Source organism: Fringilla coelebs (genome assembly GCF_963513975.1).
Source record: "Fringilla coelebs genome assembly, chromosome: Z".
NCBI classification, from domain to species: Eukaryota; Metazoa; Chordata; class Aves; order Passeriformes; family Fringillidae; genus Fringilla; species Fringilla coelebs.
The window spans coordinates 53,861,693-54,005,871 of NC_140031.1; the positions used below are offsets into that span (position 1 = coordinate 53,861,693).

At 39.6% G+C, this 144,179-nt stretch overlaps 3 protein-coding genes across 3 annotated transcripts in view; 2 read left to right on the forward strand and 1 right to left on the reverse strand.

Annotated features, from left to right (window-relative positions):
• The first annotated feature begins 6,939 nt into the window (after positions 1-6,939).
• SNX24 (sorting nexin 24) lies at positions 6,940-92,593 on the forward strand. Its single transcript, XM_084225086.1, has 7 exons — positions 6,940-7,052; positions 51,871-51,954; positions 58,633-58,737; positions 84,967-85,061; positions 86,170-86,202; positions 87,077-87,141; positions 91,765-92,593. Exons 1-7 carry the CDS (start codon positions 6,993-6,995, stop codon positions 91,833-91,835), a joined length of 513 nt encoding a protein of 170 aa, XP_084081212.1. The 5' UTR covers positions 6,940-6,992; the 3' UTR covers positions 91,836-92,593.
• A 1,533-nt stretch (positions 92,594-94,126) lies between these two features.
• PPIC (peptidylprolyl isomerase C) lies at positions 94,127-102,591 on the reverse strand. Its single transcript, XM_084225125.1, has 5 exons — positions 102,466-102,591; positions 98,311-98,424; positions 97,725-97,818; positions 95,911-96,095; positions 94,127-94,696 (listed from the first exon to the last, which is right to left on the reverse strand). Exons 1-5 carry the CDS (start codon positions 102,562-102,564, stop codon positions 94,568-94,570), a joined length of 621 nt encoding a protein of 206 aa, XP_084081251.1. The 5' UTR covers positions 102,565-102,591; the 3' UTR covers positions 94,127-94,567.
• A 32,782-nt stretch (positions 102,592-135,373) lies between these two features.
• PRDM6 (PR/SET domain 6) overlaps positions 135,374-144,179 on the forward strand; it is a gene marked incomplete at its 3' end in the record, with an annotated part of 75,176 nt that continues 66,370 nt past the window's right edge. The window contains exons 1-2 of the mRNA XM_084225625.1: positions 135,374-135,440; positions 136,096-136,629. Of these exons, the coding sequence (XP_084081751.1) occupies positions 136,104-136,629 (526 nt within the window). The 5' untranslated portion in view covers positions 135,374-135,440; positions 136,096-136,103. The remainder of the gene's footprint in view (positions 135,441-136,095; positions 136,630-144,179) is intronic.

Here is a 144,179-nt window from a genome sequence, read left to right on the forward strand (position 1 = left end):
CATGTACACTGAAATCTTCTTCAAGTTTCTACAAAGCTTCTGCAGAATTAAAATCACCTGCATGGTCAAATACTGATGTCTTACTGGACTGACACACTGCATCAGTTGTATTCAGTGGTCATCTCAGAATACAAAAAAAACCCAAAAAACATCTTGCATCTTCTGGTAATGGTTGAGGAAGAAAAGTGGGTAATTCAGGTGAGTGCTTGATAGTTGTAAGAGCGAGTATTCTGTTTTGATTTTCTTCAGTAGAAAATATATTTGAAGGGACTGGTTATACCTTTTGCAAGAAATCAGAGAATGTAAACATTTTTCTGAAATACACAATATTAACCATAAGATGTGTTGTCCTGTTATTTTAATGACATATTGAGCTTGTTGATATATTAGTATTAAAGTTAACAAATTTTAGGCAAATATCAATCACAAAAAAGCAAGAGAAGCTGTTGCTTTCAGCTAATCATAAGACTGCAGGATAAACCCATGAATTTGTATTGTTTGGAGTCAAATATAAAAGACCACATAATACCATTTCTGAACAGAATGGAAACCTCCATTCAACTAGAAGGTCATACTCTATTTTTACATCAAAGTTAGTGTAAACTTGACAGATTAGTATTTGCTATTGTTTCTCTACATAGATCTCTTAACTCAGTATTTTGAGGAGTTTTCAAGGAAACTAGAACAGAAAAACCCTCACCAAAATTTATCAAGCCTCAATCAAGCTTCTTTTTAAAAGGTTAAATGCCAAAGCCTTAAGCAAATAATACCTTATGCATCAGTGTTTGTTCAGTCTTTGATCTTAAAACTGCCTTTTGAAGAGCTCAAGTATGCAGGAGATTTATGATGAAGAAACTGATCTAGGCATAAGACTCTGTAAAGGGTTACAATGTACTTAATGTTGGCTTACTTGCTGCTAATTAAAATTGACCAACAGCTCAGTATTAAACTTCAGATATATACTGCTCACACTGAAATTGATATTTCCAGAACTAAAAGACTCAGTTTGGACATGTCGAGGTCAAAATGGGTGAACATATCCTTTCACGATTTCTTTTTCTTTTTTCTTTATTTATTTTTTATTTTTTTCTGTAAGTGCCCAGCTTTCTTAGCTCTTGATCTCTTTTTGCTTCTATCAGGGTTAGAATTCATTTGAATGATGGATCACTTTTCTTCTCTTGTGACAAGAGAATGAGAAAGTCTGCTAGCAAGGATTAGTGTGGCCATCCATACCAGTCAATTGAAAACAAGAATGAGTTGTGCAGGTTTTTTCTCAAAACCAGAAGCCTTTTGGGGAAAAAAAGGATAATGGCGTTTCTGGAGTTCACTGTCACACAGGGCTGGCTGTGAATACAAAAGATTATAGGGGGTTTTTTGCATCACAAGGTTAGCTTGAGCAGAATATCCAGATCAGCTGTTACATTTGGCTAGCATAAAACTCCTGCTGTTTCAAGAAGCCATTAACGATCCTGAGATTAGCTCAATTGGGTGATAATGCCAAGGCTCTGGGTTCAAGCCCCACATGGGTGATTCCTTTAAGAGTTAGACTTCATGATCTTTGTGGTTCCCTTTCAACTCAAAATATCCTGTGATTTGGAGATTTATTTTGTTTTTCTTCCCCTGCATTGTGAAGATTGGAAATTTGGTTACTGTCTTTCCTCGTGTAATTAACATCCATGTTAGCAGAAAAATTTCTCAACCCAAGTGAATGGAGGTATTACTGAACTCTTTCCTCTCTGGATCTCACTACTAGGTATTGTACTAAATTTAAGTGTGCATTTCATTAAAACTTCAAGCCAATGTACTGCTGAAGAATCACTAGCATAAGCAAAACGTAAATGTCTGCAAAACGATGAACTGCATTTGGAATGCTGTATGAAAGACAAGGTGCTACTGAATTCTAGTTTACCTTTTAGGTTAAAATAGAATGCAGATATTTGCAACAAATTCTTACATTCATCGTGTCCATGGTCCTTTTTTAATTAAATATAAATGAAATAAAGTGACTCAAATTGAAGGCATTGTTATTTCTTTCTTCAGTGGATGTTCAGTGTACAGTAAGTCTGTAATTGTTTCATCACTGTCCCTTTTAAAACATGTTTCTCTATCAATTATTTTTTCTTCTACCTCTCCTAAGTTATTTCCCTTCAAAAGCCTCATGGGAGTTTGTGTCAGCTTCTGTGGAGTTCATGCCCCAAATATGTCAGTTTCTTTCAAATTGTGGAGATGAGCTGCTAGCTGGTGGGTCCTGTACATTTAAGAGAACAGGCAGCATCCACTAAAATTATGTGTACAGTGAAATGATTGTCTCAAGGAAAACAAAAATAGAAAAAAAAACCCCTTGTGGGTTATATTTTTTTCTCTCGTTCCACTTCAGAGAAGAACAGTCTATGTCATAATCTTAATTTGTGGCAAAATATGAGTACTTTACAAATATGAGGAAACAAAGCCAATATTTTAACAGGTTAGAAGTTGAATTTTCAGGTTGCTCAGAATGTTCCTTGTTACCTGCTAAGACAATTCTTCCTTTTTTAAAAAATCTAGTCTCCATAGTTGAATCTATGATAGTAATTGCAGTGGTTGTAACTTGCTATCAATCTTCTGACTTTACTGGTGAAGTCGTTCCTTCCCATCGCCATCCCCCACCCCAGATCAATGATTATTAACAAAGGGGAGGGGTATAAAATAATCCAAATATTTTTTGTGTCATTAAGAAAGAAGAGTACACAAAGCAGTGTAGCCAACCTGTCCTAGGATATTCATATGCAAACTAAAGTTAAAGAAATATGCAGTGGAAATGGAAGGGCAAGAAAAGACTAGAGATAATTTATCTGTGGTTGAATTTTGTGAGTTGACTTAAAATTAGTTTTTTAGTAATTGAAAAATTGACAAACTTAGATTGTGATCTAATTAAGGACTGTTTTTTTGATCTGGCCTCTTGTTTTGATGTATTTCACTTATCACTTAGATTAGAATGTTTGTATGGGTTTCTTTGCCTGCTCCTATTCTGGAAATTAGCCATTCAGAAAGTCCTTGAATCATGAGAATTAGCAGAAAGTGATCTTTCAGATTTGCCTGTAATTATTCCTGTTTCTCTCCTGTGAATCCTTCTAACATGATGGATGCTAAATTCCCACTCCCTCTATGAGGAATTGCACAGTGATTATTTTGGAAAAAAAAAATAAACACAGAAGTGGCCAGTAAAGGGTCAGATTGATGATTCCTAGGTTCTGTAATTATGGACAGTTTGGTAGAATCTGATGACAGGGAACAGTTACAGCTGAATATTACAGCTGAATACAATATAATATTAATTAGTTTTATATTCTGGATCAAGGTAATTTAAGAACAAAATCCAAGATATTGATAGGTGCAACAACACCCAGCACTGAAGACCAACATTTCCTAGAGTACTTTTGAGAGTCCGCTCAGCAGATGAATTTGAAGACAGTCTACGTCACTGTTAGCAGTAGAGTTCAACCATTTTACAGTTTCACTTTTAGTATTACTAACATAACTTTAATACACGTTATGCCATTTCAAGTCAAGCTACATTTGAAGTATTTTCACCTTGCTTTGTGTTCTGTGGGAACAATTATTGTAACATTTGTGCAGTTAGCTTATAAAGACCTGGATGGTTTTGAACGCACTTTGATAGCATTCTATGAACTAACGTTTCTTAAGTTTTTGATCTTCGGTGTATTAGACAGAAAGACAATCTTGGCCAGCCAGCCATGGGGAGAAATCCTTTTTCTTTCTTCAGATGTAACTTTAAAGATTAGCCAACTAATGATGATATATTGTGTAAATTAAGTATTTAGCATTCCAAAACATATTGACGTATTTGAATTCAGCTCACCATGTAATCTTCCTTGTTCCTCTTGGCTGATGCGTAGTCAAAAGTTTCATTATATTCTATTGAATTTGAAACCAGATTAATGTCTAAAACTTTTCTTTGTTAATAAGTTATATGATCTTAAACAGAAAAGTAGCTTTTCGAAATTACTGCTTATTAGGTTGCAATCAGCCACAAACAGTGCTCCTATAAAATTCTTCTACTGACTTCTCAGTGTAAATGCATTATGGCACAAGTGGTGTCCTAAGACTTATCCCTCTGGTTTTTATTAGAGGGAGAACAGAAACTACATCTAAAGATTGGATTCTTAGCAAGAAAGTAACAGTAATGATAGCATGATAATTTTTACCTAGTATGCCCACATTTAGTAGAGTGATAAGACTATTATCATATGGCTAATCTTTCCTCAGGACTACTGTAATATCTTTATCAGAAGGTGCTTTGTGGGGAATGAGATTTCATACACACCTTTCAGTAGAAGGGCATGATGGAGAGCACACTGGGGCTGGAAACGTTGCTCTTTTAACTACTACCACAGAGCGGTGCTGAGACTGTCCTGCTGGTTGTCAGCAGTTGAGGACACTGGCCCAGGAGCAGTGTTGTGCAGAAACAGATGCTTGAGAAATATCTGGCTTTGATTTCTGGTAATTTTTTTTAAATTTTGGTTTGTTACTTCACTTTAGCTTAACAAAGTAAAATAGTGTTAGTTTGGTTAAGTCTTCTTGGTTTAAGTCAAATGATGTCTACTTTGTATTGCATCCTTCAAGTCACAGTTCTTTGTTTGGAGCAAAATATAATTAAGTTTACCTTTCAGTAAAATCAAGAGAAATGGAGGGAAAATGAGCCTCTAATGTGTCCCTGTGGTGCTCAATAAAGAGGCAGGACACGCTTTTATGGTGCAAAGAAGAAAAGGATCAATCTCAGCTTATTTCATGTGCCTCTTTTTATAGAGTTTTTAAAGAACATCCCATGTCTATCCCCGAATGGTCAGTAACAAGTTGTTACCCTGTATTTATAGGTCACTCAAACTCCCGGTCTGTATGCACTGGAAAAGTTATTTGTGAGAGATAGTTTTCATTTTTCTGTCTAACGGTGTAAAACAGTTTATACAGGTGGCTAGTGTTTATCAGTCTTTGAGTTCTTTCTCAGGGGAAGCAGGTTGTTTCCCACAGACTTAGAGCCCTTTCTCAGGGAAAACAAGTTGTTTTTCACTGCTACAGAACTCTGTTCTCACGAAGAGCTGTCAGCTTTCTCATGGCTTCTGTTGGCTCGAGTCAGAATTCAGCTTTTAGGCCTCTGGCCTGCTGTTTCACCACCACAGTAATGTTCCCCTCTCCCTCTCCCTCTCCCTCTCCCGTGCTATTAATCTAGAAAGAAACAAGTTAGTTTTCAAAAGAAATTTCAAAATGCTCATAGACCACAGACATCAGATAAATTTGTTTTCTGCCCATTTTTGAAGTATGTTTTGATACTTGAATCTATTTATGAAGATCAAACCCTCTATGGTCATGGATTTATCACAGTAGTTACTCTAAAAGATCAGTGAGAGTGTGAGGTTGTCTCAGGCAGTGCCTGAGACTCTCCAGACTCACAAGGTGAGTTTTAAGATATGACTGTCTAACACAGTGGCAGTTTGTTGACATTTTGCAGGGCTTCCAAACGGTTTGAAGCTTGGAATTGGCAAATTTGTGTGAAGTCAAAGCAGTTGCCTGTGCTAACAGCATGGCCTTCTAAATGCACTTGGTGTGCATTTATAAACCTTCTGTTTCTGCCTCCATTACTCTTTAAGCCGTCAAAACAGGTGCATATTTTGGAGTATTATTTAATTTCTCCAGTGGTAAGGAATCACCTACAGTTCTCTGAAATGGTATGGTTTTCTCTGCTAAATAACAAAGTTAAGAGGTGGTTTCTTGGGAACATGCATAACACAGGGAACTTTCCTGAGTGCCACTTTTTTATCCCCTCTTAATTTCATGTCTGTTCATAACAGGCAATACTAAAGGTGCTGCATTTGTTTATTGACTGACCGAGTCATAGCAGAAGTCTGTGCTGCCATTCAGTGGGCTTGGTGGACTGCAGCGTTGAGTGTCAAGAAGTGGTATGAGGTTCATTGAGAGCAAATGTAGGGTCATGCACCTGGGGAGGAATAACCCCAAGTACCAGCACGGGTTGGGGGCTGACCTGATGGAGAGCAGCTCTGTGGAGAAGCACCTGGGAGTCTTTGTGGATGACGAGCTGACCATGAGCTGGCAGTGCCCTTTGTGGCCAGGAGGGCCCGTGGTGTCCTGGGGTGCATTGAGAAGAGTGTGGTAGCAGGTGGAGGGAGCTCCAGTGACTCCACATCTGGAGTGTTGTGTTCAATTCTAGTCTTGGTACTAGAAAGACAAGGTACTGCTGAAGAGGGTCTGGTGGAGGCCAAAAAATGATAAGGGATCTGGAGCATCTCTCTTACGAGGAGAGACTGTGTGGGAGCTCGGCCTGTTTAGTCTGGAGAAGACTGAGAGGGGTTCTCATTAATGCATACAAATATCTCAAAGTCGGGTGCCAAGAGGATGGTGCCAGATTCTTTTCAGTAATGCCCAGCAGTAGTACGAGGAGTAATAGCCATAAACTACAACACAAGAAATTCCACCTCAACCTGAGGAAAAACTTTACGCTGAGGGAACAGGCTGCTCAGGGGAGCCTGAGTCTTCCTCTCTCCCTCTCTCCAAACCCATCTGCATGTGCTCCTGTGTCACCTGCTCCTGGTGACCCTGCCTTGGCATGGGGCTGGTCTTGGTGATCTCCAAAGGTCCCTTCCACCCTAACGATTCTATGATTCAGGTTTGAGCTGCAGTGTGAATTTAGGACTGCATAAATTCATCCCTCTGGAAGCTATTTTCTTTTCCCCTCCGCTTTTTGTGCGCTCCGCAGTAGAGCTCAGCTCTGGCTGAACCAGAAGCCCACATTGTCGAGCGCCGTTTGTTTTAAAGCACGCTTTTTCCAGAGGAAAGCTCTCCCGCCTCACCCCGGCAGCGCGAGGGCCGCGGGGGCGGGGCCGAGCCCGGCTCCCGCCCCGCCCCTGTCACGTGTCGCATGGTCACGTGACGAGCGCGCAGATGGCGGCGGGGCTGCCGCCGCGCTGAGGAGAGCCGGCATGGAGGTGTTCATCCCGTCCTTCCGATACGAGGAGAGCGAGCTGGAGCGGGGATACACGGTGAGGTGCGCCGGGGCGGGGCACGCCCGCGCTCGGGGAGGCCATGTGCCGGCAGCTAGCGGGGGCTGTGCTGGGGCGCTGGGCAGACATCAACGTGCCGGGGCCGTCCTGCCCTCCGTGCCCAGGCCAGCCCCGACCTGCCCTGCCCAGCCTTGCCCTGCCCAGCGCAGCCCGTCCTTGCCTAGCCAGCCTTCTCCAGCTCTGCCCAGCCTTGCCCTCTCCCCATCTCTGCCCGGCTCTTGCCCCGCCCTGCTAACCGTGTCCTGTAGAGCCATCCCAGTCCTGCTCTGTACACCCTAGCCGTGTCCTCCTTGTCCGGGCCTGGACGGAGCCGTGCCCTACCCAGCGCAGCCCATCCCTGCTCTGGCCCGCTCAGCACGGGAAGGATGGCCTCAGCCCGCCGGACACCTGCTGCCTCACACGGGCGCTGTTCTGCGGGGCAGCAGCGACAGTGGCGGGTGCAGCGTGAGTGGCAAGGCAGGGGAGGCAGCTGCTCCCTCGCCGCTCCGCCCTGCGGGGTCCAGGTCCCGTGCAGGGCCAAACACGGTGGAGGGGCTGGAGTATCCCTTGCATGTGGAAAGGCTCAGAGAGCCGGGACTGCTCATCCTCGAGAAGAAAAGGGGCAGGGGCATCTTTTCCATAGGTACAGATGATCTGAATAGCCAGAGTGAGGGGGCCAGACTCTTCGTGTTGGTGCCCAGTGACAGGAGAGGTGGCAGTAGGCAAACACCAGAACACAGGGAACGCTCTTTAAACATAAGACATGGCTGGTTTGTTATCATGAGGGTGATCGAGCACTGGCATAAGTTGGCCAGAGGACTGTGAAGTCTCCATCTTTGCAGGTTCTCAAAACTTGCCTGGACACTATCCTGGGTAGACAGCTGTATAACTGGCTCTCCTTAAACAGGCAGGTTAGTTGCACAGTTTTTAGAGGTTCTTTTTGTTCTCAGTAGTTTTCCCACCTCACAAAACTGTTGGACAGTAGCACATTCACATGATACTGGATGGAGACAGGTGAACCAAAACCCAAGGTATTTATCTGAAAGTGGATATTCAAAGCTTGCTTCCTCTATTAAATAAATTCATTTAGTAGCTTAGGAAAAAAAAAAAGTGAATCCTGTAGAACTTCTAGAAGGTCAATCCATGTAGGTAGGCATAGTTCCATGAAGCAAGTTCATCTTCCTTATGCTTAATGCTGTATATTATTTATACCCAACACACTACTAGCAGGTGTTTGCAGGCCTTGCAAAAGGTAAACCACTTTATTTGTGTTAATGTGGGAGTACAGAAGCATTAATACTTTTGCCTCTTGGATGAACTTAAATGTAAGTGACTCTACAAGCCACCTGTGTGGTTTTGGGGACTTGGCTTTCAAACATTTTGAATATGATTGAGTGTAATTACAATAGCACAGATTGATTCCACCACATCCTAGTTGAGCAGGATAGTTGAAATGACAGAGTGATTTCTAAGATGTGCATGTTGCACAAGTAGGATTTTTCATATTAATGTTTATTTTTAGTCTTTGGGTTTCGTGAGTTTCTATTTCTTTAAATGTAATACTTTCTATGACTCCTGCTATCTAGAGGATATGGGTTTTTTAAATTTCATAAATGTTAAGCTGTGTAAGCTTCAAAGAAATCAGAAATTAAACTATATGATTCTAGGAGTCTTCCAGGAAAATGATCCAGAGAGCAAACATGCTCTCTGACAATACTGTTGATTGTTACAGCACTTTTCCTCTTGAATCATTTACTGGTGGTGCATCAGTTTCATGGATCTGGAAGTTGCTGTAGTTCAGTAGATTTTGGTCGTTTTTCTTGCATGATTATTTTGCCATTTTAGTCAGGTGAGGGCATTCTATTCTACATCCCATATGAAACATGATCATACTTTATGCTGACCATGAAACTGTATGAGGAATTGTAGCTAAAGTTTATCTGAGTTGGGCATGCTTATTAGGAGAGGATATGAAAAACTGCCCTGATAATAACATTGTGTCTTTTCTTTGTGTTTTAAAGGGCTTATGGACTATTCATGAGAAAAACTTATGCCAGTCTAATTGCCAGTTTGTGATTATATAAATAATTTGCATAAGTATTGTTCCAAGTACAGAAATCCAAAGAGGTGTATTATATGTCCTCCTTACAGCAAAACTGAGGTCAGTCAAAGCTTACCATTGCTCTGTACTAGCTATGATATTATACAGACAATCCCCTTTATGTTAGTTTTCATCAGCAGCTTTACAATATTAGCATTTAAAACAGTGTGGTTTAAAGGTCAAAGAAAGTGTATTCCTAATGAGCACTACTGGCAAACTGGTAACAAAAGACAAGAAAAGGCTGAGCTACTTAACTTTTTTTGCTTCAGTCTTCATTTGTGGGTCTCTTTTTCCCACAGTTCTTGAATGGATGGACTGCAAGGCAGGGAATGGGGAAATAAGTTGTAAGAGATGATAAGGGTCATGAAGAACCTGGACATACCTAAGACTATGGATGCTGATGAGATGCATGCCAGAGTCCTGAGGGAGTAGGCTGATGTGGTTGCCAAGCCACTCTCCTCGATATTTAAAACTCATATGAAATCCCAGGTGACTGGAAAAAGGAGTTCCCATCTTTAAAGAGCAGAGAAAGGAGGACCTTTCAGACTACCGACCTGTCAGTGTTACCTCCGTGCCTGGGAAGATCATGGGGCAGATCCTGCTAGAAGCTCTGCTAAGGCACGGGGAGCACAGGGAGCCAGGACAGCTGCACCAAGGGTGAGTGCTGCCCGACCAGCCTGGTGGCCTTCTGTGATGGAGTGGCTACATCAGTGCGTAAGGGAAGGGCTGCAGGTGTCACTTACCTGGACTTCAGTAAGGCCTTTGACATGGTCCCCCATAACCTCCTTCTCTCGAAATTGGACAGATATGGATTCTGCAGATCAGCTGTTAGATGGACAAGAATTTGTTGGAGCATGACATCCAGAGGGCAATGGCTCAGAGTCCCAGTGGATGTCAGTGGCAAGCGGTGCCCTCAGGGCACTGGGGCTGGTATGATTTAATATCTTCAATAACATAGACAAAAGGAACAAGTGTACCCTCAGCAAATTTGCAGATGACACCAAGCTGAGTGGTGTGGTGACTCTACTGAAGACAGGATGCCATCCAGAGGGACCTGCATAAGCTCCAGAAGCGTGTCTGTGGGACCTTATGAGATTCAGAAAGGCCAAGTGCAAGGTGCTGCACCTGGGTTTGGACAACCTCTGTTATCAGTCCAGGCTGGGTGATGAAAGGATCGAGAGCAGCCCTGTGAGAAGGACTTGGGAGTGCTGGTGGATGAGAGGCTGGACATGACCCAGACATGGGCACTCACAGCCTGGAAAGCCAAATGTGTGCTGGGCTGCATCCAAAGCAGTGTGGGCAGCAGGGTGGAGGAGGGGATTCTGCCCCTCTGCTCTGGTGAGACCCCAATTGGAAGGGGTCTGCTGCATCCAGCTCTGGGGTCCCTCGCATAAGAAAGAGAACTGTTGGAATCAGTCCAGAAAAAGGCCACAAAAAATTATTCAGAGGCATGGAGCACCTCTGCTTTCCTCTTTCAGTGAGGAAAGGCTAAGAGAGTTCGTGTGTCCAGCCTGGAGAAGAGAGGATTCTGGTGCTCCATTTTTGCAATAAACAGGGCTTTTAAGATAGGTGAGGACCGGCTTTGCAGTAGGTCTTTTTCAGTGGAACAAGGAGAGTGCTTTTAAACTATAAGAGGGTAGATTCAGATTAGACGTAAGGATCACAGCTTTTACAGTGAGCATAGGGAAGCCCTGCACAGGTTGCTCAGAGAGGTTTCAAATGGCCCGTCCCTGGAAACGTTTAAGGCCAGTCTGGATGGGACTCTCAGCAACCTGACTTAGATGAAGATGTCCCTGCTCATTGCAGAAGGAGTGGATTAGATGGTGGATTAGGGACTTTTAAAAGTCCCTTCCTACCCAAACTATTACACAATTCTGTGATCACAGAAGTACCACTTCAAAAAGTTGATAATTTTACTGTTGTCTTTCCCACAAGTGCTAACTTGCTCAAAATGAAAGTGTTTTGTTGGACTGGAGTAGCTGGAACAAGGAACTATCAGAGCTTATGCAACTGAGAATAGCAGAAAAGGATGATGGAAGCGGATAGAAGATTGCTGACTTGCAGACTGCCCACCAGCCCAGTCACATGCCAGGGGGTTACAGAGGGTGCCTTCTGCACTGTGACTGCCGGGGCCATTGCAGACATGCAGCAGCAAGGATGGTTTTCTGAGAGGAGTGGTGATGGTTGTCCTAATGTCTTTGATAGAAACAGTGATGGTGATGACCTGCATGAAATGAAGGACTGAAGGGAGAGTTGTTCCTCTCTATGGTGGCTCTGCATTGCAACCATAGCATGCTTCCCTGACATCCCTGTGTTTCTAGTTCCTTATCTTCAGCAGAACCAAATTCAGTTCCCCTGGATGTAGGCTGCTACTGTGTGTTCTTACTTTCTGGAAAGAAAAGGACACAAAAGCAGTATTTGTCCTTTTCTTTATGGGAATTCATTACCAACTTATTGGTTTGTTTTCAGCTTAAGCCTGTTGTTTTAGATTATTTTATTTTCTTCCCTGGTGTGGCTAGCACTTGGAAAGTGTAATGGCCAGAGATCCATCAGTTCTGTGGAAAGGGAGGAAAATGACTTGCCAGAGAAAGTGGAAATTTCTGTCTAGCTTCAGAAGGAAAACTACAGTGAAATTATGAAATAGAAAGGGAGGTCTTGACCAGGGAAATAAAATACTAGGGGTGTAAAAAATTAGAAAGAAAAATTAGAGAAAAATATTATTATACAATGCTTGAGATTGGGTTCTGTCAATAAAGTAAGTGGGAAACAGTTCTTTGAAAAGTGTTTGTTTCAGGGGCTCAGCTTTTCTAAAGCACTGTGCCAGATATAAAATTTGGAAAGTCTTGAAAGTCTTGAAATCTTTTCCCTCATCTGTTACACAAAAAAACCCAAAGACCCCAGAGTAAACTTGTACTTGTTCCAGTTCTGTTTGGAGTGTACATAAAATGATGAAACACAGAATATGGGAAATGTCAGTTTTCTTGGTGGACAATTAAATTTCATTGTCAGTTTAAATTGATGACACTAGCTTCTAAACTATTGAGCCTGTGCTAATAAATGCAACAGTTGTTCATAATTTGGCAGTGAATGACCTTTAAATGTAGGCGCTTACTAAGGATGTCCCTAGAGAACAATTCAACTTCGAAATGACACCCACGTGTTCTTGTTGTCATTTAAATATGCTCCCTTTGTCAATAACAGAATAATAAATACTAGTTAGATTTCTAATGTTGATTCAGATCCCAGGAAACTTACTGAATAAATTAGTGTACATTTGATTTATATTGACCAAAAAAATTTTACAGTGGTATATTGCAGGTCAAGGTGACATACATTTAAATGTGTTGTAGAGCAGAGGGCATACTTGACTGACACAAGTGCTTACTGCATTTTTAATTAACACTTCCAATACGACTCTCCAAATTGGTCCTGGAGTTGCAATTGTAGAAGCAACATCTGACATGTAAGAGCATAAACTAATGTGGGTTTTTTGAAAGTTCATTGGCTTTACCTCCATGGCAGCAGCAGTTTAATTACAAGGCTGTACTTCTCTTTATGGAAGTATAAAATCACAAGGATCTAAAGTTTGGTATAGTTTATGTATTTCAGCATTCTTTGCTGTTAAAATAATGTACATAGAGTCAAAAAAGGAAGTTTTTAGTAATTTTTCCATGAAAGCCTAGAATAAGCCACTATAGCAGGTTATAAAGGGGCAATATTTATTCATTTTTTAAATTATAAAGTATAGCAGGAGTAATTATGAGTTTTTGTAAAAAGATTTCAAAGTATTAGTGTTCTAGCCCCTTCACTTGCACTTTTCTAGACTGTGTAAACTTGGTAGTTTTAAAAAATCTGAACAGATTTTGAGTGCCTTGAATATGAAATTTACCAGCATGAAGACCGCTTGCATACCAGTTGGGCTTTTGAAAGCTCACCACGTATTAACCTTGTGTCACAGCTTGCAATCAGTGACACAGCAGTCACTCCAAGTTCAAGGAAGTTAAACAGAAGTATTCAATCTATTAGATCTAATTAGTCCTACAGTCTTAGTGTCTTCTTAGAGGGTTTTCAAATGTCCTGGTTTCTCTACAAAGGAGTCAGGGTAGGTCTGGAAGGATGCATTTCTCTCCTACAGGGATGGTGAAGACGATAAAAGATGTCAATGATTCTGTAATGTCAGAAAAATGCTATTTTGATCATTGGTTTTTGTGGGTTTGATGTTCCAATGAAGGTGGAGCATATTAGGGGAGGAAATAGACTAGGTAATTTAAGCCATGTTGCTGTTTCTAAAAATATCTTTTTTTCCTATTTTATTTTAGTGAATAACTTCTGCATTTGTCAGCAGTGGTGATTAAATTTCTTTCCTCCAGTCAGTTTTCCAGTTTGACAGACTTTGTCAGTGGCATGAAACTGACCATTTGGTATGCAGTGGGAACTTGAAGAGTGTAAAGTAAGACACAAAGAATTTTGCAGTGCATACGATGGCAGCTAAAGAAGAAAACAGGAAAAGGTAAAGCCAAAGCGAAAACTGGCTGAATTTATATACAGCGATCAGTTAGAGCTGTGGACAGATTAGACAGAAACGCGTAGCTCCAGTGATCTCCAATTGCTGGTCAATTGCCTGAAGGCCCCTGATTCACAGTCATAGAATCTTATTGGAAAGGGCCATGTAAGATTTCTCTGAGCAGGAAATACCTTTTGCTTTATTTGTCATGTGAGGGTTGACAGCTGAGTAGAGAAGCAGCAGCGTGATTGCCTCTATCAATTTTCCATCTGAAAGAGCAAAAGTTGACACATTCTATCAGTACACTACAACTGCAAAGCATGTATTATCCATTCATCTCCCAATATCCACTGGTTTGCAGTTTAAATGAGGAATTTACATTTTCAGAAAGATTGGAGGTAGCAGGGCATTCAGACATGCATCACAATAAAGATGTATTTGAATTCCACTGTATCTTTGGGAGGTATTGGTGACAAGATTTTGGTAAAAATGTAATATTATCAGTGGAATTATTTCATCAGAGGATTATGCTTAACTGCTCCTGGTGATGTTTCCAGATAGCATCAAGTCATGATAATTGCAAGATCTTGTCCACAAAGGTATGGTTAAACAAGTACATAGTACATTCTTCACTAGCCAGGAGTGAGAACACACCAGGCCTTAAAATACAACATGAGGGAAAAATAGAATAGATTTCTCCCTTTTTCTTACTTCAATGCATTTTTCATTGGTCTTTGAATTTTTCAGCACTGGATATGATTAATTCCAGGTTTAATTGATAGTCACCATTGTTATGGGAGAGGTGCTTCTGTGCAGAGTGCTTGGTGGGATAACTTCAGTGTTGCATTTGGGTAGAGTGGAAATACTTTGTTTTGGTATGCACCATGGAAGTGTGCTAATGAGGGCTTTCAAGCCACTGTATTATGAATACTCTTGTTATCAGTAGCCATTATATTTTTGTGTTTACAGGAGTTATATGAGAAATTGTATCAACTTTTCATTTTCTGTTTTCTATAAGCCTGAAGTTTTTGTGGCTTGGGGAAGACAAAAACAGCAATTTGGAGAATGTTCTGTGAGAGGATTTTAAAGAAAAGTAGACGTGTTGTTGTTCCCTTTGAAAGTGGCGTTGTATTTTTAATAGAAAACTAAAGAAGTATATGTTTCTGTTAATAAACTTATTCTGAGGTGTCATGATAAGTCTTAGAGCTAGAGCATAAATACCCTCTTCCTGTAAACAGTCTTTTTAAAATTATTATTTCAACCTATATATTGTGTTATAAATTTTGCATTTCATAAACCAATAAATGTTGTAGAATCTTGGTTATTTGTTTTTTGTTTTTTTTTTTTTTAATAAAGTGGTTGGGGCACAGCAGACAGGCTTGGATACTTTCAGGCATTGAAATAAGATGAGACAGAAGGAATATACCATGAGTAAGGAGCCCATATCCATGCCAGGTTCAAAACAAAGTATGTTTCTTCTCATTCCTCCTCTGTTGGTGCAGTGAGAGCTCCACCTCTCGTTCAAAAAAAACCTTTGGTTCTAGGAGTATATACGTAGGAAATCTGAGAAGATGATTTTGGATGTTGAATTTGCTCTCAGTGTAGGGTACTGGTGATTCTAAGTAATTTATGAGAAGTGACAGCCAAACCTCCACTGGAACCTCCATCTAGTGTATTATTTATTTAGATGTTTGTGGGACCCAGTTCAGTCCAGGGCCTCTGTGAGACAGTTGTGGAATGATGTACATGCTACACAGAGTTTCCAAAGTCACTCTTGAAAGGAGTTGCATCCACTTGATAATAGTTGTTTCCTGATGAGATGCTGTGAAAAGCATTGCATATCAAAAAAGATATTCTTACTCTTTGAATACTTAATTCTTTAACAGAGTGTAAACAGTGTAAAACTTCTGTGAAAATCTTCTGTCCCACTAGGTTACCTTGAATTACCAATTTTCATTCTTTTATTTTTTATGTATCTTGTCTCTCCTGTAATTGATTAGTTTTTTAAAAATGGACCCCCTTTTTATACCAGAGCAGAAGGTATTCAAGTGCTGCAGTATCTTCAGATTGGAAAATAATGAAATCTAAAGCTTTCCTTGTAATCTTTTACCAAAGGATAAACAAAGTCTTGATTAGGTAATGAAATAATCAATTGTTCAGCAGCAAGTCTGCATTGATGACAATACACTGCTTTTATGAAAAAGGACCATATGTGTTGAGAAATACAGCTAACTGCCTCTACTTCTGGTTTTGCACAGGACTCTTTCTTTGTGTATAGATTCCCTTCTCTACTCTTTATTTAGTAATCAGGCACTTACCAGGAATAGGACTGATCATGTGTTTTCTTTGCAGCTGAGCTGTGATGGTGATTACAGTCTGACTTTCTTGTTCTTTTAAGATGTGGAGAAAGAAAAAAGGGAATATGTCTTCAGTTTAATAGTAAATTAATGGACTAGTAAATTTATGGTAATGTCAGGGAATGTAATAAAAATATTAGCTTTACTTTAAATATGTGAAGAAATGGATATTCAAGAAAAAATGCACATCCACATTGGATTTGCAAGTTATGTCATTACAGAATCAGAAAATATATTAGCCTATTTTTCTTATTCGTTCCAAATTTTAAGAAAAATTATCTCCTGTGATGACATACTTCCTATAAAATTTTGAAATGCTTCATTCTTACAAACACGATGGATAACATTTGAAAACTGTTTTCTAATTAGAGATTCATTCTCTCACTGAAAGTCAAAGACCTCCCTTCCAGGTTTACGTTCTAGTGAGAGAGCATAAAAAGTCAGTAATTAGTGGCAATATCTATTTTTGGTGTTGAATAGAAATGTTAAAGGCCTTTCCTTTGCTGAGTGTTCAGAATGTGGATGTGACTGTGTGATTGGTAGGAATAGTATTTTTGCACCATTGCCTCTGACGCGGTGACTAGAAAGTTCAAGTAGATTCTGAAATATGGTTGAGTTTGGGGTGGATTTTTTTTGTTTTGTTAGGTTTAGTGTTTGTTTTTTGGGGGAAGGAGGGTTGGTGGGTTTTGTTGGGGTTTTTTATTTATTAATTTCCTTTTCATATTTGTCCTCTCTATCAAAATCCATTCTTAATTTTGGTTTTACCTTCCCTTGTTAGAAATGTTTCAATATCAGATATCCAAGTTTTGCCATGGATTCCTTTTGCCATTGGGGAAGAGGAAGACAATATTTTTTGAAACAATTCAGTAAGAGCTTGATGAGCATGTTATTTTTGGGGTAGTAATTTTCTTCTCTCAAATAACCAGTCCTGATGTTGGCCTGAATTAGAGGCAAAGTAGGAAAATATACTTTGTTAGAAGTTCAGTGCTTGCAGCTAAGAAGTCTTTTAACATTTTATCTTTTGCTACCTACTTGCTACTATGTGTTTATCTGGAAAATAAGGAGAATATGATAATGGGGATCAAAAGCAGTATGAGGGTTCTTTTTAGAATAATTTTTTCTCTACATACATTTAGTCTTCATATTTGAATTTTTCCTTTCCTGGCTTGTTATTACAGTTACATAATTGCAGCTTTAGAAAACCTCTAAACAGAGTTTTAAGGGTGAAGAAACCTGGTACCATCTAGTTCATAGTATAGAACTTTAAATTAAAAGAGTGATTTTTTTTTTTGGCTAGCCAGTGGGAGAAAGAAGGAAATTTCTCCTGAAATAAATTGTTCTGTGTACTAAGAAAAGATGACTTGAAGTTAGTTACTTAAATCATGAAAGTCATTGCTGTTTGCTTTTTATTTTCCTTGCTTTTTTTGTTGGTTTTTTTTTTTTATAAATTGTGAATGTTAGCATTACTTTCCTTGAATGCAGTGGCCAGGATAATATCACTAACACAAAACTTTCCTAATTGACTTAGTATTTAAATAATACATTTTGTGAAGTGATAAAGAAAAGGTTAGTTTTGAAGTGTGTTTGGTGTGTGGGAAAGAAATGGTAACATGCTGCACATTCAAAGCTTTTTTTTTGCTACTGTAAATTGTCAAAAATTGCTGATTTGAAAGGGGGTAAAAACCTGCTTAAAGTAATCACAGATACAACTGTTATCTGTTACAGGCTAAGAACTTAATGCCCTATTGCTCAAATGAGTTTTTACAATAACGAGATAGCTATATCACACTCCTAAGTGAAAAGCTCATGAACTTTCCTGCATGGTTATTTCCAACCTCCACTCTTCTAACAAGCTCCCAAAGTTGTTGTTGCTTATAAAAGTGGAAAATGGACCTGATAAAAATGTTTAGTCTGCAGGGCTGTGTTTTATTTATCATATCACAAAAGAACAATGTTTTGTTGCATCATGGTCAAAATAGAAGCGACCTTGCTTGTTCATGAGTGCTCAAAGCATAGAGATAAGAGGCAAAGTAATAGAGTACAATAGAAAGAGTGTAGTGTAATTATTTGTGGCTTGTCAAGTGAAGCCCTTTCAGGCCCCAAGTGATTCAAATCTGGGAACTCTGCACAATTCTGTACACTAACCATAGCCAGCATCAGAGAAATCTCACCCAGCTTCTCCGACAGTACTGAAATTGCATCAGTTTGTCATGCACTGAGCATGCCAGCTTCGCACAATATCATTTGCTTGCAAATGGGCCTGGCCCCAACGCCCTGAGACACATTCTTTGGTATCTGACTCTTGGCCTGTGATTTGTCATGTCTCTAGTGCTATCGGCGTAAAGTAATTTTAATAGATTCTGATGGTTTGCTTGTGGAAGGTAAAGAATGCACTACAGATTGTGTCAGGTAGCTTTCTATGGCATGTAGTTTGGTGGAGGCCCTCATGATGGTGATAGCCAAACAAAGAGTATGGAGAAATGAGAACCCTATTTTGAATGGTATTTAACACTGCCCTTCTCAGCACCTTGCTGTGGACATCCTTGCTAACTCAGCAGGTCCAAGAACTTAGCAGCTCAGCAAAGCAGGGTTATTTGTGCTTCAGACTTATTTATGGATGAGAGGATACAGCAGAAAACCAGTGGCTTTTTTGTCTCTATTCAAAAAGTGTGTAAATGTGTAAAAATGTTAATTCATTTTGAAGAAGTAAACTGGATATATATTTGTCTCGGTGTTTACCTTTTTATTATTTGTTTTAAGTATTAGTACTCTCTAAATAAAAATCCCTGGTTTTTTTAGCAAGTATATTATATACTACCATAAAAATCTTTTAAAAGGCTTGTGCAATTTATACTAACATGTATATTTTATAAAATTATATAAATATGGCCCAAAGTATAAATTCCTGAAGAATTTCTTCATAGATTTTAATTAATATATTTATTTGACAACGATTTGATTACTAAATCTTTGTTTGAAGTTGTTTTCTTACACTGTGAAGTAAGTATGTGGCATTTTTTTACTCTTCCTTTGACACTACTGAGATGAGATTATTTTGCCATTGACAACTCTGATCTTTGCATCATTTTTTTCAGCTGACTTCCTTAATTGATTACTACTTTGGTGTTGGAGCCTGCAGCATAGCTCTCCAGAATTCTGCTGACACCAATCGATTAATGTGAAGGTGTTAGTTAGTGATTTCATCTAAGAAACATTCAAAACCATGTCAGTAATCGGTTCTTAAAAACTGCCAGATCACTGGATTTTGTTAGTTTGAACATGTTCGTTTGGGTTAACAAGGATTTCTCTGGAGAGACAACAACAACAACAAAAAACCCAACAAAACACAAAGTCAACAAAAAAACCCCAAAAAAACCAAACCAACAATAAAAAAAACCCTTTCCCTCCCCCCCCCCAAAAAAAAAAAAAAAAATCCCCACACCTTGAAGTGACTCTTGTGGCTCTTGTGGGAAGAGCAGACTTTATTCAGTTGTACATTAATATAGTATACGTGCACACACATTAATAATTAAAAGACTGTTTTAAAATATGTTCTTATTAATATTTAAGGTATCTCTGAGGAATTTGTAAAAATGCTTCAGCACAAACTATTTCTTCTTATGTTTACCGGGAGACTTATTGACAGCAGTGTAACTCTGAGCACCCCGCTAGCAAGTCTGCGCAAGTCTGCCACTTTCTTTTCTGCAGTAACTTCCACATTTGCTTAGCAGCTTTGCGTAGCTAAGCAAAATTTTAAAATGAGCCTACATTTATTTTTCCCTTTTTCTTCTGAATATGTTCAGAAAAATCATGTTGTTTTATACAATTCCTCAGAGTAGTTCTGTGTTATGACCAGAATATCACCATTCAGTATGAATGGTGAAAAAGAAGTAAAAAAGAAAAAAGAAGTAAAGTTTCTTTTTAAGCTTGATATTAACTTTTGAAAGCATTTTTTTGCTTTTATTTCTTTTTGCTTTTATTTCTTGGTGGAGTTTTTTGTAGGATGACATCTTAAAAGAACATAGATTTTTACAGTGTGCTAGACTTTGTGTATGCTTACTGTGCATCAGTAAAACTTCTCTGCCTGATTTCCTAGGGATGGTTGTGGAGTGTGCAAGTTAGTTAAGTCCAGTGAGCATGCTGTGTTCATAGGCTTTGTTTGTACAGAAGGCAACCTAAATCAGTTGCCTCTACACCAACATCAAATCCAGCAAAGTATTGCGGTCAGTGTAATATTCTTGTACTCAGAATGTAGATGGACATGCACACACATGTTTGTGGGTGCAGATATGCAGAAGCACATGCATGTGTCAGCATTGGAAGGATTTGTTGGGTTGTATTGCTGAAGGGTCTGTTTGAGTTCGAGTATGACTTGATGTTTTAGCGATATGAATGATAGAATGAGAATGTACTTATTTAAGTTTGCCATTGACACCAAGGTGGAAGTGGCTGTGATCATGCTGGAGAGCAAGAGTAGAGTTTAAAATAATTTTCATAAGTTGGAAAGTTTATTTAAGAAAGGAAAATGAGGTGCTAACTCAATAGGAACTGGTGTCAAGTGTTATATTTATAAAAAAAAAATCAGTTACGTGGAGTAACATCCAAAAGATTAAGCAATAGATATTCCTGAAAGGATCTGGGGGTTATCATGCATCGCAAGGTGGCCATGTCACAAGACAAATGCCAATTGGGGTTTCAAAAGATGAACATAACAAAAAGGTCAGTGATGTGAAGTGTATACTAAGTGAGTATATACTAAGGAGTACTGTGTCCAGTTTTAAGTAGTGCTTGCTAAGAAACATGAGTGAATGAGAAAAATTGTGGATAAAAAAAGGCAGTGTAGGAGCACTTAGAACAAGTTACATTGCTTTCTGGATCTCTGATCAATGTGAAGGAGCTCTTTAGATCAGGAGCTCTTTAGATTGAAAACAAAACAGTGGGTAGGAGCCACATGACTATCCCTAGCAACAAAAAGCTGTTGAATAACAGAGGCAGTTGTTCTGTATATTGACAGTGTTGTGGTCTTCTGCTGCACAGTTATCTGTCCTATCCACCAAAAGTACAGGGCTAATTATGAAATGATCCCAAATCCTAAAGATACTACAGCACCAGAACACTCTTCAGGAGCAGGAAACTTGGTCTGTATGAGGCTTACAGTTAAGAGTAAGCTTAACTGGCTTCTGTTAAGAGTAAGAAGTACAGTTGGTAAGAAGTACAGCTTGGAGACAGCAGGAAGAGCCAGGTAACTCCAAGAAATATAGAGCCAGATTACACTTCAGGATCCTTTTTGTGAGCCACCCATTAACACTTGGCTGTCATCCTTTGCATAATTTCAAAAATGTTGTTTGTATCTAAGTCCTAATCTTTTATCTCTTACAAATTCTTTTGCTTTCTAAAACTCATATATAAGAGTCCACACAGAGTAGTTCTGTCTCTTTTCCTGAGGAATGTGGAAGCATCTCGTAATGGAACAGTTGCTGAAACAATAATGAACTTTTCCAACTCTGATTCTTCACGCCTGAGAAAAAATGTAATTTGTTAATTGCCCAAGTAAGCCTTTTTCAGGATCTTCCTGGGAGGTAAGAATTCCCCATTTTTAGCTAATATTATTCAACAAAACATTTGTGTTTGGTATTTTTCCTGCTTTTGTGCTAGTATGTATCTGGTTCCATAATTGTAAATGTACATAGCAATGCAGGGAGGTGCAGAACATCAGGGCTGACATCTCTCTCTATAAGCTAGTCAAGAAAATGCAAAAATTCAGTGCTATTCTTACTTCAGTCAGTATGCTTCTTCCTGTTTATAGTATTTATCACCAAATGAAAACTGTCTAAGTATTTAAATTGCTGGATGTGTGGTGTTTTAAGAGGTGACTAGATTGGTGGCTTAGCTATGAAGCAAAAAGCAGTGTGGGGACAGGAGGATTAGGAGTCCAGTCAGAGGTCTGAGTCTCTAATCCCTGTCCTGCTCACAGATATGTTTCACCTCAATCTTGTCTCATTTGAAGGGTATGAAGATAGACTGTACAAGTTAGAAGGCTCTTCAGGTTTACTAAATGACAGAAATAACAGAAGAGCAAGCAATTTTTGCCATTTACTCCTAAGTATTTTCAGGACCTGATGAAAAAAATTGTATTTTTAAAATATTATTTCAGAGGGATTTGTAGGGCAACAATTTTTTGCCAAATTATATACCTTATGTGGGGAAATTGCTGTAGGTATCACCTAGTCTTTCATTTGATTAATGAATTATATACTATTTTTAATTTCATGGGAAGAGTTGTTGCTTTGCCAGTGTTTGCCCAAACATCAGCATTATCTCCGTTTCTTGCATGTTCAACGGTAATGCAGACCTTGTCTCTGCTCTGGTGCAGGAGGCATGCTGTGATGCTTCTCAGTAGTAAGTTCTTGTTTGCTTGTTCTCATGTGCTTTCTTTTAGGCACTGCTATGATCCATTCCATGATGTGATCTTGTGCCTTGTCAGAAGTCAAAGTCAGAGCAAAGAATACTGCTCTGCCACTTGCCATTCTAGTTCTCTCTTGCTACTCTTAGCCAAGGACATACACAGGTAGTTCAGCTTCACTTAATTCTTGATGTATGTAATCTGTTTATTGCTCATGTGTAGATGTAGCTTTTCACCCTTCACACCATGGAAATCATCAAAAAATCTTCTGCAGTTTCAGCAAGAATAGTACTTAAAAACAGAAGGCTTGATGCGAAATATTGGATGCGCAGCAGTATGGTGATGTGCCACTGTCCTGAACACTAAATAGAAACCTCTCATATTTCACTGCTGTCTTTCTCATTAGTCGGGGTTTGATGATAAGTGATTTAAATATCCCTAGTATGCAAGAATCATGGTCCCTGACAAGGAATATGATTACAGTGATTTTTTTTTTTACTCCTCATAGCTCAAATAGGCTATTTCTATGCTTCTCAAAGTAACAGGGTGGAATCATGCTGAGCAGCATGATAAGTAGGCAACACGAGTCAACATTTAATGACTCCCCAGTTATAAACCCATTTTTACCTCCTGCATTACAAAAGTTTTTAATTTCTTGTTTGTAGACAGTAAAACATAATTCCATACAAATTGTGAGCAGACTTGCAGAAGAGCGTTGAGAACTAATTTTTCATTCCCCAGAGAATGCACGTTTGATACCAGGTAAGTGGGCATGTATTGACTGTCAGCCTTTCAGAGGCCCCAGTGCTGGATCCTGCAAGCTCTAGAGATACAAGATTTCACTTTGATTACTGACTAACTTCTTTCTAGGTGTTTTTAATCTGAGAGCTCTGTGCATGCGTGGACTGCTTACCTACTAGTGGAGAGCAGATGAGACAAGGTGCCATGAGAGCATACTCGGAAAAACAGCTGAAGAGGGAAATCTCCAAGTCAGCCAAATTTGGTTTTGTACTCATGCAGTAAAACCATAGCTTTGCACTGCTGTACAGAGGTATGGGGTTTAAGAGTAAAACAGGTAAAAAGTGGTGGTTAGATCAGATAGCCTTCTGTCCTGGTAGTATGTTTGGTAGTGAAGCTGGCTTGGCATTGCACTACTTTTTACTACCACAGGAAGGGAAATGAGTCTCCCAATAGACTTGGAGCCCTTTTCTGGAATAGACAGCTTGGAAATGTAAAATGTATTCTTGCATAGAATCATGAAGTTGTTTGGATTGGAAAGACTGGATTTAAAAATTACCTACTCTTTACCATGGACATGGACCCCTTTCACTAGATCATGTTCCTGGTTAGATTCAGCCTGACCTTTTGGCACTTTCAGTGGTGGCATATCCCCAGCTTCTCTGGTCAACCTGTTCCAGTGTCTCACCACCCTCATCATAAAAAAACTCTTCCTTGTTTCCAGTCTAAATCTACCCTCTTAATTTATGAGTAAACGTTGCCACTTGTCCTATCACTACAAACCTCGGTAAAAATTAGCCTGTCTCCATCTTCCCTGTAAGCCCCATTATGTACTGGAAGGCCACAAAGTCTCCCTGAACCCTTCTCATCTTGCACTGAACAGCCACAACTATTTTCCTTTACAACTCGTCACAGCAGGGATGTTTCAGCTGTCTTGTCAATTCTGTGTCCCTTCTCTTGACTTGCTCCAACAGATCCATGTCTTTAATGTTACTAAGGTCCCAAGCACTTCAGGTGAAATCTCATTAGAGCAGAGAGGGAAAATCTCCTCCTTCTCCCCGCTGACCATGCTGCTTTTCATGCTGCCCAGAATGCAGTTGGCTCTCTGGGCTGTGAGCCCACATTGCTGCATCGTGCCCAACTTTTCATTCACCAGTAGCCCAAATCCTTTTCTGCTGGGCTGCTCTCAACCCATTCATACTCTAGCCTGTGTTGATACTTAGGGTTAACCCAACCCATGTTTGCACTTGGCCAGGTTGAATTTCATGACATTTGTATGGGCTCAACTTGTCAAGCCCGTGAAGGTCCCTCTGGATGACATCCCTTCTCTTCAGCGAATGAACTGCTCCGCTCAGCTTGGTGTTTGGCTCAGTTTTGTGTTTAGAGGGCACTTACAAGGCCTGGGATCAAACATGAGCAAGACCAACCACAACAATGGTAGATCACTTGCTTGATGAATAATGCAAAGATCTTGAGTAATTTTTTAATTATCACTTGAGGCAACCCCAGTGGGATTGATTAAATTGTACATGGATAGGATTATTTCTTGAATTCCGTGACTTTGAAGTTCTTTTAACCTCAATGGTTTTGTTGTATTTCTTTTGTTGGAATAATGTCTGAATTTATACTTTACTGTAGTACTCAGTATTTCAGTGAAAACAATAGAAAAGTTCACTATATAGTTTGGGGCAAAAAATAGCTGAGTTACAGGCTTCTTAAATGTTTTATAACATGTCACTGTTGGTTCCTTTTTTTTTTTTTCTTTTTATTCTCCTTTGTGTAACACTGTAAATATTTAAATATGGCTCCCAAAAATAAAATCTCTCTAAAATGCTGAGCTCCTGTTGAAAGCCCTAGGGATTTGGTGTACTAAGTTAGAACTGGTTGAATGCATTTTAAAAATAACTTGTGGCTGTAATTATTTGCTTCAACAGCTTGACTAGTGGTCAGAAATAGGAGCCAGGGTGCAGGTCAGCCTGCTGGTGGCCAATGAAATAGCTGGAGGTCCAGTTTTTGCCTCTGGACCTGGAGGCTAACTCAGCTACTCCTGAGCAGCCTTTTTTGTAAGCTCCCAGTACGAGCACATATTGAGTAATATTGGACTGAGTTGGTTTAGATGCAATGGAAAATTGCAGTCACTCCAGAATATTCCTTTTTAATCAGCAGAAATTTCGAAGCAGAGAAATTGCTTAAGCTTTTTAAGCAAAGGTTTTCCTCAGAAGAGGAAATCGGTACTGTTTTGTCTTACTAGGTTGTTGGGATTACTCCTAGATTAAGTGAAGTCAGAGGCAAATATTTTATTTGTTCTGTCTCCTGCACATTATGTTATAATCCTGTGTTTGTTATTACAAAGTCCAGTGGTCAAAGAAATGGATTTAGAATTCACACTTAGCTTGATTTTGCTGTTTTCTAGTTCTTGATTCTAGCTTGGTTCTGATCCAAGTATGTGTATGCGTGTCTGTCTATTTAGAAATATAGGAGAACATTCAGCAGTTCAAATAAACTGCCATACCCTTCTTTTACTTTCCTGTTAATGTACTCATATTAGTGCTAAGATCTTGAATAGATTCTCCTACAGCATTAAAATAATAAAAGAATATATTACTTGATAAATTGTGTGTGTTATGGAGCAGTGTTGATTATCTCACTTATTAGTTGGGCATTAAAGCAGACAGTTTTAAGACAAATAATAAAATGCTCTTGTGACTTGCTTTTTATGTATAAAATAAAAGAGTAGCTATCAAAATCTGAATCATGGAGGCTTGTTGTAATTCGCATTAATGTTCAGTTGTGAATGTACAGAAAGTATACATTTTTCTCATTTAGAAACATTTAGTACACTAAAGTTGGTTTCTTGTGGGTGGTTTTTAAGTTGCTTTTTTTCTTTAATTAAAATTCTTCATAGTAATATGGTTTTCAGCTATAGATACTGGTATATAGGTGGTGTTTTACAAGCTATCTACTTGATAATTTTGGATGTTTATAATTACAAGAGGAATTAAAGTTTAAAAGACCATAGGAAGTACTGTAATATTTTTGCCTCTACTAAGTTACTAGTATTAGTCATTCTGTAGCTTGAATAAGGTGTGTGTGCTCAGCCTGAGGGTTGTCCATGTAAGTTTTTTAGCTCTGGTTCAGTCCTTGGAGTGATGGCTCTTGTGTGTTTGCGTCTTTGCTGGGGTGCCTAACAGACCAGTAGGGGTCACTCTATGCATTGAATTTAGGGAACATGTTGGTAATTTTAATTACTCTTTTTAATTGCATATGCTAGCACTCTTGAAAAGAAGAAATGCTAGAGGAGAATTCTACTAATTGTTTATTACGCTACTCCCAGCTCAAAGGAAAAACAGTATCTGTACAAAGAATGTACAATAGTTAATGTTTTATAAACTAACTATGAAGCATGGCTGTATCACAGACTGGATATCTCATGATAAAATTTCAGAGTTTTTGAAAGAGTCTTCACAGTTTGCTAGAAGAGAGCATGCAGAAAAAGTTATTCTGATTGGGGTTGCTGTATTTCCATGCCCCAACTCAATAAAAAAGGCTGGAAAGTCTGGTGAGGCAGGTCAATGTGCCACATAAATGTTTCAGTGATGTATTCTTCCATTTCTCTCAAAGGCAAACTTAAGGCCGATTTTAAAACTCTAGCAGAAGGATATCAAACGTGTGTTCATCTGTTAAATAAAAGAGATGGATAAAGATATCCTGGTCTTCTAAGTCTGGCAGTTAATTGTGCAACTAGTTGATGATCAATGCAGTCACTTCAAACCAATATATAAGATCCATCTGTTTCCAGTTTTTCTGTAGTGGCAGTGTTGTGAAATATATCTTTCCCTCCTGCTGTCTTCTAAAGTGTATATCTCAGGATTTAAAATGTTTTCCATATAAGATTGGAGAAAGCTGAAAGCATCTTAATGCTTGTGAAAAGACATAATCCTTTCTTAAATGGGGCATTTATCCAGTTTTAAATTAAAGACTGAGATTTGTAATTCATAATACTTTCTTTACTAAGATTTCCTAATGAGGGATACATTGCATATTTTGATGGAACTAGCTATGCTATTTATATTCCTATCCTTACCATGACCTCCTCTTCCACACTTACTGCAGTAGTTTATGTACTTGTGTTTTTCTGTGCCACAGTTTTGTGCAGCAGCTCAGCTCTTATTTCAAAAGAGCTGGAAGCCACAGAGAATCTTCAGTGCAAGTGGTCTGTGGAAAAAGCCCAGCAAAAATCACTCCAGTCTGGTGGCTTAGCTGAAATCCAGGACCTGAGAGTTCAGTTTCTGACTCAGACAAGTCAAAATAGTCTGGTAGTTTGCTTCATAAAAGCATGGATATCCACGTGGAGTCAGGTGAGACAGATAGAGAGGAAGGGCATATTTGTGATAGTCATGGCCTTTGCTTCAGAGGCTGTCTGAAAGGATAAGGTGATTAATTTCAGTAATAATGGCACAAGAGCAGTTGGGAGCAGAAAAAAAGTAATAGCAAGGTAATAAGGACCAGCATTTGCTTGGGTTTTTTGTGCCTGATGAGATTTGCTTAATTTGATTGATAAGGGTATCTGAAAACTTGTGCTGATCGCTTTTGCATACATTGCACTTTGACAAGAAAACAAAAGATCAGCTCAGGTGTGTGTCTGTCTCCGTTTTTCAGTGAAGTGGTTGAAATTCTATTTATGTGGTAATTTTTTTATTATAGTAAAGAGTATTGTTTCTTCTTTATTTAAAAGTGTTGTCTCTTTACTTAAAGGTGTTTATCGGAAGAAAGGGAAAGGTGAAGAAATAAGACTATTGATCTTTTCCTTGTACTCTTAGTTCATAAAACTGATACTTTATTTCTTTAAGTAGTCCAAAAATTTGTATCTTACAAGCAGGGTCTTTAAATGACAATGCTGCATTTTTAATCGGAATGGAAAAACAAATTTTGTAATCCTGTAACATAAAAACTATTAGTATCTTTCCAGCAAATGTTGCTTGAATTCACAAATTAATTCAACTTTAGTGTGCTTTTTTCAGTGAGACTGCTTGCTTTTCCTTCTTGCAGTATTTTTTCTCTGCATTTCCAGTGAGGTCATAATGGCTTAAATAAATCATAGCTTTTCTTTATTTTCTCTATGCCCCCAGGTATACTGGTCATTCTGGTCATCTAAGCCTAACATATTTTAATGCCTTTATATGTTGCCCTTATTTCTCCAAAGCTGATCTTTGGAAGAAAAGCTTGCTCTCCTTATCACAGAATCAGAGAATGTTAAAGGTTGGAAGGGACCACTGGAGGTAACTTTCGCCAGTCTCCCTATTCAAAGAGAGCCCCATAGATTACATTATTCAGGGTTGTGTCCAGATGGCTTTTGAATATCCTGCAGTGAGGGAGACTCCAAAACCTCTCTGGGCAATTTTTCCAGTGCTCAGTCACTCTCACAGTGAAGTTCTTCCACATATTCAGGTGAAACTTCCAGTGCATCACTTTCTGCCTGTTGCCTCATTCTGTTGCTTGCCATCCCCAAGAAGAGCCTGGGCCATCCTCTTGGCACCCTCCCTTCAGATACTCATGGACATTGATAAGATCCCCTCTTAGCTGTCTCTTCTCAGGGCTAAACAGTCCCAGCTCCCTCAGCCTTCCTTGTAAGAGACGTTCTCCCCTAAAAAACTTTGAAGCCCTCTGTTAGCCCTACCCCAGGAGTTCCATGTCTCTGTTATGCTGAGGATTCCAGAGGCAGTAGTGGGGATCAAGCACAGTTCCTTTTGGCCCAGTGTATCATTATATGGCTGCTTGTCTAACTCCAGATCCCCACAAAAATTAATTTCAAATTAATTTCAAATACTTTATTATGTTTTATTATGTTTATTGTAACTTTTAAAGAGTGAACATGTGAGCATTTCCACCTCTTAGGTTGATGCATGTAGCAAAATTCTACAGTAGCGTTACAGTATTGTTGCTAACATGATAACGGCAGAGATTCATTAGTTTCGGTTAGGTAAAGCTAATACTTACCACACCACATTACTTAACATGACCACAGATGATTTATTTCATTAATTAATGGTAAATGAGTAGTGATAATTGGGAGATGATAGGGGTTTGGGGGATTTTTTTGTGGCTTTTTTGGTTTGTTGGGTTTTTTTTGTTGTTTGTTTGGGGTTTTGTTTTGTTTTTTGTTTGTTTGTCTGATTGGATTTTTTTAAGGTAGGATTTGGTTACAGCAAATGGTTGTGTCAGTGATTACTTGTATTAATTTATGCACCTTTTTCTTGATAAAAGCTATCTATTTGGCATCAGAGTGAAATAAGACTTGGAGAGTTCAGGGGTTTGCTATGAAGTAGGAATAGGACAAATATCAACATACTGAACTATATTTTCACATGGCAGCCTGGTGGATGACATAACAGAATAAAACCCAACCAAACCATTCCTTTGCTTCTTCATCCATAGGGAAAAGATGGACTTTTTTCAAAATATATCCAAAAAGTGTTTTTTAAAGAATGTTGACAAAATCACCAGAGTTGTACGTTTGGACCAGATAAAGGGAACAGGTTATAAGATCTGAGAAGTTAAAAATATTTTATAACTTTATTGACTGAAACAGTATTTCTGTTAAATTTTGAATCTATTTAGGCTTTTCTTAAATCACAGATGCATCAATTTACCTTTTTTAAACTCAATCTCATTTTCAAGTATACTTGTAGTTAACATAAAAAGCTTAAAATTTAACTTTAAAAAAAGGAAAAAATAGTACCAAAAAATTTTAAAAGGAAAAAGATTTCAAAAGCCCAAGCAGTAATGTAACTGAGAATTGGTCAGTCAGGCCACCTAAAGGCAGTGAAAAAACATGTTAGATCATATAGTATTAAATGTCATACCGGTTTTGGAAGTTACTTCTTGTACACTGAGCTTTGTACAGAACAAAAATTGATAGTTTTGTCTAGGAGCAGAGTAAGTAGACTGATCCTAAAGGAGGTATGAGAAAGTGACACTGCTGAAGTTGTCAGAGATGCTCAATGTGGATTCCTTTTGAGTGGCGTGCCTTCAGTGCAAAGATGAATCCCTTCTTTAAAGAGCCCTCCTAAGTGATGCTTGCCAGTGGGAAGATGTAATTATATGGTTGATACAGGTTGTACTGTTTCATGATTTGGAATTCAAAATTACAGCAAGAACTGTAAATTATTGCAAAACAGTAAATATTGTAATGTTTGTAACTCCATGCATTTGTTTTCCTTAGGCTTTCAGGATTCCTTTTAGAAATGTTGGGTTCTTGGCGTACTGTGAACCTTTTTTGAGACAACAGTCTATGGCATAACAATCTATACTTATTCACTAACAAAGGAAGATGCCTCTAATGCATAATGAATCCAAGTATTAGTTTTTTTCTTTTGACTTTGACTTTAACTCCACTGAGTTTAACTAAGAAAACAGAAAAGTCATTGCTTCAGCTAAGTGTGCCTGTCCAGGAAGAAGTGATGATACTGCTACAGGCATGCTTTGAGCAATGGCTTGGGCATTTACCCAGTTCATATATCCCTGTCATAAAGACTCAGTTTCTGTTCTTTTGAAGTGATGTAGCTTTCTGTGAATTATTCACAGGGAAGAAAAGGTCTTCTGTGCCATCTAAAACAGAAACAAATGCCTGTGATATGATTTAGTGTAAGGAAATCAAGAAATATTAGAATGGTGACCTAAATGTAAGCAAGCCATTTGTATTATTCCATGGTACAGTTAGGATCAGCCATCAAAAAAAAAAAAGCTGAATCTTAAAGAAGTTAAGTAATAGCATTATCAGATGTAAAGTTGTTTTAGATTTTTAAAGACTGAAAGAGTGAAGTGTGTTCATCGTAAATCACTTTCAAATTCTGCACATCCTCTATACATCTTTATGTCAGCAGCCATTATACAGTTTCTCTTTCCGTTTCTCTTAGCTTCTGCTCTAATAGGGTGGGCATGTATGGCTTCATATTTTTCTTGAGAGAACTGACTCCAGGGTACTAGTGCAGTTTGGGAATTATTAATACTGAATAGTGGTTCCTTAATTTTCAGGGTGACTTCATTGAAGGAAGGTAGATGTTTCTTGTGCTTTGGACAGATACTTTGAATTTCAAATAAAACAAATTGTTTTAGATCCAGGGTTAAATTAGAAGTAGGTTCACATACGGATTTTTTGTTTTTCTTAATTGGTTAGGAATTGCTGCTGTCACCAATATCAGTGTCAAGCTTTCAGCCCAGATATTTATGCGTATCAGACAACTCAGATGAAGAGAATTTCCTGTTTTCTGTATAAGCACAAAGTACAAAGACCAGACTAGGAAAGAACAAAATGTAATTTGTCTTCAACTTCTTGTCTAAAGACACTCTTCTATTCTTCTCAATAATTTTGAGTACTTATGAGTAAAAGTGTATGCAGTAGAAGATTTTACAGAAGAATACAGAACATGTCTTTGTTTTCTTTGTTTAAAAAAACCTCAGGGCTAAAATAAGTTTCATAAATACACCTAAAATAGCATCCTATCTATACTTTTCCATTGTCTGGGGTACTTCCTCTTTCCTTCCCACTACTTCAAGATTACAGGCAGTTTGCTTTTTAGACATTTGGCATCATATGCATTGAATGTTTCTTTATCTTCCATTTTCCACTTAGATCTGTATATATTAAATATGCATGGTTTTGTATATGTGCAAATAAATGCTGACAACTAGCCACATCATCTGAGATGGCACATTTTCTTTTAGATGCAGACTGAACTAGCTGTGAAAAATGTTAAAGATGTATTTGAAAGCTGTTTGCTATGAATGAGTTCTTGGTTTCACTTATGTGAATAATTTAAAATATTGGCTTCTGGACTGAAATTTTTCCTCACAAATGATTAGTACACATTGAAATTCTTAAGATTCAGTGAGATAATGCGTCTGCTTCTGAGCAGAAAAAAAATGACAACAACCCCCAACAAGATGAGGAAATTGTTTTGCCAGAATTAATAAAATAAATTTGATCATGTATCTGTTGTGTTACCTTATTTTTCCCCTTTTTGGAGTGGGAATTAAAAAGTTTTATTAGAGTGGGAAAAGTAATTGCTCTGTACCAGTCTTAGCCAGATGACCTCTGAAAATGTAAGTTTACTCCAAGTTTTTTTGAGTCTGAAAGCAAAATTCATCTAGTTTTTTTGCAGAAAGTGCATAACAAGAATCCCAAGAAAAGAAAAAAGACTTCTAACCATTATTGTTTTTGTCTGAAAGAAGTTTTGGTGATAACAACTCGACTGAAAATTAGCATGACTGCTTTCACATTTTCCTTTGTTGTTCATGAGTTTGTACAGATTAGTCCATATTGTTTCTAGTGTGGAATAACAGATGTATTCTGCTTGTTTAAGACATTATTCACATGCATTTCTCTGTTATTTTCAAAGCTTGGATTTCTCTAGTATTATGAGATTTGGATTTAGTCAATCTCTGGTTTCATGCTGCTTGCCTAAATCAAGGTATAGGAAATGCCTTCTCTGAGAACTGAGTCTTTTATCTCTTTCCCGTTGAAATGGAAAGAAATTTCTGTGTCTGAGGTGGTGAATAATTTTGTTTTGAATCAGAAGACTGATTCATTTATATTCACTGTATTCATTTATAAGCAGTTAGCCTAAATGCAAGGCATAACTTCAAAGGGTTAATCATCACTTACCTACTGTAAAGAGCAACTTTTGGACCATCAGCATCTTCTTCTGGATTTTTTCTTGGAAACAAAAACCTACTGCTGCTGCCTTCTGTAAGATATGAAATGGAAAGCAAATTCTGATGTCTGTGCTGTACCCCTAGAAGTTTAATGGTTTCAAGCCCTTCAGGTACTACTTGTAGCGTACTGGCTTTTTTTGAATCACTGCCATTTACTTAGTGCTAACATTGTCCTGAGCTTTCCAGTTAGACTGATAATGCAAACATAGATTCTGTAAGAAATGGTTGTATAGTGTAATTATACTCTGACAGGTTACTCTGGTGGAAAATGAGTTTTCTGTCCAAGATAACAAAAGAAGAAAGTAATGAAAATAAGAAAATTAATATTTTAGCTGGAGGATATTTTGTATGGAGAGCATCTGCTCATGAATGCCTCAGCGTTTAAATCAATACAGTTTGAAAGACTCTCATACAAGTTGATATAATAACCTCTGAAATACTAATGATGAGTTATCACTTCCACTGGGAAACTGTACCGGTCCCAAGCATAAAAGTGGTCATTTAAAATGTCTTTACTAAGCAGCACAGTATTCTGCAGAACTAAACTTCAAGTAGAACTGGCTCCCTAAATGGTAATTCCATCTTTTTTTAAAAGGTCAGCTCAATTAGATTTTGGCAAGATTGAGTCTTCAGTGTCTCTTATTATATTCATCAGGACACATTGGCTGGTAGTTTGCAAGTGTTCATGAGCAAAACAGGTTAGTAATATATTGGTACCAGTACAAATAGATTGTCCTCATCACCACATAGACAAAACACTCATGAGAGCTGTGCAATTCTTTAAACACTAGTGGCATGATATAATGAAGTTGTATTCCATTAAGCACTTGTATACAAGGGAGCAAAATGTCATCACCTGAGTGTGGCTGCATTTCTGTGATACAACCTCATCTGTTCCGTCAACTAGTTTTGCTCTGATCAATAAGCAGTTTTCTGTGGCCTTTCACTACTGTCAGATGTCATTGAGTGATGTAAATACACATCAGAAACTAGAAACTTGACAGCTCACCTAGACTAAAGAGAGAAGTGTGGGAGGGGGTGTACTGCTGGGATAGACAGAAATGACAGCTGATGTCTGCTGTGTATAAATGATTTGATATTGCTACAGACAACATTTTTCATTTTCCATAAGCATGCAACAAAATGGTTCTGGCTTGTACAAGTCAAATCATTCAAAAAGACCAAAGAGAATAAAAAGGATTTTTATATTGCAAGACAGCACTGAACAGAATGGCCCACTTACAAATTACCTTTATTTTTATTCTTGCCTTTTGGTACTGATTCTTGGGTCTTTGATGCTAAAACGAAGGAAGAATAAGTAAATATTAGAAATGTTCACCTAGGCAGCATACAATAAGAGTCTACAAGAAAGATGAAGAGGGACTTTTAACAAGGGTGTGTAGCGATAAAACAAGGGGCAATGGAATTAAACTGAAAAAGGGTAGATTTAAATTAGACATAAGAAAGAAATTTTTTGCTGTGAGTGTGGTAAGGTACTAGAACCGGTTGTCCAGAGAGGCTATGAATGCTCTGTCCCTGGAAGTGTTCAAGGCCAGCTTGAATGGGGCTCTGAGCAGCCTTGGCTAGTGGAAGGCGTCCCTGCCCATGGCAGAGGACTTAGAACTACATGATCTTTATTCTGCTTTACAGCGAAAACCCTTTTGTGTTTCTTCAATATCTTTGCTGCCTTAATAATGTTGTCATGCTTTAATGTTCTTATCCACTACACTGAAGTATAACTTGTATGGAGAAAAGCCCATGCTTCTGCTAGGCCTGGTTTTGGGCATGTGCCATGAGGTCAGTGCTTAAATGTTGGAGATTGGGTCTTCAACAGTCACTGGCCATACTGTTCATATACACCAGGATGTCTAAGCTAAGAAGCCCAGATTCCGAGCAGGTGTCATGATTCCTGTTAACTTCTGGAGTTCTTAGTTTGGCCTCTCAGATTTCCATCGCTTCTAAGTGTTTTTCTGCAGGGCTTTCAACACAGGCAATAGTTGTCCTCACCTAGAACATTTAGAACAGGTTTCTTGAGACTGGCATGAAACTTGTTTAAGAATAGCCAAGCATAACCACCCTAAATTACATGCATTCCCTGTTTTCTCAGACATCAGATCATACCTCTACCTTTTCTTTATATTGTCAATTATTTGGTGCTTTGTGTTGTATACAGGTAATGACCAGGTGCTCATCTGCAATTACAAATTTGTAAGGAGCACAATGAACTGCAAAGTATGTGATGCTAAGTCATCAATTGTTACTCTGCTAGCATATTTCAGTTAATTTACTGTGAATTATGAACTATTGCTATGAAAGAGACACTACACTGCTGGACAGCTCTGTGTAGGCTGATGTTTATTTCAAATAGGAAAATTGTTTTTAGCTTATTTCTAATTTATCTTATGAAGTCACTCAGAAGAAATAGTGTGGTCTTGCAGGTAAAAAATGTCAATTTTTCTGATACAAAAATAACCAGTCTTAGTGTGCATACGATAATGGTAACAAAAAGAGTGATGCCATGTTGTAGCTGTTAAGCAGGACTTTGGTAACTAAATTCATTGTGACCAGGATATTATCCACTTTTTTGTGGGGGGTAGAAAGGGAAGTGATTGGCTTGTGGATGAGGTCATTACACAGCAGGAAGATATTCTATATCTTATAGTATTCTTTTATCTGTATAGTCTTTTATGTCTGAAGTCAAATCTTGAGAATTATTCAAGTTCTCTAGAAACTAGCAAGAGGTCTCTAGGGATCTGCTTCAACTTAGCCCCTGCCTGTGCTTTAAGATACTTTATAGGTTTAGACCAATCTAATGTAATTGTCTCCTTTTTTTTTTTCTTAGTTCCTTATACTGGCAAGTGAGGTTAGATATCTCATAGCCCAATAAAACACCTCCAAATACTGTAACCTCCAGAACACATTGCTACTTTCCATTGTTCTCAGTCCCATTCTGGATCTGATATTTGTAAGATACTTTCTAGAGCTATTTCTGCTGTAGTTTTGAAATACACTTGTGATTATAATGTATGACCCAGTGATAAAAAAGATTAAAAATCATTTGTGGTAACAGATGGTTCTGTGGTTGTCCCAAACATATAGCGATTTTCCATACTATTATTTTTCTCTCTGTTTTATTGTGCATCATAAAGTAAGCACATAACCTGGTTTGTTTTGGTTTGGCACTTTTTTTTTTTAATTTACAGATTTTTGCAGTGTTTCTGTCACTTCAACTTCTTGTTCCTTATTAAGACTTCAGAGATACAAACCAGTAGCTCAGTAATTGCTTTCTTGAATCTGCCTTTAATAATTACATTTAGTAAAGCTGTATCGAAAATTAGAAAGGCAGAGACTAATGGAAAACTAGATTTTTCACTGAATTAGAAAGCAAGACAATCCATATATTGACAACATTTCAAGTTGAAACAGATCAGGAAAACTGTTTTGGACTGTCTGTGCAAAGAGGCAAACACAGGCCTGATGTGCAGTGGCATCTGCATTTTATACCAGCAGAGAAACTATACGAGATTTCATGTAAATAGGTGTCTTGAGAGGGGACAGTAGAAATCTGGTTTGGAAGCAAGTCACCTGAGGTTTTTTTAGTCAGAGAACCTTTTTCTTCACTTTAACAAAAGTCTAGAAAGTGCTAACTTTTCACTGATTAAAATACCTTATAGGCAAGGTGGCAAAAGAGGAAACATGTTTTAATTTCTTGTTTTAGATCTGTGGAAGAATATTTGTTGAGGGTGATATCACGGCACTGTGAGTCAGCTTGTGTGAAGAGGATAGAGGAGAGGAGGTATTGTATCAGCATTTAGTCAGTAGTGGGACTTTTCACTAAAAATTTAAGGCATTTGAATTCCCATTTTAAGAACAAGGGAAAACATGAAAACTTTTCAGCTTCCATCCCTGATATGCTAATATTTTAAATGCCTCTTATTACAAGCAGGCAGGGGATTGCGTGATTGATTGATTGATTGATTGATTGATTGATTGATTGATGTATTAAGCTCAATGTGTTCATTAATTACTAGATGTTTTGTGTTACCTCAAAATTTAAAAAATGCCCCAAAACCTAAACAACTTAGAAATGTATATAGATCTGGCAGTGTAAAAAGATCATTTCATGGTTGTGTATTCTTAGTTGGATGCAAAAGCTTGTGCTTACAAAGATTTGTTTTTTCCTGTTTTTTTTTTTTACTGTTCTGTCTCTTACATGCTTTCCTTTTTCATTTAGTAACTGAGCTGGTTTTAGTTGATAGAGATTATTTGGGTGTCTTTAGTCTTTTGTAGCATTTTGAGATTGGTCTTTGCTTCAGTTATCTGCTAAACAGACACCAGGCCTAAAAAAATGTTGACACTTTTAGTATTTTTGGAGACCCTTATTTGTACCAACAGTACAATTCCTCTTACATGCTGCACATTAAATAATAGTTTGCTTTGACAGCATAACGCTTTCTTCTGCTGCATTTTAGAATGTATACACAGAATTAGGCACATTTTGCATGTGTGATTTGAATTGGTGTAAATTAGTGCAGCATATATCTTGTAATTTTTATTACACTGTGGATCAGTTTTGATAAGCATGAAAAAAGAGGTTTTATTATGTAAGATATTAAACTCATTTTACTGTGAAATGTTGCTGAACTTTCAATTTTTATTATGTCTCATTGAACATAGGTTGATGGTTTGAAGGTTTCTGAATGTAAAAGAGGCTTCATCTAGAAACTTCGCCTTAAGTCCTAATCACATAGCATAGGATTAAATAGTAACTTCCATTGTGTTATACATGTGTATCAGTGTGTAATTTTAAGTTAATTAATAGTAACTGTTGGTAATCTGATAGACTTCATCACTAATCCAGCAACTTTAATGACATATGGAAAATTCCAGTTGTTGCGAGCATTACAGGCAGTGTACTGTACAGTGTGGTAATAGTAGCAGTGAAGCCACTGTTAGATCCACCAGCAGTCTGACACATTTCACTTCTGTTTGTAGAACCCATAAAAGCTAATATTTTCCTTCTTTTGAATTGAAATAATAAATGTATAAGAAAGCACTTCAGAAGTCGCAGAGGAAATGGAAGGAACCAGAAAGGTGAGGCATGCTTGAGATTCCTTCCTGTGTCACTGGAATTCCCATAAGAGCAAACAAGCATTCTTTGTAATTTGGAAGGAATTTGTCAGTTGCAAATAAATTGCTGTTTTGATAGTATCTTTTGGACCTAAGGTGTTTTTTTTTCCCTGTACCTTCTGGGAAAGATGAAAGACTCTTAAAAAGATAAATAGTGTGAAGCTAATGGGAATATCTATAATCTTCCATCCCATTCACCTTCTTCAAAATATTGCAACAGGATCTTCAGAGAAACTTTGCAAACCTGAAGAGCAAATTACAGCTTGATAACAAAAAACCCAAAAAAATGTAAAATTCATGACAGTTGTGAATATATAACTGGGTCTTCTAAGTGTCTTCCAAAAAAAAATGAGCATAGAAAAAGAAGCAATTTTTTTCATCTTTTTTTCTTTTCCTCCTGCCTTGGAAGGAGCTTTCATAGGATCATAGGGTCATTTGGATTGGCAGGGGCCCATGGAGGTCCAGGCACACCCCCCACGCACCCCTGTTCCACACAGGGCCAATGTAGATCAGATTCCACAGGGTCATATCCTATCATGTTTTGGCTTTCTCCACTACTTCTCTGGGCCTCAGCTCCAGTGTTTATCTAATATACGCTTTCCAATGAAACTATTTAATAAACCAGATTTGGCACTAATCTGGTCTTATTTTTCCAGAAAAATTGAGTGATCTTTGCATGCAGTAATTTTTCATTGGTTCTTTAAAAAGAACGGATAGAAGATTTGATAGAAAATGTTTTCAGTAGAAAGAAAGATGTGGGAATAGAGTTATAACAGACTATCCTAATATAATAGAAAGATATTTGTTTAGGGCTTGGACTTTTAACTTCAGGCCTCTGAATTGTGCCAAATCTGGATGATCTAAGAAGGTTTTTCTAAGAACAAACATGAAATAAGTTGTTCAGCATTGCAGAAGCACTTGGATTTTAGATCTAAAGTTTCCAAAGTAACCATGATGTTACTATTTGCCATACTTTTCTGTATGTGTGGTTTTCCTTGTTAAATGTTTTTTATTGTTGTTGTTCTTACATGGAAGGATCCCATAAGGACGTTGTCCTTTGTTCATTTGTTCCCGCCACAGTTGGTCATGCATGCTGAGCCAAGTGGACACTCAGTGGGGAAAAGGAGCATGTGACTGAGTGCTGCAAGTAGGTATGTGCAGCACTGTGGGCTGCATTGTGTGAAAAGCTTAAATGGCACTGTGAGCATTTAAGTTCACAACCCTTGTTCCTTAGCAGTTTACTTCTTTTGCTTACCCTTTTACTTCTTTCATCCCTGACCAGGTATCTGGGAATTAAGGGAAGAGATGGGAGTAGATCGTTTGTATAGGTACTGCCCCAGACATAGGTTGATGTCAACCCTTGAGGTCCCCAAAACCTTGACTAAGAGACGCTTGGGTTTTTGTCATCCAGCTGCCCCACCAGCTGTGCAGGGAGGGAGAGGAGTACCATGTGTTACCAGTGGGTTTTCAGAGCAAGCAGGTGCAGTGATACATACTTCTGATTCATACACAGTGGAATTGTGCATTCCCTTTAAAAATACAGGAGTGGGCGTATTTCAGACTACAAGCCCCTTTTCCTACTCTTCCTTGGCCACCTTATTTTAGCAGTAACATATAACAGCAGTATGGTCTCCTTAGGTGTTGTTTCCCTGTGGCATACTTTCCTGTCCACTATCTCTTACACAAAACTTTAAAATGTCCTCCAATTGCTTTTCTGCTTCCTAACATTATAGCTGCGCCTGAATAGAAAAGTGTTCTATAGGCCTGAAATTTATCCTAACTTTTTTGAGAAGCCATAAGCTTTCAATCAGATCAGACATGCTGTGAAAATAACAGAGCACCAGCAGTGCCTATCCTGTTGGAAAAACTACATTATGAACATACTTAGTGCAGAGTTTTGTTAGTAGTTAGGCAGTTTTCCAGAAGTTTATGACTTGGCCAAATTTTCCTCCCAGATGTCTTCCTGGTCTTCTTGTCCACATCTTGGAGAAATTTGAGTGAAGCAGTTTGGGTTTTGTTTTGGATTGGGTTTTGGGGTTTTGATTGGGTTTTTTTGGCATGGATAATGTAAAATCTATTTTTCTTTAAGTATGTATTTGGATTGTCTCAGCTGTAACTTTCTAAAAATATTTTCTGTCTGAATCACATACCTGATACAGAAAATCTAAGCCCAGAAATTAAAGGTTGGCAAAACTATAAGTAACCGAGAACGGTCTTGTAATGGAAAATATTAGATTATTCTAATTGCTCCTGGCTCTGCCATTGAATTCTATAATGCATTTTATTAAATTACTTCCATCTCAGGTCCTCTTCAGATGTTACTGAGATTGTAAAAAGAAAAATAGCAGCAGTGTGTCTGAGCTGCAGCATGAAACAAGAGGGTCAGGAATTAGTTGATGCAGGATGAATGTCCCCCTTCATTACCCCTTTAGAATTCTTACCCATGAAAAACATTCAGGTGAAAGAAAAGGTAGGGAGGGACAGAGGATGTACAGAAAGATGAGTATTTTCTTGCTGAGGCAGTTGGAGATGACTTCTCAGTCACATGTTGGATAGGGTAGGTTGCTTTTTTTTCCCCTGTAAATAGAAAAGTAACACTTCATCTAAATATGTGGAAGAATCCAACTTTTGCTGCAAATAAGGACTTAAAGTTAACAAGGCATTTGCATGCCTTCTGCAGGGGCACACTGCAATTTCATAATAATAGAGCATTTGTAACAGAAAAAATATTTGAAAAAGTTATTTATGGCAGCATTTTGTGTGAATAAAAATGACATAAATTTTTCTATTCAGTACAAAAGGTAAAACTCAGGAAAATGCCAAGATTCAGAGGTTTGGATAGGTGAGTAAAGTTTTCACTAAGCACCTAATAAGACAAGAAGAAAATTTGAAGCCTCAGAATGAACTAAGGAGTGATACCCGTGACAGTATCCTGTTGTACCTGTACGAGTTCCTAGTGGTATCTCTAATATTTTCTTAGTAGTATTTTTGTCCAACTGAATTTAGGGTTTTTAGTCTGTATGTATTTAAATAGGGAACTTGGTTGGTATCTGCTGGTGATGAACATCAAGCTCTTGGGTGTGAAAGATTTCTTTCACACCCAAGAACCCAGGACATGAAATGGAACTCATATTTGACCTTAAACGAGTCTATGGATTCTGTTTCCTCCTAATGCTGTTTTTAGGTAGATACTGGCTTTTGTTATGAAAGTGTTCAAGTCAAGTTAGTTCTTTGGTAGTCTGTGCTGGGCTGTGTCTTCTATTTTTATCTTCATTGAGGACAAGGCAGTTGAGGATTTTTAGGCCTGTGAATAGTACTGTTTGATGCTTTGAGTTAACATTTGAGGAGACTGCCACATTGTATTATCATTGCAACAGACAGTTAAAACCAGCACAATTTTCAGTCATCCACATCCTGTTGTTTTGTTTGCAGTATGTATTCTTTTTTTTTACATATTTCATGCATCAGACTCCATTTTTAACTTATTTAAAAACTCTCAGAAATGTGCTGGTTATGTAAAACCTTATCTGACTGAATACTTGTGCAGGCATGTAATTAGCTGATATTTGCCTCACCATCTTCCAAGTGATTGAGAGACCAGTTGCAAAATAATATAATATTCACTGAGTCAATTTTCATGTCTGAAATGATAAATACATGACTATACATCCGGTGTTCTTGGATAGCTTCAATCTTGTATCGCAAAATTACTAATAGGATATTTTTATTATATATATTATGGTAGATATTGGTTTGTATTAGTATTTTTACTGCCTTTGAAGCTATAGAATCTGTTGACACGATTGTACCGGAAGTAGTTCCCATAATTGGTTTAGATGTTGCCTTTTCTCACACATGGCTGTTTGAGTCAAAATCTGTGCTGCCTTTACTCTTCTGCCAATGTCAATTTGAAGTGTCTTTGATTTATGTATTTGCTGTGTTTTCTGTCATAAAGAAAGCAAGTTAGGAAATATTTGTTTCTCTTGCCTGTGGTTTCTTTTTATGTTCCAGTAAAATGCATACCCTGCTCTGAACTTCATGCTCACCTGCTCCCTTTTGTGGTATGCCTGTACCTTGCTGACTGCAGTTTCCATAGACATACTTTGAACAGACCCTCTTGTCACTGAGCTTTGTCCAAACTTTACAATGAGTTCTGCAGTGTATGCTGCCCATGCTGCTGCTGCTGTTAATGCTGTCACCAGTCCCTGAGCCAGTTTGAATCTGGCTCAGGAATATTTGCATTCACTGTGTCCAGCAGGCCAACTATATAAATACTTTTTTAGTCACAGCATGTAAATTCAGAAGCTCAAAAACTTAAATCTCAATTTGGGTGCAATATGTTATGATTTTTGAGCACTGTTTGTGGTAGCTGCTGTTGCATTTTCTTCAGTAGTTGTGCAGAGTTTGTCGCTTCTATTCTCTCTACCTTCCTTGCACATGAAGAAGCATTTGATTTTCTGCAGCTGGATACATCGATAACCACATCCTGGTAACCTGTTTTAGGTCTTGTCTCAGTCACAGCAGGCTTAGTCCAGTAACAAAACTGTCTTATATCTATTTGAGCTTGTTTCTGTGTCCCACTTTGAATTACCATTCCAAAGAGATTGACCTGGCAAGGGAAACCTTTGGTGAGCAGGATGGCATTCTTTAATAAATTGGTGCAGTGACTTGTCTTTCCAGGAATGAGTGCTGATGTTTGAAACAGTGTTGTTAGTTGTGTGTAAGAGTAACACAGGTGGCAGGCAATTGCAGAGGTAATGAGGTTTCCATTTTGGAAGACAGGCCAATGCCAACTTAGTTGAAGTTTGGATGATTTAACTCAGTGAAAGTAAGTGCCTGAAGGTGTTATGTGGATCCTGATTGCTCATCTTGTTATTAACAGAATAACATTTGAGTCCCCCATTTTGGGTCTGAAAATATGATAATCACAGTATATAATTATAATACACGAAGGATATTTGCTAAGTTGCACAGACATTTAGAAAAACAACCTCCTTTGACTACTGCTCTTAAAAATTTGCTTGGATTAACTCCTTCATGAAATGTGATAAAGAGGAGCTGAGGCTTCTTAGATGGATTACTGTGGAGACCCTAATAAGAAATGTTGCTAAGTGGATATACATTATTTTTTTTCCCTGGTATTTAATCACCATGATGAATGTGGAGCTGACTTTAATAGCTTGTGTGTATGGTATCTTGACTAAATCCTGTTGTGTTTTGTATCCATGTGTGTTGTGTTAGTCACCAGGAGAGAAAAAGACTAAATTCATATACTGTGGTAGACATACCATGGAAAATGAGACAGTGGGAACTCAGTTCCTTTGAAATGTTTATTACCCTGCTGCTTGTATATCTTTTTATGTGTTCTTTGGCACCATTTACATTTCTGTTTGTAAACAAAATATCTGTGCTTTGGAGGGATTAGGTCACCCAGGTGCATTCACTCCAGACAGCAAATTCAAGTGCAAACAGAATAACACAGACTCAATGTTTCTAGGAAAAAACTTAATGTTGTGTCTAACCTCTCACAAAAAGGTGCTTTTTGCTGCTAGTTGGCTGCAATATGAAGGTACTTTCATTGTGGTTAGGAATTGCGTCCTGCCTTGGAAAGTGAGAGGATTCATTACACACTCTCCAGAGAAAATAGCAAAGGATTTTGTGACAAAATAGAAGATTCCTTATATTTTATCCAAATTAGAGTTAAGCTGTTTCTTGTAAATATACTTCTGGTATCAGGTTTTTTTTTTTTTTTGCAGTGTTCAAGTATTTTATCCCAATTTACTGTTTCTGTTGGAAAGCTAATATTTTCCATAAAGATGCTCATAGTTTTTCTATTAATAGAACATCTATGATAGGAGGCATTGAGATGATCCAGATGAGAAAATAGAGCAGATTAGGCTAATTTTATTTTTTGTCTGCACAACTATAGGCTTTAGCATGGGTTGTAAACTTTTTCCTTTTTCTGTAAATGATCAACGCATTTTCCATTAAGTCTGACTCTAAGGAAGTTAGCCAAATAGGCAACCGCAATGACAATGCGATTTTGAAAGGATGTCTGTCATCTGTGTAACTGTTGTCCTCTGCAGGGCCAATAAAGAAAAATGCCAAAACCAAATCAGATCTTGCAGCATCTTGGTTTGGTTACGAATTAGATTTCCATAGCCAGTGTATCATTGGCAAGGGGTAGGTTTTTTAGTTTAGAAAGCCAAGTAAGTTATTTTTCAGGAAATGACAGAGAGGTTCCTATGGGATTTTATGAACCATGTGTTTGGAAAAGATTGGTTTAAAGAGAGTTGAAAAAATCAGAAAACTACTTACTCTTACATGTCAGCTACTCTTTCATTCAACAGTGACAGCTCCGTAGAAGCCTCCCTTGAGCTTCCCATGTTATAAGAATTACAAAACTGCCTGACTGGGTTGCAGTATAAATTGTTTTTCTATCTCTTCCTCCAAACCCTAAGAAACATGACATACACCTCTAAAAGGCCATCTTCAAGAAGAATATCCCTGAATCCTGTGCATGCCTTTTGTACTTTATTCCTACCAACACTGCCATTTTACAACTGGAGGAGCCTCATACTGCAAAAGAGTGTAAGGGAAGTGTAAGTATTGGAATTATACTAATATAGCCAGATGGGACGTGCCTGGGCTTGTCTGGCCCTTGCTGCTTGACCAAAAGGCAGCAATTGCAGTGTTTTCACCTCAGAGACACCTTTGGCTATCTGGATGTTGCAGCTTGGCACTTGGAGGCAAGTCCAGACATGCAGGAGCTCAGTTTTACCTTGATGGAGTAGCTTTAGGGCGAGGTGAAGGAAAAGGAGTCGGATTCTGTGGTGGTTTCGATCCAGAACTTTATTTCGACCTGCAAGCTTCTGAATCCAGTTACAGCTCTAACAGAACCTCCCGAACCGTGTGGTTGCTGTTCCTTTTAACGCTGGGGAGAGGGGGAGAGAAGGGGTAGGGATCCCACCAACCAGGTACAGGGCGGGCAGGTCTCAGGTGCAAGGGACACCTGGGTGGGTCAATGGCCCCCAGGGATGCAGGGCATCGTTTGAACTCTGCCAATCACTCGACGCCCTTCTGGAATGCCAGGATTGACAGACAGCGCTCAGCAGGGGTCAGGATGGGGGAAAGGTGAGGTGATTGGCACCTGGGGAAGGACCAGAATAACTGAGGCAAGCTATGACATCACACCACAACATGTAAGGAAATAATCCTATACTATTTTGTATTGTTGGTGGAAAATACAAACTGCACGCTGGGAGGTTCCTGAAGAGATTGTATTCTGATTTGGGTAGATACGGGTACCAGTAAAACTAGTAACTTTTAGGGAAGAGAAAACTTTTTAAGTAAACAAGTGTCTGAAGGTTGTATAAATTGGTAAGGAGGCATTTGAATTAGGAGTCACATTCATAAGAACAAGTGATTTTTCTTATGTACATGTATTTTTATTTCGTTATTCTTTTTAGCAATGAAAGTCCAAGTTAGATTGCACTAACATGAAATTTAACAGAAGGAGTCAGTGAAACAACAGACTTGTTCTCTTATGTCACAGTAGAAAATCTATTTTTGTATGTTAAAAAAGTAAGGCTGCTTTCCCAGGCCAGAATGGGTCATGTAACTGCTTCACACAGGCTGGAGCTGTTGGGAATAATCTCTGGAAATCCTACAGTGAACATTTCACTTCTCTGTCATGGTTTTTCTCCCTCACAAACTCTGAACAAAGCAGTGTCATAATTGGATAAGCTTTCATTTCCATAGTCAATAAAACTGTGTATTTTTTTCCTTGTGCTGTAACTTAATATTGTATATTGTACTTGGGACTAAATGGAACAGTCTGATTTCATATAATAGACATGACAGTGCTTGGGGTGAGGGAAGGCACTCTGAGTTTAACCCAACTTTTGAGCTGACTTAAGGTGAGATAAGCAGATGTTTTAACAGATAATGCAGTAGGTCTGAGTCTCTTTGGGGCCCCTCAGTAGAAGTGAAACGTGTGTCGAGCAGAGCTTCCCTGCTGGAAGGCAAGGCGCAGGCACAAGGAGCACCTGCCCCAGACAACAGGGAGGTGGAAGAAGCTGTGAGGACCATTGCCCAAATGCCAGCTGAGTTGCCCCACTGCAGCTCTGGCATTCTGCCTGCTCTCATAGCCATCAGGAAAATGTTCAGCATGTATGAGGATGATACCTAGAAAGGTGGATGACTCTCAGCTCTGTGCCTGTTCATACTCCCTCCCAACACTCTCGATTCCTTAGGCATTCATTTCTCTTCCTTTACTGCCTCTGGCAGACACTATCATCTCTTCTTTGGGGCCCAAAGCAAAACCACATGGAGCAAACGGGTCTCGTCAGGGCTATACTGCTTCCTGCTTTACTGTACCCCTACTGGTTTCCCAGTTTTGCAGTAGAAAGGGGGCCCTTTCCTTACAGGCACATTACAGGAGCTCATGTAAGGGCTGCTTGTGTAGAAGAGCATTTTCTAAAGAGAGGAGTCAACAGATGTGACTATAAGCAACCCACCCAAGGAGCAGAAGGTCTTAAGTCTCAGTAACTTGAAATGGTGGCAATAACCAAAGTAAACACTGGGTGCTAGACAAAGGAGAAATAGAACTAGGGGGAATATGTTTAGAGAGCCAAAGGGAGATTTCCCTTGCCTCATGCCTCTGTGGCCATGTCAGCCTCCATGCCCTTTAGCTGCCCTGTGCCTGCTGCAGAGCTGATTTTTGCTGCCCTGCTTTCCAAAAGATGAAGTCAGAATAAGTTAATGTGTTTTCATTTGGGGAATAGTGAGATTCAGTTTTATCAAGGCTACTCTGAAGTTTGAGTTGGCTCTGAATACTGTCCTCATCTCCGCCTCTGCTGTGGAGGGCATTCAGAAGTACAGAGCATTGCCATGAGGCACTGACACTCCCAAGAGGTGGAACTGCTGTTGCAGTACATGCAGTTACCACCACCACCCAGGTGCTCTTATTGATTGTGTAGAATATTGTTTTCCCCTGAAACAGTAGGATGGAAATAGGCTTAAAGTTATCTTTTGATCTCTACTATATTCTGTGGTCTTCTAGTCGTGATCGTAGCACAGCCGAGACAGAAAATGTGCCGTTGTCTGAGCAATAATGAAACACTAAACACGTGGAAATCCTATTAGTGTTTCATGGACCGTAGCTGTCATTTCATTTGCTCTGGAATTCCTTCCATATGGCCATGGCAAAGGTTTAAGGTTGAGTTTTCTTGACACTTTGAATGCATTAGCTGTTCCTCAGACAAAAGTCTGTCAAGTGTACTGAAACATCTGAAGGGATGTATTTATTTCTGTAAGTAATATATTAAATAGAATTAGGGTCAGTAAGCTTGGTCTTGAGAGATAAAAACATGACACTAGAATTTTGTGGAGTCTTCTTTCCTGGTGAATGTTAGACAAATGTATCTGGTTTTTGTAAATTTATCTTTTTCTGCTTCTGCTTTTTGTATCTCCTGATTCTAAATGACTCTGCCCCAAATCTCTTTTTCAACTGTAATTTTTCGAAAGTATTGCAATTCACTTTTTCATGTATAAGTATGCACATGTTAGGATTAACTTACCATAATAATAAACTATATAGCCAGCATAATTTCTATGAGTGAATGTGACAGTCATCTGTGTATTTCTTGTGTAATAGAAGACCAAACTGAGATGTTACTACACTTGTTAGTTTTCATCCCTACTCATGGTCATTTTTATCATTCTTGTCTGCATTTTTTTTGTTAAACTGATCATTGTGTGATTTTTTGAGATGACGTTACTGGAGTTGCATATTTTTGGATCAGATTATCAGATAAAATATGTCCTTTTTTTACATATCCAATGTACATATGTGACATAGGTAAGAACTGACGGGGGGCAGTGTCAGTGTTGTCCACAATACATGATATGCACTTGTGGGCACCATGGGCAGTTTTTGTACATCTTATTAGTTCCTGTTGTCTTCCATTTGTGCTTTCTGTGTTCGAAATTCACGGTGATACAGTACCAATTTTTTGCCCATATATAATCCAGTTTAGTTGCTATGTAGGACTTTCAAGTTTCTGTAACAAGAAGAGAAATGTATATGTTCTTGAAAGTGTCAAAAGTGTTCTTGAAAGTGTCATTTTGCTGTTTGGTAATGATAAGAAACAGATAAATTCAGGAAAATGGCAAAATCAAGAATAGTTGCTAACAATAAGAAAATGGTTTCCAGGATTTGAATATAATCCATATAGTTGAAACAAGGTGAAGAGGGGAAAAAAAATTATGTGTAAATTTGTTTTATACTCAGACCTGAAAGTTTTTACTATTTTATTAACAAAGACCTCAGGAATTCTTCTTTTAAAATTTAATCACAAATTTGATGGTTATAAATCACAATGGCAGAGCTGCAATTCTGCTAGTTTAAGAAATCAGCACTATTCATACTGATATACAATCAAGAGATTTTTGCCCTGTACATTGTTAATATGTGTTAAAGTCTGTTGGAAGAATGGTTTTAAGGGATATGATCTTGTAGCTACGTGCAGACATCGCTGTTAACTATTGTGGCAGCAACCAAGAACAGTGAGATGTTTCTAGTTTCAAAGTACTCTTGGAGTTTTCTAATTGGCGTCTTAAAATCTGTGGTTCCTTGTGTTCTAGTCAGGGGGAACTGCAAATTGTTCAGTGCAGTGTAATTTCTGGTATTTCCATGACTATGGGAAAAGTATTTTGCTTGTCTAATTCAGAGATTAATTCTTGCATTTTTCATTTAAGTATCTTACACTTATAAAAAGTCATATATCTTTTCAGAGTTATCTGTTCAAGGAACATGAACATTTTTACTAGAAAAGTAATTTCCTAGCACTGTTGCAATTTTTCCCCCATAGTTCTTCCGTCTTTATTTTGGCACTTTCATCTATGTTCACCAGTTTCCTTATATTGTTTTTCTGCCAGGGCCTGCAATTACACAGTTAAATTTGCACGAGATTTGCTTATAGCTATTTTTTATCCATGAAGAGATCCTATCTCTCTGTCAACTTAATGTATTTTTTGTCTTTCACACAAAGCCATGTCATTTTATGAAGCAGTGGCACAGAAACTAATTTATATGTTTTTTAATTTGCTCTTGTGAATTGTGATCTGGTAAATAGTGATGAGGCAAACCTGGAATTTTTGCAGTCTGAGTTGAGTTAAGTCATGTAAGCATACGAGTTTATAAACGTAATTGTGTTATTTCTTGCATTTCTGCTTTACAAATTACTTTGTAAATCAGTTTAATGTTTAGATTTAAATTAGGCAAAAACATTTCTGGGTTGTCCACTTATTTATCACAAATTTCTTAATATTTCCAAAGTCTAGGTGCCACAGGGAGTAGACTAGAAACATCATTTGCATGGTTTTGTTTTCAGTGATATGAACTTCAAGCAGAGCAGAGTTGTTGTTGGTTTTGTAAATTTTAGGTGTCTTTTAAAGCTGCATCTGGGGCCTCTGGATAGTGAAGGGCAAGTTAAAGCCTTTACACTGATGCAAGGAGTTGAGGGTGTAAGGGTGGCAGTGTCTGTATTTTGAAATAAAATTACTTTTCATGGGAAGCTATGCTTCCTTTCACCTTCTGTGAAAGTAACTGTCAAATACGTTGTTCAATGTCATGACGTTGGCAAAAATTATGAAACTGTAATTAAAACAGGAGGAAGAATAAATGTAGCATAGTTTTGGTGTTCTGAAACCATTTATGTGGTTCCTTAACCCATGATGAAACACAGAACAAAATAGATACATGCTTTGAAAAGGTCCATGTCAGGATTTATATTTCATTTCACTATTCTCCTTTATGAAAAGATGAATTTTTAGATTTCAGAGGGACCGATATTTCTCTGAAGACACACATATGAATAAAATCAAAATGGTACTTCATGTGCCTCTGATTCACAAGAAAGTCACCTGCCAAGTGAGTGGTTATAGTTGAGGGAGGAGCCTCTTAGACATCTCCAAATTGCTTGGCAAATCCTGTAGCCAAAAGAAGTGCTAAACTTAAAGTGGTGAGTAGATCTTAGCCGACTGAGGTGTAAGTGGGTGTTATAAATTCCTCGTAATTCCTAAAGATTTAATATCAAGTAAATACAAAACTGTTCCAACCCCTTAGCTAGAGAACCATCATCACTTTTCATTTAACTGCTTTCATATTTTGTTGTCCATTCTTTCTAACAAGTTATCCTTAAAACTCCTTTGTTCTTGTGCAATCCAAAACAAATTGTTCCTTGCAGAACTATTTCTTTCATGTAGTGTGTAGAATATGAAATGTAAATAATATTTTCCTCTCATTTAATTAGTATGTTAAGACTTAACTAAAGAAAAATGTCTACATTGATTTTCCTTTGCATATGATTATCTTTTCAACTCTGAACCTAAAGTTGTAGGGGTGCCTTGGAGTTCTATGTATGGAGGAAAATTGTTTAATAGCCACTGGCTGTCCTTCAAAAGTAATACAAATAGAAGGGGAGAGCAAGAAGTCAATGCACCCAAATAAGATCATACGCTTGTACTGTTAGGACACAGATATAGTCCTCTTCAAAGATGTAGAATGTAGCACAGGTTATTACAGCAACCCAAATGAATTTTGGTAATGTAAATAGTGGTGGGAAATTACTATGGTCCTATCCATACTGCATTCAAACAAAGGTAACAGCATTTCAGTCTGGATTAAATAAAATGCTGCCTGTTCTTAATGTTGTTTGGCTAGCCAGTGAGAACCATTGCATTTTGACCTGTTTGAAAGGCAGGTTCTAGTGAACAATAGAAAGTGTTTATCCAGTATGGTATGTCAGTGTTTGCTCTGATCAATGCTAGCTGGGCATGTTGTGACAGAAAACCATTTTTTCTGCATTCAGGCATAAACACTGTTTGCAAATTTATTTCAAAGAACATTTTATTTGGCTAAGTTTTGAGTCGTGATGTGATCATCTGTGCTGAACATTGTTTCTCATTGTCCTGAAAATAATTATTTCCAGCATTTTCTGGGCAAAACAGAAAACAAAGAACTCCTAGATAGAACCTTTTCTGTATTACTTCTCTGCTGATTTTGTCTTCATTTAATAGACCATATTTTCTTGAGTACCTCGAAATATTTCTCATCACTTGCCCTCAAAACTGACCTGCTGACCTGAGAATCAAGAAAATGTCATGTTAGTGACTACTAATTAGTGGATCCAGAGAGTTGCTTCTCCTGGCCTTTCAACCTTCCAGAGGCAGCAACAAAAGCTGTCACATGTATCATACAAAGAAAACAAGCATTTGCCATGTGTGCATTTTGTTTTGTTTTGTTTTTTCATAGAGCATATATAGCACAAGTTCAATTGAGAGTATAGATGAATTTCTAGGTTAGGAGGAAATTAGCTTAGAATATAGTGCTTGCATTTCTTTCTCTATTTCCATGCATAGCATAATATATATATTGTCCAGCTCTTATTGGACATGTGTGAATGTACTAGTACATTGCATTGTAAGAAGGGGAAAAGAATTAAACTCTATTTCTTTTCTCTCTGTTGCTTTTTTTTTCTGTCCCTAACATTATTTTTTATTTTCATTAGATCAAAGTATATTGCATCTTTCTGAAAAAAGATATTTTAATGCTTAGTTTTTAATGTAAAGAATATAGTCCATGCTTAAGCTGTTTTTTTAATACGTTTGTTGAAAGGACAGGTTAACAGAACATTCGGCCATATTTACCATTAATCACTGTTGTTCCTCTGCAATTCGTGAGACACATTGGTTTTTTTCGGACTACTTAGAAGAATGACTGTGGTAAAATGTGCAGTCACAGCCATGTCACTGAACTGGTTTGTGCAAGTAACATTACCCTCTTTTTTATTATTTATAATTTTCAGGTCTTTAAAATAGAAGTGCTGGTGAGTGGAAGGAAGCATTTTGTGGAGAAGAGGTATAGTGAATTCCATGCACTTCATAAAAAGGTACTGATCTTTTTCTTTATAGTATGTTGCTTTGTTTTGCCTTAGTGGTGTTTTCCTCTCTCTTGTAATTGTGGTTTTCCTCTCTCTTGTATATGGTTTATCATAAATACATCCTGTGATTCATGCTTCTGGAAATTAATTCCTAACTAACTCAATTTCTTCTTTATTTTGTAGAAGGGAGTGATGATTTCTCACATGTTACTAAGTCTCCTTTTCTTCTTGATTATTGTTTACATGCTGTATGGCTAAAATGCTGTCTGTAGTATGTTTTTGTCTTCTTGTAAAGGCACAAAATAAGTCCCATGCCAACCACACATGGAGTGGGTTTTTTCCCAGTTAGGCAAATAATTTGTTAGTTCTATACATTTTATTGCTAACCTGCCATATGTAAAGATAAGGAAACAGCTTTTGTACGTGAGAAAACCAGATGCGAAAATGACTGAGTAAAGCATCTCAATTAATGTAATATAAAATATCTGCTAAGCTTGTCTACTGAATCATCTTAGTAACATATAGAGGGGAGCTCAGTGCTTTCAAGGCTGGTTGTCCACTAATACCTCTTTTAATTGCCTTGACCATTGTTAAAGTATGAATTTTTCTCTCCAAGCTGAACTGAAAGGCTGCTGTGCAGTTGTGCTGCTGAAAGGCAAGCTTTATTTATTTTCTCTACTTTATGGAGGCCAGGTATTGTGAAGGAAAATTCTGGAGGAGCATTGCAGCCCATTACCAGCAGTGGCACTGTACTGAAGAGCTTCAGTCTAAGGATTTGGGTCAACTAAATGTCTCTTGGTTTGTGGGCCTGAGTGGCAGTGGAGTGGTGGCACAGTCAACTACTTTGACTAATGCTGCTTGCCTTCATTGTGGAAAAGCTTCCTCTGAAAACAATAGACACCAGCATGGGTATTTACAGCTCCTGCCAGTACAACATCAGAGGAGTTTATTTCCACCAGTATGTTTACTGGTGGGTCGTGAATTAGCTCGGGAAAAAAGCATTAACCTGAGGATGATTTTGCTAGCCTTGTAAGGTGCATAGGTTTAAGCAAACTTGTCTGAGCAGCAGGCAACTATTGACCCATCAAAATCTAAAGACAAGACCCATTTGCTTTACTGCACCATAATGAAGGTGTGCTAGTGCTTTTTGCCTATTTGCTTCTCGCCTCAGTAGTGGTATTATCTGCCATTTATTAATACTCATTTCCTTGTTTATTGTTTTACTACAGATATGTCTGAGATATTGTCATCCTTGTGTTCATATTAAACATGAAACCAAATAAGCAACAGTGTCAGAAACAGTAAAATAACTCACTCACCCACCACTAAGCCTTGTGATATATGAGTGCTTTGTTTTACAGATGAAAATAATTCTGCAGTTGAAGGTAAAGCAGATGAAAAAAGTTTATACAGTAAAATAGGCTAGGAAACATTAAGAGGGAAAAATCAGGATTTATATCCTTAAAATGCACCCTATCCAAGCAGGCAATCTCCTATTGTTAGAATAGTGTAGTATTGTATAATGCAATGTAGTACAGAATTAGAATTAGAAATATAATTGAATATTTTCAGTAGGAAAAGATGTACAACAGTTATATAGTCTTAACTACCTGAGCAATGCAGGGGTCACCAGAAATTACAACATTATATTAAGGGCATTGTTCAAATGTCCCTGACAGGCTTGGGACATCCACCACCTCTTGAAGAAGCCTGTTTCAGTGTTTGATCACCCTCTTGGTAAAGAGATGATCAAACAAATGTTTCCTGATGTTCACTCTGAACCTCGCCTGGCACAGCTATGAGCTATTCTCACATGTCCTGTTATTGGATCCCAGGGAGAAATGCTGAGCACCTCCCACTCCACTTCCCCTCCTCAGGAAGTAATGACTTCACCCCTCATCATACTTTTCTCCAAACTAAGCAAACTCAGTGTCCTCAGCCACTTGGCTTCTATCTGCTGAGCACCTACAGGTAGGTTCTTTGTAAGCAGAGGAGAATAAAAGCTAACCCCAAGGCTGGATATTAAAAGAGAGAAGAAAGCCTGTGGTTGTGGGCAGAAGCCTTTCCCAGGCTGCTCACCATGTGCATGGTGTCCCTTCACAAGGGCAGGACTTTATACTTCCCCTTCTTGGGCTCCTGCTGTGGCAGGGTATGACTCTGGCATGATGTAGAGAGCAGCACCAAATTGTGACTCCAGGCAAAAGGAGAGATTTGGGCACCACTGTAGGAAGGCTGCACCAGGCAGTGTAGGCTGGTAGGAGAGCAGAGCCCAGGGACATGGAGCAGAAGGTACAGAGAAGAGGAAACAGGCCTGGGGTGATGAGCAGTGGGTCATGGGCTGGCTCTGGAGACCCCCGTCTGGGAACACCTGTCCCAGGATCAGCTGGGCAGTGCTTGCACGTAGAGGAACAATTAAACAGTACCTGATACAAGTAGAAGGAGCCATCAGGATTAACATTCCATCCTACCTAGCAAAAAAGAGTGAGGACAGGATCTGTACTGTTAATAACACTGAGGCTTTTCCTATAGATTTGTGCATTTATTTTATTTCAAGAGTTGGGGTTGGGAGCTTTTTAGGGCTAGCAGATGCCACAGCTGATGCCCAGTCCTGCTTTAGCCATGTTCAAGGCACCTTCCAACATTACTGGTGTGGTGCTGGGCTCTTGTTTGCTGGAGAGGCCTTGGAAGTCTCTTTCCCTTCTCTTTAGATGACCCTTCAGGGGAGCATTTACTGTGCCATTTGGAAGTGGCAGCCCTGGGCACAGCCTTCCCTGACTCAATGTGGGGCTCTTCTTACTCTGTAGAATGGCATTGGGAGCCAAGGGGTGGCTGCCAGGATCACTACCAACAGCAGTGGAGGAGGTGGCCTTTCTGCTGCTGCATTGCACAGTGTCACACATGCACTGCTGCTTGAATGTCACTATGCAGTTTTGGAGAGACACCCCCAGCATCCAGCCCAGCAGCTCTTCATTCATCTGTGTTTGGTTGGGATGGTTGTGATGGTGTTTTCCACCATGGCTCATCCCACACTGGTGCCAAATATCTTCATCCCCTGAAGGATCCGTGGTTTCAGTGTTTGGAGGAGCATAGCATGGTTCTGAAAGCAGTTCAGTGGGCACACGGAGGCTGGATGCCACCCACAGGACACCTGAGCACTCCTTCTTGAAGCCCACCTTTGTGGTGATCCAGGATGATGGCGGTCCTGGGAGCTGGATGTCCCAGATCCATATCCACCTGGTGGATGACTCATGTCATAAGGGGGTGTGGTGTCATGCTCCAAGCAGTCATTGTCTAGCTGAAATGATTGCAAGACTGACAGTATGCTCCTCTTGCAGAGGGGGTACTTGGGCTTGTCCTCAGCCCATTGCAGGATGGACAGGTAGCAGAACTGGTGGAGGGTCCATATCATATAACTGGCATCATTCTCCCGGCTGGCCAGAGAGATGGTACAGCAGGTTCAACTTCACTGTAATTTCTGGAGCTGTGCAATTACTCCACATAAAAGTCATGGATGATTGCAGTCTCACTCTCAGATTTGTCTTCTTGTACACCATTTTCACTGCAATAACTCCTTTTGCAGAGATTTCTTATAACACAAATGATGCCCCCTTTGAGTCCCTGCAGAAATAGCAGCAAAATAAACAAATCTGAAAAACAGATATTCTACCCAGTCACTTTGCACCGCATTTCACTTTGTTTTGTTTTCTTATTCACTTGCTGTTTATATTACTCTGCAGATGAATAGAGACTTTCCCTTATTTGTTCCCTGCACAGATGCTAAATATATAGCATATTTTGGCAACAATATACCTTTTCAATAATTCTTAGTTTTTGAAGTTGTAAAAAGTTGGTTAGTATTGTTGAACAACTCATACTCTGAACCTTAGTGCTTTCAGTGTTACAGAAATCCTAGAGAAAGTATTTGCATCAGTTTGCTATCGGCATGCTAATATGGTATTTTTCTTCCTCTCTTCCCCTTTAATTTAAAATGTGTTTTGTTCTAAATTCCTGTGGGTACATGGCAGTTGGAAAGGTCTCTTTAGACTTGCTGCATATTCAAGGTGCCCTTAGTGTTGGAGATGTCTGTAGATAGGAGAAACAGTTTCTGTAGAGAACATCTGTGGAAGAAAATGGAGGTAGGGTCTGATGAGGAGATTGTGCCTTTTGCTGGAGAACAGCCTGCCTCACTAGCATTGTGGGGAGGAAGGAGGACTGTTGCTCATAGAAGACATTATTCATTCATCAGTATGCCAGTCAATGTTTTGATTAATTATATTTTTTACACAAAGCTGTTTCCAAGAACATGTCTGGATTTCTGTCTTGTATTCAATCTTTCATGGAATCCAGTTGTATAAGAGAGTAAAGCCCCACTTCCTGTGTAATCTGGCTGTAGTGGAAAAGGTTTAAAATATTTTCGAGATTTCCATGTTACACCAGGAGTACAATTTATTCTTTTCACAGAAATGACCCACAGATGTTGGCTTCTATGAAATAGTTTGCATAGACCATTATGCTTTGCCCTGATTATGAACAACAAGCCTTGCCTGTCAGGCTATGCACCATTCCCATTACTGTATTATATATGTCAGAACAAAAGTTTTATTCTCATTTGGAAATTTTTTAAGCAAGAATTAAATAATTTCTCGGTGTATAACATAGTTTAAAATACAACTATTTGTTCATATTTATTCCCAAATATCTTTTTATACTTCTTTCCCTATATGTTAATAAATATTTTAGTTCTTTTAAAATACAATTATGCTAGAAGGTCACAATGTTAAAACTACTGCAGTGAAATTTGCAAAAATCTGAAGTGTAAAACATCTTTTTTTGCAAGTTGTCTATAATTTTAGAATTACTAGTGTATGCTCTACATCATAGTGTCTTTTCACAACTGGACAAATAACTCTTTACTTCATAATGTTCACCATTTTTGTCTTTCAGGAAATAGAGACTACAGCGTGTCAGTAGGCATTAGGTCAGTGTTACAGACAGGAAGGCACTGTGGGCAGTAATAGTCCTCAGATAAATATGTTTTGTTTTGTGTTGGGACTAGTCTGAAGCAATACAGCTAATGCATCCGTAGCTTTGCTTAATATTCCTTGACATTGTTATAATTATTTGTAGCAATATATATGACCGGATTATTGTAAACATAAGAAAATGGGCTTTTAATATATCTTTTGTATATCTGTATAATGTTGGCTTTATACTTACAACCAGTATCTGTGCCAGTACATTAAATAGTTGGAGTTTGGATGTTTTATATGTAACAGGGCCACAGAGCACAAGGGGATTGTTAATCATCAGCTGAGTTACCAGCCACAGAGTATTTATCTTGTTAGCAGCTGGGTCTTGGTGGACGCTTGTATAGTTTCAGATTTGTCTGCACTCATCTGGAGCGTTCTCCTCATTTGTTGCTCTCTTGCAATTGCTGTCATAGTTCGCAACAGCGGTGACCGTAGTTTCTTCAACATCCCCAATCAATTTAGAGGGAAAAACAGGGGGTTGTATTCTGTTTTTAAGATCAGTTAGGAAATGTATCTGGGTTTGGAGTTTCAAGTTGTTTTTCTCACTTCACATTTAATTGTAATTTAGCACTGCTAAGAAATAAGGAAGTTGCAAAATGTTTCCAGAGCAATTGAGGTTTCCCGGCTGCAGCTTTGATACTTGTGATTGCAGAGACATTGATACTTGCCACTGCTTTTTCCTATAGTGACATCCCAGCAAGCTCAAAGATGAAATGTAAATTCTCAGTCTCCCATGGGTATGCATGTCAAAGTCAATTTTGAGTTTCTTTCCTTGCATTCTTTGCTTCAGATTTACTCAGAGGCAATATCCAACAGAAAGAATGCCGTCTTCTATTAAAATGCAATGGAGTCTATTTCAGTTATTATTTTTGCTCTGTAGTTTTGAGGAAAACATTAATGTTTTTTTATTTTTAAAAATTATGTTGCTCCAGCAAGAGGATTTTTAGTATTGTCAGGCTGCATGTTTTTTGTCTGTCTATATACAATCATATGTATACATATATAAATATGTGTGTGTGTGTGTGTATATAGATCTGTATAGATACACGTTATGTATAGATCTATGTAGATACATGTGTAAGGTTTCCTGTAGGAATCTTTAGAGGAATAGTTATGGCGCTTTCTTTGAAATATAATCAGTGACAATCTTGCTATTTCTTGTGTAAGATATTAAACATGGACTGTCAGTCTGTTGGTACACTTTGAGAGCATCAATATTTCACTCTCTTGATTGCCAGTTCTCTAGAGAAATGGTTAGCACTCCTCCCTGTACTTTTCACACCTGTTCATAATTGCCTAAGTCTGGAATTAAAAGCTGTCATTGTGTTTTCACTATGCTTAGCAAGGTAATTTCTGGTTATGTCATGGTGATGTTGTGAGGTGTTGTCACAGGTAGACTAATGGGAAAATCCAATTTCAAATATTCTCATGTAGTGGTTGCCATTTTATTTTTGGGCTATTAGTCACAAAAACTTGTTAGTAGGGTTCCTCTTTACTGATCAGGGCAACTGGATGTGAAGATTTTTAACTGTATTCTGTAGGTATGACAGCTGTTACTATTTCAGGGAGATGATTTTAAGTAACTTCATTTCCATGCTGTTGTCCTTAATACATAGGTTTTTATGCCTTTTTCTTTTTTTTTTTTCCTTCCTTGCAGCTCAAGAAGTTCATAAGAACACCAGAGATCCCTTCAAAACACGTGAGAAACTGGGTCCCCAAGGTCCTGGAGCAGCGACGACAAGGCTTGGAGTTGTACTTGCAGGTGTGTCTCCTTGCAGCCTGCTGAAAGTAAAAGCAGCATCTATTTCCACAGCATTAGGAAGTATGAAGTGTGGCGTTTTACTGATAGGCAATTTTAGAGGTGGGAAGTGATCTGCATGCTTACCAGCAGCAGTGATTTGTGTTCACTTAGCAGAACTACCAGCTAGAAATCCAGACTGTTTTGCATTTCTTTTTCTGATTTTTCCAAAGGCTGCTCATTGACTTGGTGAAGCTTCATTTTCTGCCTAAAATGGGGAAAATAATGTTGTTCTTTACAAAGTTGTTCTGACTATACCAATCAAAAGTGTTGCAGAAAAACTATAAGGAGGCTTTATTTAGCTCACCTCTATTTATACAGACTAGGGAAGCATCATCAAATTAATATCGCTCTGCTATACATGCCTGTATATGAATTGTTCCTCTAGCTGAAATAAGCACCTGTCATCTCATATTAATCTCAGTTGGTTTGGACATTTGCCTTAAGTCTTAGGTTCCACCTAGATGGCTCATGATTTTGATAAAGACAATAAAAAGGAGTCTTCAGAAATGATGCAGTTGTATAGATGTCTAAATATATCAGGAATAAATCCCATTCATTTTTAATAAATGGAATTTTTATTGTCCCTATGATTGCTTTAAAAATGTCCAGTGGTGTACGTTCACAGCTATTTGTCTGGTGGCAAAGCCAGATGAAGGTGTTCCTCTAAATATGTTCCCAGTTCACTGCTAAACTAATGCTGTTTTACTGAAGGCGTTCATAGAAATAATGTGTCAAAACATAATTGTTTTGGGAGGAAGGCAAGAATAACACTCTTCTATTTTTCATGTCAGCCTCTTGCAGTGAATTTTTGGCTTTTCTGATTTCCATACAACTTTCTTTTGGACATAATCACTACCAAGGCACATCTACCAGTTAGTCTTAAGCAGCTGATTTCATTAAGATGGTAGAGAGGTAATCTGGTTATGACTTTTAATTGCTGATAAACTGTAAAAGAACATCTCCCCCTACTGGAAGAGTTAGTCAGTTCTTGTTCTTTTGCAGTCTTGCGTGTTAAATTAACTCTTCCTCTATTCTATTGCTGTTGACTGTCATAGGAACATGCAATAGTTTAGGTTGGAAGGGACTGCTGGGCATCATCTGTTTAAAAACATTACAAGCCTCTAAGTTATACCCATACTAATGTGCGTACTAATTTAAACAAGAAGAAAAGTTGTTAATACTTTTGTCAAAGTAATGAATTTCTGTGTCTGCTAGTAGAAAGCAGAATTAATCAGCAGTGAAATTTTAACTTTTAAGATAATTAGAGCCTGGTTCTAGTCAAGAAAAATTTTGTAGTAAGGCACTTCAGTTATGAGACGTTTTTTAATAGTGCCAAGCATTTGCCAAAGCACAGTGTAGAAATATACTACCATTTCAGAAGATGTGATCAGTTCTTTATTTAACATCATGTACGTAAAATATTGTAAACATGTTTTCAGCTGGTACTACTGACAGTTTATCTGTAGGAGTTGTTTGGCTACTACTGTCACTAGTCAGTGGTGGTGCTTGTAGCCAGGCATTTGTGCAGCAGATAAACTCTTATGAAGGCATGCCAGTCATTAATTGTTTTGTATAAAACCAGCCAGAACCATATGCAAATACTGAGCTATTACACAGATGTAATGTTCAATGAATTTGTTTTAGGATGCCATGCAGATGGCCATCGAATACAGACCTGTACCTGACAAGGTATAACCATATTGGGTTCTTAAGATATTTTTAACTAAGTAGTTGTTTGTAATTAAGTGCAGATAAAAATACTGACATTAAATGAGGATAGTAGAATCACTCTCTGCCAAGTAATAAAGAAAGCAAGACATTGCCCTGTCTAAGACAAAAGGTGCTGCAGTTGCCAGGACCTTGTTACTTTTTGTGACCTTTTCATGATGAAACCGCCCTTTTAAATGCTTTCAGCACAGGTTGTTCGTTTCTTGGAGTGGATGGACAGGAGCTCAGAAACATTTCATTATATCTTTCTGAAGAGCAGCAAAATTACAAATAAATGAAATATTATTAAATTGTGAGCTACAAAGAGTATTTATTTATTATTTTTTAATGTATCAGTAGCCATTGGCAGCTAATTGTCATAAGACTGCTTATTTTACTTCTGTTTTTGAAAGGTTGGGTCAGAACTTTTTTTTGTATAGTAGACCAATTTTAATAGAATTTTGAAAGAATTACTTCTCTACACTATTTTTAAGTAAGACTTCCATATTTTACAAGTTTGACTGGAATGTGCTGCTTTTGTTTTCTATACTGTGAAACAATTGATTAGAGCACTAATATGCTTAGTAATTCAACTGCATGTATAATAATATTTACAGACTCCTTGTGAATACTGAGAACAATCAACTGACTGACAAGAGGAAATAAGGATTATGTTTAATTTATTAATGAGGAAACAGATGCAAAGATAAGCAAATGACAGATTGTGGCCCCAAACATTCAAGCAAGTTAGTGTGAAGAAATAAGCTATTGCTACTCTGCTTATCATGGTAAATATCTCTGTGCATGAGCTTAAACTACAGCACAAAGCATTTAAGCTGAGCTGATTTAGTCTTTGCTAAATAAGAAAATCACAGAATCACAGAATAAACTGAATTGGAAGGGACCCAAAAGGATCATCGATTTCAACTCATAGCCTGCACAGCAGAGCCCCAAGAGTCACACCATGTGCCCAAGAGCACTGTCCAAACACTTTGTGAGTTCTGTCAGGCTGGTGCTGTGACCACTGCCCTGGGGAGCCTGTTGAGTCCCCAGCCGCGCTCTGGGTGAAGAACTTTTCCTGATATCCAGCCTAAACCTCCTTTAAAACAAATTCAGGCCATTCCCTTTGGTCCTGTCACTGGTGACCACAGAAAAGAGATCAATGCCTGCCTCTCCCCTTCCCCTTCTGAGGATGTTGAAGATGAGGCCTCCCCTTGGTCTCCTTTGAATCTCAAAACACCTGTAGAAGAGCACTTAACCAGCTTTTACTACCTTGTGGTGGCCATCAACTAGGTAAATTTATAGTTACTTACTTGTATATCTGAGCTTGTAGCTTGCAGTACAGCAGAGATGAGAATCCAGGCAGTTTTGATATTAAATTTGTAAAATAAATCACTGGGTTACGCTATTGCTCGCAAAAATCTCTCTTGATAGTAGTTTTAGTGTGCAGTAAGATGTGGACTTAATATTCATTTATGGTTAGAAATATCTTCTTTTGATGAGCTTCATGAGGAGCTTTGTGTTGAAAAAAGGTAGAAGATAAGGATTTTAAGCAGCTGGTTGTATAAGGCACCTATAATTTGAGAAGGGCTGCTAAAAGGATCTGCCCTGAAAGCCTGTGACTCCTCATAGTAGTAACTGTAGATAAATGTATTTGCTTTAAAGTACCCCAGTGTGAAGGTAAGTGTGGAAGATGATGAAGCAGGCTGATAACCAACATTGTAGGTTCTGAATGGTGTTTGTTTGGTTTGGATTTTTTCATCCACTGTCCAGTCTTGGGCTGACTGTTATCACAAAGCAATACAGAAATATAATTTGGTTTGTATGTGTATTTAAACAAGATATAAATCACTTGAAAACTCCCTCTTCCACAGTTTTTACTGTGTCTGAGTTCAGTTAGTCATTTTGTAGATGGACCAAGTGAACAGGTAGTTGGGGTCTTATTTTGAACGTTGAGGGGTGCCACTGGAGGGACCATATCTAACTGACTATCAGAGCAGCTGCAGCTGCTTTGGATCAGATCAGTATTTGTTACAAATACGTTTTATATGATATACTATTGGAGGAGCAGATTTTACAGAGCTTATTTCCTGTGAATTGGTAATGGGGAAGAATTTGATCTAGCCACCTGCTCATTTGGAGTTAGGTCATATCCTTGTCCCAGTAAGCTGACACTGGATGTTATTGCCATCCAGTCTGTCTGCCCCAGGGACTTGCCCTTTGACAGGTCTGCCTTTTAAAGTTCAATGGAATAGATATTTTCAACCCCCTTGGGCTAAAGAAATCTCATCATTTGCTGATATCATCAGTCCAACAAGATAACAAGCATCGTTAACAGAATTCACTTTGAAGTGGCACCCACACCTCAGCATGAGACCTTATAGCTGCTGCTAGTCTTCACTGAAATAATTTGCTTATAGGGAGAGATTTTGAAGGAGACCCTTATTTTTTATTAGTTTCAGGGTAGTAACTCATTTCATGTGGTCTGGGTGACCTGAAGAAATTCTTCTTGTGACTAGCAAGGCTCTAATATAAAACAGAGAGTTATAGACCTTCTGAAGTGCTCTGTATATATGTAGGGTCTCTATGTACATACATCTCTAACCAGAGTTAATATGTACAGCTAATATTTCTCTTTTGGCTGAGGTCAAGAAAACATACTTGCCTTTTATTTATTCTTGAACTTTTTACAAAGAGAACAGTCCTGATTCCTGGAGATAAGATTGGTTAAAGTGCTCCTTGGCTGTGAGACATGAAGACTTGATGAACTTCAACATTCCAGTAGTTTCAGGAATCCAAATCTTAAAAATGAATTATGGCATTTATGAAACTGGACTAGAGATTTGTTTTCCATTTAAGGAAATAATCTGGAGGTCTCAGAACCACTTTGACCTATATTTCAGTATTCTTCAGAATGCAATTCTCTTTAAAAATATTTTAACTACCAATCCTTCCTGAAAACCATAAGTAAAACCATATCTGTTATGATTTTTCTCATAAGAAACTAAAATCCAATTCTATCCTCCTTAGCTGTCTTAGTTTCCAGCAGGGCGGAGTTAGGAAAACAGTGGATGTAATAATGTAATGAATAATCTGTAGTTGCTTTATGAGTAAGCTCATCAGAAACATAAAGAAGAAAAGTACGCATTATTATATTGCTTCTTTTACTTTTTTTGGGGGAATAGTTCAACAGCAACTGCAAAAATGAGGACAAATGAGCTATTTCTGTAGTTAGTTAGACTGCAGAGGACAAACTGTTAATATAGAAAGTTTGGCTCAAGGTGTCTTTTCTTCATGGGCCACTATGATTTTCTTTAATTACTTCAATAAGCATTGATACAAAATTACTTGTGGTAAAGTTTAAATGAGTAAATAGCCTTTCCTGACTGGGTAGTGGATATGAACAAAATTTTTGTACTATTTTCTTTTAAGTTGATCTAATTTTTGTGATGTTACTTCATAAAAGTTTTAGATTCAGTTAAAAATACTGAAAGGTTCTTTTTGTTGATTTGAAAACTCTGTTGCAGAGCATTTCAGACCTAATATGGCATTTCATATTCAGGTGGGGATGAGAACTGTGCTTTCCTCGAGCTTCAGTCATTGTCCCTTTTCCCTATCATTCTGAGGGCTGTTTTAGTGGGATTTCTCAGGGATTTTTATCAAATTGTGAAGAAGAAAGTTTTCCATCACCTTGTGAGGAGTTTCATTAGTTCTTCACTGCTTAACTGATTCAATTTCTGTTGACCTCTTGCTATTCTAACAAGAAGAAATGAGAATTCAGCCATTTATAACCTTGTCCATTGTCAAGAAGACTGGAGAGATCTCTGCTCTGAAATGAGGCATCTAGGCTCCAGATACCAGTGTGAAAGTATTCCATATGGTGTGTTTGCTAGAGCTTTGCCTTTCAATAGCCTATTCTATAACTGCAGCTGAAATCCTGCTTCAGAATTCTGGAGTAGGAGTAGGATCAAGAAAAAAAAGAAATTAATTTTGGGAAAATAAATGCTTGGTGATGTACATGGTTTTTCATTGTTTTATCTTTGAAGTAGAGGTATAAATGGTCTCTTAGTAGTACATAAAAGTTATCTGAGCTCTCTTAAGCAGAACAAAAACTAGAACTTCATGTAAAGACAGGAAGATCTTGATTGTGGCTTAAGCTGATATGGACCTCTAGGATCGGCGGTAATCTGTAAGGGCTTTCGAAGTGGAACAGTTTTTGATGTTACATATGTAATATCTGTAGGGGTGACTGGTGCTTTTGGTGATGTTTAGAATTATTGAGATCTCTGTGTGTGATACACACACTTTTATGGGACATTTTATTGCCTTTGCTCAATAAAAATGAATCAAGTTGCTTACTATTTAATTATGGAAATGCAGTGGCAAAATGATCTTTGAAATATTCAATGATCATTCACCTATTTAAATTTATTTCTGTGCAGTTCACATTCATCACATTTATCCATTCTGTCCATGTTCATTCATCACATTTATCCATTCATTACAATTTTTCTTCCTTTATATTTTCAAAAATCCATTCTGTATCAAGCATTTAATTGTTCCCACATACCTGTGTACTTTCACCAAAGGGTGTTATGAAAACAAAATTTTGAGGTATTTCAATTGGAAAGCTGGAAGTTATATGAAAGGTTATCCTATATCAAGCACAGAAGGTCCTCTAGTTGGAAATAACTTTTGAAGCCGATTTTGTTTTGAAGAAAAATGTCTTATATGGTAGTCTTGCACATTTATACTCTTCTTTGGTATCCATTTATACCCATTTTGGGATACAGGATACAGTGCTAAATGGATCTTTGGACTGAAGCAATGACCTTTCTTATGTAATCCTTAAAGCAATTAGAGACATGCTTGTGTTTCAGCTTATTATGTTTGTTTAAACATTAATGTGTTTTGGAGAACTGAGCCCTGCATATATCATGACCACTGTCTAAAAAGAAAAAGGAATTAATTATGTTAATTATGTGGTTGAGAAGACACATTTGAATAATTGAGATGCATCTATAGAGATAGATAGATAGATAGGTAGATAGATAGATAGATAGATAGATAGATAGATAGATAGATAGATAGATAGATAGATAGATAGATAATGAAGAGACATGCAGGTGATGTGACTGTGCAAAGCCACTTGTAAAGGCTTTTTCAGACGAAATGCTTTACACATGGGAGGTAATTGGTTATATACTTGGTTATATACTATTCAGAGGTTGGTTATATACTATTCAGAGGTTGAAATTTTAAGCTATAAAGATTTTGTGCAAAATGTGGGCTTATTTTTTTTTTCTTCCCCATCTTATTCTGTGTGTTCTAACCTGTGGGGTTTTTTCCCACTAGGCTTCTGTTTAACCATTCCTTATGTCTGAGAGCAGGAGTGGATAGAAATGACTTTGATTTCCTTATATCATTCATTAGGCACCACAAAGGTTTCTGCAGAGGCAGTCCTTCCTTTTGTCCTATGTACACATTCACTGTTAGGATCTATTTCTAACTAATTTAAGACCAAATGGGTTTATTTGCAGAAAAAAAAAAAATCCCATCAGGTCTAGAACAGATGCTTATCGTCCTGATCGCTGTTTCTGGAAACTAGTTTTATTTTAAACACTGGAGAATATGCTGAGAAGAAAGGTTCTAGCATTAGAAAGTTGCAAAAAAAAGTTGGATTCAGTGAAATAAGATTTAACTGATGTTTTGCTGGAAAGTCTGTTGAATCACCCACAACTATTAATCACATTGAAAATTCTCTCCATTATCCAAAATTATTCAGTGCCTTCCGTCTCTAACTCCATTTAGTGTGCACTAATCAAGGCTGAACAGCTCTTGTAAGGAGTTCGAAAAGCAATGGTATGATAAGTATAAAAAGACAAAATGTTCTTTGTCCTCATTAAAGATTGTGAGCAGAGTGTTAAATAATATTAATGGCTGGGATTGTCAGTACTTAACAGTACTTTCCTAGTACAAGTGATTTTATTGATCGATACAGTCTCAATGTAACAGGGCAGATTATTCTACTGATTTTATCGAAACCTTAACTAAGTTTGTTAGTGTACCACATATCCTTAAATAGATCTAGATGATGATGTAGATTAAGAAAAGCAGACCACCATCCATCTTTTTTTGATCAGTTAATAACTTAAATCCATCATTGCTGTGACCGGCTTTTTTAAGATTCTGTTGTGCATACGTGTTTCTTTGGTGGTAAAGATACATAGCTGGGTTTCGATGGCTGTGGATTTTAAAGGAGTGTGCCTGACACATGCAGAATTACATATTTGTTAAGAGGTAGCAGAAAGCCAAAGAAAACAGGGAAGCAAAATAATTCTGTAGATAATTTAAAGAAGACCCATTTATTAAGTGTCTGTCTGCAGAGATTTATGAAGAATTATTTAAAGCATTTTTCAAGCATGCTCAGAGAATTACCTAGTTTGTGTTTTAGGAGTTAAAATTTTGCTTTTCAGCTTGTGCTATGTTGTGATTTATGATTAATAATTTTTTCCTTCATCTTCAATAATCTGTTTGGTTTTGCTGTATAGAATTGTGCTGCATGAACTCTCTCATTTTACTCTTATATGTTAGAGGTGATCAAAATAAATTTTACTCAGTTAAGCACAGAACCTACATTAGTAGTTGCGACAGGTTTAGAAACCATGTCTAAGTGCTTGTTCTCTTTTCATTATACTGTATATCATAATGATACTGTATTACATTCTTTTGCCCAAGTTAAGAGGAACATCAAAGTGTACTAATCATACATTTCCATACAATGAGAAATGGTCTCTGTCATGACTATACATGCTCAGAATAAGTGGAAAATATTTGAGGAGAGAGAAAGAAATTCAGTTCTCTGTTTAAGTCACAGTCTATGAAAGCAGAACTAGGGATATCAAAAGTCAAAGGCTGGCACACTCCTGTAGTCTGCTGATGACTGTTCTAACAGCCCTGATTCCTTCTAAGTACATACAAAGTATGAGATACTTAATTCATTTAGCTCTGGTGAAAGAAAATGTGGTCATCTTCCTTATGCTGAATGCAGCTCCACATTTGATATGTAGGCAGTAAATTTTCTTTATCCTTAATAGATATTTAATAGATTTGCTTAAGGTCTTTTGCAGAGGTGGAGGGAAGTAAAAAAATTTTTGTCCATTATAATAAAGAAGAAAGGAGGGGGCAGTAATTCCTGCAGTCTTATTATCACCGCCTGAAACTTGGTAGAAAGACACAGGTTTCCCCCATCTTTATAATCAATCCATAGCATTTTAAAAACATTTTCAGTTCATTTTCTGTGCTGTTTTACATAAGGTAATTCTTATATTTAGTTATACAAATTACTATTGCTTTTTTTAATTGGACTTTCAAAGCAAGTTAAATCTTAAGGGCTTTTTCTTCAAAATTAGTCCATAAATGAATTGCTAATAAAGAGATAAACTTATTCTCTGCTCAGGGAGTATCTTATTATTGCATGTGTAGTGTAACTCACTATGTTTTGTTAAGGCTGTCCAGTAGTATACAGCACTAAATTAGAATGTAGTTTAGACCTAGACTGCATTGACCTTATATAATCTTAAAGGATTCTTCTGCATACACTCCTTGTGTGAGTGAAGATCTACCATTAATGTTCTTTACACATGTATAAATTGCACATGAGGGCAGGGAGAAAATGTTCATGAAGAAGCAAATAATTGTTTTTTTACATCAGGATTTGAATCTGCACATAAGGCACAGCCTGTGTTTGGAAGCCAGAGGAAGAAAACAAAATATGGAATAACTGAACCATTTATTACGTGCTTTGGATAAAGAACTCCTTCTGGGGGAAAAAGTAGTGTAGGATCATGCTACATGTGTAAGCAATAAATCTTAAATAAATTTATTAAATAAATCTTTATACATAAGGAAGGTGAATTAAAGCTTGATTCTAGTGTGCCATAATAACTTTATTGTCCAATATTGTCTCATTTAACGTAGACTATTCTGAAAAAAAAAAGCCAGAAAAACAAGCAAACAAAAACGAACAAGCTGTGGAACTAATCACAGGAGTTACCAGAAAGATACTGAAATAAACAAGAAGTAATTATTGGAGAATTCTGGTTTAGATGTTGAAAGGAAGGAGCATAGGAAGAGAATTCTTTGCAAGAAGGACCACTAAGCAAAACATGAGACCTGGTCTATGAGTAGGTAAGAGAGGTGAGCAGAGGAAGAGGCAAATAGTCTTCCTCAGACAGGTTGTGGCAGGGTAGTGAGCCTTCTTTGGTTCTGTAGTAAATTGAATGCTCCTGCATTAGCTATAATTCCCATGTGTCTGTGTGTGCTGCCTTTTCTTGGCATTTATGCAGTCTTAGATGACTCCTTTCTGAAAGATGTTGAAGGATTTCAAGGTGAAGTAAGGGGGGAAGGTCCTGTGGTCATGGGTAGCTTAGAAGAATAACAAATGCTTGTTATCTTCTCTAACATTGTCTATCTCTACCCACATCACTATTGTCTTTTTTTTTCCTCCTTCTTATTGTCTCTGTTGTCCAAATATAATATAGATTTAGTTACATGTAAAATAGCTCATTTTAATAAACCCATTCATTGCAGAATTTTTTGACTGAGATAGGCTTGTATTTCTGTGAAGGTGCATTTGCAGACAAATACATATTATTGAATGATGCCTAAATTTATAACTCTGATATGGATTTTTCCTGTAGACTTTGAAAATATGGACATTAAAATAAGAAACTTCCAAAGTTACTTATGATAAACACTGTGAGTTATATAGAAGAAAATTTTCAAGTATTGATGTAGAAATTGAGGCTTATGGTGCAATTTCTTCTTTTTAATTTCTTATAATTGTCTTTATCTAATATACTTTTTCTTCTGTAGATGAAAAAAGCTTGCAGAAACAAAGCATGAAGCAGAAGTAGAACCTTTAATTTCATTAGGCATGTTGTAACTGGCAAAGATTAATGTATATATCTCTTGCTAATTCTTTTCAATTACTCAGTTCATATAAATTCCCAAACCTTGTTAATTATGCTGAAGTCAGGTGGTAATTTTTAACAGTGTTTCCACAGCAAGGGAATTTTCCTGGTCTAACCTTGCCCTCCTGTAGAAACTCTCAGCAGATTAGGCATTCTGACTCTAGTCCATTCGTTTTCAGCACAAGCCTAATTGCTGCCGACTGCCTGCCACAGGTACCCTGGTTATTGTACATTTAAGGGATGCAGGTTCTTCTGAGAACAAATAAGGAAAGATTAATTGTTTGTTTTGTTTCATCCCAAGAGAAATGTAGGAGCTTAATCAAGAAAAATAATTTCTTCTGTTGATTTGGCTTATTTGTGGAAAGGGATAATTGTATAGAGGCAGGCATAGAGCTATGCATTTTGAAAGAAATTTTGCCATTTACCTACTTGGGAGGCAAAGATACAGCAAAATGAATGTAACACAGCATTGGAATTGATGGGGATGGTTCACATTTCTCATAGTAAGTAATTTGGCTGGTGGGCTTTTATTTTAACCAATATTGCTAGGTGGTGTTGTCATTTGTTTTGTCTGCTTCTTTGGATATCTAATCAAGTAGGGGGAAAAACGCTTTTCCAAATTGTCCTTAATTGCCAGAGCACGAAGTGAGCTAAGCACTCAGGTATTTCCAATTAAAGAACTTGTTTCCAGCAAGCACCATTAAATCTATCTTTCCCAATCTGATAAATAAGCTATCAAAGAGTGGAACAGATTAATTGAGAGCAATTAGTTCAAAGCTCAGTATAACAGTTAGACTGAACCAACATTATCAATGAATGCAAATTTTACGTAAAGCACTAAGAAGCACTAATGCAACAAAACTGAGTTGAGAGTAGCCACTAAGCACAAAGGAAAATTTTACATGTGATACAGAAATAAAAGACATGGAAAAATCACAGATCGTACAATTCAGAAACATCACAAGATTTATTCTAATTGCATCTAAAGCATAAGAAAGCCCTTGCATATTCTTCAACACTTGTGTTTGTAGATGCAATAATCTCCAAGTGTGCTTTGCTTATGTTAATAATCAGTAACCCCTATGTTTGGTAGAGACTTAGCTTACGGACTGTATTTTGATTCCCTTTTAGTACAGGTTTGTGTTCCTATATATCTAGACCTTTTGGATGGGTGTTCCTTTCTTCCAGCTGCCTGTTCATGCCAAATTGCATTGTTCCACAGGGTGTAAATATCATTCTGCATGTGGGTCCTCTGGATGTTTCTTCTTAATGACAAAAGAGAAGAAGCACCTGGATGCTGGTGTCAGCATTTTGACAGTGCACACATTATCATGAGGAGAAAGTCTCTCTGTCACCTTAGATATTGAAATAAACTTCTAGGCTTTGAGTATAAATATGTTAAAAATGTTTTACAAGTTTCTTCACTTGTTGATAATTGTTTTGTATACTCTGCTTTGGAGTAATGTAGTCCATCAAGAAGGGAGCACATGGAATAGACTAATTTCTTCAGGTTTTGTAGAACTGCCTTGGCTAGGTAAGTTGTATTGCTGCTCTGTGTGTTGGCATCATTCCCGTAAATTGACAGCACAAATATACCAGCTGCAACAACTTTTAAAACTGCTCTCTTGGAGCATCAGTTTGTGTGGTGCATCTCTGGCCTTTACAGCAGCAATGTAGCTGGAGTCTACTTTTGCAGAATTACAGTTTTTAAATGGTTGGATAAAAATCTTATTTCTTATGCTGTTGCAACCCACTGGGTACATCTATTCTAGGAAAATGAAAAGGTCAGTTATAACTTTCCCAATAAAACCTTCTGAGAAAATGTCATTCCAGTTATGTGTATCTGACTGGGGAAGTTCATCCTCCATTTTTTGAGCTTCATATTTTTTTATTTCTGGAATATCATCATCATTAGAGGAATTCACTATTCATAACCATGATAGTATGGTGTCATATCAGCTCATGAACTGATGATAACATACATGCTTTAACAGACATAGGACTTTGAATACAGATAATTTACAGTATTTTTCTTTGTTTCCTTGCTGGCAAGTCACACCTGAATAAGATCGCAGTTGTATTCTGTGTAACCATGGCCTTCTGAACAACTTCCCCTTAATGCTGGCTTCTGAAAAACTGAGATTATCTCCCAGAAATCATGAGGAAATTAGACAGGTAAAAACTCTCTTAGTTTCTTCAGATATCGAGGCATCCAGATCTTCAAGTGCATTTTCACTGTGGGATCCAGCTCTCACACATAGTTCAGTGGGAAAGGTTCCTGATGTAACACTCATAAAGAAAAGCACTCACAAAGCCCAGGAGAGTATGGAGGAGCAAAGACCATGCACAGAATTCAGAGTCTACACTCTTGCACCAGCAGCATTTAAGCAGCCATCTCCACATTATCCCATCAGACGTTTCTCTGTGTATTTGGACTCAGTCAAGGTCAAGCAGTGATATGTGCTAATAGTTTTGAACAGCAGCAGTTGTATAACTTCACAGTTAAGAAGCAATTTGTGTTTCTGTAATGATATTGTATTTAAATGCCATGCAGTAGTGCTTATCTGCTTTACAGGGGGAGTTTTTTTATAATTAATCAAATTCAGGCAAGTTTAATTATGTGACCTGAATTAGTTATCCAGTTTTAAGTGCTGGAATTACAAGAACAGGTACTGCAAGAGTAGTTACCACAGAATATTGGGGTCTTTTGGTAATATTGGAAATAAAGATTAGTGGGTTTTATGATGAATTTGCCCTCTAATGTTGTGGGAGGCTCTTGATAACTGGGTTCAATGAAGTAACTCAGGAACTGTATTATTAATGTAAAAGTACAGACAACATTTCAGTGAAGAGGTCCAGCAGCCAGGCTTGACATCTCAACCCAAATTTTAAGTGGCAAAAAAATCCAAAAATAATTGACATTTTTTTAGTTTGTCAATTATTTTTCCCCAATTTTACAGAGCAGTGATGTTCAGCCAGGAAGTCAGAGAGAAGTCTATCATCAGACAAGACTGATGGGTTTGTTATTGTGTGTATGGAGACATGTAAATTATTTTCCCTGTAGCATATTTACCAGTTATAACCAACATATTATCTTTTTTTGTATCTATAGCAGATTCTTTCAACTTCAGATTCTTTCAGCTCTCCATCTTCCAGCCTTTTTTGTTCTGTTTTTTTTCCCCTGATATTTAATTTAGTCCCTTGAACTTTATTCAATCTTACTCAATTCAATCTGCATGTCAGTTATAGTGTTGTCCTCTGATGATCATGTATTGAAGGTCATCTCTGTGGCCAGTCAACAGACAGTGATAGGTGTTTTGTGGATTTCAGATCTACTATAAATCCTTTCTGAACTGTTACACTACATCCACATCTGGTGGCATACTTGCTTTTATTTGCTCATCGTGGAATCTAGAGTCTGATTAATCTCTCTGTACCATTGTATATAGTACTGTGTTGCCTTTTCATTGAAGCAGCAAGAAATGTGACTTAAATAACATTTTTACCTAGTTCAGATGCTACAGCTTTCCTATAAAGTAAACTAGAACCTTCAGAGAAAGAATAACCCCTGGGAAGAAGAGGTGCAACACAGCACCTCTTTCATAAGTAATGGCATCGGTCCTCACCTTTATGAAGGACTCCCTTGCTGGTGAGTTTTGGGAGGGACAAGTGTCAAGGAGTAGAACCATAATGAAGTACCTGTGATTGAGCAAGGATTACATTGCTCTGTTAATTCTGTAAAAACTTGTCAGTTTGCCACCCAAATAAATGCCTAGACTGTGTAAAACATGGAGAAGAGTGACCTCTAGAAGAAAAATCAATGGCAATTCATATTTCATATGTCTATAATTGCTTGTGAGAGCAGGCAGCAGTTTGTTTATAGAGCAGCTTGTTCTACCAGGGATTGTTTCCTGACTTTTTCTTCTTTCTAGTGGTGATGCCTCGCATGGACTGTGAATTACAGCTAGACACAGCAATAGACAAGTTTTATTGGTGGTGATTTTTTATTATTGTTTTCACATTACTGTCTTCAGAATTGCTGCAATGTGTTCTGTTCCAACCAGTGCACTAATCTATAGTTACATGTAAATCGTGTTCACAACTGTTTCCTTGAAAGACTCATGAAGCTGGTTTTTTTACCTTCTCTTTAGTAGGCAAAGCTCTATCCTCCATGAAGTCATCCATTTGTTAGTATTTTAGCCATCAAACTGATTCCATTGTATGGCGATCATTTTTAAGCAATTTGTCAGAGAAGCAAGGCATTCTCACAGTCTGCTAATTTAAAGACAGAATTTTGAAAATGTCTTTTTTTCACCCTGCTTTGCTTTGTTTTTGGTTTTTTTTTTTTTGCTTTTTGAGAAGCTGTTGTAAGATTTGTATCCCCACTGAGGACCGAGATGTCATAGGGATAGAGAAAATGCCGCTCACTTTATGGATTACTGTTAGGTCAACAAAACTTTGGCAGCATTGATTAACTTGACAGTGAGTACAGCAGTACATTTATCACTTATGGCTGTGCTGTAGAAAATCTAATAAGAGGCAAACAATTCCCTTTAGAGCAGTAACAGGTTCACTGTGGCTAACGGTGCATGCACTGGAAATTTCTGACTTTAAATTATACCCTTGCTGCTAGTTGGGTCATTGACTCCAAGCTACTGCACTTTCACTACTATGTTCTGTATTATTAATTTGATCAAAGTTGTTTTAGCTTCTATAAATGTGTGCAAGCCATATATTGAAGTTCATATAAACTCATAAGCATTTTTGAAGAACGGATGCAAGAGGAACATGATCCAAGCTACATTGTAGAGAAGGTTCAGTTGCTTGTTATCACTACAAATGTTTGGGGTCTTACAAGGTAATAAAAGAAAAATTTTGGACTGTTGCTTATAAACCTGACTCTAATTCACAGATTTAAATAAAGCCTAAACCCAATCTATCTTACATTCAATGAGTTTCACTGATCGTTTAGAAGGCCTTTTTCCACATGTGCGAATATGTTCTTTTTCAATTACCAGTAATTACCTTAAAAATTTTATACACGCTGATTTACAGACATGTTCTTCCAGTTGCCTTCTTTTTGCGATAATAATGAGAACTGAATTGCTAAGGAGAGATTTTTTTTTTTTTGCCTTTCCTGTGTAGAAGCACGACTGCTTGACTACAAGTTACTGTTTGGTTATAATCTTATGGTGAAATTGGGGTTTATTCAGTATTTCTTGGTTTTACTTTAATAGAACTTTTCTCAAAGCCTGTGCACTGGAAAATGTCTTTGCATTGCAAATATTTTAGAAATCAAGGTTTTTTGGTTTTGTTTTGTTTTTTTAATTATACTGATTAGTCCTCTTAAATGGAAGCCCTGCATAAGATATTCTTCTGCAGAAGAATATCAAGCTTTTTCTTTCAGTTCAAATAACCAAATGTATGTAAAGGTCACATACCCAAATAATTGTGTTTCTAGAAACATGCAGGAAGGAAGATTGAAGAGAATTTGGTGTGAAGTGCAGATCAGAATATAGAGTGTGCAGCTTAACTTGTGGCTTTGTCATACAATCTGCAAAATTGCTGTTCAAATAAGAGAGTAATAATTTTAATTTTTTTTAATATTAGGATATCTGTTACACTAGACTAGAGAGCATTTGTGGGTAGCAGCTGTTATTTCAAGTATTTTATGCTATTTTAGGAAACTGTTTAAATTGGAGGTTTCGGTCTGCAGTATCTGTAAAAATGATGTTGTTTTCTTTGTTGGGAGAGAAGTATTCTACTTGAATCAATTGTCAAGAGGCTTAATGTAATAAGGCAGTTTGTGGTCTGACTAAAAGAAACACTGTGCAGAAGAAATTCCCATAGCAGTTTGTTTTTAACAGAAAAACTGAGTTCACCTGAACCATAAATACATTGAAAACTGAGGCTTAATAAGGTAGGGCAGCTTCAGAAGAAAGAGGGTTTGTTGTCCAATTGTAATGACTACAATTTAACCAAAGATCTGTGTTAATGATAGTGGAGCTCTATCAATACCATAACAGCTGATTCTTTGCAAGAAATGATCAAGCAAGTTGACATTAGTAACCTTTGCATAGTTAGGGGGAAAACACCACGAAATAGTGGCTCCTCTTTCCTTTTTATTTATTTTTTTAAATTTCCAGGATAGAAGTTGTGATTTTCACTCTTTTATTGCATTTTATAGGTATGAGACACATTTCCACACTTTCTCCTGGGTTCATACAATAAAGGAGTTACCCTACTGGCTGCTTTACTGAACAGAGACCTGGTATTGATTACCTATCACACTGGCATCAGAACTACTCTTAGGATTCAATTTTTTTGTTGTTTTGCATATTTTATTGATCAAAAGTGGTAAATGAGCATCAAGCGTGCAAGAAGACGATGAATTGTTTACTTGCATAAAATAACCTTTCAATAAGGGAAGATGCATTGCTCACACTTTTGGTGCTGTTCTGCTGCCCGAAGCAGATGGCATTCAGCTGCTATTGATTTGCTCCTATAGTTACAGAGCAGCATGTAACAAGGCATGCTCATTTCTCTGAAAGAGAGGTGAGGTTTTTTTGCCAGGGTGGCAGAAGTGAAAAAAGGAAGGATGGGGGGTTATGAGGGTTGTTTTGGGGTTGTGGGTTTCTTACAAGAAAAATGTTGAAGTGCTGTGAGAACAAAAAGCAGGAGTTCCGTGTTTGCAGAGGAAGGGAATTACTTTGTCCAGTTCTGGCACTTCTGATGACATTAATTCCTGATGCAGATTGAATCCATGAGCAACCAAGTACTTTGGATTTTAATAGAGCCAGAATTTAGCATTACAGGCTCCACACCACAAGTCTTAACTGCTGTGCGTTTTTAATTTATACATGTTTGTTTCTACTTGTGTAAATACTGTTGATTCATTAGCAAGACAAAATCATACTGCAATATGTTGAGATTGATTATGCAAACAGTTAATTTAACTGAAGAATAAAGAATTTAATAATTTGCTGCTGGATCTCTCCTGTATTGGAGGACATGCAGGCATGACAAAGTCAGCTTTCTCTGAAAATGTATGTGGAAGGATATTTAATGCAGAACTCTGGCATGAACAAGATCTCTAATTCTTTAGCAGATTTTAACAAAATGCACATTTGTGATAGAAGAGGGTATCAGCAAATATAGTATAGGCATGTTTGTTCTGAGACAAAATGTTTTAGTTAATTTGTAGTCTTAGTCGTGAAAGTAGTTTAGTGGGTGGTACTGAGGAGCAGGGTACAGTCCTTAATCAATCTGTTTTCACACAGAAGTAACCCATCTGTCAAGATCCACAAGTGTTGTGGTATAAGAGTTAAATTCAGACTCTTGGTGACAAAACTGGATGAGTTCAGTGTTACATATTAGAACCTTTCTTGCTCACCTGACTGTTCTGCAGTGACTTACTGCAGGAAATGATTACTGTTGCTTTTGGCTGACAGTCTTGAGCATCTTCCTGTTCCCAGGTTATTTAGGGAAATAAAATAATTTGCTCCATTACGACTGCTGTACTGACTTCTATTTATTTTATATTATGTATCTTTTTAATGAAAATAATGACTGAGTTATGACCCCAGCAAAATATTGTCATAGCATGGTTAGTAGCTAATTATTTATCAAAAATTTAATTTAAACATGCATATCAGTATCTATTAAAAATGTACTACTTCATCTATTTAAATTTTTTCTCTCTGACATTGATTTCAGTTTGCTTGTGTAATTTATGAAATGCTGTCTTATGCTTTTTTAATATCAATATATTAAGTGTCACTACATCTTGACCATTTCTTAGGATGTTTCTATAGCATAAGCAGGCAAGACATTGTCTGAACCCTTGACTTTAACCTGTTGGTTCCAATACATAGTAGATATTTCTTATGAATGTTTTTTCAAAGCAAATCTTTGGGATTTTTTCAGAAAACAGATGGTTTTTAATCAATTGCTAATGCTATCAGCACAGCATTTATTGTGTTGTTCTCAGTTGATTTGGTCTTGATCTCTTGTGGGGCTAAGGAAATGTTTGAAACGTAAGAATGTTTACAAACAGAAGTTAATACAAAGAACATGAATAAGTGTGTGTTTCAAAACAGGGTTTTTTCTTGCTATGAGAAAACCCTTTGTTTTCACAAATTTAAACAAATACATTCATATTCTTGTTCTATACCTGTGATGTCTATTTGTACTGTTAGGACTGACTGCAGTTTTCCTCATTTTCTCCAGTTTTCTTCATTTTCTCCATTTCTAAGTTTGTCAATGGTCAAAATATACTTTGTGCTTCTTTGCCATTATGTTAGCAACCACCCCTCAAGTCCAGAATCAAGATATCAAAGTAAATTTTTAGTATATTAAGTGAAAAAAAAAAACCAACCAAAAAACCTCAGTCCTGCACACAGATTTTTTTACCTCTCCTTTGCTGATTAAGGTAAGTAAGGTAAATGTCTAGCACACACAAGAAAATACAAGCATGTATTTTCTTGTTGACTAAAATTTAAGTAAGCTTCAGAATTTTTAAAATAAAGCTTGCCAATTTCATTGTTCTTACACTTCCAACACTACAAAATAGCCTGGAGTACTTATTCAGCATTGTATTTTGTGCTGAAAGGGCTACCAACACTCAAAACTAACAAACAAAACCCAAAAACCACCACTATATAAACCTAAATATATTTCATCAGCTATGTTACCCCTGTTTTACCTCTGAAAAAATGACACAATTGAGTTCATTAACCCCAGGTGAAGTGAATTCTCTGGGCTTTCTACATTCTCTTGTTTGGACTTCAGAGTGGGTACCTGCTGCTTAGTCTAATTAGTTTCAAAGGGAATGTAGAATCATTTCTCAAGAGTTTACCCTGACCCAATACGTCTGACAAGAAAATGTCAGAGATACAAAAGAAGAAGTTATTGTAGAGTTGAATAGCATTTTTGTTGCAGTATCTTGTAGAAATAATGCATATGAGGAAATCATGCTCAGATGACTTAAATTTTGATACAAGATTTGCATGAAATTGCCATTCTTGTGGAAAGCAAGACCTGTTTTCATAGATAAGTTCCTCAGACCTTACCAAACATCTGTCTCTTCCCTTGTTCTGAGCAAAGCCAGCAAAACGAGAGCTGTGGGAGATTCCTCATGAAGCTAAAAAGAAGTGAAAATGCTGTAATAGCTATCAGCAACTCACTCCCCCAATCTCTAATGGCCATTCTAAGATCCATCGTTGTTTTGTTACATTTTTTCCAATATGCATCACTTGGAGCAATGTTCTGTGTGCAGGCAGTTCTTGTGGCTGGTTTGTACCTAGAGTGTTTTATGAGGAAATTCTGGCATTTACTAGTGACTCTGCTGGTCTGGGGGTTGTGTAAGAGGACTCAGATGCTGCCTGTCTCAGGTGAGCATCATGGTGCTCCATGGCACTGCCAGTTGAAGCTTGCCCTGGGAGAGGGACTGGGTAAATGAGGGCGGAGTAAATGAGGCACCTTGCTTCTCCTGAATGTTCAGTGGTTTTTTTACGATAGCATATTTCTATTTAGTTCTTTTAAGCTTTTAGAAAACACTACTGCAATCTACTGTGTATGGTAATTGCAAATATGGTTGCTTTTTTATAAGCCTTCTTCCTCTGTACTCTTGAGAGAACTTTTCCAAGCCTGACTACCTAATTTCTGTATCTTCCTAGAATGTGTATTTTCTGGATCTACTGAGATATATATATGGAGAGAGAGTGTTATCTAAGGTATTCGTGCACCTGTTTGTAATCACCACCACTATTCACATTGTCTTTATTACTTGTTAATTTTTCATGTTCCCAGTGGTCAGCTACTTCTGAAAAATACTTCAATTTATGCATTTTGAAATCAGCATCTAATTTTGTGTCGGTCATTAGTGGATGTATTTACTCTTTGCATTACTCTGTCACTTATTTTTAAAAGCCTTTCTTGTTCCTCCTAAGTTTTTATAATGTCATTAACTTGGCCTGCCCTTTTTTTCCTTTCTGCCTGATTCTTTTCCTTTTGCTCTGTTGATTTCTTCATTTCTCATCCAGCTTTGTCTTAACCTCCAATCCTTTGAGCAGTGTCTCAGGAAATTGTATTGACCATTTCCTTTCATTTGTATTTTTCAAAGGAACTGTTCTTGCACTTTGTTTCTAATCTTTGAAGGACTAGTCTCCTCTTTTACTGAAGAGAAGTTCACTGTTTGCTCCCACTAAATTATGTTCCCAGTTTTCTGGAAAAAAAAAATCAATATTTTATTTTCACATGAAATGGGTTATATTTGTAGACTTAGCCACAAGTCTGCACTTAGTAGTTAAATATTAGTTGGAACTGTAACTGTGTTTTCAACTAGCTTTCTAACTAAAGTGCTCTCATCTTTAGACCTATGTGGTAGTATTTTTAATTAAAATCAGTAAACTGCCTTGCAATGTAAGTTATAGATGCTGTCATGAATTTCTGCATACACATTTTCACTGATGATCCAGTAGTCATTTAAACTATTGGGCTTTGCTTTCATCTAATTTATCCTTTGCATAGCTTGAGATTACTATGATAAATGGATTTGTCACTCACGAGATACCATGGGAGTTTTAAGCTCACAGGAAGTATCCTTCAGTCTTGAGGTTCAGAGGGGCAATTCCCCTCTGTCCTTCTTTTTTTAAAACTCTTGTGACTTTACATTATCTTTCAGATAGTTCAGCTGGAACTTCTGGATCTTCATTGGTTGTATTTTGTTTTATAATACATATAGTCAGTATTTGTTCCCTTTCAAGCTCCACTGCATGGATGTCACTCGTACTGTTGACTTCCCTTTGATACAGTGTGGGAATGCTAACTAGCTTGTGCTTCATATGGAGCATCACCTCTGTGTTGTTGTGCATGTGTTTGCACACTTCTCAAAACTTTATACAGCACATTTGATAACTTTGTACTGTTCTTACATATGTAAATACTTGCGGTAGTAATGAAAAGTGGAAATTCTTTTTAGAATTAATCCCAGTAAATAACCTCTAACAAGCCTCACTGAACAAGGGAGTGGGTTTCTTCACAGTTCTTCTCAATGGACATTACAAAACATGATTGTATCTGCTATTACTTTAAAAAAGAAAAGCTTAATCATTCAAGTCTGGTTCCTTTGTCTACCTGGTTTTTAGCTAATGTGTTCTTTTGATAACCTTTTTATCATTTCGTGGGACTGTGTAAAGCAGTTCAGGAAAAGCAGGTTAATAGAAGAATATAGACTCTAAAATGTTCTGAAAGATGTGGATTTTGGTCCCAGTGGAGACTGACACTCTAGCCTACTTACTGTAGCTGGAATGTATTGATTTTCTTTTCCCCCATTTTAGCTGCACCACTGAATTAGGTATTGTGAAGCATCTTTTCCTGTGAAGAGAGGAAAAACTGTCATGAACTTTTTCACCCTAACAGTACAGCCTTTCAAACTAAACCCGATTGCATAGAAAAGTCTGTAAAAACCCTGTAACTCAGCTCCCACCTCTCTTTTCTCCCTTTCCAACAGTTCTTCCAGCAACCTCAAGAAAGTGTGATAGATGATTGTAAGAAATTGATTTTTAAATCTTTCTTTATTAAAACCAGCAATAATAATAATAATAATAATAATAATAATAATAATAATAATAATAATAATAATAATAATAATAATAATAATAATAATAATAGAAAATTATGCATTTCTGTGGCATGATCTCTGAAGGTTAGCAAAGTGGTCTTGTTCAGGTTTTCAGCGAGATGTTCAGTTACTGCTATAATTGGCTGATGAGTAGGTTTGGGCCTAACTAGAATGCCAGTGTTCGATTTCACTGTCTTCTGTGAAGATATGTCACCATTTACCCTGGCTTTAGTGACAATTTTCTAAAAAGGAAACTCATGGGAAATCATTATGCTGTTTATATGTCTCCGTTGTTGGAGAGCATTATCCTGTGATATTTTAGCACTGTTTTCCACTGCATGATGGCATCTAGCTAAGGTTAAGGCAGAACAAGTCCCTTTGCAATTTTGTGACTATGTTTTACTTACTGAAGGAGAAAAGATAACCGACAATTAAGTATTTCAGATGTCACTGAAAGAACATGTGCAACTAATCAATGACACCTTTAGGGAACATGATTTTATGAAACTGATAAGGTAGAAAAATTGGGGATTTTATGATTTGTCTTACATAATAATAATTGCACCTTTCCAATGAAAAAGACATTTCTACTGATGTAAACATCAGACTTTCCCTTGTGTTGTGTTGTGGGTTTTTCTCCTGAAGCACAGAATAGTTCATTAAAGTGTGACAGTAACAGATAAATACCCTTTACAATTTTCTAAGAAAATATGGCACTTTTAGTTCAGCTGAAATCAATGAGTTGAAAAATGTATTTCTGGAGTCACTTCCCAAATCACTTGCTAGAGGTTGTATTAGGTTTAGTTTTGGGGGAAGAGGGAGTTTTATTTTGTTTAGGAAGGAAACATCCTGGGGATTTTTTCTTAAATTAGCTTACTTAGCACTCTGGGGCTCATATTTGAAATGAATTGCTATGATCTTGATAGAATTTGGATGCAAGAAAAATTCACATTACAAAGAACTAATTGTGAGTTTTTATTTCTTTGAAAATATTTATCTTTCAGTTTCTGACGGCAGAGCAAATAAGATAGCTAGTCATGCCTACAAGCCAATATCATATATTCACTTGAACAAATGCTGCAGTTGAGCATATTACATCACAAATTATAGGTAGTGGTTGAGAAACTTTACCTGCTGGTTCCTTTTCTACACACCTATCATGTAAAGATGGTGAGGTTTGCAAATATGAATTCTTACAAGTTTTCAGACAGAAGTAAAAGCTCTGTTGTATTATGGGTTGTTCCAGCCAATTATAATAACATTTCTAATTTAAGAGTAATTTTTTTTAACTTAAATAGGAAGCTGAGAATGCTAAGATTTTTTTCTGTATCCACACGCCTAATCCATTGTGGCTGGTTGGTGCTTGTAGAGGTTTTATTTTAGTTTTGGTTGGTTGGTCAGTTTGGGGTTTGTGTGGTTTTTTGTTGGCTTTTCTTTGTTTTGATTTAGTTTTGTTGTTGTTATCAGGCTTTATTTTTCTCCTTTCCTTTGGTTTCCATTGTGTATTTTAAATGGCAAGATTATATCCTCACCTCTTGTTGAATCAAAGCCAGTGAAGTCAAGCCAGACGATAATTTGCCCCCTATTAGTATAATTAACTTGTAAACTTCATATTTTTATTTTTCATACTTAAAAATCTGTGTCACATTACATTACATCAGTTGCAAAATCCTCCTTTGGTCAATGCAGTCATTCCTTCCTTTATAAAATTCTCAAAATGACAAAATTCCTAATCAGCAGAGGTGGTGGACAAATACAGTGCTGTGCAAAATTGCTTCTCTTCAAATTCTACATTTTTAAGTTTAGTGATCACCAAGGCAAAGTTATTGACCATTAACAAACTCTGTGGCTTAACAGACTAAAATGGGTACTATTTGCTTGCATCTTTTTGTGAAAGGTATTTGGTCCAGCCAGGATTAGCAGGACTTTGGTTGACTTGATACATGTTGTGGCGAGGGGAAAAAAAAAAACCAAACAACCAAAATAGAATGAGATATTAATCTCAAGTGAGTGGAAGTAGAAGCAAATAGGCTTGTAAGACCTGTCAGTAGTTTTCCTTTTATAAAATGGTGTATCCTTCTGTTCTTCCCTGCTCCATTCAGCAGCTTCAGCAGGCAGCTCAGCTTTTAGAAAAAGCTGTCAAGAGTTGTATGTATGAAGTTGCACATAAGTACTGGACGCCCTTAAACATCTTTCTACAACTTTTTGTGGTTCCTTATCGCATATAATTAGCAAGATGGTTTTATTTGAGCCAGTCATACACATTTCTATGCAATTCACACACTCTCTGAATATGCATCCGCCTCCACACCTTCTTTTGTGCATAACCTGAATGCAGAATGGGATAAATTTTTCAGCAGCAGAGTGCTGATTTTGCAGAATGCAAACAGAGTGGCATTTTTTAATGCAGCATCTTCGTATAGAGGTGAACTGAAAGGCTTAACACTTACCAACATCTTAGACCTCCTTGTTTGTTACATTCCTTAAAATCTAGAACAGAAAAGTTCAAAAGCTGCATTTTTCCCTGCTCTTTTTTTCAAACATTTTAGTGATGGCCTCAGCTGTTAAGAAAGTATAGTCTCTGAATTCAGACTTGCAAATTTAACATAAAAAAATATCCAGTTCTCAAATAACTTTGCTTTTAAATGCTTTTAAGTCCATTCACATCTTATGTAATTTTAATATAAAGCAGGTTTTCCTTGCACAAATAACCAAATCATTTGCTATAAAACCTACTATACCATCTAGATGACTTCTAGATGTCTATTTCAACCTTTCTTTTTCTTTTGTGATCCTGCTGTCCTCTATGTACCAGTGTCTCCCTTGTGATATTGTAATGTAAAAGAATACACAGGCAGGAGTAAGTTACCTTCTGAATGTAAGAGTAACGTGTCTTTCCAGACTTGTTTCTTCTCTATATTTATTTCTTCTATCATGGGGTGGTAAAGTGAACAGGATGAACATGGAAAGCTTTGCTTCTGGGAGGCAATTTAATTTTAAATCCAGTGCAGTTTCTTCCATACATATATTCACTTCAAATCAGGTCTTTATGAAGGAAATCTCTTTAAGAAAACTTATGGCTTCATTTTTCTTGTGAAGTACACATGTTTTCAGAATGCATGTCAGTATGAACAGTAAAGAAATAGGGGTTTATCTTTCATGTGAGACATTGGTTGAATATATGAACTGTTTTTCTTTGCCTTGTGAAAACTCTAGATTATCTCATCAAGGGAAAAAACAGAGGATGTAGTCTGGCCATTATGTGGCCGTTGTATCACAGTTGTGGAAGAATGTGGCAAGTCTGGCCAGCAGCTGCGTGGTCAGAGCTTTGTCATTCAGAGTGGTAGTGCAGATACATGGAGCATATTGTAAGCTGACCTGTCAAGCCAAACAAGGAGTTTCCCTTGTTTTCATTTACCGAGACGTGCATTAATATAACTGCACAAAGTGAAGACTCCTCTACTCATAAGCCAGATGGTAGTCTTCTGTGAGGTGAACATGAAAGCACTAAGCTGAGGCTGTTTTATTTTATATTTTAAATAAACAGAACTTTATTCACAAATGAGCATGCCAGCAACTTAGTTCCCGAATCAGACATATCTGAGAGGAATATAGGTTTGCACCTACATTCAGCTTTTGCTACTACATTCTTTTTCACCTGATGGCAGGTGAAAAAGAATGTAGTAGCATAAGCTGAATGTATTTCTAAGTGATTCATCAAGAACTGTGGTTTTCCTATTAAAATGAGGCATTCCAAAATAGGTGTAAAAATGAAGAACTGAAAAGTATTGCAAGAGAGAAATGTTTCTGTAGCTTGAATGGAACTGTGCAATATCTAAAATATTTTTTTAAATTTGGGGTTCTATTGTGCCTTTTTTTTTACAGACAGTCATTTTAGAAAATGAAGAGCTTCCTAAGATATTTCTCGATTTTCTGAATGTTCGTCATGTACCTACCTTGCCAAAAGCAGAAAGCTGTGGGTAAGCTCTCCTTTACTGAAAAATACATGGAGGCCAAAAGGCCCATATCCACTCAGTGCTGATGCAATTCCATTGACTTAAAATGGTCTTGCTGCCAACTCTAACACTGTAAAATAAATGGGCATTAGGTTCATGTTAAGTATGTTTATATATCCCCAAAAGGTCATAAAATAAATCCAGCATGTTCAATGACAGAAGGGAAGTTAAATGTAATATTCTTGGAAAGCAAAGGAGAGCTTAGATGAGAAAAATATGACTTTCTTGTAGATCATGAAGTATCTACTGAAATGTAAGATATTCATAAGCACTCAGTAAAATTGCATAGAAAGCCTTTGCATGTGTTTTATGAACATAGTATCTGCACAAAATAGTGCATCATTCCATGATCATTTTATAATCTCACGCTGTGTTCAAAAATGAGCTTCTTTCACCTTTCTGATGACATTACCCCAATGACCTGATTGCCCATCCCCTGGAAGGGTTCCTAACCAGCTGCGGAAGAGAATCTTGGTACGACCAGTGTAAGGGCTACAGAAGTACCCAAACCAGTGTAACTGGAAGCTCTGTTACCATCTGCAGCTGTGAGCTTTCTAGGCAGAATTTCTTTTGCTATATAAGATGATGTGGTTGATAGTGCAGAAGCATTACCATTCTGCTCCCCAGAAAGCCACATGGCCCTTTTCAACTTTGGGGCACGCTGTTTAGATCTGAGGTTGTGAAAAGGCAAATTTACCTGAAGATAATTTTGAGGCCCTCTTACCCCTGGAGGTCTCTATGGCACAGGGCAGTGTCCAGACTGACTCAGAAGCTACCAGGCTTGTAGTTTTCACTTGCAGTTAATGACATCAGCCAGTATCCTCAGTGGAACTACACCTCAGCACTCCACAGATAGATATATGGAAATTAATCTGTTACAGTAAAATGGATGGTGTCATTTTCAAGTAGTGGTGGTTGTAAAATGATACAATCTCCCATGTATATTTCCTTATGTGCTATTATGTGGCCACTGACCAGAAGAAGATTGCTCCCTTTGGTCATTCTTAAAGGATTTGGGGATTTTAATTGTAAAATTAATTTTGTTGTAACCAAAGCTTCCTGTCACTTGCAGCTCTTTTGATGAAACAGAATCTGAAGAATCAAGGTGAGTGTGATTTCTACTCTTTATAGGGCATCTGATTAATAAACTGTTTAAATTATTGCCATTTAATTTTTTCCTTGCAGTTAACAAATTAGAAGTAGTTTAGCATTAAAATTGTATTTGTTAAATATTACCACCAGCTGTGCTGTATCTATCAGTTTTTAGTGTGACTAGAACATCCTTATGCTAGTGTTGAGAAATTCTTTACAAAACTGACAGAACACTGCCAGCTCTGAAATATATCTGGGAATGTATTTTTTTGCAGCAAGAAGATTTAGCAGAAGAAATTAGAGATCTGGGTTCTTCCCCTTGCATTTGATAAGAGCTCCATCTGCATCTGTTGGCACTACTTGGAATGTATAGGTACAGAGCAGAGTGGAGAGAGCTGGGGGAGGCTGCTCATGCTATGGCCAAGGACGAGAATCAGGCCTCGGGGGATTCCAAGGGCTTATCTCCACAGATTATGGATACAGCAACTGCTTTGGGGGCTGTTAGAACATGGTGACTTTTTGAGTAAGATTGGTGGCCTGGAGAGCCTGGCTGTAGATGGTGTTGTAGATGCTGCTCTGCTCCCTGGCACGTTGCTCCCACATGCCAGGGAGCAGAGCAGCATCAGGAGGTCTCAGAGCTGCAAGCCAGTCCTCCTGGATGCCGCCCCTTCACTCCAGCTTGACATTGAAGGTTTCACTGTATGGCTTAGGAGCAGTGAGCTTTGCTTCCTGGAGGTGGAGCCTGCCCTTCTGGGCAGCACTGGTGTGTGTGGAACCGCACCGCATGGTTCCTGGCAGTTCAACCACCTCACTTTATCAAAGCTAGTTTGTAGAACAGTCTGTTTGCTGTCCCTTGATACTGACATCCCTGTTCTTGACCTTTCCAGCAAACTGTCCCACCAGCCTGTGCTGCTGTTCCTAAGGGATCCATATGTCTTGCCTAAAGCCAACGGTAATCAAACCTGTCATCTCTTAACAGCACTTTACTGATCTGACCCTGCACTGCATAAACCACATTATTATTATTATTAATACTGGCCTAGTCAAATGACACTGGTCCAAAATCTAATAACCTGCCAATAAAACAATAGTTCTCGGGTAAGAAACCATTAAAACACTAAGTGGGGTGGGTGATTTGTAAAAGGGTGGAATTTTCCCCCCAGTTGTTCTCTGAGGCAAACCTACTGAGAATTCAAATCAAAAGAAGGAGAACACTGGTTTTCTTTTCTTGTTGTTGACCCTTTGGCTGTTTTGCCTGAAGGTTTTGAACTCGGAGGCCCAGTCCTTTTTAAGTGCTTTTTCCCTAAACACCAGCTGGTCTACTGCAAGCATGTTTGTATTTCCATTTGGATTATTATTATTATTTCTTATCATTTATAACCTCTGGAGCTCTTTATGGGGGAAAAAAGTGTACTTAATGTGTAAGTGATGTATTCCACAGGACATTTACATTAGACTTAGGTGGTTCAAAAGGGCATTGGAAATTGTTATAAACTCTTCTTTTTAATATAAAAAGTTCTTTGAATTAATAATTCAGAGAATTTACCCTATGTCAAATTCAATGTGTGCAGGGAAAAAAAAATACCATTTTCAGAGTGGGTTCCTCTTGGCTTTGTCATTTTACTTGTTCGAACATGTTATTTCTAATAAATATGTAATATGCTTTCAGAAGAGAATTTTCTCCCTGAGCTGCACATAAATTCTTTTTTAATGTGGCATTTTGTTTCATTTTACAAAATACTGTTTAGAAATCAGATTCTCACACTGCCTTAAAATTAATTAAATTTTTAAGAATAAATTTAGGAAAGAACACTTTTTTTGCTTTTCCTAGACAATGGAGTGTACTTCCTTGATATTTTCTCAAGGTGTTTCTAAATACTTGAGGGAAGGGCATAAGGAAGACAAAGCCAGTCTCTTTTCTGTGCTGCCCAGTGACAGAATTAGAACATAAGGAATATTTTCCCAAGCCCAGATACAGGTTGTCCAGAGTGGTGTTGGGTTTCCACTCTTGGAGACACTCAGAAGCTGCCTGGCCAGGGTCCTGGGTGACTGCCTGCAGGTGCTCCTCTTGAACAGGGGCTTGGACCAGATCACCTCCAGTCATTTCCCAGCTGCAGCTATTCTGTGGTTCTGCTGTTTTTTCAAGCTGTTTACCAAAACCATAGGGACAAGCTTATATATTTTGAGAGGGTTAAGCAGTCTCTCTTGCAAACAATGTCCATGCTAGCTAGTAGTGGGGCCAAACACTGCTGACCCTATGAAGTCTTACTGAACTCCAATATGTAACTAGAGTGAAACGCAGACAACAGAGGTCCAGTGTGATTCAAGTCCACATCAGAAGATACATTACAAGGTTGTTTAGCTTTTACTTTGACTTAGCACTCGTCTGATTTCACAGACTGAATGTTCATTTGAGGCTGAAGTGCAGATCACAAAATCGATGAACCAAAGCACGGTAAGGGGAGGGGGTCACTGCACAGGGTCACGTCTGACCCAAGTGACAACAGTAATGAAGAATCACCCACAGAGTAGCCTCTGTTTAAAATTTGGTCCAGATGCTGCCTATACTAGTATTTCAAGTGAGCCACACTGCATGTCTTAATCTTTGTGTTTAATGCTCTTCCAAATTGTATACTTGATTCCTCAAGAGCCTGGTATACATGAACATCATGTAACTCCATACCATTCTGAAGAGAGAAAATGGATTTCATATACAGTTATCCCAAAAAACTGATATGGTGCTTAGTATTTCCAGCCCACATGTAACATTTTGCTGTAAGACTTCAAGATTCTCCAGTTGGGTGATGGTATTTATCTCCTTTCCATAATGTGTACTCTGAGTAAGGCTCCTTTTTGTGAAATCATTAGGAACTTTCCAATTAATTTGGTAACTGTTCTTTGAAGTAATGCAAAAAAGCATTAAGATAAAGCCCTCTTCTAATGAGTAATAGGTTTAAATATTCAGTAGGCCTCATTAATGACATATGATATAAAGGACATTTCAGACTCTCGCCAAGGCATTTTCTGACCTTGATCCACAGTATTTAGAATTTTATACAGCAGGTGAATATTCTTTGTATTTGAAAACCCTAAAATATCAAATTCACTGCAAGTCATTCTTTAACCAAATGAATTAAAACACAAATTAGAATGTGACCTTTAAAAAAGGAAGAAGAAAACCAAGTCCTGAGTCTAGAGCCTCTACTAGTTGACTTAAGTCTAGTTAGAAAGAAACAAAGTTTTTACAAAACTACCATTGCCTTTAATTCTTCTTATTTGTTTTTAGTTTGCAGCACAGAGAAAATATAGATGAGCTTTCTAAAATTTTCCCTCTCAGATCAGTTCTTACTTTGATAGACTCTGATTCCTTTGTAAAAACAGCCAAGGTTGTTCAAGCTATGACCAAACGTAAGTGTCCATTAAAAAATAACTATTTATTGTATGTTGTCTTTGAAGAAGGTAAATTTCAATCAGAAGTCTTTCCTGGATACAGGAATGCCTGTGTTAACATATTTCAATAAATAGGAAATAGTGTGAGTTTTAAACAAAATAAAAAACTGTTTCTGGAATATAATACTTGGAGAACATTTTTACCCTGTCATTGCACTGTGATTTGTCTTTTTAAAATACAATCTTGCCACTACTCTAGTGACTGGGCTTTAAGCACTGTTAAGCTGCAAGACAGTTTTTCCAGAAATAAGATCCACAGTTACAAACCTCATTGATTTTCAGATTTCCCTTTTTCATGATGTATTTAACAGTCTGAGGGCCCAAGTGCACATTACTTTTTGTGTAAGGGTATGGGGAGAAAGAAAAAATGAATGTTCTCAAGAAAAATAAAGGAAAAAACCTAATATGCTTCAAATTGGAGATGATACTTTGGAAGCTAAAAAAGTGGGATCTGAGATTTACTGTCAGTTTTTTGAAAATTGTTCTGATGATTCTTTAAACCATGCAAGGGTCACAGATCTGCAAGACGGTGCTTTGTTGTGTTCATACTTAAGTTTTTTATATATATATATATATATATATATGTACTTTAGTTGCATTTAACTTGAATTGATATGCTTAATTCTTTAAGCAGAAAAGGCACACATTAAATCTAACGTTGTGAGGATGTATAATTCTGAAAATGAACCCTTATTTTCCTACATAAACTTTGTTATAGAAGAACCAATAAAAACTGGTTTCTGGAACTGCGTCATTTAATCTACAAGGAAAGCATCAGATCTCCTTTACAAGTGAATTTTGGTAACATCAATGACAACTGCATAGGGTTATTCTACCAGGGTAATTTGGGACAGATGATCTTACAGGACTTGAGGAAACACTAATGGATTCAAAATACTAGCAAGTAATTTATAATTATGGCTTACTATGAGAAGCTGGGTAGAATTATGCATATGTTGTTTATAGGGGAGCTTACCATTCATAAAAATATCCTAAAGTATCTGTGTTCATAACATCTGCCATATTCTGAAATCACTTTAATAATAACAATGAAATAACACATGTAAGACAATAAGGATTGCTTTTACAGGGTCCAAATCTACCTTTGCTCAATATTTTTTTACTTCCAAAATTATTTATGTGAAAGAATTAGGGGCAACCCTAATTTCCACCCACACTAAGTAATGTAATGTATCAAGTACTAATGATTTTTATAAAAGTTGCATCTCCTCTTTGTGAATACCTATAGGTTGATAGGTTTGTTTCATGCGGAAAATTCCACAGCAGGAACCGTCTGCTCTTAGCAGGAAATCCATTTCTAGCATACTAACAATTTTAAGGTTGTAAGATATGTTCATAAATTCTTAGTTTTAATGCCTGGTGATTTAAATAGAGCCTTCATTTAAACTTCAGGTGTTGGTGCATTTCAAAAATCTTTTCAATTCAACAGTGTACATCCACGTACATGGATCTATTATTGTGTTCTATCAGGCAATTCCTTCATGCCAAATGGAATGTGAAAATTAACTGGCAGTTTCCTCTGCATCCGTGAGCAAAGTAGTGGGATTTTTTTCTTTCAAGTACTGTAGGATGACATTTTGTAATGTGACATTTTATGTTGATTGGACAATGTGAAAATTTCTTGCCTCAAATAATCATTTTTGTACAGGCATCCTCAAGTCTTCTCAGTCTAAACGTTGCTGTAAACCACAATACAAGAAACAGCTCTGAAGTATTCCCAGTAGTAACCTAGAAATTTCTTCAAGTATATTGAGATTTTGTTAGAAACTGAATTGCCAGTGTAATCCATCTTCCTTGTGAGAAAAGATTCAGATAAAGAGCTGGAGCTTAGCAGCCTTAAGTATTAGAACATCCCTTTAAATCAATAAGCTACAAATCTGGCAGCGCATTCATGCAATGCCCACTGCTACCCTAAAGTGGCTTTAGTGCTGAAACAGCATTACTAATAGCACATCCTCAACGTGGATAAACAGTTGAGTGATGCAGTAACCCAAAGTAAATGAGGCCTTACCTAGTTAAGTTTCACAAAAACATTTATATTGTACTGACATGGAATAAGAAAGTAAGTTTCTTTCTTTTTTTTTCCCCCCCCCTTTTTTTTCAGATGACTTTCCAAACGTAGTTATAGACGGCATTCTACATGGAATATTTTATCCTCACCTACTGCCCAGGTAGAAGCAATACAAGGCAAGAAGAAGGTGAAGTCATGGTTAATAGAATTAACAGTAATAAAATTCTGTGATGTGAAAATTATGCTCAGAAGCAAGAGGCACAACCTCAGATAAAGTTCAAGCATTATGTCTTTTTAAATAAAATCATTGTCATTACAGTTGCTGCTTTTAAAAAAAGATATGGAAACAACAGTATTGAAGTTATTTATACTTTCTATATATTGACATGCTCTATTTAACACTAAATATTCTAAGTCATACACTGAATTATGCTAACCTTTGAAGAGAAAAGTTTTACTAATTATTTCTATAATTTCTCTTAAAGCAAACACTAAACCATTTTGCACCAGGATTTTTCCCCAGCACATTACCCATTGCTGGCACTGGATGGATTAAAAGTGCTGAAGAGAGTGTGTGCAGAATTGGAAATACGCTTTCACATTCTGAAACAGATAGCACTCTCTGAGTTCTAGATTTCAGTTTTAATTATTTTACTTACCAGGAGCTTCTATGGGACTTTTGCACATCTCCATTCAGTTATGACATCTAACCTGTGTGTTTGTTTACTCTCCACACCAACTTGCTGACTGTATTCCATATATTAACATTTTATAAGTCACAGAACATACAACTCTGTGGTAAACTAAAGCAAGAATATTATGATCAAACTAAAACTGATACATATATATGTATGTTCAGATTTAACTGGAAATTTGTATGTGTGCTACTGGACATTACAAAATAAATTACTACGACATGAATGTACCACTTCAGTGTTTTTTTGTGAAATTTTTCTATTGAAATTTTTTTGAGATTCTGTCCTCTGAGATGTATCTCACAGATGTCTGTCTCCCCAAGTGTGAGAAAATACCTGTGTGTCTGCTCATTTAAAGCTCTTACTCTTACCTTAGCTGAACATGGTAGTCTTGGTGAAAAAAATTAAGGTTAATGGAGCACAGAGTAAGTCACTGGGCTCATCAGCAGAAGGGAGTGCTACACAAAAGCAGCAATGGCGAAGCTGGGCACAAACATAAGTCAGATCCTTAGAGACACACAGGTTGCCTGCTCTAACTAGTAAATATGTTTGGAAGCCATGTGGGGAGAGTGGAAAGCTGGGACTTCAAAAAAAGGTAGGCCTGTGACTGCAGCACTTGTTCAGGTACCATAACTTTATGAGGTCTGTAAGCTCAGCCTCCAGGAGAGCTTTCAGCTACTGGCAGACTGAGGCATTCTCACTCCTGCTTGCTAACCCTGCTCCCAGAGCTGCTTTTCAGAGAATTTTACTTTAAACAGCTAGTAGAAAGAAAAGTCATCAGGGGTAAAAAGGAAATCTGATTGCCTAGTCCTACGCAAATTTAGAGGCCCTTGCCAAGTTCTCCAGTTCTGTTTGCAGAGGACAATAATCCTTTCACAGGTCTCTGAAAAGAAGTGTCAGCATTTACCTTCAGGAGAGGCCCCGGGGTTGTGGATGAAGAACCAGCAGGACCATCTTCTAACTGTAAATGATATGTCAGGAGAACCTAGGGTAATTCCCTGCCCACAGTTTTTTCCCGGTCCCTTTGAGCGGAATGCCAGTAGGTACCTACAAGCTCTGGTGCTGCAGCAGCCTCTTCTGCTCTAAATCACTTTGGCTCTGGATACCTCAGACCTTCAGGATGCCCTTCACGAAATGAGTCAGTACAAAGAGGAGTGGTGTGCTGCTTGCCTGTGTTACAGGAGGATGAGCCCTTCATCAGATCTTGGCACTGACTCTTCCATCTTGAGTTCTAAAACAGTCAACTCAAAACAAAAAAATCCATGTATCTGCCCTGAACTTAATACAGGTGTCTTAATACAAGTATTACCCTACACTGACCTCCTCTGAAAGCTACCAGTTGTCAGCTTAAGAGTTATTTATGAAGCATCACCAAAAAAATGAACCTGAAGTTCTCAAACTTACAGCAAAACATAAAGTGTTGGAGCTTTAAAATAAGTAACATTAGTTAAGTGTTACAAAATTCACCATGCTGCAAAACAAGAATTCTTCTGTTCTAATCAGTTTCTAACAGTTTCAACTACCTTATTCAATAATAAGACAGAAAAGCTGCTTGTTCTTGATCACAGAATGGTATCTCAATACTGTGGTTTTATGAAAGACAGTAGGGACTTTACCTGACATGTTTAGATTAGGAAAATTTACCATCTCTGTTCTAACCTTACAACCTTATCTCCTGAAAAGCAAAACCCCCTGCACACTTTGAGGAATCAATTGAGGTGAGAAAAAAGACCCTGGGGAGTAAAAAATGCTCTCAAGTATTTATCTAAAAGCAAAGTTTATTTATTCAAAACACTTCTCTATTTTGCTCTTTTTTTAAAGTTTTTAGAAATGCTAGTAGTACTACAGTAAATATTTTCAGTTGAAAAGACAAAAACAAATATTCTAAAATTTCCAAACAGAACAAAATTTCTATATTTTAAATCCTGGAAAAATAGAATTACTGCTATAATTTTTCATTAAAGACTTTTTCTGCAAGATCTAGAATTTGGTGGGATATGTCTTGAATTTCAAGGAGTGGCAGCTCCAACAAGTTATTATAGAAATAGTCATATCCCTTCTGTATTTGGCAAATGATAAGTACTGCCTGAATGTAACTCCACCTGTTTTGAGGAGAAAACTCAGTGGATAATTGAGATTGGTCAAAAAACCAGCATTAAAGGAAAGTGATTAAGTTTTACTTTTCATTCTGACTATTGGTCTCACCAGTCACCAACTTCAACTACAAATGGTTCCTTTACAGCTATTTTGCCGCTGTTCACAATCACACAGTCCTGAAGGGGTCGATCATGTTCATCTGTCTGCTGGAGTTCTATCGAGTGCACCACAGACTGTCAAACAAAGAACAAACAGAGAGGTTCAGTTTAGCCAAAGAAACTCCAGTGGCTGAAGTCTGGTGCCACGGGAACAAAAAAGTGCACCTAACATCACTGCTTATTAACCGGTTTGTGAACAAAGATCTCAACTTCCCACATCCTTTTCTTTCCACATTAGCAGTTGTGTCACTGTGTAAATCAAACACAGCTGACAGAAGCACAGGGAAGGCTGTCTGCCCTCCTAGAAAATCCTTCAGCCAACAAAAACATTTTGAAGGGGCAACTGAAAATGTATATTCAGCTGATTAAGCTGGCACATACAGGATTCTATCCATGGCCTGTGAGCAGAAAGTGAATCCAGAGACCACAAAAGGCAAGCATTATTATTTTTCTAATTGTACAGCATAACTGTGCTTCCAGAAATCTGGTTACTGCTTTTACCTTTAGCATATAACACACACATACAGATTTTTAGTGTGGTACCAGTATTTTTAAAGGACAAAATTAATTTAGGTATATTGACAACTTGTTTTTTGATATTTGTCCATTAATCTGACTAAACTAAAACTTAAGTCTAAATACCTTCTCAAAATTTACAGCTACTACTGTAGATCATGAACATGGAATTCAGTACGAATGTGGGAGTGACAGGAAAGTATTTGATGAAGTTTTCAAACTCCTCAAAGTCCATCCAGCAGCTCATGTTTTCCCCAATAATTTCAAAACACGGATTAAAAGGGAATAATTTGTAAGGAGAACCACACTAATAAAAGTATAATCACTTGAAAACATATTTTTTTAGCTTAAAATTCTGTTTGGCCAGTATGTGTTTGCCTGCTTTACATTCACATGCATCTTAAAAACATTTAACAGCAAAAGTGTTACCCATAACTAGCATGTGCTACAAAATTTGATTTTAACCTGTAGAAAAAGAATTATTTCATGAGTAACAATGTTACTGAAAGGAGGAGCTGAACTTCTTCATTTGTAATTTGCAAAGGTGTCAGTGTTGATTTCAGTGCTTAGCAGTCTGAAATAATGGCTGTGAAAGCCAAAAGCATGGTACAGATTTCCATTTCTGCTATTTCAGTTCTGAGTCCTCCAGCTGGAGCTCTTCACAATAATTTTCTACCATGAATGTATGAGATGTACTCAACTGTCTCTGAACCATGGTAACAGAGGTATAATGGGGCAAAATTTGTCCAGATCAACCACTACGTTAAACTTACCATTCCATCAAGGACTTTGCCAAATACTACATGTTTTCCATCTAACCAGGAAGGCTTTGTCACACTGATGAAGAATTGGGATCCATTGGTGTCTGGGCCAGAATTAGCCATGCTAACCCATCCAATTCCATAGTGTTTGAGCTTGAAGTTCTCATCAGGAAACCTTTCTCCATAGATGCTTCTTCCTATGACAAAAAAATAAGAAAGCAAACTTAAAAAAAATAAATCAAACGAAAGCTGCTTTTTGTTCATAAATCGGGAAAATGAAGTATGAATTCAGGACGTGAAGATTCACTGGCTGAGTAAACACAGCAACATCACTGTTCAACCATCAGCAACTCCATAACTAAAATAATTTTTTGTGTAAAGGTAAGCTAAACCACCACACACAAAGAAAGAACAGTCAGAGCTGATAATGCTTTATCCCTTGAATTTAAGCAAACAGAACATCTTCAAAGGTCTGGTTTACAGACACCATTGAACAATAGTATACTTCATCCTGCTGCGCAAATTAAAGTACATGCTTATGGCCACTAACAATAAGACTGCCATGACAATTTCAGTATTTAAAACTTTTCCCCTATGGTAAGAAATTGCTTTAGGCATGTTTACAAGCATATGAAGACCAAATGGAAATTGGACTAAAATACTTGGTGTGTATGTGTACAACCACGACATAAAGATTCTGATGTTTCTAAAATAGTTCAGAGAGAAAACACATCAGTCATGGTTAAACCACCATCACTCTCTGAAAAGAGAAGGTTGTCTGTCCCACTCTTTACTTGTGCAGTGCCTAGCACAAGGGACACTGTTCCCAACACCACCAGATGCTATCCCAATAAACAACATCAGCAAGCAAATAAATGCTGCCTACCTTTAATGCTAAAACTATGTATTTGGTATTATGGCCTTCCCTATTGTTGACTGCTAGGAAAAGGAATGTGTGTTTTCCATTCTATCCCAGCAGTTCATGCAGACAGTTCAAATCGTAGCATGTCAAGAATGTGCATGTAGAGGAAGAGAAGAAATCTGCAGCCAGTGTGAGTGCAGTGCAAGACATGCTGCGCTGGCAGTGCCCCCCTGAGTGTACTGAACTATTCTTCTGGAAGCTCAGAAGGGAGAAGTGATACACACAGCCAGGACTCACAGCACCAGCAAGTTTATGGTTTCAGTTTTAGTAAGAGAAAAATACGGATGACCCTCATCTTCTAATTTTTTCCTCTCTCCTTGTTAAGAAACTCCTTCTCACAGCACATTTCAGAGGTTCTTCAGAACAGACTGAGCTGAGGGCAGAGAGGACAGCCTCCTCCTTCCCTACCTGCCTTCCCTCTACGCGCTTTCACTGTTTCATCACGGATTAGACTTCTGCTGGATGACTTGAACTGGTTCACCTATACATGCAATCAGTGAGTGCCTCAGGGAAGGAGCGCTGTCACAAAGCCAGAGCAGGGGAAGGGTGGAGACATCCATCTTTTGAAGTTGTAGGAGCAGCTCAGCTGGTCATGTGGCTCCAGCCCAGCACGAAAAGCCATGCTTCTTGAATGGGGACAAGTCACAGACAGAAAAGAGCTATCTGCAAAAATTGAGGACAAAGGAAGAGCTACACATACTTATAAATCAGATAATCCAAACAGCTGCAGCTTAGGCTACAAGACACTTGTAAAAGTACTAGATGCTCTAAACCAAATGTGGGCTGGTTTGGGGTTTTTTCATTTATCTGAGCAGAAACCATGAAGGAATATGCTGGTTTGCCCATACCTTCAGCAGACATTTGAACAAAGAAAAGGGAACCTGGAAGATACTAAGTATGTTACCTCCTGATCCATCTCCAGCTGTAAAGTCTCCTCCTTGAATCATGAAGTCTTTGATCACACGATGAAATTTACTTCCTTTGTATCCATATCCTCTCTAAGAAAATGAAATCATTCTTTAAATGAATGTAACATCCAGTTCTATATACAATCACATGGAAATACACAAGTTGTGAACAGCTAGATTTCACAGAATATACCACCAAGGGATATACTACTGTCAAGAGACACATTAAACTGAGGTGCAGCTAAAAACATCTAAACTGCACTGACACAAAGAAGGTATTTATTCAGGTGATCAAAGCCATTGTCTTTATTTGACTTTATTGTCTGTATCTGACCACAGTAACTCCACATGCTAATCTGCAAGGCCGGTACAGATTGAGGTGCTCATATCCAGCATCTCGTAATTACATCTTGTGAACCAAGGACCTGAGAAGACACACACTAGTGCACATCCTTGGGGACAGCACTTGTGCACACGCTCCAGTGAATGAAGACTGACAGTCCACAACTGAAACAGCAATAAACACACACTGCTTTCCCAAGCCAAACTTGAGTACACAGTGGAAGAAAACCACAAACGTACTTCTCCAGTTGCCAACGCAATGAAGTTCTCCACGGTCTTTGGGACAACTTTTCCAAATAATCCAATTACAATTCTGCCAACATCTTTGTCTCCGATCTTCACATCAAAGAACACCTGAATATTTTTGTGAAGGGAACAAAAGTGACATAGATGTGAGCACAGCAAACAGCCAAGCTTTTCAAAGAGTAAGGTCGTAAGAAATTACTTCTGGCTGGTCTCTATTAATAGTATCCTCCAATTCCTAAGGGTGCTGTTTCAGAGAAATCCCTTCAGAGCCACCAAAATCAGGTTATGCAGAAAACTGTTTGAGAACCGGTGATTATATGTTTTGATTCTTACTGCTTTTAATGGCTCAATGTATCTCAATGGCTCTGTGTATTAATACTGCTGTATTTCAAGTTTGAAGATAGTGCTCAAGAATATTTTTCCCAAACAGGTAAGTCTTTAAAGCCGAATGGAAAAATGAAATATGAAAGAAGGAAGAACAACAATTCTATTCCCATATGGGGGAAAATAACAAGGAACTATAGTGCTGACACTCCCTACAAATGACCATTCACTGTTTTAGGCATCAGTACATATACACAAAAGTCTAAATTCCACTGAATTGAAAAAACAGTGGAAAGAAAATCCTTTGGCTCAAGCCAGCAGTTGCCTTCCTAAACATGAATTCAAATCCAGCAGAGAAATAACCAGGCCAGATTATTCAGCTGATTGCCTAAATCTTCAATGTATATGTCACTGAAAAGCAACTTCAAAAAGACAAATGAGTTACAAGACATTTTAATATAGTTCAGAATCTATGAATGCATATTTGAACGTGCAAAAATGTTCCAATAATTACTGAAAACAGGAACAGCTGTCAGGAAATGAGGCATTTTGAAGTTCTGAAAAAGTTACATAAAGGCTATTACAACTTCTAGGAAACAGCAATGTGTATTCCTATGATGTGGTATTTGCTGTTCCCTGTGGCACTCAACCAAGTATTACTTGTCTGTAATGCTAAGAAATTAGTCCAATAATGATAATAAATGACCATAGACTCTCCAATGTGAATGCCTCTTTCACGCTCTCCTTCTAAACATTTCTACCATTTCTTGATCTTCTATGTGGTTTTGACTGTTGAACTTTTGGCTAACACTATAAAAGCACTATAAAGGAAATAAAATTCCTTTTGATACACCTCATTCATTTCCTTGACACTTGGCACTGAATAACCTGCTTCTTAGATGTGTGGCTCCCAAAGTATTAACAGCACACTTTCACTAGCTTTTTAACGGTTTTATAAACAAACCTCTCTGAATTGTGCTGCCAGGGTTATCTATGTATGGGGTACTGCCTTCCTACGTTTTCTAAAACCACTGCCTGTCTATTTTGCCTGGAAATGTTGTTCTAGTAGGACTGCCTGAAATACATGGGCATATACAAGTAACAAGACCAAGGCTACCAAACAATCCCCCCACAGTGCACAAACATCATACACTTTGTTGACAGCACAAGGAGACAAGCTTGTCATACACTGCAAGCCTAGCACAGCCACAAGGCTTCATACGTGGCGCTGCTGCTTACCTAAGCAACAAACCCAGTACTTTTAAAAATGTGTCTCTGCATATTTTTGGCCACAAAATCAAGTACAGAAATATCTGGTAGCCCTAGACACTATTTCTGCACAGAAAAACCGTGTTCTCATGAGTGTATTTCCACAAGTTCCCTGGAAATTCAGTAAGCATGTAGACACTTGTGAGCTGGTTGATACAGCATTTTTGAATCTCAAAAAACATCTGGCCAAATTCTTCACCAAAAATTCTGAAAGAAAATAAATATTATAAATTTTTTGTCTTATTGATTTTTTTATAAATATTTAATTGCATTTAAAATCTGCAGTTAAGTATTTCAAGACTGAAATGAAAAAAGAACACACCAGTAAGAGGGGCTGGTTCTCATAAAAAGATTCATGTATAATTTACACAAGATGCTGTACATCTAACTGAAAAAACAGACAAGAGCATTCAATTATTCAGGGAAACTAAAGTGACTTTGAAAGGAAGATCTCATGATTCTTAGAGACCAACTAATGTAATCACCTCATAAATGCAAAAATACTGTATATGGTGTAGAGCCACAACAAGGGGGCCAAAATACACCTGAAATCATCTTGAGTAGTTTAGTAAAAGGTTTGGCTTTGGGCTTGTGAAGGTCAGGGAAGGAAAACAAATACTAGAAATAATTAAAATGGATACAGTAAAGAGATAGGCATAGCTACATCTGTAGTAGATGTACACAGGGTGTGTACTGTGAGTTCACACCCTGAGTGCTGCACGTAATTCTGGCCTCTCTATTGCAGAATGATAAAACCAACCTAAAAAAATGTAGAAAAATGGGCAGAACACATGCTCAACAGGTATGGAATATCTTTTACATGAAGAAAGGTTACAGAAAACTACTGAAAACTGAAAGAGAGAAAACTGGTGTGATATGATGAGCTTTGTGAAGTTACCACTGCCTAGGACACAAAAAATTGGCAATGCAATTCTTTATGCGCCACAACAATTAGAGAGGGGCATAACATTACAGCCCAGGCAGGAGGAATGAAGGAAAGTACTTTATGTATAATTAAACAGGAATATATTTCCAGAAGATTATTTGAAGGTCAAATTTACCCTTCCCCCCACCAAAAAAATAAAATCTGTGGTCTAGAGGTCCATGGCAATGAAACTGTAAGCAGTTGCAGACAACAGTGGCAATGAAGTACAGAGACAAAGGCACAGTCCATGGCTTAGGATGCTGAGGCCATGCTGGAGCAAGCAGTTCTGCCTCTGCCCTTCCCTGTCACCCTTGCATGAGTATAGGTGTCTTTCCCAGCATGGGCGGGCGCATTCTCTCCTGACTGCGAGTGGAAAAACACTTGTGGGTAGAAACACGGAATTCCAAAGTTGGACTAAACTCCTGCACCAAGCAAACATTTTTTGGAAAGAGATGCTGTCATACTGCAGTAGTTAGGTGCATCCCTATCCCACCAGCCAGCCCCACAGCCCACAAGTCCATCTCCTGGGCAGTGCCACTGCAATGTCCACGTGTGCAACAGGCGCACAGCCCATCCATCCTGCTTGGCCCAGGAGCCCTGCAGCACTGAGCCCCACGGATCCCAGATCCACGCAGGCACCGTGCACACTTCCTGCGGGACCAACAAAGGGACAGCTCTCAATATCAAGAGCTTCACACAATGACAGAATGGGGTAAAGTGGAAAGGACACAGCGAGTCATCTGGCATAACCTTCCCACTCAACCAGGGGCATCAATTCTCTCCACGGCAGAGAATTGTGTCCAGGTGGTTCTTAGATATCTCCTGTGAGGGAAACTTCACAGCCTCTCTGGGCAATCTGTTCCAGTGCTCGGTCACCTGCACAGTAAAGTTTTTCTTCATATTCAGGTGGAATTTCCTGGTACCATCTGGGCACCACCGAGCAAACCCTGGTCCATGCTCTTGGTATCCACCCCTCAACACACTCATAGACATTGATAAGGCCCTTTCTCAGTCATTCTCTTCCCAGGCTGAACAAGCCCAGCTCCCCCAGTCTTCCCGGCAAGAGAGATGCTCCGCTCCCCCGAACAACTCAGTAGCGCCCCGTTGGATCCTCTCCAGAGTTTCAGCAGAGAGAGCAGGGAGGAATGAATAAAACCCATGGCACAGACGAGCCCCAGAGCAGTCACGTCCTGCTCGGGGCAACTTGGCAGCACCAGCAGCCACAAACTGCCCTGGCAGCAGCAGAAGCTGTAGCAGCGCTGGAGGGGCGAGGAATTTAAAAGTTTCCACTTTTGCAACCCAGAGGGAGACTTTGCTGGCCCGAACTCTGCGGTGTGCCAGCGCCTACAGAAAGGCGGCATGCCCAAAAGGGTTAAAAACCAAGTAACCAACCAAACAACCAAGAAAACCTCATAAAACGGTGAAGTTCCGGCGTTAGGCCAAGCCCGCCCCAAGCCCTGAATGCCCGAGGTGGTGCGCGGGCCGGCTGTACAGCGGGGCAGGGCAGAGGCCGGCCGGCTCCCCCCGGCACGCCGCCACGGCCGCGGGATATCCCGGCCGCGGGCCCCGCCCGACCCGTCCCGAGGCTTCCCGGCGGCGAAGACGCCGCCCCGGCCGCGGGCGAGAGTCACCTTGGCTGTCACGCTGGGTCCCCTCCTCTTGAAGGCCTCGGCCACGGGGGCCAGGAAGCACAGACAGGCCACGGCGCCGAGCAGCGCCCCGCGGGCCATGGCGCCGGCCGAGCGCTGCGGCGCCTGCGCCGGGGAAGGGCGGCTCCTCCCGCGCCGGGGCGTGGGGCTCCGGGGAGCGGCCCCCCGCCCCAGGGAGCGGCCATCCGTCCCGGGGGAAAGGCCACCAATCCCAGGGAGAGGTCATACATCCCGGAGAAAGGCCACTAGTCCCGGGGGAAAGGCCACCCATCCAGAGGAGAGGCCACCCATCCCGGGGAGCGGTCATCCGTCCTGAGGAGCCATCATCCATCCCGGGGAGTAGCCACCCATGCCAGGGACTGATCACCCATCCCAGGAAGCGGTCACGTATGCCAGGGATCGGTCACCCATCCTGGAGAAGCCGTCGCCCATCCCGGCCGGAGCGGTGACCCGGCGGGGGCTGAGCTCCGCTCCCGGCGCTGCCCGGGGCTCTCAGGACGGGCCCGACGCCCTGGCTGGGTCTGGGGCGGGTGCTGGATTCGGCGAGGGGCTCAGTGCTGCCGGTTCTGAGGGGAAGCCGTGTGCCCTCCCCGGGCCAGCCTCGCCCAACGGGAGCTGCGGTACCTGAGAGGTACCGACCGCCCGGCCTTCGGCTTCGCCGGGCTGTGTGCCCAGCAAGGTCCCACATGGGGGTGAAGGAGCCGGAGCAGTAAAGGCTTGGGAGATAGAGCCAGCAGTGTGCCCTTGTGGGGAAGGGCAATGGTATCCTGGGCTGCATTCGAAAGAGTGTTGGAGGGAGGTGATGCTGCTCCTCAGCCCTGCTGAAGATGCATCTGGAGTGCTCTGTCCATTTCTGGGTTCCTCAGCATAAGAGAAGTGTGGAGCTCCCGGAGCGGGTCCAGCGCAAGGCAAGAAAGGAACTGGAGCGTGTCTCTTGTGAGGAAAGGCTGAGAGAGCTGGGCCTGTTCAGCCTGGAGAAAGGATGACTGAGATGGGACAACATCAATGTCTATGAGTATCTGAAGGGAAGCTGTCAAGAGGATGGACCAGGTGGTGGTGTCCAGAAACAGGATAAGAGGCAGCTGGTAGAAACTGATGCACAGAATGGTCCACCTGATTACAAGCAAGAACTTCTTTACTGTGCAGGTGACTGCACATTGGAACAGATTACCCAGAGAGATTGCAGAGTCTCCTTTACTGGAAATACTGAAGAACCATCTGGGTACAATCCTGTGCTGTGTGCTCTAGGACAACCCCCATGACAGCCCTGTGGTCCCTTCCAACTTGACCAGTCCTCTGATTCTGTGATTTTGGGAGTGGGTTGCTGGTCTTTCATGTTTGCTGTATTTAATGTGCTGAGTAGAAACAGAAGCCTGTGAGGCACTTGTAATACTTTTGGGTTCATTTGTGTTAGCAGTGGTGGTGCACTGCTTGGCACCCGTGTCAGCTCACACCTCTAGCTTTGGACAATAAACATCAGCACTGAAGGAATTCATCAAACATAAACATTTCTCCCAAGCCATTACGTGCTAAAAGATCATTTGCATTTTTGACCATTTCAAATGGTGTTGCTGCTGCAGTTCCTAGAAAATTTCTAAATTGTAGCACACACTGAAATGTTGTGGCTTCTCAGCTGCCAGTGTATGAAAGTTAAAATGGATGCCAATACACTGCAAGCAGGAAGCTGTCAGTGGCTTATGTAAACACGCTCAGGCTTAAACCCAGCAGTGCTGTGGTTCTGGGTGTATGGCACAGCACTTACGCAGACAATTGCAAAGCCAGCCCAGAGCTCAGGTGCAGTGCCCAAGGGAGTGTGTGCTCTGCACCACCACACGTGCACTGCATGTCTGCCAAACCCCTCAGCTTGAGACTGTGCCTCCTTTCAGGTTGTTGTAAAGAGTGATCAGGTGTCCCTTGGTTATCATTTTCACCAGGCTGAATATTCCCAGTTCCCTCAGCTGCTTCTCATCAGACCTGAGTAACAGACTGTTCCCCACCTTTGTTGACCTCCTCTGGACACACTTCAGCACTTCAACATCTTTCTTGTAGTGAGGGGCCAAAAACTTTGAGGTAGCCTCACCAGTGCCCAATCTCTCTCAGGGTGACAATCTCTTTCTTGGTCGTGCTGGCCACACCATTTTTGATGCAGGCTAGGATATCATTGGCCTTTCAGGCCACCAGGGCACAGCTGGCTCATGTTCAGCCTCTGCTGACCAGCACACCCAGGTCATTTTCTGCTGGACCACTTTACAGCCTCTCTGCCCCCAGCCTGTACCACTGCTTGGGGTTGTTGTGACCAAAGTGCAGGACCTGGCATTTCCTCTGTTAAACCTCATAATCTTGACTTCTGCCCATCAATCCAGCCTGTCCAGATCCCTCTGCAGAGCTTTCCTACCTTCCAGCAGATCAACCCTGCTGCCCTTAGAGCCATCTAAGGGCACTGCTGACTTAGAGTCATCTGCAAACTGACACAGGGTGCACTTGATCACCACATCCAGATCATGGATAAAGACTTTACATAGGGCTGTCCCCAACACTGAGCCCTGGGGGACAGCACTTGTGACTGGTCAGGAGCTGGATGTAACTCCATTCACCTCCACTCCCTGGGCCTGGCTGTCCAGCTGGTTTTGTGCAGCAAAGGGTGCGCTTGTCCATGAACAGACAATGTCTTTGCTCTGTATTTCCAGGTGGCTTGTGCAGCTGACCAAATGCCTACAACACTTGGGGAGTTCATGCTTGTGGAACATGTTCTCTCAGGTAGACATTTGTCAGGCATCTGGTTTGTGTACGGCGAGGCTTCTCTGAAACAGACGCGGTAAGCTAGTACATTGGGAAGATCCACTTCAAAAGTCATTCCTCATCCAATCCAAAACATAGCATACCCTGATGCTCACTTTCGAATCTGTGGGGTGATCACAGACTGTCTTTCACAGGGAATGTAACTTTTCTGCTCTCTTCAGTTCTGCCCACATGCTGCCTGCACAAGTGTATCTGAGTGTAATGAGATTTCTCATCAAGCAACTACAGTAAAAATTAATTTCAGGGGCACAGCAGAGGGCATGGTTACAGCTTCTGCTTTACTTAGCACATGAGCAGAAGCACCCAATTTTCATCTTGCTTAATTGATGACTGACACAAATAGATCCTTTTTCTTCAAGAGGTGTAAAACATACTTGTAGTTCCTGAATCAAAGAGCAATCTTAACTAATCTAGGGCTTAACTTTGATGTCAGACCTGTGTGCTAGCATTTTGTACGACTGAGGGTTTTACCAAAGCCCTGCCCTAGGGACTGCCATCAGCACTAGGATATATGGGGCTCCAGGACATGGTTCAAGAGGTTTATCCTGTAGCTATTTAGATCTGTGCATTTTAGTAAACCAAAACTACATCATGTGTGTGTAGGTGATTATGGCACTTCTCTGATCCCCTTGCTAATGAGCACAATATTGCATGGTAATATCCTTTAAATATCAAAGTAGGCCCAAAAGGAAATGTGTTCTCTTGTGGTATATTCTTTGATATGTCAGTGCACTTTCAGCAGGTATGTTTGTTTGAGAGTTTACACAGCGTAAGCTGCATATGTGTTTATATTCTCTGCCAGTTTGTTAAGATACTGAAAATTTAGTATTATGATTCTGCTGCCTTCCTTGTGCTGCAAACACATAGCAATGGCGCTCAACTAACTATGACTTTAAGATTTACTGCAGAAATAGAACAAAGTCCAAAGGCTTACTGGTTTGTCCCAGTAGTTGGACATAGAATTTAAAAAATCTGTATTGCTGTATAAAATTGTTAGACAATGGTTAAGGATTCTGTCTAATAGTGACAGAAACATTTTCAGTCTACATATGTATCTAATAGCATAAGTCTCAATAGTTAAAATCCAGGAGGTGTAAATTTACCATTTCCATCTCTGTTCAAAGAATCAGAATATTTGAGAATAATAGAATAATAGAATATTCAAGTTGTCAGGAACCTCATCTAGTTCCAACACCCTTGCCATGCACAGGAACATCTTTCACTAGACCAGGTTGCTCAGAGCCTATCCAACCTGACCGTGAACTCTTCCAGGGATGGGGGAGCCACAGCTTCTCTGGGCAGCCTGCTCCAGTGCCTTGCAACCCCACCATAAAGAATTTTCTTAATATCTAACCTAGACCTTTTAATCTTTTAATTTGAAGTATTTTTAAGTTCGACATGCATGGGACAGAACATTTTTGTTACTTCAAATTCATGTGGGTCACCAGGTGAATGTGTAAAGACATAAGGAAAAAGGTGGAGCCAGGGCTAACTCCAGGTTTTGAGTTTGAAAGAAGACCAGGGCCAGCTGATGAGACTGTATTGTCTCAGAGCAATTCAGTCAGAGTAGTACATTGATTCAAACCAGGAGATGCAGAAGAATGAGCAAGGAGCTGGTAATCACAAAAAAAATGATCTGTCTGAGAGGCTCTTTAATTTCATACTCCTTTATACAGAGTTCATGTAGGTGTAGGTATGCTGAACGACACTATCAAGTCCCAATACTACCAAGAGTTCCCTTTCACTCTCCTTCAGTAAAAATGTTGGTGTTTGCAAGGATGACTTCCCTGTTTATTGACATGTAAATATGTTTCATCCATGTGCAAGAGGGCAGTATGAGGCAGAAGGAATGAAAAGAGTGCTTGATAGTACTGAAGATCTTTAAAAACAGAAAGATGAGAAGATGAGATGGGATCTGGTTTATATTATCTTGGAAAGTTTATGCATACTGGTGATGCAGCTAAATAATTTTTGGAAGAAGATAAAACAATGTTTAAAGAGGAAATCTTGAAAAGAGACAGAAACTTAATATGTTCAGTGAAAAGTCAATTCTACACAGAAAATCTCTTCCTGATGCTAAAAGAAGTACACGTTCTTTTTGTAGGAGTTTGATGTCATGACTATCAAATTGGAAGTACACAAAATCCAGACAAACAGTAAACTTTGTGCTAGCTGTGAAAAGAAAGGAATCCTTTCAATGAAACTAGACAATGTGTAAAAACTTGTTATGAAGTCTTTGGTTTTCCACTTTAATTATTCATCGCATTCTTGAAGAATTTCAAGGTCTTTGCAAACTCTTTACACCAGCTGGATACAGTGTGCTAAGAACTACACTGAATGCACTGTGGCTTTGCACAGAGACAACTTCTTTGTATTAAAATTTTTTAAAAAGGTGCCAAATCAAGAGAGGGTCTACAACAGAAAACCATTCTTTCATGTTCCATCTTTCCAAGCCATGAACAATTTGTTCACCTCTTCAGTGAAGCTGATTTGAAAAAAAATGTTATCATTTCTTCCCTCAGTTTTCTTTCCTGTAGACTAAACAACCCCAGTTCCTTCTATCTTTCCACATGGGTCAAGTATTAGAGCAGGCGTCATCTGGATGTATAGCTTTTAGTTGAAATATTACCTTTGTCCTTACACATGAGTAGAAGCTACAGATAAGCACATTTTGTCATTTCTTGCCTTTTTTTCCCTTTATTTTTAAGTAGTTCAAGTGACATAAGGCTGTTGTGGCAAAGATTATGTAGCCCATTCAAAGACTATGCTCATGTGTTATGGTGTACAGGACAGGTTGTGTTTTAGAGCTAGCTGATGTGTTATTTGGGTGCTTGTCTCTTGAAGTCACCAACCTTTTAAAAGAATAATTTGCTACTGTTTGACAGTCTTCAATTTAAGTAATAGTGTCTGTAATGAGATGTTTCATTGTTTCTTGCAGGCTTTCTACAATTTAAAATGGGTACAGAAGAGAGAACTATTGAGCATATAGAATCTGACAGATTTTGATTTCTAGTAGTACTCGCATCGGCAGTAATTCTAGACATCCATTCAGCACTGTGGCATGATATGAGCTATGATTTATTGTAGTTATATAGAAATATTTCATATCCAAATTGCTCTAGTATATCATGTTGTACAGGTAAAAGAATTCTGGTACACATAATAATGCTTAATGGTTCTGTAGGCACTTTCATTGGTGTTAACTGCTTGATAGCTGCCAGGATAAACCTTGGAGTAAGCATGGTGTTCCGTAAGACTGCTGTAACTGAGCTTTTATTTTTATTTTGTCACTTTGAAATGGGTTTTGGATTCTTAAGGCTGAATCACTGAAGGTGTATCATCCCTTCCAGGACTGATCTTTGTCCATAAAGTTTCACACTGTCATAGTGTTACTTGTCTTGTTTGTTTTATGTGTCACTGGCAGAATAAAATCATAGGTTTAAAGCCAAGCTTTAATCCCATAAAGACCAAGAAATGCCCCCTACATCTTATATACCAGCTGAATTATAAAATGGTTAAAAGTGTTAAAAGATCAGAGCCATTGTGACCTGACATGTGATTCTGAGATGCAACAGTTAAAAAAAAAAAAACAGTTAAGGTCTACAAATTGTTAGTCACTGTATATGGCCCTCTTGAATAATGAAGAAGGAGGTTTATGGGAAGTTTTGTTTGTATTTTTTTGTCTTTTCCTTTATGTGACTTCAGAAAGATGGAGTGTATTGTATGTGCTGTCTCTTCTATTAAACCACTTGTAAAATGGCTTAAACTGCTCCTGTCATCTGATGCACTTATGCAAAATAAATGTGTCCTATGCTCCGGATAAGTGTCTTCCTTCTGGTGAATAGTTTTTAAGCTTTTTAAATTTTGTATCCAAACACAATTTGAAGTGTCACCCTTTCCACTCTAATGGTCAAAGCATTTATTTAGGTGATACCAGCAATGTGTTTTCAAAATAGTGCAGCTGGAGGCAGAACCATTTTGAGCCTATATGTTTACAGGATATCAGAGCTATCTGTAATTGCACATCTCATTTAGCACATAGTCATTCATTTAAAGTCTGGTTTTTATAGCATCTGTGGTTGCATAAGATGCCTTAGGGCAAAACTAATTTTTTTTTTCAGTAAAGCATAGCTGTGATGAAATGTGCAGTAAGATTTCTTTGTTTTCAAGGCAAAAACCTAAAACTTGGGGAGAAAAAAAAGCTGAAACTGCATAGGATCCTGTTTTTTTTCCTGCCCCAAATATTACTTCCAATTATAGCAGATTGTTAATTCCAGTTCTCCAAGTACTATTGCATGTCCCTAAATTATGGCTGCGATCTCTTTTCTGTGGAACTGTTTACACCTAAAGATAAGTCATAGGTGTTTCAAAAGTATGTCTTTGTCAATAAATTTAAGTTCCAGTAATCTATACTTCATGTCTGATAGTGCCCAGTGGTGCAAACCAGAATATATAGTCTGTGTTTCTAGGCTCTTAAGAAAAAAAGAGAATTCCTTCCTCAAATATGGAAATGGGAAACTGAAAAAGTAGCATTCCATCACACGTCTGTGGTGAAGATTAGGCACAGGTTTGTTGTTTCCATGTGATATTTGCAATTATTATTACTGTAGTTCTTGGTGGCAGAGCAGGAGAAAGGCAGGGAAAGAAGGACCTAGGAAGAGTGAAACAGTGAAAGCTCATTAATTGTCCAGGAGGTAAATAGCAACCTAGGCGTAACACTCAGAAGAAAAACATAACCAGCTGTGCTAAGGCATGTGAATGGGTTTGGCCCTCACCTTCCAAATACCAGATGGGGCTTTAGTAATAAAAAGGGAAAATGAAACTTGAAGCTGTTCAAAAGGAAAGTGAAAATGAAAAGATTTTTTTCTTTACAAATCATAAGGAAAACATTGAATATTTAGAGAGATTTTGTATGAAAACTGATCATTTTAGAAAGACCTGAGCATCTAGAACAAGGGAAGAGGCTGCTGCCAGGATTGTTTTAAATGGAAGGAAGATATATTGGTGGTTTGTTTCAATATGAGTGAAAGGTGAGGATACATGATATTTCTCTCTCCAACTCACTCTGGAGCCTGCTGTGCTGACAGAAGTATAAAGCTAGCCTCATTAGTACAGGAAATATGGGTTAGAAAATACAGGGGAAAAAATAGGTGTAATTTTGGTGTCCCTGAAGTTCTGCATTGTTATTACCTTGTTAAAAGTAGTGTCTGGTCAAGGACCTCATCTATTTAGTTTCTTTCTAATTTCTATTCAGTAAGATGCAGTGTTTCTGAAAAGATGTATTAATTTGCTGCCTGAGAGATTACACTAGGTAAAAAAGATGTCTTAATCTACCTTAAGAAAGATTTGTGTCTAGTTCTTCACCTCTATATTTACTTTAACTTTCATTAAGATTTTATTCTTATGCATATACAGGTAACATACACTTGACTTAGATACCACCCTATTTGTTGCATGTTTCAGGTCTTTCAGAAAATACATACTGAAGAAGGCAAAGTATTTTATTAGCACTGTAATATTCCTCTTGGAGATCTTGCCAGTCAGAGATTAAATTTCTGAGAAACACCATGATCCTTTATCTATATGAAATAATTTTGTATACATTTTTGTATACTAAACCTGTGCAACACCTAGAGGAACTCTGCCAAGATTGTGTAAGGATCAAGGAAAGGACAATAATCCTGCATACAAGGTGGACACTAAGTGGTCAACTGTTAGCAAATATATGTAGTTGGCGTTTTTACTTAGTATTTTTTATTTGAACAGCGTTACAGTCAGTCACAGACAAAATTCTCTACACTGATGCTCATTAAGAATTTCCATGTCACAGTACCTAGGAAAATGTAATGATTTCTCATACATAAAAGAAAAAGAAAATATTCTGATGAGCACAATACAATAACTCTGCATGTATTGGCATTTTAGTGGTGTTGTGTATGTTCAAATAAACACCATTGAAACTATTCTTCTTTCTCTTACCATTGTCTATATTAAGTCAATTGTCTTTTTTCTAAGTGATTTTTTCAATAAAAATCCTACTCTCAAGTGCTTTGTAAATGCTATGTTTTCTGTCCAGTAACTTATTCCAGCAGTCAACCTTGCATTTCAGCATTGTAATGCTTGTAATGAATGAAAGTGTGAGTAATTTTTGAGAAAGGAATTGTAGGTAATTTGGAAATAATTCCGACTCACAGTTTTGGAGAGCTGCACTGATGGCAGCAGGACCTCTCTGTGGGGAGAGGGCCTTGGCTGGATACAAGATGCCCACCAAGTTGCTCTATCACTCTCCTCAGCAGAATGAGGTGGAAGAAAATAAGAAGGAGAAAAAAGCAACGAGTTAAGAAGAGGGGCGTTTAACCAGGAAAAAAAAAATTAAAAAAAAGAGCAAAGGTTGTGCGTGGAAGCAAAGGAAAGCAAAAGATCTATTGTCTACTTTCCATAAGCAGATGCTATCCAGCCACTTCCCAGGAATTAGGGCTTCAGTAGTACGCCTACCAGTTGCTGGGGTGAGGGAAGAGGCAGAATGCTGGGGAAGACCGTGCTGGTGCTGTGCCAGGGCCACTCAACAGCAGCCAGAGCATGACCAGCACCTCTCCAGCACCTTGCTGACAGCACAGCAAGGTGAGAGCTGCTGTGGGAAAAGAGCCCATCCCAGCCACACCCAGTACACCTCTATAGTTCTGGTGTTCAGAGGTATGTGGAGGATCTCAGCTTTGAATTCCCATTGTCAAAAGAGGAATCGGGAGGTCTGACATGAAAAGTTGGGGATTTAAAATACCTTGTTCACTTTTGGGAAAGGAGCTTTCAGCCATGGTGGAACTTTTCAGTTCTGCTTTTAGATTTTACAGTTAAGCTACTGAAAAAGACTACCATTCTAATGATTTTTTTGAAAGTGTCATCAACCCCCTAAGCCCTGAAGACTGCACAAAGCATTTTAAAACAATAATTTCTCACTAAATACATAGAACATGCATAATGTATGGAAATGCAATTGTCTGGAATGAAAATTTGCTCATACAGCTGTCACTTCTCAATATTTAATTCATCAGAAACTGCTGCTGATGGCAAGTTTACCGCTTGCCATTTGTGTTCTCTGTATTTCCTGTGAAGCAGGACTGCTAAGCCGTAAATATCAGTATTTTTCTTAGTATATTGTCATTAAATATTTCACTTATTTTTGGTTTTGTCGCCCCTTGATATGAAGAACAGTAAGAAAAAAGTAGGAACAGTCTGGGAAATTTCAACTGGTCTGAGCAAACAGAGCAAGTTTCTGAGCAACCTAGTCTAGTCTAAGATGTCCCTGCTCATGGCAGGCATTTGGTCTAGCTGACCTTTGGAGACCCCTTCAACCCAAACTATTCTATGATTCTACGATGATAGATTTGTGACTGCAAGTAAAGGAACCTGGAATAAATAGCTCAAAGATCAGACATGTTAATAGCACCTCACTGGGAAATGCTCTCAGAAATGAAACTTCACATTGTATTTTATGTGCCAAATTACTTAGTGTAATTGTTAGCACCATTGAAAGCATTGCTTTTCCTTCACTTTTTAGATGCCTTATACTTTTCTGGATGCCTTATTTTGTCTGTGTCTGGAAGCATATGCTAATATCATAATGTTTTGAATGGCATATCCCACAGTTTTGGTTGACAAAATAATTATTTGGATGGTGAAACAGATTGGAGAGTCCCCCTTATTTAATCCATCAAATTCTAGATAATCTTCATTAGAGGCCCCAAAGACTTGCATTGATTACTGGTTTTCATTTCAAAATAGACCTTGGTGGATTTAAATGTAATTCCACAAAAGCTACCTGGAAGCTGATTTATTTTTATGTCAGTTTTTACGTATCTTAAAATACAGCCCTGGTTTCTAGCAGAAGCAGCATCAGAGTAGAAACAAAGCAGATGTTTCTCTGATTGCATCTAAGGATATGTCAATGGTATTCTTAGAAATAGAGAAATTTTGGCTTGGCAAACTAGTGGTGGCATTTTTGTTCTCATTAAAACATCAGATTGATAAAGTCCATGTACTGCTTTGTTCCAAAATGTTCAGGCTTCTTTAAACATTAGCATTCTTATGATTTCATTGGCATTGCAGGCTTCTAGGAAACTCACTTTTTTACAGATCTCTTTCTTTATATCTTTGTTTCCATCAATCTGAGAAGCGCAAAAAAGTCAGCCCTAAGACTGCCAGTTGTAGCTGCTGCTGAAGACACAGTATTCCAATGAATACTTAAAATTTATTTCTAGGAAAGCTTTTTCCTGTTTGGGGCTCTGTCTCTCTCCTCATTGACAGGAAAGCCAGGACTTTTTTGGACTCAGCAATGTTCTGCGTCAAAATTCTCTAACTTCAGACAACATAGTCAGGGAAGTGACAGCTTTATATGTATCTCTTTGTAGAAGACCTCAGTAGTGTTGTAAATCCAGAGTATATTCACAACTGTTGTGCTTAAACACTGCTGTAAAAGCAGATGGATATATCATGTGACGTGCAAACTACTGTTTTCACACTTAGGACACCAATCTGTTAATTTGAACCACTAAATCTTTCTGAACATGAAAACAAAGTTGTTACTTGTTTCATAAACACATTGGCTATGTGTATTATGACTGATGCAGCAAATGTTCACCTAAAGGATAAACAATGTCATCCACAGCTAAAGTGTTGTCTTTTAATGGCGTGGTTCATAAATTACAATGTCATTTAAAAATTAAATTCAAACTATTTACAAAAGCAAAATAAGTTCACTGCAAAAGTGATTGAAATGTAAATTAGAACTTGGATCTTTATTCTGCCTCTTTAGCATCAGTGTAAACTCAGTTCTAACCAAGTGGTGTTAGCCTCTGTCAGAGCAGGATATTCCAGAGCACAGGAACAGTGCGCTGGTGAAGCATTCCAGCAGGAGTGTCCTTGTTGGCTGACCTTCTCTTCTCTCTGTCTTCTGTCTGTGATGCTTCCCCATTAATTGCATTTTCTGTCTGAGTAGGATTTTTACATTTGCTGGTGTAAGATTTATATATTTGGCAGCCTTTAAGGATCAACTTGGCTAAGGATGTTTTTCTAGTGAGACTAAGAGTGTCCACATGTGGTCTTTTCTGCCAGAAGATATGAGTGGTAGAAAAGACATTACACAGCTATGATCTGATTAAATGAAGCTTATCCATAGTTGTGTCTGTGTTACCAGTTCAAAGATAGAGGTGTGATTCATGCTTCTCCTTTCAGACCTAGGACTGTGTGACTACAGATACTATCACAAGCTGTATTTTAGCCATCAACTGAACAAGAAAAGTTGTAAGGCGTCCTAATCCTGATTTCTGGAGGAAAATAAGATGACCATGGATTTCAGATCAAATAATTAGAAATATTTCCTCTGTGAACACTGGAACAGAAGCAGACCATCTGTGAAGAAGCTAAGAAGACAAGTTCATACTGTGGCAAACGGGGATAAACATGAATTTAGGACTTCACATTCCCTTTCCTTCCTTCTCTTCTTTTCCCACTGACATTTTCAGAGATTTACAAAAAAAATTAGCTCATCTGTCTACTTCATTGCTACATACACATCAGTGGCTCCTTTGCAGATTCCATTCTCTATTTTTCAAAAATGAGAGAAAATCACAAGCCCCTTCTGCAGCAGGTTCCAGCAGTACCATGCCAACTGTGTCTCCATCTTCCAGTGGATGCTATTGCCTCCTCTATTAAGACATCCAGATGCTGACAAGAGAGCTGCTGTGCAATTAGCTCATTCTGAATCACAGTAAAGGCAAAAGTGTGCTGTGAGATGATGTTTGACTACCTGCCTAAGACGCTGTACGCAGTAGCGTACAGAGCTCTGTGTCACTCAGTGAAGCCTTGGCTCCCCGTCTGAAAATGGGTAACCAGATAGTGTCAGTATCTACAACTGCTTTATTTAACATTTATCTTGCCTGGAAACTGTGTCTCTCCCTGCTGGGCAAGGTACCTGATAAAGTAAACAGTGAATTTTGCTGATATCTTAAACAATCTCAGCTGCTTCAGTTGAACCTGGCTGCCTGAGGCTTTGAGGAGACCATCAGTCACTAAGCTCTTATCCAGTTTTGCATTTACTTTTTCAGCAGAATCATCTTCAAAGTCATGTATTGTCTGAATGAGTGGAATGAGGTAGAAAGCAGTTGTCCTTCCCTAAATTCCTGCTTCCATCACCTGCTAATGTTGCATTTATGTGTCTACCTAGCAGTAATGTCAACAAGACAAGTAAATATAATAAAAAGTGTATTTTCAAAGGGTCTTCACAGGCATTCAGAGTTGCAGAAGCTATAGTGATACCTTGTGGGGGGAAAGCAGGGGAAAGCGGGGGAAAGCAACAAAATAAACCAAGTGTTTTGGCATGAGCAATTCTGGCATCCTGGCTGCTACAAGTAATATCACTTGCTGTCACTAATATTATGCAGGGAATGGTTATAAGATTGAATACATGCTCAGTATTCTGGGCAAACAGTTGAATTCAGTTAAATTACTTTCTTGATTCTAAAATTGCAGTCTACTAACCAGTTGCAAATTACCTGCATTTTGCTTTCTGAACAGCAGATGTGTTGGGAAGGTATTGTACTTCAGATTAATAGAATTGTTTGTTAACAGAACTCTGGGTTTTCCAAGGAAGTGTTTTTCAAAATTGCCCCAAGTAAGAAAGAAAAGTTTGTTATAAAATCAGCTACAGGTCCCTTCTCAGGAGAAACGATCATAGATAGCTACAGATCATGAATTATTAGCTGTTTTATTACAAACCTTATCTCTACAAAATTGAAGGAGCACCAGACCTCAGTTGTTGGCAGCTGTCAGTCCTGAAGCAGCAGAAAGTATAATAATCCATGTAAGAGGACTCAGACTGAGGAGCAGAAAAAAGGCTTTGCACACTGCCACATCCATCTCTAACCCAGACTCAACTACTTACAGAACTTCAGAAGTTGCAGTGGCAGTTCCATTTCTCTCATAAAAAAAGATTGGCAGTGGAAAAAAGAGTTTTGTGTTTTGAGGATTTGCCTTTCAAAACAGAGTCAGAATTCTATATAGCAGCCTAGAAAGTGCTGCAAGAAATTCAGAAAGAAATTATCAAAAAAAAGTAGCCAGAAGATGCCTGTGGGACTAGAGAGAGTGAGCTGACAGAAATCATGAATGCCTGTCTTGACTTCAGGTGTCATCAAACCCGCCTTCATACCAAGCTGACTCCAGAAGGCCTTGACTCAGGAACAAAAGTCTGGTGTCAAGAACTGCATGGTGACCTAGTATCACCACAAAACCAGTACAGATCAAATCTTGGGTGCTTAACAACGCTTTTATCCCTATATCATAATCAGTGCAGTAAATTCAATAGGACTTGGAGAACAGACTTACTCTTGTTTGTCCTGGAAATAAGGTGTAAGTATGAAGAGAAGATTCAGTGAAAAGACCAGTAGTTCATGCTTATTTTGTATAAGAAATGCCAACAGCATTTCTTATACAAGAAAGAAGAATGGGTGGAAATAATAAGAACAGGACAAAAATACACTAAGAAATATATATTTCCAGCCTGGCTTTCTATTTCCATTTTCACTTGAATGCAAAAGAAAAGTGGTTTTAAAGTTTCTCATTGTCTGCATATAACCCTAGGGCTTGCTACCATTGACTCTGAAAGGAGTAAGGATCAGAGAGGATGACATAAAATAGTTTTTAGTAAAATTCTAGTTAATAGAATACATCTGGGCTGCTTTGTTTTAGGAAAAACAGGTTCATACCATTTTACAGATTGATATGCTCAAAAGTTGCTGGTATGAATCATGGAGGCATAACCTTTTTGGGGAATGTTGTTATAGATTGCTTAATTGCATTATGTTAAGTTTTATTTACTCCATTTTTCTACCTTGATTCAACCACATAGGAAACGGGAGTAGCATAACTGGACTTGAAGAAAAATGAAGAGATACAGGGAAATATCAATTAGATGTGAGAGGAACACTCTTTTGGTAGTAAAGAATTTTTTTCTGCAGAAGGACTGAAGTAGGTGTTTCAAAAGTTGCCAGTCAAGAGACACCAAAAACCTAATGACAGAGCTATCTTCCTCTTCTTTCAACATGGCAAAACAGGAGCCTGAGAGATGAGTCTTGTAGATTTCCGCTGCTTTTACTGACCCTCTTTTCTCCTTCTTGAGTGTAATGCCTAGTGGCCAAGAGCCAGCATTATTTAGCGAGAGTTCTTGAAAGTTTTCCTGACTTCACCAGCCCAGCAGGTAATTTTAGCATAGCTGCAAGGCTATGAAGCTATCATTGTAACATTACATCCTAAGGTCATCAAAGGAGCGTTTTCTACTGAGTTTCAGAGGAAGGGAAAGGGGCATTGCAAGACTTTCTGTGTTTACTCCTAATTGCTCAGAATTTTTCAACAGATGATTTCTTTTGTAGTTAGGATTGGAAAGGAAAAGTTGCAAGTCTGAGTAATTCACTTACTAATGATAACACTAACCTCCCATTTCACATTGTGTCTTTGCAAGTTGCTGTAGGTTATTGAGAGACAGGCAATTAATAACATAAAATTATCCTTTTTCTATGTAACTGCAGCTACACCTTTTTTTGTTTGTTTGTTTTTGTTTTGGTTGTTGTTTGTTTTATTGTTTCATAGTCTACTCTCCTTAATCTGTTTTTCTCCAAGGCATTTTCCCTGGTCATTGAAAAGGGGGAACTTATACCTGTGTAGAACGACGAGGTGGCGCAGGAACTAACGCATAGCCCGTAGCATGGAACAGTCAGGGATAAATCTCTCTGGGGGAGGCAGGGTCTGTGATGTGGTATAAAAAAGTCAGACTTCTGGGAGTGCTTATGGGTGCAACAGGACAAGTCAGAATCAGAAACCACATTGATTACACATTCATTTTTAAGATGCCCTTTTGTGTTGTACCTAATCTGACTCAGTTGTGGGCTATTGCCAGTAGTGATCCCATTCCTCCTTCTCTTCCTATGCTTCACAAGTGACAGACTCTATATGGTCCTTTATGTCATATAAAATACTATTAATACAGCTATGCAGCAGGTCATGCAAAACTGCTGATCTGATAGAGAATGTACCCTTCTCCGTTGTAGATCAGTTATTTGATGGATCTGTGAACCAGAACACCACGCTCAAAGCCTCATTATTAATAGATACAGTTTTACATCGGTGAAAGAAAGAGAGTAGAAAAGTGATTTATTATGTAAGATTATAAAGAACATGTAAATGTACCCTAAAAATAGCAGGACAGAGTCAGTTCTAGGAACTAATAATCTATTGGACCCTCCTGTATCCATTTTCTTTCCGCTCAACAGAAACGCAAATGGTTTTGGTTTTTCCCTTGCAAAGCACTGCTGAAACAAATGGCTAATTCAACAGCACCATTTCTCTCAGGATTTGTTGTAGATTCTGGTGTTAGAACTCCAGAATGGGATTGGCTGCAGTGGGTTTTAATTCCTCTTTCTCACACAAGTGAGCCCTGATACTCTTACAAAAGGTTAAGTTATATAGATGGTAAATGGTGCTGTTTTGGTTTGGTTTGATGAGAACATTCAGGTAGTTGAGCTAAGGCATTGCAACTATGCTCATACATACAATCCTTGTTAACAGCTTTCGTGCTGCTCTCATTTTTTCTCTCAAAACTCTTCTCTGTTACGTCACTTAAACTTACATTAACAATTTCTATTAATTAACCCCCCAAATAAAGAAAATGAGATACTATTTGGCATAATTTTATTTTTAAGACTGACTGCATCCCAGTTGAGGACTCCCTAGTAAAAGAGATACAGACATACTAGAGGTGGTCCAGCCATGAAGAATATGAAGAGATTGGAGTATCTCTTCTATGAAGAAAGTCTGAAGGACTTCCTCCTGGAGAGCAGGAAACTCAAGGAATCTCACCAATGCATGTACATACCTGAAAGCACAGTGCAAACAGAGCCAGGTGCTTTTCAGTGGTGCCCAGAGACGGGACCAGAGGCAGTGGGCACATGCTGAAGTACAGGAGGCTTTGTCTAAACACCCAGAAACATTTTGTTACTGTGAGGGCAACTGAGCAGTGGCACAGGTAGCCCAAGGTGGTGGGGGAGTCTCCATCCTTGGAGATATGAAAGACCTGATGGGCCGCAGTACTGGGCTACTGGCTGTAGGCGTCCTGCTTGAGCAGGGGGTTGCACCTGATGATCTCCATCATATCTGTTCCACCATACCATATAATCTCCTGTTTTTACTGAGAGTTTGAACTTCCATCACTTACTGCTTATGACCCTTTCTGATTATAAATTACACAGTAATATGATTTCCGAATGCGTCTGATGTTCTGTATGATTCATGCACAAGAAGGAATACCAGAATTACTGCCATATGCACTCTGTCTTTAATCTTACCAAAATAAACACTGAAGGCATCGAGGGTGAAGCAAAATGCTCAGTTTCCTAAAATATAACACACAGCACCATGTTATCCTCTTCTTCATGCAGAAATAGCTGAAGAATTCTCTGTTAGTAATTAATATGGTAAAAAATGTAAGAGATACAAGACAAAACCTAATTGAATGTCAAAGAAGTTTAGGAAAGGTTTTGGATTACATAGTTAAACCCAAAATCTTGCATGTCCCGTTGGGTCCAAGAACATTGTGATGTGCCATGAATAGAACTTTCAGTAGCTTTACCAAAGGCTGTATTCATCAAATTTAAGCACAAAGACAAAGGAAATATGCTCACTTCTGGACCACTTTCCTCTGAATGTTTAGCTATTCATATGACACTTATTCCATTGGTTTCAAAGGATAGATTCCTAAGTGAGAAGTTCCAATCCATGTAGGTCAACACCTATTATTTTCATTGCCTTGGTGTCTTCAACTGGAGGATAGCCATCTGCAGTTAGTGATACTGATAAGAGGCTTTGTAGATAAAAATTCTGATGGAGGTGCTAATTGCCACTATTTCTTTTTTTACTTATTACTACCAGTTATTCTTAGCCAAATAAAAAGCCCACACACACACAAACAAGAAAAAACCCAAAACTAATGCACACTGACAGAAGAAAAACCAACACCCCACCTCTCAACCACTTAATGAAATAAAACCTAAATCTGGTTTGTGATACCTTAGCTTTCCACTAATTTTTAACTGAATGTAGTTGTCTGCCAGACCAAAGCAGCTTCCTTTTATACTACTGATTGCCCCAGGATGTTCCAGATTTTCTCTTAAATATATAATAACTTAACCAACCTTATAGTGTCCTAAAGGGGATACCAATTCTGTACATTTATTTTTGGAAGGCATACTCAAAAGTGAATGTTCTGGGCTGTGAGTTAAATGATGTTTGAGGACTTCTTGTCTGCATGTAAGCTTACAAGTTTGTGCTGTATAAATGTGTACAGAGATGTTTTGAAACAAGCCAGATCTGCTTATTATTCCAACTTAATTGCTGAACGGGCAGACTGCCCTACTTTCTTGTAACTTTTTATTGCAGGGAAGCTGACTAATCTGGCTCTTCCTCCATCAACAGAACTTTGTGAACTGTTCACATCCCGCTTTGAGAACAAAATTAAGATCATTGTGAGTTACTTGCCCCCTAACAAAGCTGCCAACACTAACAATTCTCTAATTCCAAATCTTGAGCCTGTCAAAATTTTCAAACTACAAATACTTTTGACATTTTATGTTCCAAAACCTCAGGGCACTATTACGTTTTGCCAAATCTTTGGTCTAAACAGTTACAGTTTTTCTTCATTCTCTAATCCCACTGGGTTCTCACATTGTTAATCTTTCCTTGATGGTGGGGAACATCTTAATAATGACACAAAGTAAAACAATTATCAGTCCAGTTTTAAGAAAAAAATCTGCTACCAATAGAAGATCTTGCATTTGCTATTTAATATTCAGTCTTTTTTTTTTCTTCTTGTGATTGTAGCACACTGTAAATGTGGCAGTATCTTTCAAAGAACATTTATTGGTTTCATCTCAAGCTGGACCCTGTCCTCTGCACTGGGAAACAGTGGTCCTAAAGAGATAATTTTTGGTCTTTGTACACTGGTGATGAATTTTTGCTGCTGCTGCTCGACCACTTGATTTACTTTGACATTATTTTGATCATAATAGAACATTAGGTCTCTTGGCAACTCAGATTGGTTTTGTTCTGGTTTTCATTGGGATCTCTTATGCACATAGTGGTTCTGACTTTCTCCTTCTGTCCCTCTCTCTCATGCATGTGGTCACAGGCACACACAGTCTGGAGTACTTTACACATATCATAGCACAGAACAGGCAAGAAAAGGTGGTCTGATGGTTAATAACCATCTCTGCTGGCAGATGTGTGGGTTCATTCACTGCCATTCTATTAACAGATTATATACCTAGCACATACACCCTTTTTCACCAGATGATACCAAAGCCTTTTACAAATCAGTAATAACTAGTACCTCTGTAGAGACAACATTGTTGCAGGCAGGAAGGTTTGCCCATTACCTTATTGGGTAAAGTAGTTAGCCTGGGTACAGAAACCAGAGGTATGGGATCATGAAGAAAGGAGAATCATTACACAACTCTCATGGTTTTTCAGCCATCCTGTCTCAACCTATTTGTTTGACACAGTTTTGTGCACACTATTCAGGATATAAGCAGGTTTAAGTCCTGGTTTTCTCATTCTCTATGTCTCAGTGCAAATCTTTTGTGTCGTTTTGTTAGTTTCTGTGCCATTTTATGTGGACAGCACTGTCAACTGGGTATCCATCTGCCCAGATATAATTTAATTCTATGCAGTGGAGCAGGTCTCTTAGGTCTTCAGGTGTTAGATCCCCTCTTTTTGCAACACAGTGTCTATTAGCACTGGTCTTTTTCTCAGCTTTTCTGGAGATGTAAAACAAGGACATGTAAACTGAAAACACTAGTCATTGGTTCTCAGAAAGTGCTTGCACATAGTTACCTTGGTTGCATTCTGTATTGATACTCCAGGTGTTCCTGCCTCATAAATCAAATGCCCTGTTTTACCAGCTCTTATCTTATAGACAACTAACCACTATTATACTCAGCCCTTTTTATTTAAGTTATTCTTGGTATTTCTTATGTGCAATAGACCTAAAACATCATGCTTTTCAAAAAGGCTACCAAAATACTGGTCCATTTCTTTTTATAAATTATATTATTTCAAATGCTTTACATAACCAAGTCCTCCTAATGCCAGCATTTATTTTCTAGATTGTTTTGAAAGCATGTGGGATATTTTGTCAGTGATCTAACTTTCTTCAAGTCAAAAAAGAAGCCTTAAAAGCTTAGGAAAAGGAAAACCTAATTAGATTCTTCTTGGGTCATTGTTTCCATTATTTATAAGACTGTGTGAAATATTATGGATGTATTGCATAAAAATATATATTTTAACTGAGTCCAGTGATAGAACACCCTCAGTTTCCAATATTGGTGATTTTTTTATAAAGAATTCATGTGGGAAAATGCTTAAAATATGGATTTTAAGTGGCAGTAAATATGGATTGTAAGTGGCTATACAGTACTGATGGTTGTGTTTTATATTGTTTCTTAGATTTTCTACCCTGCATTTATTATTTTGAGAAATTCAAAATTGTTTTAATGCAGTTATTCCTGAAAATACCACCTGTGTTCAAAAATCAAAGCTGTTTTTTTTTTTTATCAGACCATATCACAGATAATAAAGATTAAAGGATCAGAGTTTAACTAATAATTCTTTTTATCTTGCATAATCGGAAAACTGTCTACCTAATTCTCTTACCACTGTGTTGATTCCACACAATTACCAGAAATTAAAAGTGGTGGGAAAATTTATTTTAAACACAGAAAAACAGAAGAAGGAAAAGCAGCTATGACTCATGAAGACCAGGAGTAAGGCTGTTGGAAGATGTCATTTTTACATAGTCACTTTCCTGACCACAGTCACATTTTGGTTTTAAACAGATACAATTGTACCAATCTTAGTGTAAAAGGCTTAGGGACAGCTTTCAGCACAGTGTCAAGTTCCCATCAAATAAGCTGAGATTAAGTACACTTGACAGTAATAATTTTCTTTGAAATGGCAAATTCCACATGTCTATTCAAGCTAGAGGATGGCTTCGTATAACAAAGTAGTCATCTCTATATACTTTAGATAATTTTATATTCCCTCTGTGTGTATATGTGTGTGTGTGTATCTGTATATCTCTTGGTATAAGTATACACTTTGGTCATTTGGCAAGTAAAAATATGTTCCAAGATTCTACTGAATACTAAACCAGATCTAATAAATCCAGTATCATACTCTGTTTTATGCAGAGTCTCTTCCTTCTGACTGAACCCCTATTGATTTGCAATCTGCTTCTTAGGGTACAAAGGTAACGTAATGCATAGCTGTCAGATTAATTTCCAGAATTCTATATATGTCTGTATGTGCAGATTTTAGCAGAAACAAATGGAGATGAATGTGCTGCGACTCAAGCTCAGATTGTACTCAGGGAGCACTATATTGCCTATGCACACATCAGCGTGCCATTCACCATTCTAGAAAACTCTCTTTTACAAAAGTTATTGCAGAAAATACCCCTGAGCACTGTCCATGGAAGATACACTCTGAAAAATGTGTCTTGGAAAGTTTTCTTGTTCAAAGATTGAACAGACTTTGTTGAAAGACTCAGTTCTCATGCTGAACCTGAAGGAGGTTCTTAGGCTATTCTGAATTAGTCTGTGAATGTTGTCTCCCTTTGTACATGATTAGGAAAATTTCAAAAGAAGTAATAATGATTCTGGAATTCCTTCAGGTCATGCAGTTTTAGCTGAGGAATCATTTTCCCTCCAAATGACTCAAGAGAATTACTGCAGTCTTTAGTTATGGCATAAATCTATATTAAAGTGATTCTTACTTCCTTTGTCTAAAGCATGTGATCAAAGCCACATCTTGCAAATCTTCAGTCTTTTCTAGAAATAGGATGGAAAATGAACATTTGATTTAAAAATGAAAGCTTTGTTCTCTGAGTTCCTGGTAGGGTTTATTATAGCACTTTCCTACTGCAACCAGTGAAACCTGGGAGGCGCTGATGTCGCCAAAATTTGCCCACTCTTATTACTCTTTACTCTTGATTACCAAAGACTTAAATAGAAAAGAAGAAGTCATGTATAGTACATACAGGAGTTTCTCAAAATGTATGCTTTTTCTTTCTTTGAGGTACTTGCTTTCTTCCAGCCCTATAATTTTTTGCTTTGGAATTATAAATATAATCATAAAAGGAGTGTTTTAATGTAACATTTTGTTATGGTCTGTACTACCTATGTTGATCTGCATACACTGAAGGCAGTCTAATATTGCAGTCCTATGTTAAATGTGTTGAGCCTTTTTTATGATGCTTTGTGGCCTGAAAGAATTAGGAGGTACTCAAGAAAAACATCATCTGTATTTTTTTTCTAATTTTTTTTTCTGGGCACTACTTCTGTATCTTTATATTTCCTGATGCTAATTTCTGAAAATAGTGTCTCTGGCTTTCTTGCTATCTGCTCAGCTTTCCTGCCTCTGCTCTTCTCTAATGGCTTTGCACATTTGAAGAACTCTCTGGAAGTCCCATGAAGAGCAAGACTGCATGTTGAACAACCAAATTAACAGTAAAATGGCAGGAAGAATACATTTGAAAAGGTACATGCCAGGGTTCTCAAGGAATGGGAATTTTAACAGAGCAGAAGAGAAAGATGAGGAGTGTACTCACATCACCTCCTGGAGATGTAACTAGAATCTGCTCTTAAGGAACAGGAAGGACAGCAATCTCTCAACATAGAATGTTAAATTAATTTCTTCCTAGAATCTGTTTGAGCTTTTAAAGTACTGGGGGTTTAGTTTAGATGTTTAGGACATGTCATGGTTTAGATTACATTGGATTTGCGTGATGACCGCATTTGTTTCCTCTCCATAATGAAGATGACTTGTATGTATTAGTGTAAACATAGTATAGTACAAATACTATTAGCTAAAGCTTAATATTTTTATGTTTTCAGTGGGGTTTTAGGGCATTTTATCTTAGGTAGTTCCATTGTATTGACTTGTGTGGTGTGTTTTAATAATCCATGCAGGTGTAGAATAGATAGGAAATTACTCTGAAGTACAGAAGTTTTTGAAATGTTGGAGGACACCAGGTCAATTAACTTGCCTGGCATGCATTATAAGCCTTTTTCACCAAAGAAATGGGTTGTTTCATATGAAAAGTAGTGATAACATTCCTGAATTTTATTAATCTGTTTCCTATAAATAGTCCAGTAATCCATTTCTATTTAAGAAGTGTGATTTGGTTTTGTATGTCTGAAAAGAGGCAACGCAAGTAAAGACTTGTGTGAGAACTCCACTGAGCTGCATATGCTGCTGGTCCCTTAAATTCCTTATCATATGTGATATTGACAGCATGACTTTGATTATTTTACATTCCCTGGAAATATAAATATAGCAGGTTGAAGTTATTAACTTTAGAGAAATTTAAAATTTATAAAGGCTCTAGTGAAAACAATAGTCCTACTTGGAATTTAGAGTAAAAAATTATTGCAATTAAATTACTAATTAGCCTAAAATATGGTAACAGTAAACCAATTTTCAAGTTTAGCACTACGCACATTCTCTCAGTAGAGAGAGGGTCTTAGTGGAGCACTTGGTAAAAAAGGAAATTTTAAATAGATCCCAAACACCTTTCTGTATTGCAATAGAGGTCATTTTGCAAATTCTCATGGCCTTCAGGGTCACACAAAGACCATATCTGGAGACTTTCTCTTCCACACAGCTGAGAAGAATTTGCCAACTGTTTATAGTTCTTTTTTCACCTGACAGCTAAAAATTACAGCATGTTCAACCAGCAGAACAAACAATGTGGGAGGGTCCCTTTCACATTAACCTGTCTTTGAGGGTAATTTCCTTCAATCTGGCTGGCATGGACTGAATAAGTATGTGATTCCTTTTCATAATGCTGTCTGCAGATTGTAAGCTCCAGAAGAAATGTGATAGAGTTATTTCAGGACAATAGCCTCTTATGCTCTAAGATTGAACTTCAAAGTGAAAGTATAATACTTTGGTTAAGTTACCAACGTAAGAAACACCTGTACCTTACTACTCATGCATTGTCCTATAAGTTTCCTGAAATAACTGTTGAACATGTCTTACTTAAAGTGCACTTTCTCGCAATTTAAATTAAACAACCAACATAAAAGAGCATCAGAAAAACAAATCTCATAGTTTGCAAACTCCAAGGACCTCCAGGCTCTGCTGTCATGAAGATCAGGACAATGTGCCTGCAACAAGTTTTCTCACCCCATTTTTTTTTCATTAGATCTTTATACACGACCACAGCAAGCTTTGCATTGAGGCTTTTTCTATTTTTTCTTGATACAAAGTCATATTCTGAAAAATTATTTGCATTTGTCTTTCTTTCATATATCAGGAATTGATGAAAATGCACTGATGTGCTTAATGTCTTGGAGGGTTTATGGTTTTTAGTAGTCAAGTATAAGTTTCTAAGCATTTAAATAAACCTGACAATTTCACTCTGACATTTTTATTTCCCCTGCTCTGTGTGAGGTATTCACTTTCTAAGGTACCTTGGGCATTTCCACTTGACCAACTCTTGTCTCAGTGCAGAGGTCCCTTGTCTTTCCATTTCTTTACCTATTGTGCAGTGTATTCTGAAGTTTATGGGCTCTATTTTGTCTTTCCTTACTAAAAGCCCTGAGGTTGTTATTGGGTATTTTCAGGGGAAGAAGGAGAGGGTAGAGCTCTTATAGCATGCGGTAGAAAGAAATTATTTCTTTTTAAAGTTTTTTTGGACTTAACAGCTGTTCCACAGTTGACTGCAATGTCAATGTACTCAGTAACCAAAGTGTTTCCTCTCTGTCTATTCTTTCTAAACCCAAAATCTGTACTTGTGCTGCCAATGTAGCAGAATACCTAACCTGTTCCAGCCAAAATGTGTAATAGCTCACAAAACCATGTGTCTCTAGAGCTTTGCCATTTAGGGTTGTCTATTTTTTTAATATCAGTTCAGCTGGATGGAGGCTAAGTACCTGTGATAAGCTACAGAAAGCCTACTGGCTTTTTTTGATAACGGGTTAGCTCTGAGAATAGATTTAGCTCAGGTGCACAAGGTGAAATAACAAGGCCAGTCTGGTTGTCAGAAGCCAAACAGGAATCTAGAAAAACTGATACTTGTTAGTCAGAATGGAAGAGTTCAGGATTTCAAAATGAGGTACTTAGACAACTCCTGAAGTGCATAGTCATATGTTCTATATCTTCTATATGTTTCCATAAATCAGCTGTTCTGGTTTTGGCTCCCTGCTTTCAAAAATTCACACTAGAGAATGTTAGAATGTAAACCTTGCTGCAGAAAATTAAAATTGCCAGCTTCAGTATGCTTGCTCTCTACTGAAAACCTGGATGTTATATCTATGTCTTTTCTTTCTTTTTTTTTTTTTTAACATCTGTATTTCTGGATTCAGTTTTGGACTTCTATAGTTCTAGATAACTTTATGGGAAATATTTAAGAACCACATGAAGAACTGAAACAAACATTTTTCTGGTAAAGCATTGGAAACTAATCTAGAGCAACTGTACTGGAGTGGCAAGTACTCTACTGTAGTTACTTAGGTATTTCAGTTCTTGATTTAGACATTCCTTGAGAATTCATCTTCATATAATATTCAGTTTTATTAATTTACCTGGAAAACTCCATTGCTTATGAGGTGCCATCTAGCAATAACGTATTAGCAGCTAAAATTCTCTACTTGGTGATCAGTGGTTTTTCACAGCATGCACGGTACACATCGTGGTACTCATTAGCAACTCTTCCAGGACTGTTACCCTGTCCCCAGTTCCTTCTCTATACACAAAACTTGACCAGTGCTCTGGGTTTGGCTGGGGTAATTTCCTTCACAGTGGCTGGCATGGGGCTGTGTTTTGGATTTGTGCTGGACACAGGGTTGATAACACAGAGATGTTTTTGTTATTACTCAGCAGGGCTTACACAGATCCAAGGCCTTTTCTGCTGCTTGTACATCCATGCTGGTGAGGAAGTTGGGAGTGCATGAGAGGTTGGGAGGAGACACAGCTGGGACAGGTGATCCAAACAGACCAAAGGGATTTCCAGACTATCTGACATCATGCTCAGGACATAAAGTGGGGGCAGAAGAATATGCATTCTTGCAGTGATGGTGTTTGTCTTCCCAAGTGTCCTGCTCTCCTGAAGATGTCTGCCCCTGGGAGTTAATTCCTTGTTTTTGCTTTCCTTGTGTGCATGACTTTTGCTTTCCCTATTAACCTGTTTTTATCTCAAAACCTGAGTTTTCTGGCTTTTACCCTTCCCACTCTCTCCTTGATCCCACTGGTGGGGGAGGAGCAAGTGGCTGGGATTAAAACATAAAATCCAAGATGTCTATTCCTGAATAATGCTGTCAGAATGAACAATTGTATTCAAGAATCTGACTTGCTGAAGTTAGTTTGACATATAATCTGATTTTAAGCAAAAGATCATTTACCAGACATAGACCAGTGGGAAACAGTGAACATTGGCAGGGCAGATACTCCAAAATTGTACCCGCAGCCTTTTACCATGTGGTACACAAAACAAAGGAAGACACAATCCCTGCTTTGAACTCTTGTTCCCTGGGACTGTCAGTCTTTTCCTTTCCTTATCAATAAATTCAGTGGTGATTTATAAAGGAAAAGGAAAAAACCCCAAAACTCCAAATAAAACAAGAAAAAACAGACCAAAAAAAACCCCAAATCCTCTCCCTCCTAAAAAAAACCCCACCAAAATAAACTACTAGAGTTCAGGCCTGGAGAAATCTGTTAGAAAAGTAAATGTTTTGAAAAAGTACTTAAATGGAAAACAGAGGATGTGAGGTTTTTCTGTCCAAAATATTGAGTCACTATTACAATCCTGCACCAAAATTGGAAAGAAACCCCATAATCTCAATTTATTTCTGCAAATATTATGGAAGTTTTGTCCAGACCTTATCATTCTTATGTCACATGCAAACAATCATGTTTAATAGAGTCTGTATTTCTGAGAGATATTTTTAGATAAAGGAAAACTCTCCAGACTGTTTTGCTGCTTGAAGTAGCCACCCAGAGTTGCTTTCAAAATGTTGAGTCACTTGATTTTGGAAGGATTGACATCAGGGATTTTAAAGGAGGTCTGCCTTTTGGACTGCTCCCTTAAAAACTTAAAAATTGTTGAATGAAGTACATGTGAGAGTGCAGCTGCAAACATCAAAACACCAACAAAAGCTGGGCTTAAAGTTGTCAGAAGCGATTAAAGCATTCTGCCTATTAATCCTGTTATTACCCAGAGAATGGATTTTAAGTTCTAGAATCCTATCTGGAAAAGCATCTTGAAGCACTGCATTATAGATCAAACACTGGTTTGGGGTTTAAAAAGGAAAAAAAAAACAAACAAAAAACCAAACAAGAACAAGAACAAAATCCCACAAAAACAACAACAAAAAACCAAAATCCAACCAAACAAAAGAAAAAAAAAACACCAAACCAAACCGACAAACAAAAAACCCACAACCAAAACAAAATTAAAAAAACACCACATATAATTCTCAAATAATTAAGAGCACTTTCAGATGGGTTCTGTGTGAAAGGAGGAATGAAATTAACCCAAATTAGTCATGGCAACTTTCTTCGTTCCATGACTTGATTTATTTTTAGTTGGTCTTTACGACTGAGAATTCCTTTTCTGATCCTATCTGCAGTGTGCCTTGCTTGGAGCACTTTGTATTGTTGATGGGCATAAACATTTGAATCCGTCTGTGAGGAGGATTTGGTGGCTGGGGGAATTGGTAATAGAGTATAGCGCATTTCTCCCCAAGGGTCACGAGTTCACATCCGTATCAGGTCAATAGTGGCAGAAAGTCATTACGGATCTGGCTGGCATCTGCCTCGTGGCCGCTGCCAAATCATCTAACAATCGCTGTCCAGTTCCACGTGGCCAGGTGTTTTCCTTTCTTCCCCGCAGCAGACCCCCTCGGACAGCCTCCTTCTACCTGCTCCCAAGGCAGGGACACGCTTCCCTTTCGTGGGGGAGCCCCCCGGCTGCCCCCGGGGACCGGCGGCCCCTGCCCCCGCCGCAGCTCCGCTGGCCTCGGGGAGGGCAGCAGGGCGGTGTCGCCCGTGTCACACGGCGGGGCCGGGTGTCGGTCCCGACCCGCTCGGAGGGACACGGCAGGGCCCGGGGGCCTCGCAGCGGTGGCGGCGACCCCCGCCCGCCCCGCCGGGTCCCCAGGGCCCCCCAGAGGGCTCCTCCGGGACTCTGCTCCGCCCGCGGACCCGCCGAGTGCGATCCCCGGCAGCGACCCCCGCTGATACCCCCACTAACACCCCCTCTGACACCCCGACAGTGACCCTCGCTGACTCCCCGGCAGTGACCCCCGGCAGTGACCCTTGCTGATGCCCCAGCAGTGACTCCCCCACTAACACCTCCTCTGACACCCCCTCTGACACCCCCACTGACACCCACACTTACACCCCCACTGACACCCCCTCTGACACCCCCTCTGACACTCCCAATAACACCCCCACTAATACCCCCACTGACACCCCCACGGACACCCACACTGACACCCCCTCTGACACCCCCAATAACACCCCCACTGACACCCCCTCTGACACCCCCTCTGACACCACCAATAACACCCCCAATAACACCCCCACTGACACCCCCTCTGACACCCCCTCTGACACCCCCACTGACACCCCCAATAACATCCCCACTGACACTCACACTGACACCCCCAATAACACCCCCACTGTCACCCCCAATAACACCCCCAATAACACCCCCACTGACACCCCCTCTGACACCCCCTCTGACACCCCCACTGACACCCCCACTGACACCCCCACTGACACTCACACTGACACCCCCAATAACACCCACACTGACACCCCCAATAACACCCCCACTGACACCCCCACTGACACCCCCACTGACACCCCGGCTCCGCTGTCGCGGCCGCTCCCGCTCAGCTTTCTCTGCGCCGTACCCCGTGCCCGGCCCCGGGGCGCGCTGCCAGCGGCTTTTTCGGGCAATTTCACCGAATCTTGCCGCGCTTCGGCCGCTTGCCGATTCCGGGGAAGGAGAGGCGGGGGGGCAGTGCCTGGCTTCGGCTCGGGAGGCGGGGGTGCCGCAAGGCCGCCCTGCCCTCGGCCGCCGCTTGGGCCTGGGAGCGGAGCCCGCCTGAGTGGGGCTCGCTGCCCCGGCAGGGCTCGCGTTGGGAGCACCACGTTTCAAACACGTGTGTAGAGATAGGTCCGTGGGGAGCCATTGTGCAGAGCCTTCCTCTAGCCCTTCTCCTCCCCCTCTTCTTCTCTTCGAGGGGAACTGGAATCCGAACGGTGAGATGTAGAAGAGCGCGAATCCCCGTGAATCCCATCTGAATAAATGTCTATATTAATGAATTATTAACTCGGCCGCTCGTGACCTTAAAACTGGAATGAGGAGACGCCTAGGGCAAGAAGGAAAGCTGCTGAATCCTTTATCGGACTCCTGTCAGAGGTAACCGACCATTTGTCTTCCCCAGATCAGGAGAATTAATTAATATGAAAGGCAAACTTTTTAATTGTGTGTCAAACGAAATCAGATAGGGTGTCCCCGATTCAATCCCTTGCTAAAAGGGGTTTAGCTCCCTTTTCTAACCCAAGCTTAAAATAAAGCCTTCGAGTTTTCAAAGAGAAGGGCATCCTTCATAATTGTTGTTTACAAAACAAAACCCAAACAAGCAAGAGAAAAAAAAAATTTAAAAAAAAAGAAAGAAAGAAACCAGAAAACCCCACAAAACACAACCAAAAGGAAAGCACCCTAAAAGGAAAAAAAAAAAAAAACGCAGGGAAAATGATGAATTTGGGTAGTTAATTTATCGATCCTGGCTCCTCTTCCCGCTTGTTTTATTTTAGAGGTCATTAATCAATGAAGAAAAACACCACCGTGTTCCCCCTTTGCATTTAATACACTTACCCTCCTTATTCATTTCTTTTTAACAAATTCCTAGCAAATATTCACCAATCGATTCGTAGGCGATGGATTTTTATAAAGGTTTGATCGCCTTCTAAACGGTCAATGTGATTTGTTTCAGCACTCGTCCTCTAAATAATGAAAAAGCCTGAGAGAAGAGGAAGGAGATGGCAGTAGTTAAAGCTTTCTTCCTTCTTACCCTCTCATCGTTACATCCAGGAGCAAAGAAATAAAATCTTTTTTTAATTTTTTTTTTTTTTTTTTTTACGCCAAACTCACAGCAAGAGCAAACCCAAGAAATAGTAACAAATAGACCAACTCGGGGGAGACAGAAGGGACGCGCACCAGCCGCTCTGCCTGGGGAAGCGAGACCAGAGGTCAGGGTTGGCTAAAGCCACCCCGGGGAGGCGCAGGTTCAGGGTTGGGAGCCCTGCTGGCGGATCTGCCTGCTGGTCCTTCCGAGGGAGTGGAGGGGCCGGGAGCGGAGATGTTTTGGAGAGAGTGGGCGAGAAGCCGTCCCCTGCCCGGGCGAGACGCGCCGCTGCCTTTCTGGCCGGCCCGGCGCAGAGAGCCCCCCTGTCCCCGCCCGCCGCTCGGCACCGGCGCTGACCCGCGGCTCGCCGACCTTCCCCGCGGCTGCTCTCCTCCCTTCCCACCCTGGGCCGGGTGGACCCGGCGCAGCGGGGCTTCTTGTCGCAAAGGACAAAAGCCAGATGACAAGGCGCAGTGTGCCCGCCGGCCCTCGCCGCCCCCCGCCCTGGTGAGTGACCGGGCGGAGCAGCGGGCGCAGCCGGGCCCGGCTGCTGAGGGGACCCGCTCCCTGCCCGCCCTCCGCCAGCCTGCGGACCGGCAAAGACGGCGAACCTTCCTTCTTCCTCTCCTCTGCTTCGGCAGGGTCCCGGAGCGTCAAGGGAGTCTGTAAATTTTATTCTGCCACCTGGATCGCTCAAAGAGCTACTTTTCTGTCTGTTAAAAAAAAAATGCCGAAAGCAACAGATTGAAGTACTCCTGAATATGAACACTCATGGAATACTTCTGTTAACAACTCGAAACAAATGCAGGTATTGACAATGTACTTAAATCCATTAGTTAGGATCTTTCCTCTACTTCATCACATTTTTTCTAGCGCGAAACGAATTTTTCAGATTGCTTCTACTAAAGGCAATTCACTATTTTGAAAAGAAGTACAGTAAGGAAAACAACCATAGCACAGATGTACCAAAAAAAAAAAAAAAAAAAAAGAGTCGGGTGGGGTGGAACAGAATTGTGACCAAGCGGGAGCTGGGTAGGAGCGAGTAAAAACAGAGAAAACCAAGCGTGCCCACTGTCAGTGCACCCAACACTGACCGCCAGAGACGGAGCGAACAGACTCCCAGCCCGCACCTCTGAGCAGCTCTGGGCTGAGCAGCAGCGCTGAGAAAGTACAGAAAGAGGATTAGGAGAGCGAGAGGGATGAAAATTGGAATCATGGAATTGATCAATGACTTAAAGAAGGCTTTTATACCCAACTTTATAACCCCTAAAAATGGGTGCTGAGGGTGTTCCTACTCGTGTTTGCCTTGAATTTAGGTGTTATCAATCTATACAGCAGATGACGGATGACCTTGTCAAAATGACTCCAGTCAAAACATTTTTTGCCCCAGCCCTGTTCAAATTTGTGTTAAAATGTCCTGCCTTAGACACAGACAAAGTCTAAACAGCAGCAGCTTTCCCATGCTCTGAGAGAATGAAGGGTGGGAAAGAAACAAACTAGAATCAGGGTGGGGAGAATGGTGAAAACATTTTTCACGCTCACAAGTTACGTTTGTAGGCAACTGTGCATTCAGTGTCAGTGTAACACCTGTCTACGAGGGCTCTTCTGACACTAGAGAGATGTTTTGGTAAGATAAACATTTTGTGCATTTTGTCCTGAATGCAAGGCATAATATGTACGCGCCATATGCCTAAGAGATTATAGTTCTTGTCTAGTTTTTCATACGGTCTAGGAAAGAAACTGAAAAGAAGCCCCAAACTCGTTAAATACTCACTGATATGTGAGCTCAACAACCGAGCAGCGGGGCGGGAAACCCAAGTTTCTAAGCAGAGTGGGGACGAAAAGTCACTAGAGATGAGAAGTTTCTCGCCACAGGTTGCATCTCCCTCTGGCATACTTCTTGCACTGCGCTGTAGCCGAGCACAAAGAGCAGGAGTGAGGCGTGCTCGTGGTGCCCGAGGATGCAAGGTCTGAGGAAGGAGAAGCTCTGGGGCGGTGGGCTCCCTCAGCTGTGCTGGGACTGGTCTCAGGTGGCCGAGGGGAAAAGGAGGCGTGTCATCCAGCACAGAGGTTAAGCGAACTATCTGAGACAGCGTCGGGACAGGTCGGGTAGGTGTCTAAAATCGACCCCAACCCCCGAGGGGCAAAAAGCAGGTGAGGCAAGAGCACAGCAAACGGGGGCTGGCCGGGTGCGAGGCGCTTGGGCCAGCGGGGTTGGGAGCTCTCCGCGCTCGGCTCTGGGGTGGGCGCAGCAGCGCGGATCCCGCTCGGGAGAACGCCGGTCCACCGCTCTCCTCCGTCAAGGTAAAAGCCAAAAGCCCAGCTCTTTTCGGGGCGATTGTGTTTCGGAACTGGAAGGGGGGCGGGGGATGGGGGGGGGGGGGGGGGATGGGGGGGGAGAGAGAGAGAAAAAGAGAGGAAGGGAAGGAAGCTGGAGGGAGGGAAGCAGGAGAGAGGGAGAGAGGTCGAGGGCTGGGGGGTGGGAGGGAGGGAAGGAAGGAGGAGGGAAGGGAAGAAAGGGGCACTTTAAAAGTTGAGCAAGGAACAAAGTGGGGGAAGTTGCCAAAAAAAGAGCTCTGCATCCAGACTCACTGGTAACTTCCCGATCCCTCCCCTCCTTCTCGTACACACCACACACACTTGTATTTTGCGCTGTCGTAAAACCCACGTGTCTCGCCCAGAGCCTGCCAGAGCCGAGCCGAGCGCCCGGCCGCGACTGCGATGCGCAGCCACAGCAGAGGGAGCCCCGTGGCCCGCAGCTAGCCGTCCCTCCGGTCACCGGAACCTGGAGAAGGATCATCCCGCTCCCGCGTGGACAAAGACCGGAGAAGTCTTTGCTCCCGGCCGTTTTCCGACTCGAAGGCTCCCGGAGCAGCCGACGCCTCCGCACGCCGCCCGTGCAGCAGCGCTCACCCCGCTCAGGTAAGGCAGACCCGGCCTGTCGGGGCCAGTCGGGGCCCCCCGACCTTGTCCGGCACAGCGGGGCACCTTCGCCCGGGGCAGGGCACTGCCGGCCCGCGCCCTCCGCCGGTGAGCGCCCGAGTGGAAAACAGCAGCGGCCGGAGAGGAGAGGAGAGACCCGCGCGTGTGTGCGTGTGACTGAACTTTCCTCCGCCTCCTCCTCCTCCTCCCTGTTGTCAGCGGAGAGTCGTTTGCTTCCGCGGAGAGAGGGAAGGGAGTGAAAAGGGAAGACAGTGCGTGCGCCGGGGACGGGGTGAGCTGCGCGCTCCGGGGCGGCGGGGGCTCTCCGGCCGTGGGGCTGGCCTGAGGGGCTGCCCACCACCGTCCGCGTCCTGCCCGTGCTCCGGGGCGGAAACCGGGGGACAGCCTTGTCGCCTCGGCCACCACGTTTCTCGTCCTGGGGCTTTTCGGGACGAGGCTTTCTCCTGACCAATCTGGCCACGGACAGGGGAAGCTACAGGCGCACGGTCCCGCCGCCGATCCCGCACAGCCGCGGCGCAGAGCTCACGCGTGGCCCGGTGTGTCCGAGTGTGTGTCCAACCGCGGACTCGGGGCAGCCCTGCCAGGGTGGGGAGGGGGTCTCACGTCTTCTGTCCCTTTCCTCCCTGCTCCACAGGCAGAGCGATGCTGAAGCCCGGAGATCCCGGCGGATCCGCGTTCCTGAAGGTGGATCCCGCCTATCTGCAGCACTGGCAGCAGCTTTTCCCGCAGAGCAGCCAGCTCAAAAGCAGCGGGCCCCTCGCCCAGCTCCAGCCACCCGAGAGAGCAGAGCCCCCGGCTGACAGCCTCCGCCAGCGCCCGACCTCCCTCTCCTCTGCCTCCTCCTCCTCTTCCTCGTCCACTCCGTCTTCCTCCTCCACCTCGTCCTGCGTCGCTGCGGCGGCGGCTTCTCTGGCTGGTCTGACCTCCCTGCCTGTGACCAAGGTCCCGGTCTTCGGCCCGCTGCAGAGCTCGGAGCTCCCGGCCGGGGGAGCGCCCGCTCCCCTGCAGGGCAAGGATTTGTGCGGGGCCGGCAGCGGCGGCGGCAAATGCGGCGACCGTGGTGCCGCTCGGTACCGCTGCACGGCCGAGGAGCTGGACTACTACCTGTACGGGCAGCAGCGCATGGAGATCATCCCCCTGAACCAGCACACCAGCGACCCCAACAACCGTACGTATCGTGACCCTTCTCGCCCTCCTCCGCCGCTTCCCCTCCGCTCCTCCGCGCGTGGGGCCAGCCCGGGGACGCTCCAGGCTGGGGACCGCAGTCGGTGCCTGCACCGCTCTCACTCCACCAGGAGCATCCTCCGTCTCGCCCGTCCCTCCCTTTAGTTTTTGCGTTGTTACCAGTTGTTTCAAGAGATGGGCTGCAACCCTTCAGTAGCAGTTTTTCTGGTCTGAAACCCGGGTCCTTCCCTGGAAGGCACGCTTCACCGGAAAGGCTGTGGCGGGGGTAGATTTCTTTCGGAGGGCTGCTTGAGAAAATGGATTCAGCAAAGGTTCAGGGCAACTAGCTGAACAGCTGGTTCTCTCTCGCCTTGTATGCCCTACTGCATTCCTGCCCGGAAAGCCCGGGCTTCGCTGAATACCCAGAAATCAATTACTCCTCCGAGCTGGGCAGGAGAAAAGTTGCAGTTTTCATCAGATGGTCTAGGGCAAAGTTTTCCTCTTTCTTATCTCCGAGTATCGTTTCCTTTCAGACCTCGTTAACACCTCGTTGGTTTTAGTTTTCACCCCTACGGAAAAGCATGACATGGTCATTTAAAGGGAAAAGCCGATTTTCTAGACGAAAAAGTCTACTTGAGTCAGAATTAATTTAGGACTTGGTGGTTCTGAAGAGTTTTATACTGCTGTTGCCAATTATACAGCTAGGAGGTTTGGGTTTTTTTTTTTGGGGGGGGGGGGGCGGGGGAGGGGGCGCCCCTATCATTAAACAAATGTACGGATGAAAGGTTTGTAATTTTAGAAATTTCTGTCTTTTTATACCCTGTATCTATCAATATGATGCGACCGAGGAAATTCACGACATGAAAAAAGTTACATGAACCTCTTAATAGTTCGTCAATTTTATAACTATAATTCAGAGCACACGGATCTGTCCCTCTTAGAACACATGGCTTCGGCCCATGCACTTTAAAAAAAAAAATATTATTATTGTTTCAAACACTCTCTTTTGCCCTAAGGTTTCTTAAAACTCTTTTTTTTTGTTGTTGTTGTGCTTCTCAACCACCACTCCCCAAATGTCGGTTTAAGGAAGGCTGTTTAACAGAAAAACGATCCCCCAAACCAGCAATCCTGAAACACATGCCCAAGCAAAACGCGGATTCGTTTAATTCAATTTAAGATGAGGAGCTTGTTTTGAAAGTTTCCATGACATCCTCTTATGTATTAATTAAACTGCACGGATGCTAGAGCAGTCTTCGGCGCTGTGCATATGTGAGGGGGAAAGTTGAACCGGAGTTTGGTGGAGATTTTTCCCGATTTCTTAACATTTCAAATGCTTCTATATTGGTTGTCGACTTTATTTTGAGCGACTTCCTCATGCTTAGTCTTACCCTGTAGTGAAACCTGTTCGTGTATTTTGTGCTCCCGGGTGGAGAAAACGTGATATTATAAATTACATGCAGAAAATGGAATCCGAAATGCACTTCTAATCGACAACCAAACTGTTCAGACAATACATGTTTTACTTCTCGGAGCCGCTCTGTAAATCTAAAGGGTAAAGGTTTTAAAAGGAGAAGGGAATATTAAAAAGCGTTTTAGGGGGAGAACATTTTTAAGGACTGAGTGGAATAACAGCACCCCGCAGAGTCGGAGGCGAAGCCTGAATAATTTCTTCCCGAGGGCGATATAAAAGGTGGATTCGGGGAAGCAAAGGGTTCGATTGCGGAAAGGACGCTTGTGAATCGCGTCCGACTCTGACGGGGCAGCCGTCGCCGTCGGAAGAACGGGTAGGGGGCAGCCAGCGCCATCTCCACATTTTTTATGTTTGTTTTCCTTCAGTTAGATTTAAACATTCTTATAATTTACTTGTTTACAGGGCGGCTTTCGCTCCAGCGGTTATTAGTTGCCTCTGAGCGAAACTTTCAACGCGAATGTTTAAGTCTTCTGGGACCAAGCGCAGTTGCTTTGGGCGACCCGTGCTTAAAAAAAAAAAAAAAAAGAAAAAAAAAAAAAAAGAAAAAAGTAAACTGTCAGTGAAGAAGGAGTGCCGCAAGTATAGCCTGTGCCGTGCCATGCACTCCAAGCACTCTCACGATCAAGGGAACAAGCTGCAGGGCACGGGCCTCCTTGCCCCTGCGCGGCTTCCCGAGTGCGGTCCGTGGGCAAGCGTGATTTTCAGGCGCCTTTACTCCCACCCTCCCTCCCCGTTTCGCATCATTCCCACCTTCACTGCCCGTTTGAGGGGAAGGAGGTGGGGGCTGTGGGTGAGACGCCGTCCCGTCTACTTTAGTTTGGGTAGTATTTGCTTGCTGCAGTTCCATCTCGGGACAGCCCCAAGGACACCCGAGACGGGCGGGCTCTCCTCAGCCCGGCAAAGTCACCCGCCCGCCGGGATTAACCCCCTGCCTGGAGCGGGGACGCCGGTCCGCTCCTCTGCCCAGCCTAGCAGGCCTCCGCCTGTTTCTCGGGCTCTAATCCTAGCTGTACCTCCTTCATCAACCAACGCAGCGAGTGCCCCGTCTCCCCTACTTTCCTAAATAACACCCCTCTCTCCATCCCGGGCATCCCCTTCTTCCCCGGAGCGCCCCGCGTGTCCCCGCTCCCCGGCAGCTCCCACCCGCTCGAACGAGGCGCCGGCGAACTTCGCGTATGCCCCGGCTGTTCTGCGGGACCGGGGCGGCTGCCGGGCCCGCGGGGAGAGCCCGAGCGGCTGCCGAGGCTGTCCCGGCTGCCGAGGCTGTCCCGGCTGTCCCGACCCCGCCCGGCCCCGCTCCCCAGCGCCCGGCCCGGCCCGGCGCCGGGCGGCCGCCGCGGGAAGATGGATGGGCGGCGGTTTACCAATAGACACACGCCTTGGTCGTCAAATATCAATGAATATGGCACGGTCTTGGGCGAGGGAGGGGGCGGGGGCCGCCTAGGAGATGTGAGTTAAGCGTCTGTATGTAATTGTTTTAAATTGAAAGGGGGTAAGCTAGGGAAAAATAATAATAATAATAAAAAGAAACCAAGCAAGAGGCAAAACCCTAACTGGAGCCCAGCAGTCTTTACTCCCAGGGAAGTAAAGGGGATTATGCTAAAGCCCCGATAAAGTGGCAGGCGGCTGGGGACCGTTTGCTTCCCAGCCTTGAATCTGTGAGACGAGGGTATTTCTGGGCGCTGGGGGAGGGGCGCTCGGGCTGCCAGGAGATCTCCTAGGGTGAGTCCGCGGGCTGCGGGACCGGCTTGTTCCCTCGGAGGCTTGCCCCTAGCTTCTGGGGAGACCCTTCCGCACTGAGAACTCTGAGACTCCTCCACCTTCGCCAGAAAGCACCAACCTGCCGCTGTAATAAATACGAAATGTAAAACTGAAGTGTCACGCGACCAAGCACTTTGTGCACCTTTTCCCATTCAATTTATGGGGAGACAGTGTATATATAACATGCTGTGAAGCGGATCAGTGTGGAAAATATTCGGACCTTTTTTTTTTTTTCCTCTGGAGTGCTGGTAACCTGTATGATTTAGCTATTTTACATCATTAGTTACCCAGCACCCTTAAACATAGCAGATAGCCATACATTAGATTGAGGTTAGAGAAGGTGGTGACTGTTTATTTAGGGTGATAAAATGGTCCATCAGCAGTAATCTCCATCGATATGTGCCACCAGGAGATGAAGGATGAGGGGACAAGCCACAATTAATTGCCCTATAGTTTTGTAGGAGAGAGTGGAGCCGGAGCGGACTGAACTTCGATCTCCTCTCCTGGCGCCTATTCATCATCTCTACATTGTATATGGGGGTCTCTCAGGGGCAGAGGGTGGCAAGGTTTATCTACACACAATATTCTCCTACCCTTCTCATACCTGACACGGAAATTTAATTCATTCATACTTACAGTAGAAGGCAGGGAAAATCAAACCCTTCCTCAACCCGCCCCCCACTTGCCTCTTAAAAATAACCCGAAAGCCTCTCTGAAGGCGGGGCGGACCCCTTGATCTACTCCGGGGCGCCCAGGCGCTCTCGAACAACCTCTTCCCCAGCGGATCTGGCGCGGGGTGAGCCTGACCCCCGAGCGGGAGTGACGGACCCCGCGGCAGCTCCTGCGCTGCTGCGGGAGCGGCGCCCGTGCCGCCGGCACCCTGCGCCGCGGGGAGAGCGGCGAGCGAGGGCCAGGGGGCTAAAGCCCTGCGAGAGGGGGGGTCGGGCGTCCGGGACCCGGTGACAGTCGTGGGTCAGAGGGCCGGGCTTGGTCCCGCTCTCTGCAAAGAGTAGTTAGAATAAATAACTAAATAAATAGAGGAAATCCGACGGGAAAGAGCATCTGTGTTTCGTACCCCCGAAAGTCTGCCTCCAGTGAGACAGTCTGAAAGAAACTGTCAATAATTTGGTGAAAGGAGGTGGATGCCAGCTCATCAATGAGGAAACTGAAGTACGAAGGAGGCTGAGCTTCCCTGGAAAGCTCCAGCCCTCAGGAAACGAAGGGAAACAGACTCTTCCAGCCCTCCCTCCTGCTTTGCTGGGTACCCGGGCCCAGACAGGGATGCAGGGCCAGCCGTAGTGATTTATACTTGCAAGTGAGTAATACCATGTGAAATGATGGCCGCTTACACTGGATACCTGCATGCTTGTCGTGAATTATGAAGCAAAGGGTCAGAGGCCACCCTTCTTTAATACCAGCAAACTGCAGGTATCCAGTCTAACTGCACCTTTGAAGCATATTATTGCTGAGGAAAAAATGTACTTCTTTCATTTATTGTTACAGCTGGTTTGCTGGTAAAAACACTGTGTTAAACCCTAGTTTCACTGATGAAAGGTTTTTCCTTTCAGATTTGCTTTAAAGTGTGCAGTAGTGGTGTTATTTATGCTGGTGCATGTTTAAAATTACATTTTGGGGGCAATGATATGTCCTTTTGCCTTGGTTTAGTACTTTTAAGTGTAGTCACACAGAGTAATAGTATTGGCATTACACCGTGTTCATTTTCCTGGAGACACATAAACAGTAACATCTTGCAGCCCTTCCATAAGAACCATGCCAAACAGCTCCACTAGGAAGTCCTTTAATTTTCTTTTTCTTGCATCTTCCTTTCCTTAATTCTCCTTATCAATAGAATATGAAGGTATAAAGAAGGAAACTGATCTCCTTCCAAAGTGTTTGGCTGTATCTGGGCCTGCAATGGAGTATTCCTACTGACTTTACCTTCTACATCTCTAGATTTTGTCAGGACATACTCTGCTCTTGCTGCAGTCCTCCTTTATTTTTGCATTTTCAGCAAGTCCTCCAATTTTCTTACATTTCTTGCTACTTCTTGACTTGACTTGGGGCTTGACTGTTTCTATTACAGAAAGTGGAATTATCCATTTCAACTGTTCTCAGTGAAGCCCTGTACTTACACTCAGCTGCTCTCTTGAAGCCAAAACTGGAGGAAGGGCACAGGACAGCCCTCCTTGTCGCCCTATCTGGCCATGCTCTGGGAAGTTCACACTTGTAGAAGCATCCCTTTCATGTGAACTCCCCACGTCAGGATGGGTGATAATGGCCACCATCCAGTTTGGAGACCTCGGTGATGTCAGTGGACCACAACACTCTGCCTCTCAAACCTCCCTGCTTCTTTTCCATGTCTTATTAAGGATGTTGGTGCAGTGTGTCACATTGTGCTCTGCAGCATATTCAATGTTGTTTGTCCTTCTGTGAGGCAGGATAGTGTGCAAGTCTCGGAGTTCTTGATTTTTTCCCCAATACGACATGAAGGACATCCTTCCCTTGTCCTCTGAGGCAAAGGAATACACTGCCTACAGTGATGGTCTTTAAATGGATGATTTCATGTATTGCACAAAAGTTAGTTACAGAAAAGATGCACAGTAGCTTTCTACTCAAGGCATGGTAAAATATAGCTAGGATGGCTCCCATTCCTTATAACATTTATGAGAATTTTTAAAGATTTTATTTGTGCAATTACATAGCAACTAAAGCTAACTGTATGAAGCATGGAACTAAGAAGAATTTCAGTACTGCTTAGTATTAAAGACAGATTCCTCCCTTCTCATCAACAAGATATTAGCCAAAACAGTTTCAAAAGATGTTCCATTTTCCAAATTTTCAGCTTTGGCAGGACAAAGGGGAAAGGAACACAGCAGGGGATCAGATACTGTGACTGCCAAGCATTAAGACATTACCACTGTTTTTGGACACTGGAAAATAAATATCACCATGTGTGACTTTCTGTAAGGGTAAATGACAGTGACACAGGGTTTGTTTGTACTCCTTCAAAATTTCTTAGTTTCTTTTTCTTGGAAATGTAGAAATAAAATATTTAACCCACATTCATGCACACATATTGTCAGAGTTAAGTTAAGAAATTGTTGTTCTAGGCAGGTACTGAAATTTTTGTGCATGAAAAGCTGTGTATACCTGGTGGCTGGATGCAGGAACTTGACACTGAGATTCTCTTACCGGAGTAAAGAAGATACTTTAGCAGGCTTAATGTAAATTTCTCCAGAGATACAGTTCCTCTAAGAAAGTCATTGCAATCAGCTAGTGTTGAGGAGGGTTGCCCATCTAGAAAATATTAAAGCAGTGCAAATAATTAGAATTCAAAGGCCTACCCACATCATGGTTAGACATAATTTCTTTAACCTCTCAGTTTTCCTGCAAGATGTTTTCTTTCTAACTTGCATGGGTAGATTGAAATCTATTGATTTCATAGAATCATAGAATAATTTGTCTTCCAAAAGATCTGTGAAGTCATCAAGTCCAACTGTAGATCATAGAGTTCAGCCATAATCTGTTTAGAGTGTATCTCACGCCAAACTATTTTTGATTGTGCGTTTGTTTTTTTGTTGTTTGGGTTCTTTTCTTCCTTTTTTCTATTTGGGATCCTTTCCTATGTGACCTCCAGTGCCAAACTGCAGTTCTGCCCTTAACATCTTCGGATATGCCAAAACCACAGGGTTCCTTGATGACTGGTTCTGAAGAGGAAAGGGAAGAAAAGATGCTGTGGTGATACCTCACTTTCCAAACTATCTGTGGAAATAATAACAAAAAACCCCCAAAACCTCCCAACCACCCCACTGTCCCATTCCCTTCCTCTCCAGCATATACTTGATGCCTTTTATTCATCAAGCCTCAGAATGATTGTAGGAATATCTGCTGCGTTCCTTTAGGACTCGCCAGAAATATCTTCTGCAAATCCCATCCTCCATCCTCTACTCACCTCTAATTGACGTGGCTGAGAGAGCAAAACCCCTCTGCAGTGGCGGTTCAGCCCAACAGAAGTGTTTTGCGGCAGGGATTGGCTCCTTAAGGCGAGGAGAAATCGCACCCTGCCGCCAGTCGCGCTGTTGCCGACGTGAGCGCGGTCCCCGCTAGGCGGCTTTGTCCGGCCGTGCCGGCCGGCGCTCCCCCGCCTCCGTCCTCCTGCCTCCTGCCTCCTGCCTCCTGCCTCCTGCCTCCTGCCTCCTGCCTCCTGCCTCCTGCCTCCTGCCTCCTGCCCGGGCCTGCCGAGGGATGGGTGGGTGTCTTGGGGCCAGTTTCACACGCAGCCCTTCTGCAGGGGCACCCGCCAGAGTAATGCGCAGCTCAGG

Bases quoted from the DNA above. Each gene is read 5' to 3' on its own strand.
- SNX24 (XM_084225086.1), top strand. From the start codon at position 6,993: ATGGAGGTGTTCATCCCGTCCTTCCGATACGAGGAGAGCGAGCTGGAG. The intron at 58,738-84,966 runs GTGTGTCTCCTT...TTTTTTTTACAG, and splicing joins GCTTGGAGTTGTACTTGCAG to ACAGTCATTTTAGAAAATGA. The intron at 87,142-91,764 runs GTAATCAAACCT...CTTTTTTTTCAG, and splicing joins TGTCTTGCCTAAAGCCAACG to ATGACTTTCCAAACGTAGTT.
- PPIC (XM_084225125.1), bottom strand. From the start codon at position 102,564: ATGGCCCGCGGGGCGCTGCTCGGCGCCGTGGCCTGTCTGTGCTTCCTG. The intron at 98,425-102,465 runs GTGACTCTCGCC...AAAAATATTCAG, and splicing joins GACCCAGCGTGACAGCCAAG to GTGTTCTTTGATGTGAAGAT. The intron at 97,819-98,310 runs GTACGTTTGTGG...TCATTTTCTTAG, and splicing joins TTGCGTTGGCAACTGGAGAA to AGAGGATATGGATACAAAGG.